Below are 144179 nucleotides of genomic sequence, written 5' to 3'. Positions count from 1 at the left end.
GACCAGCTTCTGTCACCTCAGAGAACCCCCCCTGAAAGAACAATGGGGCCTACTGAGCACAGTAGCTGAACATGGGTTGTAGGAATGGTGGCAGCACTCTGGACCCTCCCCATTCAGCGAGGGCTGAAATTGCTACAGGCCTGCCTATACCTAAGCATAACAGGCAAGTCAAAAAGCAGAAACAGCAAGAAGACAAGACAAGGAGGCTTGCTGAATATAAGCAGAGAAATAAGCAGGATGCTTCAATACCATCAAATGAAATAATTTTCTCTGCTAATGAAAATGAAGAATAAATAGCTGGTGCCCAAGATAGAAATGATGGAGGTAATGATTGACATTAGGAAAATAAAGTACGCCTTCCACTTCTAATAAAAAGATGGGGTACGGCACGTTAGAAATACATAATGTTGCTATGCAGAGCATCAGATATGGTGTTAGCCATCACCACTGCCATCTTTATGGATGTTGGCTTGATCACTTAAGAAGATAAGAGACTTGCAGTTGATCGCAATAAAGTGAGGAGTGTCTAAGAACAAGTTATGAAACCTCTGGATCTTTGTAAGAAGGGTGAAATGGGCTGCATCTTCTTTGATGGTCATGAAGATCATAGAATTGTAGAGTTTGAAGGGGACCCAAGGGTCATCTAGTCCAACCTCCTGCAATGCAAGAATCTCAGCTAAAGCATCCATGACAGATGGCCATCCAACCTCTGCTTAAAAAGCTCTAAGGAAGGAGAGTCCACCACCTCTCATGGGAGTCTGCTCCACTGCCAAACAGCTCTTACTGTCAGAAAGTTTTTTCGAATGTTTAGTCGAAATCTCCTTGAAGCCATTGCCATGAGTCCTACCCTCCAGAGCAGGAGAAAACAAGCATGCTCCCTCTTCCATGTGCTAGCACTCAAGTTATTTGAAGAAAGCTATCATATCTCCTCCCAGTTTCCTCTTTCCCAGGCTAAACATACCCAGCTCCTTCAACCATTCCTCATAAGGCTTAGTTTCCAGACCCTTGATCATCTTGGTTGCCCTCCTCTGCACACGTTCCAGCTTGTCAACATCCTTCTTAAATTGTGGTGGCCAGAATTGGACACAGTATTCCAAGTGTGGTCCTAAGGCAGAATAAAGTGGTACTATTACTTCCCTTGATCTGGACACTATACTTCTGTTCATGCAGCCTAGAATAGCATTAGCTTTTCTTTTCTTTTCTTTTCGCTGCTGCATCATACTGCTGACTCATGTTAAGCTTGTGGCCCACCAAGACCCCCTAGATCCTTTTCACATGTACTCCTACTAAGCCAGATGTCCCCCATCCTATATTTTTGCATCTGGTTATTTCTGCCTAAGTACAGAACTTTACATTTGCCCCTGTGGAAATTAATTTTGTTCACTTGAGCCCAGTTCTCCAATCTGTTAAAGTCATTTTGAATTCTGATTCTGTTTCTGTCTTTTGTGGCATTAGCTACCCCTCCCAGTTTGGTGCCATCTGCGAATTTGATGAGCATCCCCTCAATTCCTTCATCCAAGTCGTTTATGAAGACGTTGAACAACAACGGGCCCAGGACAGAACCCTGCGGCACCCCACGTCACTTTTTTCCAGGATGAAAAGGAACCATTAATGAATACTCTTTGGAGTACTAAAGCTGATTCACCACCTTTAGGGGTTTAGGCTGAAATCCTAACCATGGCTACTCAGAAGAAAGTCTGAATTCAATGGGGCTTACTCTCAGGGAGCCTTAATCTGTTGAGCACTGCTGCTGTCGTCTGAAATCAGTGGGAGGTGTCTTGCAGAAATGTTTTGTGAATGGCATGATTAGAATTAATTTTGCTCTAATATATGCATAAAATATGAGTTATTCTAACTGGAAATAAGGCATATGGCTGTGGTTGCTATTTCATTCTTGCTTGTTGTATTATGTTTTGGGAGCAAATAAAATTACATTTGCTCATCCTCTTCCAAGAAGATAATCTGAAGAATAAGGTGCAAAATCCATTTTGCTGAAAGCCTGAAGATGGCAGCAAATTCCTACCAGAGTGTTTAAGCAGCAAACTTGAGATTTTACACCCCTCCTTGTCCCTTCCCCCAAATCTGTTCAATATTATTTATTTGGTTTCTTGTAGTTGCAAAAGAGTTATAACTGGATCTAATCCTATTGCATACTAATTAAGGGATATTCAGGAGAGAAAAAGTCCAGAGTTCTAAAGAAGGATTATTTTTACTGCTCTTTGCTGAAAGGAAATCACTATGCTGAAGCTTAAGAACGGAGAGTAATTATATTTATAGTTGCCATAGTTACAAGCATGTAATTAAAAAGAAACATATTTCAACAGTTATACTGATGAACTAAGAAAAGTGTAGAATGAGCTTCTCCTAAAATCTGAGATATTATTTATGTAATCTCCCAAGTCCCTAAACAGCCACTCTTTGAGAGTCGGTTGTTAGCTACTACCTGAAATAAAACAAATAAATTTCAAGGCAAACTTACCAAATTCACATTTTGCAAAACAATACACAAACGAAGACATAGCCATCCTTTGAAATCTGTGTTTCTCTGAATTTTGCGATGCAGTTCTCAAGCAAAGTAATGTGTACAATAAAATTAATGACCTTTGCATAAAAATGCACATTTTAGTGAAAACAACACAAAAAATGCACTACATTAGGGGAAATTGTTTTGCCATAATGTTTATTGGGAGAAAGTCACACTAAAAACGTGAACTGAATTTAAGACGGGGAAAATGAGAAACTAAGAAAACCGAAACTGACAGGTCCATGCACTCCTTCCTGATAGCTAATTGTCAGCCAGTGCAGTTATTTCAACAGCAGGGTAACAAAGTGGTAATATTATGCCGCAGTCAAGTCACTGTATTTTACACAAGCTGCAGCTTCCGGATCAACTTCAGAAGCAATTCCCTGGATAGTGTGCATTTCAGCAATCCAATCTGGTGGTTACCAGGGCATAGGCAACAGTGGACAGGCTATCCCACTTCAGAAAGGGCTAAAAGTGTATTACTAGCCAAAGGAAGTGAATGGTACTCCTAGCCATTGAGGTCAACTGGGCCTCTTGTGACAGAAATGGATCCAGGAGCACCTGCAGATATGAAGTTGCTCCTTTAGGGGATGCAACCCTATTCAAAGCAGGCAATTGACCAATTATCTAGACTAGGGAACTGCTCCCCCACAGCACCTCCAGGTTGCCAGGATTCATCCATTATTTTATTGGATTCCCCCACCGTCCCAAGGCATCAAGAGCAATCACTCATCTTGAGGTTATGAAATATCATAAATCATTGGTGTTTGTTATGTGACCATTAAGCAATCCAAAATGGAATATATATGGGAATCCCAAGCATTTTAGCAAATGTTGTAATTCTATGCTAGTTGCCTTCGTATTTGCCTATTTTTAACTTTTCAAAAGGTTTAAAATTATAATTTTTCTTAGTGATAAATGTTACTGTTTTTATCATATTTGTAAACCGTTTTGAGATTTTATTCACAATCAAGCAGGAGAATGTTGTACGAGCTCAATACCTTGTTATGGGCCGCTAGAGTTTTTTTCCTGGGCGACTAACTTGTGACCTTCCAAACGTTGGCTTTCAACCCCCTTCATTGGCTATAGCCAATAGTAAGGTTCATGCGAGTTTATTGAGAGTTGTAGCCCCACTTGGAAGACCACAAATTAGCCTTAGTTTTAAACACTACTGCCTGCATTCACTGTTTCATAAACTGTAAGGCAATTTCAGAAGGCTGAAATTTGGTACATATTTAGTAGTAGTAGTAACATATGAAAATGGCGCATTATTATGTGTCTTGCTCAGGGCTCCATAATAGTAGCTATCCATCCAGAAGAGAGCCAGTCTAGCCTCATAAGTGGTGGAATGAAGGGACATAAGGTATTGCAGTCGTACCTTGGATCTTGAATGCCTTGGCTCTCAAACAAATTGGCTCAAAAATGATCAAAACCCGGAAGTGAGTTTTTGAATGTTCTTTTGGAAGCCAAACGTCCAACGGGGATTCCGCAGATTCCGATTGGCTGCAGGAGCTTCCTGCAGCCAATCAGAAGCTGTGCTTTGGAAGTCGAATGTTTAGGAAGTTGAAGAGACTTCCGGAACGGATTCCGTTTGACTTCCAAGGTACGACTGTACATGGTTGGAGAAATATTTTTGTTCCCCACCTCCACCAACCCCAGATAAATTTAGGCATTTATGTGTACAGCAGGCTAGCTATATTTACAGAAAAAAATTAAATATGCATCCACCTAGCAAGAATTAACTGGTAAATTCTATGTAATAAGATAACTGTACTGTTACATGCGAAGTAACTTTCAACAATTAAGTCAAATTTACTAGCAGTTATTACCAGCTGCCAGAAGAGGGCACTTTGAGTTTCCCCCTCTTAACTTTTTGACAGCTTTTCTTCTGACTAAACATTACCTACGTGACAGGTTTTTAACAATCTTTTTATTCATTTAAACAAGAACATATGCTTCAATGGAATACAAAGATAAAGAAATGGAAATAAAGTTGAATGAAAATTAAAATTAATCGTGCGCACAAAATCCAAATTAGAGTAATTTCATTCACAGTGCCTGGAAAAAAATATTATTGCTGGTGTTGGGGGGTAGTAACATTGTTAAAGGTATATTTTATTTATAAATATCAGGATTGTGTCCCAAGGCCTTATGATATTCTTACTTAAAGCCGAGAAGTAGCATATTTCACTGCAGGGAATTGATCATTGTTAATGAATGAATTTTATTATTTCCGTCACAGACCAGTTCCAGCCCACATACAATATCAAGGAAGTCATAAACCACGATAGGGATACATTTGAATTTGCAAGTAGGTATAACAGGGACGCTCATGCGAAAGGCTGGGCTGGATGAATCCCAAGCCGGAATTAAGATCACCGGAAGAAATATCAACAACCTCAGATATGCAGATGACACAACCTTGATGGCAGAAAGTGAGGAGGAATTAAAGAACCTTTTAATGAGGGTGAAAGAGGAGAGCGCAAAATATGGTCTGAAGCTCAACATCAAAAAAAGGAAGATCATGGCCACTGGTCCCATCACCTCCTGGCAAATAGAAGGGGAAGAAATGGAGGCAGTGAGAGAGATTTTACTTACTTGGGCTCCATGATCACTGCAGATGGTGATAGCAGTCACGAAATTAAAAGACGCCTGCTCCTTGGGAGAAAGGCGACAGCGTCTTAAAAAACAGAGACATTACCTTGCCAACAAGGGTCCGTATAATAAAAGCCATGGTTTTCCCAGTAGTGATGTATGGAAGTGAGAGCTAGACCATAAAGAAGGCTGATCACCGAAGAATTGATGCTTTTGAACTATGGTGCTGGAGGAGACTCTTGAGAGTCCCATGGACTGCAAGAAGATCAAACCTATCCATTCTGAAGGAAATCAGCCCTGAGTGCTCACTGGAAGGACAGATCCTGAAGCTGAGGCTCCAATACTTTGGTCACCTTATGAGAAGAGAAGACTCCCTGGAAAAGACCCTGATGTTGGTAAAGATGGAGGGCACAAGAAGAAGGGGACGACAGAGGACGAGATGGTTGGACAGTGTTCTCGAAGCTACAAACATGAGTCTGACCAAACTGGGAGGCAGTGGAAGACAGGAGTGCCTGGCATGCTCTGGTCCATGGGGTTATGAAGAGTCGGACACGACTAAACGACTAAACAACAACAACAACATAACAGGGACAATACAGATATAGCAACAGTTAAAAAATATATACATTAAAACTTAGTCACTAACATATAACCTAAAATTATCATTTAAGGCCTTAATCATTATGATAGCATTAATGTATAAAATATATTTTTTGGCCACATAAATGAAAATAAAATGAAAATGTTTGTCCTCTAGTATCCCTTAATTTTTGAGTTACTTTTTCAGCAATAACTATGAACTAGATTTGACTATGCCATAAGTTATTATTTTAATCACTCTGAATATTTCCAGTTTCTTGTGATGGTCATCTGGCACCTAACTATAAATATAGACTCAATTTGTTATCTAAGCCATCTTCATTTGGCCCATCTCATATCTCCAGTAATGCTGACAAAGGGATTGATATCAATTCTTGTTTTATTATGAAATTAATCCGTATGAACATCATCTCTCCAAATGCTGCCACTGGGTGACACTCCCACCATAAGTGGAAATAGGTCCCCCCCCCCAGCACCAGCATGGACTAGGGTTAATGCATGATAAAATCCCTGGAGTAGAATGTCACCTGCGATTATTTTAAGAGAAGATTCTTGAATCTTTGTCAGGCTTGATTTCATACCCACCTTGTTCCATATTCTTTCCCATTTGATGCAGTCAATATCATAACAAACTATTTTATCAACATTTCTGTAATCCTTTTAGATCACTTGTATCTGTATTCTATAAACGTGAGTGATCTGTCCTTTGGCACTAAAATCACGTGCCACAATCAAGGCTTCAGATGACATTAATTCTCTTTTTATTGCTGTTTAATTATATCTTTTGCTAAAAAAGGAACTAACCTGCCAAAGTTATAACCAAGAGTTCTCTTGTTATCTGAAATTTCTTGGAATTCTTGTTTTGTTGTAGGCAGACTATTATTATTATAGAAAGCCCTAATCCTATATAATCTGTTTATTGACTTTAAATAATAATAATAATAATCTGCCTTCTATCCTTGTTATAGAAAAGTAGATAATAAAAAGGGAGTAAATGACTGGGAACCAGTTGCTTCCATCTAGATTTGAAAATTGTAATTACACCTATTCTAGATTCTTAAGATTTTTATTAATGAAAAAAGCTGCCACTCCCAGGATACCATATTGACAATCATTTTGCATTCTTACCCACACTTTAACCTTTTCTTTCTTTACTAATAGCAAATTGTCTTAATTGATTTGCCTCATAATATAAATGAATATTGGGGATATGAAGAGATGTGAAACGATTCTGTTATTCTGTTCCTTCACTCTTCAAATATCTCCTTGTATATCTGTATTTCATTTCGAAATTCAGTTGCCACATTGTTGTAAGTACATCCCACATCCATTTGAAATATGATTTCAGTAATAACATATGATAAAGATAAATATTGGATCTGATAATGGGATAAATTCTACAAAACAGCTGCATTTCTTGGGGGGGGGGGGCAAAAAAATTTAATTGGATTGCAAATCAATTCTCTACAACAACTTTGATAATTTGGAAATGGAGCATGAAAAATCTTGCACCATCAATGCCCCTGTCAACTGCCAATATATTCAATTCTTTATTTGAAAATAGACCTGCCAATATCATAATACCTTTACGGCCACCACACTTGAAATACTGTGTGCAGTTGTCTAGCAAAATGCATCTTCTCACAGGAACTCTGAAGTGACCATTGCTCGTGATAAAAAGTTATGCTATATTCAACATTCATCAGATATAACAAACTTTCTGGAGTGCTTCAGCATAGAAGTGTTTTAGCACCTTTTGAGATTCACTTCACTTTGTTTGTTGGTTTTGGAAATTGGCGCTGCCCGCCTTTGCCTACACTTAAAAATCCCCAATTGTACTGGCTGTATCTCAATTACACAACTGCCATCTTAAAGAGATGAGCACCATCTGTATGAAACCTAAAGAGACAGGTCTACTCAGTTCTTGCATCTCAAAAGTCCCTACAGGCATTGCCCTTGATAACTACTGCTTTGTTCATCCAAGGAAATCTATTACAGCTCTTTAAAACTTAAATTGCAATCTACTTAAAACTAAGTATCACTTTTAGAAGCAGAATACAATACAGAATACAGGAGTTGTGGGGAAAAGGTTAAGAGAAAAGATAGCAAACCAAGACTGAATTGTTTGTCACCCTGAGATTTATAGACATGCAAGAAAAAGAGCATATCAATTTTTCATTTCTTTCCAAATCAGAAAATGCCTTAACTGTGAAATAGATAACCATTTTGCATTAAAGACTACAATTTATTTTCAAAGTTCTCTGCAAAGTTTGATTGCTTCAAGCAGGGCTGGCCCAAGACATTTTGGCACCTGAGGCAAATCACAAAATGGCGCTCACCCTCCCTGCAGGGGAAGAAGGGGTAAATGAAGCTCTATATCAGAAACAAGGGATGGGAATAAAGATCTGCTGCCCCTATGGAGCCTGTCTGAGGTGGTTGACTCACTTTCCATCATGGGTGGGCTTGTCTTGGCTCCAATCCTATGCAAACCTTTGATGGCATATACAGTGGGGCAAGATAGCTTTGCTTGAGCTGATCAGTGGTTCTTAGCGATGGGAGTTCAGTTTGATTCAGAATTTGGGTTTGCTATAGCTCATATTGTTCTGAGGCCGATTCCACACTACCAATTATAATACCAGGAGCTTAATATGATCTGGTTACCCCCAAGTTCCTGCAAGCTCCTGAACCCTGTCCTGCCATCTTCTGGCAGTGAAAAAGTTAGGGAAGTCTTAGTCTGCAAGCTTTCATTTGAAAATGTGGGTTTCTAGGTTTGGTTGACCCCTTTCTCATGGTGTTTCTAATAGTAGTAGTAGTAGTAGTAGTAGTAGTAATAATAATAATAATAATAATAATAATAATAATATGCCGTCCATCTGACTGGGTGGCTCCCAACGAAATTAAAACTCAATAAAACATCAACCATTAAAAACGTCCTTGAACAGGGCTGCCTTCAGATGTCTTCTAAAGGTTCTATCATCTCACTGACATATGATGAGAGGACGTTCCACAGGGAGGGTGCCACTACTAAGAAGGCTCCCTGCCTGGTTCCCTGTAGCTCCATGTCTCACAGTGAGGGAACAGTCAGAAGGCCCAGCTCATATGTGGCCATTGATTCCAACAGGCTGTCAGGGTTGGGTCAGAAATGAGTCCTACTGAGGCCTGGCAGTATTCACAGCCATATTCACCCAACATATTAACACCTAATGCCAGGCCTAGACAAGCTAAACATGCAACAATGGATTTTTCCTTTTCATATAGGAATTTAAAAAAATGTACAGGCTGTTACAATAATGTTCAATCTCTGAGGGTGGAATTAGCTTTTACAAAATGTTACAGCAAAATGCGACATTATGGAATATTCAGGTTTCCAGCCAGGCATTCATGTGCCCTCTCCCATGCATTCCTCTTCCTCCAAATTGTGGTTTTCTGCAACACACACTCGATACTCTATGGTCACAGAGAATGCTCAGTCCTCACTCAATTGATTTGGGGTGGGGTGGTTGTTCTTTGCTTCCGTAGGTTCCTTTTCTCTAAAGACTTTTTTTGGGGTACGTCTAGAAATCTCAGAGTTCCTCTGTGATCTCGTTTTGGCTATAAGCCCCTCAGCACTCACTCACTGAATTTGTTATTATGAAGAGTCTTGGAAATGCAGGGCTGCCATGGAAAACAGTAGCCTCAGATCTCAGCGTCTTCCTTTTCCTCTCTCTCTCTGGTTATATTTTGTAAAAGAAACTGCATATACACAATGCTGTTTCAAGTTTCTTTGCCCCTACTCTTCTTCAGCCAGCAAAGTGCAGCAGGGGTGAGGAAACCCTGAGAACAACAACGCCTTGTGATGCACCATCTTTTACTAGACAATGTGCGAGAGATGGGGCTGCTCTTTTTGGTGGCAGCAGGAAATCTTCTATAATGACTAGTTCCATCCTCAACGGACAATATCCTCTTGTACTCCATTAAGTGCCATACACATTGATGGTTATGGTGATGTTGTTGTTATTTTATTCTCACTAAAAGGAATGCATCCTCCACTCTGGTAGGCTTTCAAGATCAGAAACCATTAACAATGAACCAGCCCAGATCCTTCATCAGGGCTCTTCTCCATATAGCTCATCTGAGGGAGGTGTGGAGGGTGGTCATGCGTGAACACGCCTTTTCAGTGGTCCCCCCCCCCCAATCTGTGGAATGCTTTCTTCATGGAAACATACCTGGCACTTTCATTGTCAGTTTTTAGGCCTCCAAATAAGACATTTTTATTTGCCCAACCCTTTGGTAGTTGGGTTTGCCTCAACTGTAGTGTCTATCTTTTACTAGGGTAGGGTGGGAATTGTCCTTATTGTGTTGTTTGATGAGCACTTTAGGGATTTTGTATTGTTAAGTGCGTGGTCTTTAATTTATTTTATCTGTTTGTCTTTTATCTTGTAAAACCACTTTGAGACTTCTTCTTTTGTATAGAGCGTCAAATGCATGTCATAAATAGTAATTAATAATAATTGTGACAGATCCTCTAAAAGGTGAACAAATGTGGCAGCTATTAAGTTTTGGAATTAATTAGCAAAACCTCAGTAATTGCTGGCTGCCATAACCCAATAGAGAGGAATCCTTTTAATAGTGATTTACAGCTGCTATGCAGAGTGTTCAAGCATCAGTTGCCTGTGGGGTTGTAGCATATGCCATCACAGCTGCATGTTTTTGTGGGCACCAGGGTACCCATGGGTTCCCTTTCCTTCCAGCCACTCAACACCTGCAGCAGTAGCTGCTCCCTCCTTGCATTGCTATATCCCTCATCCAACAGCATGGATTGGACCTAGCAGGAGAGCAAGTCAGCAGGTGGCAGGTGCAAAACTGAGTTGAATTGGTGCTACTATGCCTAGCTGAAGCCAGGCTTAGTGGAACAAGCAATGGTGGGAGGAGCCTGCAAGAACCAGTGAGATGAGGTGATGAGCAGTGGCCACACCCTATTGTTATTTTGTTGTTTGCCAAGACACCGGGCTGGGCACATATCTGAACATATGTGCAAGGTCAAAGATGTCAACAGCTGTGGCATTTTCTATTTTCCCCAGTTGGCAATAGACACTCTCCTGCTCGTCTGTGGTGGGTCCCCAATTTTACAAACAGATAACTTGTACTTCATAAAACTATCAAAGCAAACAAAAGTTAAAACATATACACTTCATATAAAAGCCACCTTTCTGTAAGATGTTATGTTCCACCCAAACCTCCGAGTGATGAGAAACTCCAAGCATTTTAAATGCTCAGCCAAGGTTTGGTTTCTGTGGAGTGTAGGTCAGTGGAGACTATGAAGTAGGATATAAGGTTTTGTTCATATATATATATATATATATATATATATATATATATATATATATATATATATATGTAGGTTTTGGTGTCTTCGGGTGTCTTCCCGTGTAAGAGTTGGGGTGTCTAGGCGACGTTTCGACGAGGTCTCACTCGTCATCTTCAGGCTGGTGCTTTCGGCTTCTTGTTACTAGAACAGAGCGTTCTAGTAACAAGAAGCCGAAAGCACCAGCCTGAAGATGACGAGTGAGACCTCGTCGAAACGTCGCCTAGACACCCCAACTCTTACACGGGAAGACACCCGAAGACACCAAAACCTACATTCCTGTACCCGTGAAAATCTACGAAAGCATATATATATATATATATATATATATATATATATATATATATATATATATATACACACACACACACACACACATACAACCGGAGTATAGAATGGGCCATAGGTTGCCTAACCCTGGTAAAGAGTTATCATTATTATAAGCACCATCTTGGTAATAGTCTTGACATGGTGGGGAAGAATGCCTCAAAACGTCTAGTAAAATGCAGACTAGTAAACCAATGTTCTCTTTTTCCAGATGGCATCTATGCCCTTTGTCTTTTTCACTTCCCTAAGTCAGCTCCTTTGGCCTGGCCTGAGGGGAGTTTTAGTTCAAAACATCTGGAGGGCACTATGTTGGCCAAGGATGCTCTAATCAAATCCACCTTGAAGCTGCTTAGTTTTGATCTTTCACAACTCTTCTACATAAAGTGTAGCAAATTCTCTCTTGAAACAAATGGATTATTCACAGTTATGGCGAACCTCCATTTCTCTCTTTTTTCTAAAAGAGATGCTTGTTACTATTTGTAATACAAAAGCTAGTCTTTTTGTTATTTCATTATTATTATTTTTAAAGAAAAATCTCTTCCTTTTCCAAAGTCTATATCTAAATGAAATTGAAATGAATTGCCTGATGAACAAAATGCAAGGCAGTGCCAGAAGGATCAAGTGGCATTGCCAATTATACACCATGTAGGAAATTTAAATCACAAATGTAGGATTTCTGCTACTGAGCGTTATGAATGAGTCAATGGTAAAAGGGCTTTGAACCACCGCTTGATGCTTTCACTGTCAGTTGTGAAATGAAGAGGTTTAAGATACTCTGACAATGAAAATTCAAACATAAGTCTGTTGCTTTGTATTCAGGATTTGAATGGTTCATAATGCCAAGGTTAAATACATATGTTTTAGTAAGAGCTTGGTTCTTCTGGCAATTATGTTGTGTTGCTACTGTGTAATTCACACCAATATATTAATGAATTAGATACACCGCAACTGCTATACTTCTCAGCTCCCATTTTGCAAGGGATTTGCCCACGACAGAATCATTGTCTTAATCAAAGATATGCGGCCAGACTATGTGCTTGCTTGGAATACGGCACTCTCTGTGTGTATGTTCATTCCATGTGTATATCTGAACAACTGGTGTTAAAATGCAGTTTTTAAATTTTATAATGGAAAGTACAGATGCTAGCAGGGACGCGGGTGGCGCTGTGGGTTAAACCTCAGTGCCTAGGACTTGCCGATCGTCAGGTCGGCGGTTCGAATCCCCGCGGCAGGGTGCGCTCCCATTGCTTGGTCCCAGCGCCTGCCAACCTAGCAGTTCGAAAGCACCCCCGGGTGCAAGTAGATAAATAGGGACCGCTTACTAGCGGGAAGGTAAACGGCGTTTCCGTGTGCTGCGCTGGCTTCCCAGATGCAGCTTGTCATGCTGGCCACATGACCCGGAAGTGTCTCCGGACAGCGCTGGCCCCCGGCCTCTTAAGCGAGATGGGCACGCAACCCCAGAGTCGGACACGACTGGCCCGTACGGGCAGGGGTACCTTTACCTTTACCTTTCTACGGATGCTAGCACCATTTAACTGCATTTATCCAACTGCTGGGTTTATACCACCATTCTGCCTGAACCACCACCCTTAGCTAGCAAGACCAGTGGTCAGAGATGATGGGAATTGTAGTCCAAAAGCAGCTGGAGACCCAAGGTTGGGAAACGCTGGTATAGACAGTGCTGAGCTTCATAGACCAATGATCTGACTTGATAGACACCTTCCTATCTTCCTAATGGCATGAAGGGGGATCCATGCTATGACTGGAGAAGAACAGCGCTGTGCCACTGGCCCTGCCTCCAGCATGTGGCACACCACTGACCCCACCTCCTCAATGTCCATGCGATTGAGTGGACATTGCCAGGTGAAAGTCTGGGTTTGAGAAGCTGCCTCTGTGTAGATTTCCATAAAGTTGGGAATACGCAGGCCTATGGCATACCAATTCTTTAACTGTTCTTTCCCCAGTCCTCTTTACCAAAATCTGACTGATACAATCATGGGGGGGAAATCAGATTCGGAAGCTCCCCCACCTCTTATGAACAAATGCACCTTTGTCATGGACTTGCTGGACGCAGAGGAGTGGTGGAACCCCACAAGAGGAAGAAAGCCCAGAAGCAGGGGATTGGTTCTGCTCCCATTCTTCCCTGTTAGAGTGACATTTCAGTGACATCTTTATGACTGTTCCAGGTCACTTCTGGGTTCGACACGATGCACGTATACACGGTCGCACACAAACTGAGTGTGTGTAAACGGGGGCCGCCTCTGCAATATCGTCTCTACAATATAGGGATGCAACTGTGTGTTTAAGGTTGCGGCCCTCATTAGCCTGTTTATTCAGAAATGTAGCACACCTTGGCATATTGGAAAAGTATAGGAACGGAGCATGTTCCAAATCATTTCTTAATATAAAAGAGTGGCTTCCTATTGAAAGAAAAGGTCAGCTGTGCAGAGCAGAAACAGTGAGATTCCCTCTTATTATTCAACATTGAGAAATGCACTTTAAATATTAGGCGTCACAGGAGGGAGAAACGCCTGAACCCAGATAAAGACATTATCTCCTATTCAGATTTAACCTGCATTCTATTATTATGTTAAATATTGAATGATAATGGATCAGAATCACACAGAACATGCCCAGTGTCCTTGAATTCTTAATGCTGCTTCACATATTATATTTTGCCTCAGCAGATATCAATTTCCTGACCTGTGTACCTAGGGCAAAAGAAGGTCCCGTATAAGAGTTTGGTTAGTAATGTGTACCTGCTGTTATGAGTTGGGGCGGGGAGGAAGTAGGCTGTACGCAAGACTCTTCTAATACCTGGATCCAGCATGGATCCAGCCTGGTTATGGCCTACTAACTATGACTCATTAAGATAACAAAGGGAGTGGCTCCATGCCAGAGGAAAAATGGGTGGGCCTCCCTCCATCAATTGTCTGTTAGTTAGAAAGACAAAAGGCCAGAGTGGAGAACTGAGTGACACGAGCTAGAAGTTGGATGCAAAGGCTGCAGGCTCGAAAGGCAGAGAGAGAACCAGGCCTGATTTCTGTTTGAATCCAAGATGGTGGCTACGGGGGAAACAGGACCTTCTAGGGAGGTTAATGCGGTAAAGCCTGAACATTTGTTTGAGCTTCTACGTTGATGTTAATGTTAAGTGTTCCTATGAATTCTTAAATTTGTTGTCATTGTTTGACAAGCAAGAATGTCTTGTGGCACCCTAAAAAGTAAGAAACACTTATGTAATGGCATAAGCATTGGTGAGGGGCAGGGGGTGCAGACACTGAGGTGAGAAGGCAATTAAATGCATACAGCACTGAAAGCCAATTGCGTCATTAATATGCTGGCTGTTCACAAGAGCAGTTCACAACAGGCATAGTCAGTGTTATGATCCAGCAAGCGTTAAAATAATAGTCAGGCTAGCTTCCTTATGAGGCGGTCACCTAGATGATGGGCCATTAAAAGAACAAAGGATTAAGGGGGCTGGGTATGAGATGGCCCCCCAAACTCCCAGTTAGTTAAAAGGACAAAGCCAGAGTTACAGCTGAGTTGAAGTGATGCGACCTATAAGTAAAGCAGCAAGCTGGAAAGAGAGCCAGAGCAACGTCTGAGAGCAACTTTTGAATTCTGTTTGATTTCTTGCTTGAATCAAAGGCTACAGCTATGGGAGAAACGATATCCTTGTGGGGTGTTAATGCTGTCAACCCCTCTATTTCAGACTCAGGTTGTATATATGTGTAAATAGCCCATAGACTCCTCAGTCTCTGCTGTGCCTCTTTCCGAAGGAAACACAAACCTTGGGTAAGCGCCTGGAACCCCATGAATCTCAGAGATTTGGGTGGTGTGCAACAATATTTCCCCCTTTTGTAAGTGGAAGTGTATGTGATTCTGTTATATGCACAGAATGTCGTTTTGTATCCTGTTGAGACTCGCTTCCTTGCAGGATATCTTCGGGAGAAGAAAAGGCTAAGGAGTAAACCCTACACAAATCCAGAGTGGGTTCCCTATGGCAGTTGGATGGCATGTTGTAAGTTTCCTTCTGGCAACTCCTGCAGCCAAGCTGGTTCCAGATGTATTGTTCTGCTTTCCTTTGGACCATATCAGCAAGGCTGGGGCGGGGGAGAGATCTTATTGTCTGGAAAGCCAAGGACCTTCCTATACACTGCCTAGGCTTGTGCCACAGAGATATCACTTGGGTGCTGCTAACACAGCAAAAACAACGCAGGAGGCAGATAGAATATGCATCCACATTCAACTGCCTGATGGTGTTCGTGTCATCCAGGAGATCACAATTATGATACAACAAACCGACAACAATATAAAGGACAATTTTACTAGAATAGGTATATAAACTCATAAACCTACTAAACAGTAAGCAAACTAAAGTGTAATGTGCATAACCAAGCCTGGGGATACTCATAAACATAGAATGCAGTAATGTCTCTCTGTTTAGAAGGTTTATGAGTTTATATTCTATATAAACTCATATATGATATTCTAGTAAAATGGTCCTTTATATTCATAAGCCAGTTTTTGGTGTTGTTGGTTTGTTGTCTAATAATTGTCATTACACCTGATACTTTTTGTGTATACTATCCAGGAGATCACAGCCACAGAGATAAGAAAAGAGAAGTCATTCCGTTGTCTGGAGAAGTCGCTTCCTGGTTCGCATGGAGAAGCTGTTTTCAAGGGAGTCCAGCAACAGAAGCACACAGCTGTATTAAGGCAGCACTGGGTGTTGGGATCTTGCGCCCCTAACAATTTTGCACCTGGGGCAACTGCCCCTGTGGCCCTCCCACACTGTCCCACTGTGTATGTAGTAGGTTGCACTGAAAACACAAGATAGCATTAAGTGATCCTATACCAGGTTGGTTTTCAGCATTTAATGGACTGCATCTCACTTAATGAGCAGATTTCATGTGACAGACAGACATCTTCAGGCAGATGGAGACAAAAGGCACACCCCAACTCTCTGTTTTAAAGTTTGCTTCTTAGAATGGGGGAGGCTGGAGGGGTAAAGGGGTCAGCATCCAATCAGAAAGGTTTCTGAAGTGTTTGCCAGTCCACCATGTACGAAAGAAACAGTACTAAATACTTGGTAATCTGGAAAAGGTGCTAACTTGAGGAGGTTTCTTCATCCCTCCTTGACAGACAGGAGTGTATTCAGGCAGAACAAAGAAAATACCTCCATGTCCCTAGTGTGCTAGCTCACTCTGTAGGCCACAGATAGGAAGAACCTTCCTCACCTTGCCAAATGGTAGGGGAAAGTGCCTATGGCAGACCACGGATTTTTCAGAGGGAGAGGAGATGCTTTGCTCTGTGACAATTACATTTAATGAAATTTGCATATTATCAAACCCTTGCTATGGATACCTTTTAAAATATATTGAATGAAGTGGGATAATGTACAGTTTTATGAACAAAATACCACTCAGTGTTAGACATAAAGGCCATCTTTAACATTATCTTTCCCCCATTACAGTAACACACTACAATCCAATTAGCCTTGAAAAATACACAAGTGTGCCCTTAACATTCAACCCTATCAATTAAAATTTGTCCATGCTGATTAAAATTGGCCCTTTAGGAGGTAATAATTGTGCTATTTGACATCTTGAGTATTCTTACAGACATTGGTTTGATAAGAAACATCGTTTTACCTGTATGTCTCTTTTATTCTCTGGGACTAAACACACCAAACTATGTCTTACTCCCTTTGTATCGTGAATTTCCAAAATTTGGTGAGTGATGTCATTCACAGGTAAATGCTGACAACCCCAGGCGAATTTTGTGAACCTTCTAAAAAGCAGAGATACGTCAGTGAATGCTGATAGTCACCTCAATGACCTCAAAGCAGTCTCTGCTCCATGGCCAGTAAAGGAAACATTCTTAGGACATTTTACACTGTAAATGTAAGTTTAATTTCAGCATAGGAAGGTGGGGTATAATAGTCCAAACAAACAAAGACAAAGAAAATCTATAGACAAATTCATGGAGAAGAGGGTTGATGAAGGCTGCTAGCCGTGATGGTTATGCTCTGTCTCCATGGCCGGACGAAGTAATGCTTATGAAAACCAGTTGCTGGAAATTGCAGGAAAGGAGAGGGCTCTTTTTGCTGGGATCCTGCTTGCGGGTTCCCCATTGGCATCTGCTGGACTGGATGGGTCATTGGCCTGATCCAGCAGGCTCTTATCTTCTTATGTTAAACTTCACTTGAGACTCTTGGGCTGGGGGTTTGTTGCTGCTATTGATATCAAAAACATTTGTATCATTATTTGTAGATCACTTTTTGTGGAAATGGTTTCAGTTATGGTTGTGACCAGGGGTGGCCAACACGGCAGCCTCCATATTATTGTGGAATTCAACTGCCATCAGCTGCAGCCAGCATGGCGAATGGTCGGGGATGTGATGTATTTAATTTATTTAAGACTTTTATATACTGCTTAATTATTTGCACTTCTGAGCAGTGTGCATAAAAACAATCCACAGAAAAAAGGGACAATAAAGCAATAATCCTAATACCAAACCCTACCTTGAAATGCCTACTGGGATAAGAAAGTCTTTCTCATGAGCCTGAAGTTCAGCAAGAAGGGTGCCTGTCTAATCGCAAGTGGGTTGGAGTTCCACAGACTTGACGCCACTGCACTGAGCTCATAGTGGTTAGCAAGCCATGCATCTGAGCCACGGAGAGGGGGCAACAATAGAGACCCCCCAAAGATCTCAGTGATCGGGCTAGGAGTTAATGGATCAGGAGATCCTTAAGATATTCTGGACCCTCACTGTTAAGGGTCTTTAGTATAAGAACTCTGGCCCAGGAGGGTAAGGTAAAGGGTAAAGGGACCCCTGACCATTAGGTCCAGTCATGACCGACTCTGGGGTTGTGGCACTCATCTCGCTTTATTGGCCGAGGGAGCCGGCGTACAGCTTCCGGGTCATGTGGCCAGCATGACTAAGCCGCTTCTGGAGAACCAGAGCAGCACACGGAAACGCCGTTTACCTTCCCGCCAGAGTGGTACCTATTTATCTACTTGCACTTTGACGTGCTTTTGAATTGCTAGGTTGGCAGGAGCAGGGACCGAGCAACGGGAGCTCACCCCGTTGCGGTGATTCGAACCGCTGACCTTCTGATCGGCAAGTCCTAAGTTCTGTGGTTTAACCCACAGCGCCACCCACGTCCCTTTGGCCCAGGAGGGTGCCAAATTGGATATCCCTAGAGAAGGGCATGGGAACATAGGGGAACATACTGTGCCAGATCATTGGCTCATCTAGCTTAGCACTGTCTATACTGACTGGCAGTAGCTCTCCAAGGTTTCAGGCAGGAGACGTTCCCAGACGTCCAGAGTTTCTCCACCAACGAGCTACAACCCTTCCCATGTACTGAGCCGATGGATCAACGGTTTCACTTGGGACAAGAGAGCTTCATGTGTTCAGCTTACAAGATTTCCCTGCCTGGAGTCAATTCTGGGTTACTCAAGGAATCAGTGAGAAGATATTTATAAATGTTACATAGAAGGACCTTCTGCGTGCAGAACCTGTGCTTTCTAAAGCAAGCAGGAATGTTGCTGACCTGTTGCAGGTCCAAGTCTGGTCTGGGTGCTTGGATGAGATATATGGTATTCTCCCACCTCTGTTTCCTAAGTCAAAGCTGTACATGCTGCGGCTGCAGCCATAATAAAAAGAATGTTCCAACGTCAGTAACGTTTAACGGATTTGACTTACGCGTGTTTTCTCCAAAACACTCGATTCATAGTTTTCCTTCAGCAGTCTTCTGTGCAATTACTTTTTCATTACCTTCGAACACTCTCACTCCATTTAATGTCAATTCTTTATTCAGAAGTGCAGCAAATATGTCATTGTTTGTATATAAAGGGTATTTTAAAGTTGCATTATACAGTTATTGTGCTGGGTGACCTCTGCCACACTTTATTTGTTGGATGTCACCTTTTCATTTGTATTGCAGCCGTGCTTTAGAGTAGTTTCATTTTTCTATGAAGGGCAATGAATGCACAAAACCTTCAAACATGGAGCAGTAATTAGTGTAGGAAAGATCAAAGTGTGTTCTTCTAAATCCAGCCAATTTGCCGTGGTTGTGCAAAACCAATAGTCTTTCTTTTGCCTTGGTCTCTTATTAATTTTCACTCTCATTTGTTGCCGTGCAGCTGCTTTCCTGTCAATCCACTGTACTACTTTTTATTTTATTTTAAAGAAATCCATTTTGAAGTCTCAAATGCAATTTCAATGGGCCTTAGGAATAATAACTAGCTTTCTAAAGATTCCATCTTTGTGAAATGGAAAGTAAAAATGAAGAAATTCTTTGCTTCATATATTACCTTCAGCATGGAAAAATTCTTACACCTGATAAAGACAATATGCAGATTTTCAATTCTGCCTCTCCTCCTCCTTCTCTATCACTTTCTTGGTTGAGAACAAAACCCCTTCTATCTGCTGAAATCGCCCAGGGAACTGTTCTCGGCTCCTTGCTATTCTTCCTCTACACCAGTGGTTTCCAACCTTTTTTTAGAAATGACCCAAACATTTCTAAAACCCCGACCCCCCACTCCACAGAGACATATAATTCTTATTATTCAAAAAGTGAACTCCTGTTCACATGAAGGAAGCCTAAAAGGCCATTAACTGTTAATAACTCATTCTCAATTCCCCCCCCTAAAAATCAAATTGCCCCCGTGTGGGGCGTGTACCCCACGTTGGGAACCATGGCTCTACGCCATGGATCTGGAGTCTGTGGCTCTCAAGTCGCTGGTATGCTACAACTGCCACCAACCGCACATGGCAGATATTCCCAATTCTACCCCAGTTTGGGCTGGTTCCAGAGACATAGGAGCAGGCGCTAGAGTCCATTTTCCTCACTCCAGTGCAATACAATTGAACTTACTAAAACGGGAATAAAAGACATCTATTTTTGTGATGATAGATTAGTTAAACTAGTTGTGTTCACAGTGAATGCTATTTTTAATACTGACCCTTTTACCATTCTCGGATGTGGACTGGATATGCTGTTGTATAATTTAGGCTTTGATAATACGTTATGTATTCATAGACTTTTAAAAAAATTGTTTTTGTTAGTATTTGATGGAGTTTTATCGGCTGTTGCCAATGAATTATTTTGCTTTGATGACAGCAAACTATGTCAAATCAATTTTGTGTGTGTGCAAAAGTTGTGTTGCATGTATTCTGGATATACAGTTCGCTGAATCCTTTCATATAGTTGGATATTTTGTAAAATGTCCTGTTTTTCTTCAAAATTTATCTCCTTCAAAGAAAAAAAAATGGGTATAAATATCTGAGCATCTTTCACTCATTTAGGAGGCCCATATCACATTTTGCTTGCCGCCTAATTCTAGCCTTGCTGATTTAGGTAATCATGATTTAATTAGGGTTTCTCAGCTCTGCATCTATAACCAATATTTTTTAATTGTAATGCTAGTATTTTATAAGGTGTTTTTTTTTTTTAATCCTAAACCTCATTAATCTTTTCCCCCTCTAATGCTCAGGTTCTACTAAGGAAGGAAGGAAATGAATTTGCCATTTGCCTCAAGACCCATCCTTGAACCTTAAATTCCCTGTGTGCTGATATGAAAGGGGCTTAACACTCCCCCTTAAAGAGGCAGTTGCAGAGGGAACTGAGGTGAAAAACTTGGCTGTCAGTGTCTGTTACACAGAAGCCCAGGCTTAGATTTCCCCCCTGAACAGAAGAAAATTGTCACAGCTGGCTATTGCCTGTGCTGACAGGAGCTGGAGTCCAGCAGCATCGGGGGGGGGGCACAGCTTCCAAATTCCACTCTTTCCCATGGATTTCAAATGTACCTCACATGGCGACTTCCGGGGGCGGCGCGAAACTGTAATGGCGGTCCTCTTCGAGCTCTGAAGAGGGGCTCCGCGGAAAAGGGTCGTTCGCTGCGGCATAGCGACGACCCATCAAGATAAACCACGGGTAGAGTGAGCCCGTGGCCGTGGGACTCGGCGGGCACCAGAAGCTGCTCCGAAAACACAGAAGGGACCCCGTAAGGAGACCCGGAGTGAAGGAGGGGTAGCGGTGCTGTGAGTTCATCGCTCTTTCCGCGGAAGTGAAGCCGCGCGGCTGTTACAGATGAGCGCTGATCCTTCTTCCTAAAATCAACGCTAAACTGCAAGCAACATACCCGTGAGTAAAGGGGTTTAAAATTTGGCAAAAGAAATTCGGTAAATTTGGCTGAAAGCGGGAGACGAGAAAAGGGAAGTCCGTCTTCCGACATTGCTGACAAGATCAAAGCAAAGCTTTTAAAAACGGAAGCGTCTGAAACGGGACTGTGGGAAGCTTAAACTTTTTCGTGCTATAAGATCTGCTTATTCTATTGAGCTGAAGGTGGAAATGGACATTGACTAAAAGAAGTAGTAAACGGTGACTTTCCTCCTATCTTTTTTCTCCTTTGGGCTGTATTTTTAAAGAGCCAGATTGTCGGGCTGCCAGAGAGAGAGACTGTGTCAAACTGCGGAAACAGTTGCATAACTTTGCTGAAACGTAACTGTTATATTTGAGCAGAAAAGACTGAATGGGATACTGTTACAAGCACCTTTTGTGAAACTTTGTTGATCTATAAAAGGTGCTTTGGGAAACTTTGAGTTTATGAAGGGACTTTTGGACTAAAGAATCTACTGTTTTGAAACAATTTGGAACTTTAATGGCGGATTACTTCCTTCTTTGTCTTTGAAACCTGGTGGTACTCCCCCTACAGGGCTTTCGGATTATAAAATCCTGGGAATTGACTTTTGTTTTGAATTCCATCTCACTGGTTGTTTACTTCTGAATTTGTCTTTCCCATGGAACAATTGACAATTTGACCTTGAACATTGACAGATGTGTAATGAGTGGTGCAGGGAGAACAAGAGCATCTAAAGCAAAGGAAACTAAAGAGGCTAAGGAAAAAGAAAAGGAAAAAAGACAATTTGTACAAACAACGTTGACCCAAGGACGCCGTTCGTCGGTTCCAGCTGTACTGGTGACCCATAGAGAACAAGGGGAAACAACTGAGAAGTCCACTGAGGAAGATATGGCAGCAGGTGGGTCAGATACACTATTAAAACAAATATTGGAGCAATTATCAAGTTTAAACCAGAAGGTGGACGACCAGTCTGTGAAGATAGATAAAGCAACTTCCTCGATTCAAAAATTGACTGACCAAGTTTCCCAGCACACGCAAGCCATAGAGAAATTGCAAGGAGCAACAGCGGAAAATCGGGAATTAGCTGGAGAAGCAATCCAGAAAGTGGGAGTTCTACAAAAAGAGGTTGAAGAAATAAAAGGAGAAGTCAGGCCCCTGCACAAACAGGTGGGTGAACAACAAGTCTATCTGTCAATGGTGGAACTGAAAAACCGCGAGAGGAACATCAAATTGAGAGGTATCCCGGAACTCGAGCAAGGAGACTTGATTGGATACTTAACACAGGAATTCTCGAAGTTCTGGGGTTTAAAGGAAGATATAGATTTCAGGATAGTCTCGGCATATAGACTGGGAAGACTGGTAAGGAAAGACAGATCCAGAGACTGTTTGATAATTTTAAGAACAAAGGAAGAGAGAGACAAGATCCTAGGCCTTCATTTCAAAAAAGCAATTGAAATACAAGACAAAAGGGTGGAAATTTACAGAGATATTCCGAGGCAACTGCTGGACCTTAGAGCCACCTATACAGAATTAGCAAAATTGCTGAGACACAACGCAATTCCCTATAGGTGGGAGTTTCCACAGGGATTATCTTTCACCTACAAAGAAAGGAAGGTTAAAATAAGAACACCTGAAGATAACCAAAAGTTCCTTCACGACCACGGAGAAGATCTCCAAAAAGGAGCGGATTGGCTTCCAGTTTTACCAGCACCAATTCCGCCCGGAAGTGGGCTAACGCCTACACCCTCGGGATCTGAGCAAAAGGAAGACACCCCATCTTAAGAACATTTTAAACAGAACAGGATGTCTCTGCAGCTACTTAGTTGGAACATAAATGGCGGGAATTCTCCGGAAAAAAGGAGAAGGATATTTCATATCCTAAAAAAAGAACAATTGGATGTAATATGTCTGCAAGAAACACATGTGACTAGGCTCCACAGGAAAGTATTAATCAATAAAAGACTTGGCCAAGAATTCATCTCATCAGACAAAGTTAAAAAAAGAGGTGTTGTAATTTATGCAAAGGAGAACTTGTCGCCAAAATTTTTATTCAAAGATGATCATGGAAGAATTCTCGCAATTGAAATCCAAACACAAGGGGAAAAGATTTTGATACTAGGAGTTTATGCGCCAAATGATGGAAAATCAGAATTCTACAAGAAGCTGCATGAGACAATGATGGACTATTTGGACTATGCAAATATTATTGTGATGGGAGATATGAATGGGGTGGTGTCTACAAATATGGATAAATCCCAAAATCAAAACTTAACAACAGACGGCAGACTCCCTAAAACCTTCTTTGAAATGACAGACAATATGGACTTGATTGACATCTGGAGGACAAGGAACCCCTTGGGTAAAGAAGGAACCTTCTATTCTGAGGCCCACTTGTCATGGACACGAATCGACCAAATTTGGATATCTAGAGGGCTGGCTCCGAAAACGAGAAAAGTGGAAATCTGCCCAAAAACCTGCTCCGACCATAATGCCTTAAAAATGGAACTGAGACTTTTTCCAACTGGATCCTTCAGATGGAGAATGAATGACTTAGATATCTCTAAGTTTGTCTGGCAGGGCAAAAAGCCCCGAATAAAATTTAAAATACTAACCGACTCAAAAGACAGAGGGGGGTTTGCCCTGCCGGATTTAAGGTTGTACTACGAAGCTGCAGCCTTCTGCTGGTTGAAGGATTGGTTTTTGTTGGAAAACACCGATGTCCTAGATCTGGAAGGGTTTGATAATGTGTATGGTTGGCATGCATATTTGTGGTATGACAAGGCGAAGATTCACAAACTGTTTAAAAACCATATTGTCAGAAAATCAATTTTTGCCGTCTGGATGAAGTACAAGGATCTATTAGAAAGTAAGACCCCGAGGTGGCTATCACCTGTGGAAGCTAAGATTTCTAAAAAAAGGCCCAATATGGAGGCCTACTGGCCAAAATATTGGGAATTGATTGAAAGAGTTGGAGATAATTGGAAGCTCCAAAGCCAGGACAAACTAAAAGGTAAGGTGCGAGATTGGTTACATTATGCTCAAATTCAAGAGGTATTCAAAATGGATAAAAAAGTGGGTTTCCAGTTGGATAAATCGAAACTGGAGACGGAGTTACTAGAACCAAGGACTAAGGTACTTTCGAGGATGTATGACTTGCTGCTTAAATGGAACACACAGGATGAGACAGTTAAATCTGCTATGATTAAATGGGCACAGGATGTAGGTCACAACATTATGTCTGAGGACTGGGAAAGGTTATGGAACACCGGTATGAAATTCACGGCATGTAGTGCCTTGAAAGAGAACATTATGAAAATGGTATACCGGTGGTACATGACCCCAGTCAAGTTGGCTAAAATATATCATCTTTCTGATAATAAGTGTTGGAAATGCAAGGAGGCAGAAGGGACATTCTTTCACCTCTGGTGGACCTGCCCGAAAGTAAAGGCCTTCTGGGAAATGATACATAATGAGCTGAAAAAGGTATTTAGATATACCTTTTCTAAGAAACCAGAGGCCTTTCTTCTGGGCATGGTGGACCGGAAGGTGCCAAAGAAGGACAGAACCTTGTTTATGTATGCAACCACAGCAGCTAGAATTCTCATCGCTAAGTTCTGGAAAACACCAGATTTACCCACACTGGAGGACTGGCAGACGCAGTTGATGGACTACATGGAGTTGGCAGAAATGACTGGCAGAATCCGAGATCTGAGCGAAGAAACAATGGAGGAGGACTGGAAAAAATTTAAGGACTATTTGCAAAAACATTATAAGTTGTTTGAATGCTAAGATAGCGCACGATTAAGAAACATTACGCTTCTGCAATTTATTTTAAGCAAATGACAAAGTAAGCATTGATGGAAAAAAAACGAGACATATTTGAAACAAAATATTATGTTTATTAAGAGTCTTAAAATTAAATTACAAATTTTTGAAATTGGTAACATAATATATTTAAAGGTATAATAAGATGGGAAACAAGATAACAAATTGCTGAACTGGCTAGAACAATGAATGCAATGCTGAGAGGATGTGAGGAGGTCCAAAAATTGTTGAAGGACGTTAAGGAAAGTTTCTTAATATTTCTTCTTTTTTTATTTTTCTTCATATACATATATATAAAAAATGTTTCTTGTATGTTGCCATGTAAACAAATTTGTTAACCTATGAAAAGAAACGCAATAAAAAATCTATATATATAAAAAAAAAAAAAATCAAATGTACCTCACATGGCTTGCACATCTGCCTGGCTGATCTTTCCACTTGGATGTTTCATCACCATCCAAACCTAACATTATTGTAAATTATTATAATAAAACTACTTACACATCGTAACTTCATAAATACCAATGTATCGTACAACAAATATCTACACAAGCACACACATTAAAAACTGCATAAAAAACTAAATCATAGATCAGTGGTCACTTGTGACTGAATTCCTCCCCCCCCCCTCTTTAATTGTCTGCATAAGCCTGGCAGCATAGAGGGGTTTTCAGCAAATACAGAAAAAATAATATTTAAGCTGCTGAATTTCTGGTGGAAGAGCATTCCCGAAGACTGGACCAACAGCAAGGAAGCCTCACCAACTTGGGGAACAACCAAAGATGCTCCTACAGATGATCTGAGGAATCAAGTTGGGGTAGTATTATTATTAATATAAATATTATTATTATTATACGCCGCCCATCTGACTGGGTTGCCCGAGGCATTCTAGGTGGCTTCCAGGAAAGTATAAAAGCAAAGCAAAACATCAAACATTTAAAACCTCCCAGATGTCTTCTAAAAGGCATAGTTGTTTATTTCCTTGACATCTGACAGGAGGGCGTTCCACAGGGCGGGCGCAAGAAAGCCCTGTTCAGACAGTCCCTAAGTTCAAGGCTGATCTTCTCTTTTTCCACACTCAAGTCTTTCTCTCCTTACATACTCCTCATATATTCCCCTTGTATTTTCTCAGCCTTATTGATCAGGCACGAGCACTGCAGGCCTCTTTCCCTACCCACTTCCCAGTGTTTAATCTATCACCAAGCCAAGATGCTTCTACATGTGCAAAATTGCGTAACTACAGACCTGCTAAGAAAACTATAGTTGGTGCTTTGGCTGAGTTCCACCTTGACTACTGCAACATTCTCCTGTATGATCTTCCACTGTAGCATCTCAGGTGTGTGTGTGTGTGTGTGTGTGTGTGTGTGTGTCTGAATAATTTTAGGCCCTGGTATTAATGGTTTTAGGGCACCTGCTTTTTAGGCGGCCATGTGTATTACTTCCATTGTCAAGCATATAATGAACATTTATCTTTCCACCACTATTCCATGCTTTGCAACTGCTACATTCCTGGTATGTTAGAGTAACAACAATAACACTTCTGAAGAAGTGTGCATGCACACGAAAGCTCATACCAAGAACTAACTTAGTTGGTCTTTAAGGTGCTACTGGAAGGAATTTTTTTATTTTAACAATAACAAAACAGTTTGCAAACCCTGCTTTAAAAAAAGGAAAGGAAATGAATGCTATGCATATGTGCAATTTCGCTTTTAATTTTACCTAAAGCATAGCACCATCATGGATGCAGAAATAAAATGGAGTTTGCTTCTGCAAATCTTAATTGGTTTAAGAATAAGCACCGTTGTGTTGGAGGATACGCACACACAATATAAAATAGCAACAAAATGAGCTTTCAAAAAATAGTGGAGGAGTAAACAAATAACTCAGGCTCATTTTTTTTAAAAAAAAGTAAATTGGTCTTCCCTGATAACTAGATGAGTGTGTTTCTCTACTGTCTGCGTGAATAGCCAGAGAAACAAAAAAGTCTTTAGGGATTCAGTTCAAGGAGGCTGACAGAATGTGGGAGAGGGAGGGAGGCAGGCAGGCAGAGGACATCTGTATGCTGGAACTGGAAAGAGGATAGAATTACCCGTAAATGTTGGCCTGCAGTTTTTGCTCTGAAGTGGCTGCATCTGGGCCACCTGTTGATGGCATGATTGGAGCATTAGTTCTTCCTCTGCCTCTGCACTATTGATAACTCTGCTTAACATCGCCACAGGGGAGGCTTTGTTGAAACCTGCAGTCAGTTTGCCTGAGCAATGGTGTACATTGGCTCCTCCATTCAAGTCGTTCCCCCCTGACATTAGAGCATTTGAATGGGCCACCAGTGAAGCCATTCAGTGAGAACATGCACCAGGGCTTCTGGGTGGCCCGGGGCTGAGCTGAAAACGCTTGTTAATGGACTGTGAGTCTCAGCCTATTGATGTACATGAACTCGGTGACCAAAGAAAAGTGAGACAAAGATGTCCCTCACAGGAACATGGAGGTCACAATTGGACAAAGGCAGACTTTGACCATTCAGAGCTATTTGACTATTGAATGACAAACGGGATACCTATAAATCTGAGAGCTGCTGCCACTGGATTGGTTTTGTAGAGTTGTCCTGCAGCATTTACCTGTATGCTTAGAAATTTCTCCCTTATCAGGCATTCCTTTAATTGGATTTTTAAATCCACAAAAAAACTCAGTACAGATTTCTCTCTTTACTACCCAGGCATTTATCTGTCAGTGAGCTTCTCATTCAAAAAGGATGCACACCGGGGGTTTTTATTCCAGTCTGTCTCTTTGTACATTTGTTTCAGCACAATTACATATAATAATGATTTAAATATCAAACAAAGGAAGATAAAGTGTCCAGGCCAGCGGCGTAGCGTGAGTTGTCAGCACCCGGGGCAACGCAAGCAATTTGCGCCCCCTAACCCGGGGCAAGGCAAGTAATTTGCGCCCCCCCCAACAATTAACCTGCGAGTTGCCGCTGGCGCTGCCGCGCAAACAACGCTGCTTGCCCGGAGGAGGATGGAGGCAGAAGCAGCCGCCGCCTGTGGCTGGGCCGAGGGGATGGCGGCGGCGGCAGGGTGCAGAGGCTGCCCGTGCCCGGCCAGGCGTCGGTGGCGGCGTCGGCGCTGCTGCAGCGGCTGCTCCTCCTGCGAGCAGTGAGCGGAGCGCAGCCACAGCGACGGCAGGGGGCGCGCGCGCTAGGGCGCAAGGCTGGCGGTGGCGGCGGGGAGCCCAGCGGAGGAAGGAACTTGTCCCTTCCCTCTGGACTCGCGCCCCCCCAGATGTTGCGCCCGGTGCGGTCGGCACCCCTGGCACCCCCCACGCTACGCCACTGGTCCAGGCAATGCAAGAAACTTGTGCCCTATTAAGCACAGGTTCATTTTTCTTCTCTGGGGATTTGACTATATTTGCCTGTATAATAGATGATAACAACCTTTCCCAACCTGGTGCCCTCAAGTTGTTTTGGACAACTCCCATCAGCATGGTGCTGGCTAGGGTTGGACAATGCTGAAGTATAACATAAGAAGAAGAACAAGATCCTTGCCAAAAATTCCCAGCCTCTTGAATTGAGAGCAATGCTATCTCTGAACAAGGAAGTTCTATCGGTCCTGATTTATAGGAATTGATAAGTACGGTAGTTCCTGAAGGAAATGTTGCAGTGTGGAGTGCTCCTGCTCAATGTTCCAGCCAGCCACCCTCTTTTTCAGGGTTGCTAGGGTTGCCATATTTCAAAAACTGAAAATCCAGACAGAAAAGTTGTTGAGCTTTTTTTGGCAAAGTTGAGCCTTTTTTTTGCGAAGAAACTGGACATTTTCGAGCTATTTCAGAGCCTTTTGTGACCAGTCCACATTGGACTGCTTTGGGCCTTGGTCCCCCTTGAGGGTTCCCCCCCAAAAAAGATTTTTGGAGGAGTGCTGCAGACCTTGAGGTTACTCTAAGCTCACACTTCACTCTTGAATGTGGATGGTGCTGTATGGGCTACATAACAAAACGCACTTGAAGAATGAGTTCACTATTAGTGTATAAAAGGCCCCATCAGCCCTGTACATGGAAAGTAATTTCATACAACTTTAAACAGTCATAGCTTCCCGCAAAGATCCTGGCAAGTGTAGTTTGGCAAGGCTAGTGAGAGTTGCTGGGAGACCCCCGTTCCCTTCACGGAGCTACATTTCCTAGGGGAGTTAACAATCACTAACAATCAATTAGATGAATTTGGCAAAGTATCAGGTTTCAAACTAAATAAAACAAAGACTAAAATGTTGGTGAAAAATATAGATAGGAATACAAAAGAGAACATAGAACAAGAATGTGGAATCAAGGTCTCAAAAAAAAATCAAATGCTTAGGTATTTGGTTAACTTCAAAAAATATCAGTCTAATTAGTGATAATTATACACCTATGTGGAAAGAGATAAAAAAAGATCTGGATATATGGAATAGGCTAAAACTTTCATGGTCTGGAAGGATGGCGGCAATCAAAATGAATATCCTCCCAAAAATGCTGTTCTTATTTCAAACCATCCCGGTAATTAGGGGATCCGCGATCTTTAAAGAATGGCAAAAAAGTCATTCAAAATTTATATGGCAGGCAAAAAGGCCAAGAATTAAATTTCAAATACTAACAGATAGGAGAGAAAGAGGGGGCTTTGCCATACCAAACCTAAGATTATACTATGAGGCTTCCAGCCTGTGTTGGCTTAAAGAATGGATTACTCTGGAGAATTTAGACCTGTTAGATCTAGAAGGCTTTAACAATAGATATGGTTGGCATGCTTACTTGTGGCTAAATAAAGGGAAGGTCCATAAAGGATTCTCCAATCATATTTTCAGAGGAGCACTGCTTGAAATTTGGGGGGAAAATAAGAAACTTTTAGAAAAGAACACTCCTTGGTGGTTATCCCCAACAGATATCTTAACAATAAAAAAGGTAAACATGGAAGCAAAAAGGCTAACATATGAAGACACATTGATTAAAGCGGAAAAAGGTTGGAAGATCAAATCATATGATGAACTGAAAGATAGACTAACAGGTTGGTTGCAATACCATCAGATAAATGCACTTTGGAATGAGGACAAAAAATTGGGGATGAACGAGAAAAAATCTAGATACCAGACAGAAGTATTAGAAGGGAAAACTAAACTGGTTTTTTTTTAAATTTTTATTGGTTTTTCACCTTTTATAAAGACAAAATACACACAAAAAAGACAAAAGACAAAAACATGTATAATTTCAGAAAATCCTACTTTCCTAACCTTGTTCCCTAACTTCCCCCCACCCCCCTTCATGCATCCCAATTCCCAGAATTATGCCAGCAAATTGGTATTTCTCCTCTTAACCATCTTAATATTACCTCTTTTATAAAGAAAAATAGATTTTTCTAAGTTGGACTCAAATTCCCTTCCATCGATTTCCCATTTTGTCTTAGATAAAGGTCATATTAACTAAACCCAAAGGTCTTGAGTGTTTTTAAAATTCTATTCTTCCCTCCCTCCCATCCCCGATTTTCGTCCCTTCCCCAATACATGTCCAAAATAGCAGTTCTTAGCCTGGGTTCCTCACGTCTGAGGCTTTCAAGTCTCTTTCAGTCCCTCTCCGCCGGTCTTGCTGGTAATCCTTTATGTCGGTTGTCGAATCTCGAAAGAGTTCTATCACCATCAAACCATATTCTCTTCCCACAAGGACATTTGGAAACAGCTGCTGGAAAATTTCCACAAGGCCTGCATCTTCAGAGTCAGAGTCAGAGTGGGGGCCCCAATCATATTTCTTTATTTTAAGTTCCTGTATTCCATAAACTCCCGGGGCCTCCTCCTTCTTCTTTTGCATCTTTCGCAGATTTGTGGTAGATATGATCCAAAAGTCTCCTTGCTTATATTCCACAGATGTCAGCTTCTGGTTGATACTTTCCAACTTTACTTTCTCTTTTTCTTGTTTAGTCTCTTCCACTTCTTTAGATATCATTTCCAATTCAGCTGTGGATTCTTTCTCATTCAGGTCCTCAATACATTCAGCAGAGCTGCTTGTTCCAGAAGTCAAGGTCATGAGTTGTTTATTCATAGCCAGACTCTGCTCTTGTAAGATTCCCACCAAATGAAACATTCTTTCGATTTCCACTAGTAACTTTCCATCCACAGCCATTGTAATTTCACAGAGTTCCCCCTAGAGGGAATCTGGTTACTTGGTAATCTTTCTCCAACAATCCTCTAACTTATTGTTATTACTTTGTTTCCAACAATTTTAGTTCAGTTGTAACTCATTTTAGTCCAGAGGGATCTTAAATGACAATTTTTCCGCTCTAAACTGTCCGTTTGACAGCTTTGACAGCTGTCAAACTCCGCACCTCTTCCACAAGCTCAAAAACAGGGCGCTCCCGGGCCCGGGAGGGGGGGTTGTTTACAACAGAAAGAAAACTTCCAAAACTCCACTCTCCAGCTCAAAATTTCTTTTTGCCAAATCTTGGAAGTTAATATCTTTTTTAACTCACCCCACAAAGGGTAGGCTCTCCAGCTTAGTTCTTATATCGTTGCTTTAGATCGTCTGCAAAAGGGGGGGTTGCAGACTTCCTTTTAGCACACACCCCGGTCGTCTCAAATTCACGGGATAATATTATTAAAGTCCAATTCCGTCTTACTCACGGGTTATTCTTTTCAGTCCGAATTTCAAGGAAGGAAGTCAGCGCTCTCCAGTCATGGCTCGCGGCTTCGCTCAACCGAGATAGCGATCGACTCTCAGCGCCACGCCACCCTCCGTACCCTCTCCGCAGCCTTTAAAAAGGCTCTTCGTGGGTCGGGGGGGCGCTTAAGGCGCCCACCGAGTCTTCAGTCCGCAGGCTTCAGCGCCTGCGGTTTTTAAGGGTCCCCACGTCGCCGGCGCGGCAAGACCCGTCCTCAGCTGAGCAGATTCCCTCCGCAGCTCGGAGGGAATCCGCCATTTCCAGATCGCGCCAACCCGGAAGTCGGGAAAACTAAACTGTTAGCTAAGATGTATAATTTGCTGTTAGTTACAGATAGGTAGCCGTGTTGGTCTGCCATAGTCAAAATAAAAAAAATTCCTTCCAGTAGCACCTTAAAGACCAACTAAGTTAGTTCTTGGTATGAGCTTTCGTGTGCATGCACATTTCTTCAGATATACTGAAACAGAAGTTGCCAGATCCTTCTATATAGTGAGAAGGTGGGGAGGGGTATTACTCAGAAGGGTGGTGGGAATGGGAGATTGGCAGATAGCTGAGATGAGCCTGTTGACGACTCTTAACGACTGTAATAGGTCTTACAGGAAAAGGCAAGGGGTGAGAAGGTGAGAAATGGCTTAGTCATGTATAATGAGATAAGAATCCAATGTCTCTGTTCAGACCAGGTCTCTCCATGGTTTTAAGTTTGGTAATGAGTTGCAATTCAGCAGCTTCTCTTTCCAGTCTATTTCTGAAATTCCTTTGTAGTAAAACAGCTACTTTGAGATCTTGTATGGAATGTCCTGGGAGATTGAAGTGTTCTCCTACTGGTTTCTCTGTTTTGTGATTCTTGATGTCAGATTTATGTCCGTTTATTCTTTGGCGTAAGGTTTGGCCTGTTTGTCCAATATAGAGAGCTGAAGGACACTGTTGGCATTTGATGGCATACACAATGTTAGACGATGAGCAATTAAATAGTTCCGAGATGGTATGTGTGATGTTGTTGGGGCCAGTAATGGTGTTGTCCGGGTGTATGTGGCAGCAAAGTTGGCATCTTGGTTTGTTGCAGGCTCTGGTGCCAGTGTCCGTGTTAAGTCTGGTTGTAGTATTATTGTGGGTTAGGAGTTGTTTAAGATTGGGTGGCTGTCTGTAGGCAATGAAAGGTCTTCCTCCCAGAGCCTGAGAAAGAGAACTGTCATTGTCCAGGAGAGGTTGTAGATCTCTGATGATCCGTTGTACTGTTTTAACTTGGGAGCTGTATGTGATGACTAGAGGTGTTCTGTTATTTTCTTTTTTGGGTCTGTCTTGCAGCAAGTTCTCCCTGGGTATCAGTCTGGCTCTGTTGATCTGTTGTCTAACTTCAACTGCTGGGTATTTTAGTTCTGAGAAGGTTTGCTGTAGATCTCTTAGGTGAGAGTCTCTGTCTGTAGAATTGGAACAGATGTGCCTGTAACGTAGTGCCTGGCTATATAGAATCATAGAATCATAGAATCATAGAATCATAGAGTTGGAAGAGACCACAAGGGCCATCGAGTCCAACCCCCTGCCAAGCAGGAAACACCATCAGAGCACTCCTGACATATGGTTGTCAAGCCTCTGCTTAAAGACCTCCAAAGTAGGAGACTCCACCACACTCCTTGGCAGCAAATTCCACTGTCGAACAGCTCTTAATGTCAGGAAGTTCTTCCTAATGTTTAGGTGGAATCTTCTTTCTTGTAGTTTGGATCCATTACTCCGTGTCCGCTTCTCTGGAGCAGCAGAAAACAACCTTTCTCCCTCCTCTATGTGACATCCTTTTATATATTTGAACATGGCTATCATATCACCCCTTAACCTCCTCTTCTCCAGGCTAAACATGCCCAGCTCCCTTAGCCGTTCCTCATAAGGCATCGTTTCCAGGCCTTTGACCATTTTGGTTGCCCTCCTCTGGACACGTTCCAGTTTGTCAGTGTCCTTCTTGAATTGTGTTGCCCAGAACTGGACACAGTACTCCAGGTGAGGTCTGACCAGAGCAGAATACAGTGGCACTATTACTTCCCTTGATCTAGATGCTATACTCCTATTGATGAGGCCCAGAATTGCATTGGCTTTTTTAGCTGCCGCGTCACACTGTTGGCTCATGTCAAGTTTGTGGTCAACCAAGACTCCTAGATCCTTTTCACATGTACTGCTCTCAAGCCAGGTGTCCCCCATCTTGTATTTGTGCCTCTCATTTTTTTTGCCCAAGTGCAATACTTTACATTTCTCCCTGTTAAAATTCATCTTGTTTGTTTTTGCCCAGTTCTCTAATTTGTCAAGGTCGTTTTGAAGTGTGATCCTGTCCTCTGGGGTGTTAGCCACCCCTCCCAGTTTGGTGTCATCTGCAAATTTGATCAGGATGCCCTTGAGTCCATCATCCAAGTCGTTGATAAAGATGTTGAATAAGACCGGGCCCAAGACAGAACCCTGTGGCACCCCACTAGTCACTCTTCTCCAGGATGAAGAGGAACCATTGATGAGCACCCTTTGGGTTCGGTCAGTCAGCCAGTTACAAATCCACTGAGTGGTAGCATAGTCAAGACCGCATTTTACCAGTTTCTTTACAAGAATATACAATGGACTGTTTGGTATGTCTGGGATGGTAGCTAGAGGCATGTAGATATGTTTGTCGGTCAGTTGGTTTACGGTATAAGGTAGTGTCTATGCGCCCATCCTGTATTTTTATAGTAGTGTCCAAAAAATGTATTTCTTGCATAGATTGATTCATTGTAAGGTTGATTGTGGGGTGAAAATCATTAAATTTCTGGTGAAAGGTGTCCAGGGTCTGTTGACCATGTGTCCAGATGATAAAAATATCATCAATGTATCGCAGGTACAAGAGAGGTTTGAGTGGGTAGGAGTTTAGGAAACGTTGTTTTAAATCTGCCATGAAGATGTTGGCATACTGTGGGGCCATGCGGGTGCCCATTGCTGTGCCGCTGATCTGAAGGAACAGGTCATCACCGAATTTGAAGTTGTTGTGGGTAAGGACAAATTGGCAGAGTTTGGTGGCAAGGTCCGCTGTGGTTTTATCTGAAATGGTGTTCCTTATAGCTTGTAAACCATCGTTGTGTGGGATGTTGGTATACAGAGATTCCACATCCATAGTAGCTAGTATAGTATTGTTGGGAAGATTATTTAAAGACTGTATTTTCCTCAGAAAATCTGTGGTGTCACGTACATAGCTGGGAGCACTGATGGCATATGGTTTCAGAACAGAGTCCATATAACCGGAGACACCCACTGTAATAGTGCCAATACCTGAAATGATGGGGCGTCCTGGATTTCCTGGTTTTCCTGGTGGTGGGCGTGTGACAAAATCAAAAAATTTTGGGAGCTCATATATAATGAATTAAAAAAATTCTTCAGGTATACCTTTTCCAAAAAACCAGAGACATTCCTCTTAGGAATAATTGGGGATGAAATTAAAAGAAAAGACCAAAACTTATTTCAGTGCGTGACAACGGAAGCTAGGATAATGATAGCTCAAAAATGGAAATCAGTTGAGATTCCCACGATCACAGATTGGCAAACAAAATTATTTGAGTATGCAGAATTAGCAAGAATGAGAAACAAAATCAGACACCCAAAAGAAACAAAGTTTACTGAAGAGTGGAGTAAATTTGTGACGTATATTGAAAGAAATTGTGGTAAATTAAAAACTACAGCAGGTCTAACATAATCCTTGTTATGAGTAAATTTTAGAAATAGAAACTGCAGGAGAAGAAAAAATGTAAGAAAACCGTAGCAGGACAGGAGGGAGGTCAAAATGCGTGTTAACACAGTGTAAATAAGTGGGTGATACTTAACATTGATTGATAAGAGTGTTTACTGTTTATTTTTATATGCCTTTTTTCTTCTGTAATATGTTTTTTGTTTGTGTGGAAATCTCAATAAAAAAGCAACAACAACAAAAAACCAATCACCCCTCTTCCCAGAGAGCTCTGAAAACAATTCCTCACAAGCAGAGGCATACCTAGGCTGGATTGGTGCTCCCTGCGTCATGTGCCCTTGCCATAGCAGCCTGCACATCTCACCTGGTCACCCAGAGCAGTGAAGGAGCAGTCCAGGGAGTGTGTGTATTCTAGCCACTCTGAGCCAGAGTAGTGGGGCATTATTTTTGTGCCCCCCTGGGCACTCTTGGCAGGGCCAACCTGGTCAACCCCCTGGTTCACCTCTGATCATAAGGCGTGGTTTCCAGACCCTATATCATATTGACTGACCTTCTCTGCACACAATCCTTCTTAAATTGTGGTGCCCGCAACTGAACACAGGGCTCGAGGTGTGGCCTGACAAAGGGAGAATAGGGGACTATTACTTCCCTTGATCTGGACACTGTACTTCTGTTGATGCCGCCTAGAATTGCATTATCAATTTTTGCTACTGCATCAACCTGTTAAAGCATATTAAGCTTCTGGTCTACTAATTACCCTATACCCTTTACACATGCACTGTTGTCAAGCCACATGTCTGCCACCCTATATTTGGGCATCTGGTTACTCCTGCCTAGGTGCAGAAACTTGCATTTGTCCCTATTGAAATTCATGAACTTTGCCTTTTAAGAAAACCAAGCAAACCAGGAGAACCGGTTATGTTTTATTCTTCCTGTTATTATTCGGTCTGTTACAATGTCTCTCCCGTGCCCCTCGCTCATTGCCATCTTTTCTACCTGGTTCAATAGATCAGAAGCCTGCATTTATAAAACCAGTTAGCTCCCTTGAAACCTTTGCTCTCAAAACATAACCTAACATAAACACGTACAGTGTTTGGTTCTGTGACTACAGAGAGAATTATATTGCTTTCGGAATGTGTGGCATTGAAATCAGTAGGGACCTAAAAACATTCCTTTGCATCTGGAACAGACAGTGGAATAGAGTTCTCATTTTTTTAAAAAAAATGATACAAAAGGCTGGAGATTACCGAGTTAGTAACCTGGCGCTCCTCTTGAATCTGTCCCCTAAAGTGAATTGATTTTTGAATCACGTTGCTTCACGGTGAGGCCAGAGCTGGATGAAAGAGCCAACACTCAGCAGGCAAAGCTACAGACATACCACTCCTATCCAAAAAGTACTTTGGGCCAAAATTATGAACATCAGATATACTTTATTCCAAGAGCATTGAAAATTACATATATAAACATACAGCAAACCTGCTGCTGTTCAGGCATAACCATCAAAACAAATATATACTTTGGCAGCCTTGAAAGCTGTGGGAAAGTGTGAGTTTCACCATTTTACTTCTGCTGCTAAACATTAGGACTTTGATATCTTAGGGCACCAGCATATAGCCTATGGCGAGGCATATGCCACCTCCTACTGTCTCTGATTATAACAGTTACTTCAGAAAAAGTGGCCGATTTCACCGTTAATTCTGGAAACATACTGGATTTTAAAAACCCATTATATTCACTTATTTCTGAACAGCTCCCCTCCTCTCTCCATTTGCTCCAAGCACATAAGCCATTGTCCCAGCCCACCACTTTGCCCTGCTTAATGCATTCAAGAGCAGTCGGCTGAGGGCTTTTGAATATTGGGGCATAAAGATGTAGTTGGGAACGGTGAGCCAACTAATGCGGCAGCCTGATACACAGTTCCTTGGGAGGAAGTACAAGTGCCTCAGAGCTGCTTCCAGGATTCTGAGGATCCACCTTCTTCTCACTGCTGGCCATTCATTTTCTCTTTCCTTCTGGAACTACAGCAATCCATGTGGCCACTCAGAGGTGGGCAGAAGCTGCTGGTCCTTCCCCTCTGTCACTCCTCACTCAGAGATGGTAGGTAATGGTAAGAGGAGCAGCAGCAGTAGGGTCAGAACTGTGCAACTTCCGGGCTCAGCAATGGGCTGCTTGCTGAGTTGGCAGCCTCAGAAGATGCCCAGTGATGGAAGCTCTGGTACACATTCATCTACATCAGCAACGAAGAACCTTTTCGATCTGATGGCTCATTCCTTTCTGGACAACCACTGCTAGTGGCAGGGTGGGGACATGTCTGTGGTGGGTGTGGGCAAAACAATGAGTGCAAATTTTACATTTTGTACAATAGGCTAGTTTTTGCATACTCACATATCCCTCTCTAGTCTCCATCCAAGGACGGAAGAAGCATGAACAGAATTCAGAGATACATTTTAGCCAAGAAGGGGACAAAGCACTGCTGGTAAAAGGTTTGGTCTGGGAGGAAGTGTGAACTGCACACCCTCCAACATGTCTCAATGAAATCTAGGACATCGTCGCATGCCCGTGTGAATTATGTTACCCATGCAAGAATATGGCCCTGGAAAAACAATTTTTTTCAGGCGTGGCACCCCAAACCCCCATTTTTGTGGTGCTGCAAATGATTGTAGCCCCCAAACAATGTGAAATTGAGCTAGATCGCGGTGCCCAAAATGGCCACTGTCCTCTCACAAGAAAAAACGGGATGTTCCAGTTTTACCAGGAGAGTTGAGGGATATGCAACTGGGGTGACTCCTGAGCGCTATTTGGCCTCCAGGCCTGAAGTTCCTCATCTCTGACATGATGGTGAATGAATATTCCATGTGGATCATTTGATATTTCATTGCTCATTGTAGTGCTCTGTTTCCCCCATGGATGGCATGTTTGTGTTCTTTTCCTGCCAACCTGCATTTGGTCTGTTCTGACTTCCTATCTGTTAGCCTTTCTTGACATCCCTTTAGATTGTTTGTTTCTATAATGTTCTGTTTAGACTTTGCCAGCAGCAAAGTATGACACAGAACTATGTGCCTGATTTAAAAGTAGGCCATAACGTTAATTAGAGGTTTTCTGTAGACACTGGGCATCGATCCCTTAATCACACAGCCTGACAGCTTAGTGATCTGTTGTCAGCCAACTGATGGGTCAATGCTGTGGTTGCCTATTGCATGGACTGCTTCCGGTAGATCCCACTCAGCCACTGGTAGGGGGAACTATGGCCCGCCAGTCCCTGACTGGGCTTCTGGACAGAAAGCATTACCCTCTAGAACCCCTTAAGGGATCCCCCTATGGGATAGGGCAAGGTATCTATTCCTTGCCTCTCCCTCTTAAGGATCCAGCCCAATGCCTCTTTCACCATCATAAGTTGTGATGATTGCAACAAGGTAGGCAAAAACCCACAGGATCAAAGCCAATCTGCCTGTGGGCAAAATTCGTGCCCAGACCTGAAACCAGCAGCCAACGGCTGTCCATAGTAATTGGGCAGCAAATCCATACCTGCAAAGCTGTAAGAATTAACACAAACATTAAAGGATGGACATTAAAGGTGTCCAGACTGACTGAAGTGAGGCGGGCAGGGAAGGTCAGCCTTTATACCCCCAGGAGTGGGCAAGTCAGAACAGTCTTCTGTCTGGTCTGCTCCTGAGACACCACACACAGGAAGCCCAGCATGGCTGCTGATTGGCATCACCCTGTCTGTTGGTGCTTTTGTAATATTTTGTTTAAAGAATAAAAGGAGAATTCTTCAGATGCCTAGATCCAAGTGTGGAGCAAGTACTCTTTGGTGACAGAACCCCAGCAGATATTAAAATCACAAAGCAAAGCAAAGCGAAGTGTGGCAATATAGGCTATTAGACCTTTAAAATATTCCCTTCTAAGCCACTTCCAAAGCTACCACAAGTTTGGTAAGTTAAAAATGGTTTACATACATATCCATCAAAGGTCAGATTCCGTTGCAAAACCTGCCAGCTGCTGTTACAAATAAGGCCTTAATGGAATAGCAAAAAGTAAGAGTCAGATTTATTTGTCAAGGAGGAAAGACCAAGTGGGAACCATCACTTGGAGAGAAAGCAGAAGACTGGGAATCCCAGTTGTAGATCTCCTATTCACACCATGGTTCCCAAAAGCAAAGCAAATATTGGGCCTCTAGGAGACCTAAAAGTAAGAACAGATATAACCAATTCACTGTGGATGTCCAGAAAGGGTAGGAAGAAATGGTATGGTGGACAAAGCAATATCATTCATGTTTACGTGAAGGTGTGGGGCAAATATAAAACTTTTCTAACACCAGACATATCAGTGATGTGCAATAGAGGATGAAAGATTTAATCTAGACACCCTTAGTCATGCAATAGCATTTTGGATGACTGGACACTAGTGCCAGCAGCAACCCAAAAGCAGTAGAAATTAAATAGAGATGAAGAGCATAAAAGAGGGAATCTGTTATAGGAGGGGAAAGTGAATGTAAAAGGAGGTGGAAGGAGGGATTAAAGAAGCTGGCAGTTAGGAGATGGGCATTGGTGGAAGTTAAGCAGGAAGGGGAAAGAGAAGAAATGATTGGTGAGTAAAAAAAATAATACTTTGAGAGGCATGGGAAGGAAGATATAAAATAAAAAACCCTTCTCCATGTAGAGGCTCTAGATCAGCAAATGGCACCCTACTCTTTCATTTCATCACATTTTACACTGTTATTTTGTTACTGGTGGGCTTCAGTAATTTTTAGCCTGGGGTTGGGGGGCAGAAGGTTTGAGAACCTTTTGTTAGAGATGGCTCCATCCTAGGCACCAGCTATCTTTATTAACATCCCATAAATACATGGTTAAACAAGTATGCTTTAAGTTGGAGCTGAATGGACCATCTCCTAAAACCATTCGCAGAGATCCATAGTAACTCAAAACAACAGCTCTTATGCAGCACCCTTCTTAAATCACGGTGAGGCAGTGAGGAAGATGGGTCAAATCCAAGGTAAAGCAGTAAGGATACTTTGCAGTGGAGGCTGGTCCATTAATTCAAATGGAGCATGGTCCCAGCAACCTCAGTTTGCCCTCAGGTGCCTACCCTCTTACTTATGACTAGTTTTGGGAAGGTTTTTGCTGTTTAGTTGTTTAGTCGTGTCCAACTCTTCGTGACCCCATGGACCAGAGCACGCCAGGCCCTCCTGTCTTCCACTGCCTCCCGCAGTTTGGTCAGACTCATGTTTGTAGCTTCGAGAACACTGTCCATCCATCTTGTCCTCTGTTGTCCCCTTCTCCTTGTGCCCTCAATCTTTCCCAACATCAGGGTCTTTTCCAGGGAGTCTTCTCTTCTTATGAGGTGGCCAAAGTATTGGAGCCTCAGCTTCACAATCTGTCCTTCCAATGAGCACTCAGGGCTAATTTCCTTAAGAATGGATGCGTTTGATCTTTTTGCAGTCCATGAGACTCTCAAGAGTCTCCTCCAGCACCATAACTCAAAAGCATCAATTCTTCGGCGATCAGCCTTCATTATGGTCCAGCTTTCATTTCCATGCATCACTACTGGGAAAACTATGGCTTTAACTATACGGACCTTTGTTGGCAAGGTGATGTCTCTGCTTTTTAAGATGCTGTCTAATTTGGGAAGGTACCACATATTTATTTATTTCTCTTCCTCCTTCATATAAGCATTGCCTTTTTATAACTTGACAGAGGGAAGGATGGGGGGGGGCAAAAGTAGAATTAATTGACTAGGGATGGAAGGATCTGTCAATTTCAGTCCTCTCCATTTCTCACTTTTTCTAATCTTGAATTCAGTTCTACACATTTCTGCAGCAATTTGTGAATTGTCCTCATTAAATTCCTGCAGTGTTTTATGTGTGAATTTCTCCTAATAAGCACAGTTTATGGATGCATTTTCCTATGTTATTTTCACAACCATATTCATTTCTAGGCACTTCCCACCCCCAATATGTGCCTTCTTGCAAATATTACCAGGTTGGAGAACTGCGTTGCAAAATTCAGATAAGTGCCAAGTTTGAAAGAGGGCTGTTTTGGGTCACAGATGATGAATTCGGCTTGAAATGTGAACTGAATTGAATTTCTCCACTACACCTGGTTGGCCCTGTCTGTCACTGGCTCTTGCTCCATCTATGGCTGACTCTGCTTTCTGCCTCATCAGTCTCAAAGGGCACTAGCCACCACTGGTCTTTCGCCATTTTGACAAGGGCTGTATCCCCTTCAGGGTAAGTTGTGGATCTAAGCCAAAAATGGATGGGACTACTCTCTCCTCGCTCTCCCAATGCAGGCACATGAAATTAGGCAGAGTACTTCGGCTTGCCCAACCCTGCCACACAGTGTTCAATTAACCCACATATTGCCTGCAGGGGGGACAAACATTCTTCAGCCACTTGTTTCAGAATTTTGGAAGTTGGCAGCCCTCCTCCCTCCAAACACCCCACGCCTTCGTAAAGGAGCCTGGCCCATGTACTGTCACAATGCCCTTTGTTTACAATTCACTCCTAAATCCATGGGAAATATTACTCTGATTATACTATGCGAGTTCCAGACTGAGCCACGTGAATTACAGAGGTCTTCCACAAAGTCCTATCTGTGAACACCCCAGACTTCTGCTGCTGCAACAAGTAGGCAGGGGAAAGAGGCTATTTAAGTGACTGCTATTGCTAATAGCAAACACACACACAGGAGGCAAGAAGTTGTGGTGTTCCTGAACGGAACTGGGGTGAAGGAGGTGGGGAGAAACCTCACCTCCCACGTCCTTAATTAGCACATCCTCTTTCAGATTTACAACGAGCAAAATGCACGCCCCCAGGAAATACTCGTATTTAGTCTCTATTTGTGCTGCGAAGTTGTTTTTGCCCCTCTTCTTCCCACCACTTCGCTTTCGCAGTCATACATAGTCTTTTCAAATGCTGCTTGCAGGATTGTTAGCCAGTTCAGAGTTTATTTCGGTGTGAGGTTTCCAAATGCGGAGGGAGAGAAATCAATTATGATGGCAAAAGTGTTTCAGTAACCCAAAGGGACACACTTCAGACACGCTTCATATTACTTCTGGGTGGCTAGAGATTGCACGAGTGACTGCTCCCATATCTGAGTGTGTTTTTTTGTTTACTAGATCTTACATTAATTCTGAAATAATATTTGATTATTTGGCTAGAAAATGTTGTGTGTGTGTGTATGTATTTTAGCACTATTCCAGAAAGAAGGAAAGAAAGAAAGAAAGAAAGAAAGAAAGAAAGAAAGAAAGAAAGAAAGAAAGAAAGAAAGAAAGAAAGAAAAAGTGCTAACACGTCAGCATTCTGAGAGGCTGAAGCTACAACCCAACATCTACTTTCCTGGCCTGGGATTAAGTCCCATTGAACTAACTGGGGTTTACTTCAGAGTGGACGTGCATAGGATTGCACCATAAATGTGCCACAGTGAAATAGTAAAAAATAACACATACACACACCAAGGTTGCGTTTGATTCTGAATAATGTCATGAAACTCAACTATTCATCTTTCTTCACAAAGAGGTCATACCCTTACCTGTTTCTTTGAATTTGCAGGATGCATCCACAGTGCAACTCTATAAAAGAGAAATATTTCCATTTTAGCATTCAACTTCTGTAACCTTTGGCAACATGTGTTATCAATGGCTCTTTGTTGTTAAAAAAAAAAGAGAGTAAAACTGTAAGCTATCCACAAGGATATGCAGGGCATTGCTATAGCAACACAGTCTGCCTTCCAGCACCACGAGAAAGGCTATGAATAAAAGATGGGGGTCTGAAGACAGCCAAATAGAAAAGGGTGTTTCAGTCATTCTAATACCTGACATTTGCAGTTATTTTGTTAAATGCAAAAACACAAAATCTTAGGACAAGACAGAGCATGATTAGAAGTGAGTGTTGGCACAATGGAAAATGTCACTGCACAGTTTTGTACAGTTAGCATACTAAAGAAAGCAAAATACACCAATAACTGTAACAGTCAGTATGCAGTTATGATCAGGAAGAACAGAGAATTTGTTTAGACCAGATCTGAAAAAGCTTGGAGCTTTACTATCATATATGTGTATAATGCCTATGCTATATGATTTGGCGAACATTAAATAGCATTCATTGCATACAGAAAAATCTATTTCAAATTATATGGCTTGTAAGGCTTGACTCTTTTTTGTAAGTGTGTGAGGGTGTCAAATGAAAGGGGGGTGTTTATCAGTTTAAAGTTAATGTATGTTGTTGTACAGGGACATATTTACTTCATCAACTAAGCTCTATAGCTTTAAATGGGATTCTTTTAACTAATTTGCTATTGCCTCTGAGGTCTCCCATCAAAATTTACTCTTGATGTGTAAAATTATAATAAAGTCAGATGATGGTTCAGTATCAAGAGTGCCTCCTAACATCAACTTTTCCTAGGATACAATTTAATTTATTCTCTTACAATGGCAATGGCATCTACCTGAGAAGGTGCTGGAACCAAGTTTCTATGAGTTTCGGCTGAAAAAAAGCCCTGCTGCTTAAGCACATGTAATCTCTCAGTGGATTACATGAAACATAAAATGTTCATAAAAATGGATAAAATCAAACATTAAAAGCAAGTTGACCTGAAATTTAATAAGATAAAAGTAAATCCAGCAGATATGTGAAAAAAACATATATTATAAAATTACCTGTTAAAATTACATGTTTGGGTACACTGGCCTAAACAAAAAGGTATTTAGCAAGTACTATACAAATAGTAACACATTGAATTTGGCCCAATAACAAATTGGCAGCCAGTGTAGATCTCTGAGCAGGAATGGTATATACTGGCAGGATCTTGGTTTTTGAGGCATTCTGCATCCGGACCAAGCACAAGTATGCATTGTGGTAATAATTTTTTAAGTTACCAATGCCTAGTCTATTGTGCTCCAGCTATTAAAAAGTTTAATAAAGACTACCATTTCCTTACTCAGGGGTGCCCAAACTTTTTTCAAAGAGGGCCATGAATGAGGGCCGACCAAGTAGTTAAGCTTTTTTTAGGATTTAACCCCTAAAGTGTTGAGCGCTTTTTTTTTTTTTTTACGATTGTAGTAGTTGTTGAGCTTGCGGCGACAAGAGTACAGTGAGGGCGCCTGCTTAATCTCAGCAGGCAGGGGGTTCCAAAGTGCAGGTGCTGCCACACTAAACGACTGAGGTCTTACAGAACAGGTATTACATGGCACCTGTATCAGTGACAATTCCACCGATCGAAGTCGCTGAGTGGGAACATGTGGAGATATTGTAGGTATACTGGTCCCAAGTTGTTACATTGTTTTAGTAATGTTTTATGAACTGTATTGTTTGTTGTATACCCTATTTCTGTATCCTACCCAAGTATTCTCCAAATGTAGAGAGGTTTATGAATTCCTAAATGAAGAAACACATACACCAATGATTTTTATGAGGGAGAGAGAGATTCCCAGGAAGCTGAAGCACTTTCAAAATTCTTCACTTTCCCCCACCCCCATCTCCCACTCTCAGAATTGCAATAGTGGTAACAACCACACCGAGCATTTAAAGCACTTCTATACTACTTTAAGGGACGCGGGTGGCGCTGTGGGTTAAACCACAGAGCCTAGGGCTTGCTGATCAGAAGGTTGGCTGTTTGAATCCCCACGACGGGGTGAGCTCCCGTTGCTCAGTCCCAGCTCCTGCCAACCTAGCAGTTCGAAAGCACGTCAAAGTGCAAGTAGATAAATAGGTACCGCTCTGGTGGGAAGGTAAACGGTGTTTTCGTGCGCTGCTCTGGTTCGCCAGAAGCGGCCTAGTCATGCTGGCCACATGACCACATGTATGCCGGCTCCCTCGACCAATAAAGCGAGAGGAGCGCCGCAACCCCAGAGTCAGTCACGACTGGACCTAATGGTCAGGGGTCCCTTTACCTTTACCTTTATACCACTTTAAGAGTCATCCTAGGAACAGCCAAGTAATCACAGGAGCTGTAGAGACCCCTCACAGAGTGACCATTCTCAGCACCCGTAACAAACTACTGTACACTTCCCAGAATTCTTTTGGGGAAGAATGCTTTAAATGTATGATGTGGGTGTGACTCACAGGGACCTGAGCATGATTAATGTAGGATTTGTTGTCATAAGTTGTGAGGATGGCCAGGAACTTGGTTGGCTTAAACAAACAAACAAGCAAAAAACAATAGAGGAGAGGCCCAGCAATGGCCACGAGCCATGGAAACTAAAAGTGGAGCCTCACTATTCAGAGGTAGTGGATCTCTGATTATAATAATAATTTCATTATTTATATGCCGCTCATCTGACTGAGTAGCCCTACTCACTCTGGGTGTCTCCCAACAAAATATTAAAAACACAATAAAACATCAACCATTAAAAACTTCCCTGAAAAGGGCTGCCTTCAGATGCCTTCTAAAAAGTCAAATAATTGTTTACCTCTTTGACATCTGATGGGAGGGCATTTCATAAGGCAGGCGCCACTACTGAGAAGGCCCTCTGCCTGGTTCTCTGTAGCTTTACATCTCATGTCTGGGCTGAATGATGGATTACTTGATGCTAGGCAAAAACAGCAGAAAGAAAGAAAGAAAGAAAGAAAGAAAGAAAGAAAGAAAGAAAGAAAGAAAGAAAGTTGTCTTGACCACTACTATTTATTCTGACCACCAGCAGCTGCCAGGGTCTCGGGCAGAAGTCTTTCCCATCACCTGGTCCTTTTAACTGGAGACTTTCTGCCTGCAAAATGAAAGCTGAACAACTGCACTACAGTCCCTCCTTGAGGGGCTCTGTCATGCTTTACTTGTGAGCTTCCCACTTGCTTCTGAGTGGCATATTTTGGAGCAAAAGTGCTGGACTGCATGGACCTTTGATCTGATCCAAACCAATTCTCAACCTGCTTATCGACTTGACTCCCCATCAGTTTCCTCAGCTAATGATGTCTGTCCTAGTTGAACTGCCTCTTCCATCAAGAACTCCCTTCCCCTTTTACCAGTGCTCTGTTCAAATGTGACCTTAAACCGTTCTCTTTTCTTTTAGCCCATAGCCGACACTCTCTGTGAAGTGCTTTCGGAAGCTCTATAAATAATGCTACTTCAAAAATTAAATGAGATGTATAACATGGCACAAGTGATGATGGTGTGTCATAAAAGTGAATTCAATTGGGGCTGTAAGAGATAGGGAAGGAATTAAAAAAAACAAAACACAAATGTATATTTATATCCCCAATGTCATCTAATAGTCCTAAGATATGATCCAAAGTCAAGTGATTAATTTTGTTCCTGCAGAGCCGAGGACCGTCCTTATAAATTGCTCTGCTGACCTTGATCATTGTCACTACGACCTTCACTAATTTAGGATGAGATATAAAATGATATTCAATATGCACATAAAATTGAAGTTTATTAAACTTTTGACCTTCTTCCATCATTTAATGAAATAGCAGGGGCTATGGATTGAAACATATGCTGCCAAAATGCAGCATTTTGAATTGTGTTACATCTGTAGGTCTTTGTGCTCCTGCAAATCCATCTAAATTGACTTTTGTCATGCTCATGCATGGCTCAGTGTTTTCAAATGACTTGCAATCAGCCACAGTTGTTGGTTGAAACCAGCCAAAGGAGATTGATATTGTGCTGCAGTTTGTGTATATAAGAAATTCCTATGATCAACGGAGAAAAGACTGTCATTCAGTCTAATTGTGGCCGGTACAATGTGACAATTACCGGAATGTGGGGGAGATAAATTAGTATAGTAATTTCTTTTAGGTTATTTTGTCTTCTGGGAAGCTTTAGAAAGGAAGAATGCAAAGATAAGTTATTTCTGACCAAAAAAGCACTAGATTTTCCAAAGAATACCCAATGCACAAACACAAATTGCTGATAGATTAAAATAATTCCCATGGGGTCACTAATGTCAGCAGTAACTTTCCAAATTGCCGTGTTTGGAACTAGAACATTTTGTCAGGGCATTTCTGAATATATGAATACCAAGGCTGTCTTCTTCCTTTTCTACCCAAGCCCTTTTCTCTTTTAGACTTACATTCCTTGCCCTTATAAAACCTTTCAGGGCAGAAATAGTATGGAGGATGGAGATGTGGCTTAATGGAGTTCCATATGGAAGGCTGTACCCTGCTTGGCTGGACTGTCTCCAGTGAAGAGGAGAGGAAGCAAAAATGACCCCAAGGTTCACCCAGCTCTGCTATGTTAGCTTGACTGGACAAACACAGCAGAGCTAGCTGCTGCCTTTCTTTCTATATCCCTTTCCACTTGTTAAATAGAGTACGCAAGCCCATCCTCTTCATGTTTGTTTATTAAAAGATGCTCATCTGTTGTGTAATATGTGAGCTGCTTGCTACTCAACATGGTTGCTTTCTTGTAGCTATAAAAATGCATTCAAAAGGATAACTATGACCCTAAAGCAGTGGTTCTCAAACTTTTTTCTCTGGGCCACACTTTCAGAATAACAATTTGCTCTCACCAAATGATTTTCTTTAATTGATAAGAAAGACATTGGAAAACAAAAAGATACGAATCTTAGCAATGTCTGACTCATAGCATAGAACACTACTACTTTTCACTATGATTGTGGGACATCCAGAAAGTATTAAAGAATGCAGCTACACAAGAACATGAATCAGTCCCAAAATGTAATTGTAAATGAGCCTCTTACATAAGTACCTTAAGTACTTATGAGAGGTGTAAGCTTGCTTTCGCCGGGTAATCTCATCTATATTAGGTCTAATTTGAATCAAATAAACTCTCATCTCCTCATCAACACAAAGAAGCCGTTCTCTTTTCTGATCTTTCATATCGGTCAGAGTTTAAAATCCCTCTTCACAACAATGTGTCATGGAGAACCGTAGAAGAATAGCCAATGCTCGTGAATATCTTTCCATATTCTGCAAATAAAAAAAAAAATGATGCTATATTATACTATGCTGCACTGTATTGTACTGTACTGAAATATTAAAATGTTTCTTTGATTGTCCTTGAATCTTTCTGCCACGCTTGCCATCCTCTCCTGCCACACCAGTGTGGCATGCCGCAACCTTTGAGAACCACTGCCCTAAAGTATAGTCTAATCTGAGAGCAGCTGATGAGGTGCTCACTAGATAGGATAGGACTACAACTCCCATCAGCCCCAGCTAGCACAACAAATGGTAAGGAATGATGGGAGTTGTAGTCCTGCCACAGCTGAAGGGCATTACGTTGGCTAACCTGGGCTAAACAATAAACAAGAGTGGAGTTTGGGATTCTAAACTCCTCAGGACAGAGACTTTTGATTTTGTTTATCTGTATTTGTGGTAGTATTTATGTTGAAGAACTGTGTTTGTTATGCCATGTCCTCACATACTCATGGAGGTAGCAAACGCATCAATAAAACACCAGAACGATTATTTAATAACCTTTATGACCAACTAGCAAGCTCATGAGTTATTCTCTGGATGTTACCTTCCACTTTGTAGGGTGACTTTGGAATCAGAAAGTCAAGCAGCTACTATTTGCTTTCTATTATACCTGCTCTGTTACTATGTACCTTGACCCAAAAGAGGTAGAGTCTCAAGGTGAAGGAAAGGTGTAACTGAAGCACATATTTCCAAAGCCAGATAGATATTATTTACAATTCTACCATCAATGTGTAAGCAGCAGATAGAGAACCTTCCACTTCCTATTAGCTGCATTAGATTTGAAGTCCTGAAATTAGGTAAAAAATAGTAGAAAGTAGTAAAACTTTGGCCAAAATTTTTTCATTAGCCTTAGGCAGACAATTCTTTATTTCTTTCTTAGCCATTTTTCAGTCCACCTCCCCACTGAAATATTGGAATGCAAGAAACCCTAAAAATCATTTAAGGTATGCAATCTTGTTGATCCTCTTTTTAATTTTTTAAACAGTAGAAATGACTGTCTCAGTTAATCACACAAAGTAATAGCATCCCATGTGATATTTAATGCAAGAAATATGGAAATTAAAAATAACACCTTTTCTAAAAGAGTGGATAAACAAAATGTGGGAATATGCACTGATGGCAGAATTAACACACTATCTTAAAAAGAAACAAGGAAGACTAAAGAACAGGCAAGTTCAGAAAAAGCTGGCTATGCTTGATTGATATACCACTGATAACCTTAAAAATTTTACGTTGAACATGGTGGTTTCAAGGGGGTCACATTAAGAGAGAAAAACTTTGCTGTAGATTGCTGCCACCTGTAATTAGAATTAACATTGTGTCTCTCTATAAAAGCAAACATAGTACTACTGGTTGTTTAATGCGGTATCTGCCACGTCACTTGTTCCATGTCTCTGATACACAAAATATGGTATGTAGATCCATTGTTCAATATGTGTGTTATATGTTTTATTTTCTAATTTGTAAAAAAAACCCTACATTATTATGTTTATCTGCATTATTTAGAGTATGCTCGGCTGACAAAGCCCGGCAGGGCGAAACAAGATATTATTCCAGGAATCCTTGTCACATTTAAGTTCTTTTGTCTGACACCTGCATACAGCAACTATATTTTGCAAATGCACATGTTAAGATCTTTCGTATCCTTCATCTGATGCCTGCATACAGCAGCTGCATACAATAGCCATACTTTGCAAAGGCAGATGTGGAACATTACAAAGAAAAGTTCATCGTTTGCAAGTACTGCTTCTTAAAGTTGTTACGTTTGACACTGGTATTCACTAAGACATACGTGGAACACCAAATGCTTTTATTTGGACATTACGTCCAGAACTGATCTATTTGTGTTTCCTGTTCTAAATGTTGGTCCTTAATTGCTTCTACTCAGCTAGATAATGTGAAAAGAGTTATGTTTATATAGTTAAACACAGACAGTTACGTTGTGGGTATATTTATTGCAAAAGCAAGGCAAAACATTTGCTTTGTTTTAATTTAGCACTATGATTTGAAGAAAATAAGGGTAGAATAATTCTGTGAAAAACTCACTTTTCTTAAGGTACAAGAAACCTGTTTTATAGAAATACTCGGAAACCATTATTTCCAGAGTGTAGAAAAAGCAACTTAAAAACAAACAAACAAATCACCAGTATGACCAGTTTAATTAGTGGCCCTTGCAAGTCTCTAATTTGCATTACTTTGTACTGCAGTTGTAACTCGGAATTCGAACAGAATCCATTCCGGAAGTCCGTTCAACTTCCGAAACATTTGACTTCCAAAGTGCAGCTTCTGATTGGCTGCATGAAGCTCCAAGCCCTGTCAGACGTTCGGATTCCAAAAGAACGTTCAGAAACCGGAACACTCACTTCCGGTTTTTGATTGTTCGGGGGACTATACATTAATCTGTAATTTTCTTCTTCTTCATGTTTCATTAGAATGAAAATCACTTCACATTTTAAGTTAAAACAACTGAGGGCAGCTGGCTAGTTTAAGAGGTGCAGGCCACGTGACACAGATCCATCACCTCTGTCTGCCACCACTCCTCGCCACCCAGAAGCAGGAATCTTGCTACTGCTCAGCACAGAGTACGGGTGGCGCCCAACTCTCTCTCTCTCTCTCTCTCTCTCTCTCTCTCTCTCTCTCTCTCTCTCTCTCTCTCACACACACACACACACACATATATAATACTAGAGGTGAAAATAATTTTACAACTAAAAGGAAACAGAGCACAAAAGTCTTTAGCAGAAATAACAGTGACATAATCAGGGCTGGCCTGGAAAATTTTGCTGCTTGAGGCAAAATGCCCCACTGCCACCTCATCCTTCACTGCAGGTACACTCTGCCTCACATTAATAATAATAATAAAAAATTATTTATATCCCGCCCTCCCCAGCTGAAGCTGGGCTCAGAGTGGCTAACAACAGTAAAAATAACATAGTTTACATAAAATCACAATCAATTAATTGAAATATATTCTAAAATCAATTCATTCTAAAATAAGTTGAGAGTCAAATTAATGGCAACCATTGGGCTAGAGTTCTGTGAGGATTACCAAAGGAGGGGGTCAGACTGTGCCTTGGCCACTGGCAGAATCCGAGACCAGGGAGAAGAGTCGGTGGAAGAAGATTGGAAGAAATTTAAAGACTATTTACAGAAATACTGCAAAATTAATGAAGTTTAGAATGATGTCGGAATGAAGTTAAGTGGTTTTAGCAGCAATGTTACAAAGGAGTATGTAAAAATGGATTGTTAACAGGTGAGAATCTAATTTTATAATATATCAAGATAAAGGATTAAGATAAAAACAAAGAGGGAAAGGATTTGCTGAATTAACTAACTGAACCGGAATACAAAAAAGGGAGGCGTGAGGAGGTCAGGGAAACAAGTAAATGAAAGATAAGACATGGAAAGATTGATTTGTTTTTAATTGTTTTTATTTTTCTGTATTTTGTATTTTCTCTTTTCTTTTTCTCTTTTTCTTATTTTTGTACCCTTTTCTGAAACTTTAATAAATATCATTTAAAAACAACAACAACAGACTGTGCCTTGGCCAAAGGCCTGGTGGAGCAGCTCTGTCTTGCAGGCCCTGCGGAAAGATGTCAAGTCCCGCAAGGCCCTAGTCTCTTGTGACAGAGCGTTCCACAAGATCGGAGCCACGGCCGAAAAAGCCCTGGTTCTGGTTGAGGCCAGCCTAACCTCCATGTGGCCCGGGATCTCCAAGATGTTTTTATTTGAAGACCGTAAGTTCCTCTGTGGGACATACCAGGAGAGGCGGTCCCGTAGGTACAAGGGTTCTAGGCCGTATAAGGCTTTAAAGGTTAAAACCAGCTCCTTAAACCTGATCCTGTACTCCATTGGGAGTCAGTGCAGCTGGTATAGCACCGGGTGAATGTGATCCCGCGGTTAGGAGCCTGTAAGGAGTCTCGCCGCGGCATTCTGCACCCGCTGGAGTTTCTGGGTCAGTCTCAAGGGCAGCCCCACGTAGAGTGAGTTACAATAATCAAGCCTGGAGGTGACCGTCACATGGATCACAGTGACTAGGTCAGGGCGAGAGAGGTAAGGAGCCAACTGCTTAGCTTGGCGGAGATGAAAAAATGCCGCCTTCGTTATAGCTGCAATCTGCACCTCCATGGAAAGGGAGGTGCCGAAGATTACACCCAAACTCTTAATGGACGGTGCTGGCACTAATTGCACCCCCGCAAGAGATGGGAGTTGCCCCCACAATCCCATATCGTCCCGACCCAGCCAAAGGACCTCTGTCTTTGAAGGATTTAACTTCAACCGGCTCCTACGTAACTATCCAGCCACAGCTTCCAAACATCTGATCAGTGTGTCTGCGGCCGAGTCATGATGGCTGTTCTGCCTCTGCCTCCACAGGTATGCCCCCACCACAATAAGTGTTTCCCCACTACCTGTGGCAGAGGCAGTGGCAGTGGAGGTGTGGTGTGGGCATGGCTCAAGGGCAGAGGACGTGGTGTGCACCCTCATTTGAGAAGGAGTCGGTGAGTGGCACTCTCCTCAGGCCCAGATCTGCTTCCTGAGATGACCACCTCACTTCACCTCATGAGTGATCTGGCCTTGGACATAACACTATTTACTGTTGTTAGCCGCTCTGAGCCCGGCTTCGGCTGGGGAGGGAGGGAGGGATATAAATACAATTTTATTATTATTAGGAACACTGAGGACAGTACATCCAAAAATACATAGAGTGCTTCCGTCACGATTGAGCAACCGCAGCATCTCCCCGGCTTGCAAGCTCAGAATTAAGAACCCGGGCTAATAAAGTGATGCCATTTCTTCCAACAATGATAGTCGCAGTGCACCTCTCTTTAGAAATTACATGTCCTGACACCACCTCCTTTGCCAGCAAACTATCTTTTGAAAGGTAGAAAAGGAATAAAAAATATAAAGCGAAATATAAAGAGTCCACCATTCCATTAAGAAATGTCAAGGTGAATCCCTCAAAATGCTTGAAATTGTGTTTTCATTGCTAACTGCAAAATTCAATTTCCTTGTTGCTTGCTGTTGAACTTGATCAGATAATAGACTGTTTGTACTTTACTTGGCATTTCTGATAGATTTTGTATTCATTAAATGTAAACATTTCTTACTTTTGTTGGATCATGTATTTTGATGGCAACGTCTGAGGACAAGACATTATTATTATTTGTATACTTTCCGTTCATGTATTAAAATGTATATGCTGCCCTTTAAAGAACAATGAAATAGTTAATAGAAAACAGAAATAGAAAACAGTTAAAAGCATCATGAAAGCAGCAGAGAAAACTGAGTGTTTAAAAGCCATACATAATTTTGCTGCAGTTTTTGCTTTCTTTTGAAAGACTTAACCGTACCGTTTTGTGTTTTTTATTTCGAGCCAGGCATATCTTTGCTGCAGTATATTATTTAAATTTAGTTTCTTTTCTGTCAAATTATACACAAAGTAATATAATCAGTTACTAATTAAACAACAACAACAACAACAACAACAACAACAACAACAACAACAATTTTTTATTTATATCCCTCCCTCCCTGGGCTCATATTATAATATTATAATATTATAAAACATATAATAAAAACCATAAAACCACATACAAGTAATATTTCAGTAGCTTTAATTTCTTTAAAATAATAAAACAATTATTCCCTTAGTGGTAGAAGGAGCCAAGGAATGTGTGGCACTGTAAGAAAAGTCCCTATTCCCCTGAAAGCCATTTCTGTAGACTAGAACAGTGCTGCTTCCCAGGCATACTGGTTCAGGCAGAAGCCAAATCACTGCAGTACAGTGGCCTCTTTTTTCAACTGTTCCAGATGGTTCTAGCACAGTAGGCTATCTGGACAGGGATGGCCTAACTTCTGTTGTCTGTGCTCTGATAACCTCTAGGTTAGATTACCACAATGTGTTAGATCTAGGGCTGCCTCTGAAGATGGTTCTGAAACTTCAGCTGGTGCAGAATTTGGCAGTCAGGTTGCTCACCGGGGCAAGACAGTTGGAGCATATTGCACTGATCCTGGTCTGACTGCACTGGTAGCCAGTTAGTTTCTGTGTGCAATTCACAGTGCTGGTTTTGACCTATAAAGCATTGAACAGCCCAGGACAGCAGTACCTCAGAGCACCGCCTCTCCCCATCTGAACTGACTTGGACCCTACAGTCATTCTCTGAGGCCCTTATTTGGCCTCTCCACAAAAGGTCCAGAGGGTAGCAGTACAAGAACAGGCCTTTTCTGCAGTGGCTCCCTCTTGTGGCATGCTCTCCCCAGGGAGGCCCACCGGGTGCCTTCATTGCATATTTTTATGTACAAGGCAATAATGTTTCTCTTCAACCAGGCTTTTGTCTGATTACCATTCCATGGCTTTTAACATGCGTTTGTAGGAGGGTGGGGATGGTTATTGGCATGTTTTTATTTTATTGTGTATTTTGCATTCTCATTTTGCATTTTTGTGTTGTGCACTGACCTGTGATCTTTGGATGAAGAGCTGTATACTTTTTTTCTTTTTTCTTTTAAAGAACACAGGGATATAGGAAGCTGTCTAATGCAAAATCAGACCATTGGTCCATGTAGCTCAGTACTGTCTCTACACTCACTGGAAGCAGCTTTCCAAGGTTTCAGACCTGAGTCTCTCTCAGCCCTACCTGGAGCTACTGGGGATTGAACCTGAGATTTACTGTACCACTGAGCTATAGCCCTTCCCATAGAAGGGGGAAGAGAAATTGTCACTCCTTATGCTGGTAAATAGTATAGGCATACCGAATTTCTGTTCCATACCTGCTACTGACAGCAGCAGGGGTTACACTAGAACTACTGAATTATTATTTTTCAGACTGAACCCTGGTCTAGATACGCAGTACTAAGATGCTAAATATAAAAATAGGATATGGAAGTGATTTGAGTATTCTTGAACTCCTGTCCTGACCTTTTTTTACAATTACCACACTAAATGATTTAATTTTCTCTAATTACGCCAAATTATATGACACACAGAGTAAGTTTTCATTAGTATCTGTCACACAGAGAAAGCTGTCCTCTATTTTCCCTCCTCAATTGGCAATAAATAGTCATTTCCACATGACAATAATCTCTCTCTTGTGAGTGTTTTAAATAGTTCCCTTTATGTATGTGAATTTTATGATGTTTAGTAAAATAGATTTATTTATTTTTTTGCAGAGGGCAAAGTATGTCAGAGAATGAATTAGTTTAAAGGATGTACATTCTGGTATGTAGGAATAACAAACATGATAGCAGTGTACAGATTTAAGAACAACCTGCTCCCCTCCATAAAAGAGTAAGAGCTGTTTGACAGTGGACACCCTCAGGAGGTGGTGGACTCTCCTTCCTTGGAGATTTTTAAGCAGAGGTTAGACAGCCACCTGTCATATATGATCTAGTTGAGATTCCTGCATTGCAGGGGGTTGGACTAGATCACCCTCAGAGTCCCTTCCAATGGCACAATTCTATGATCCTATGAAAGGCTTCCACAGGATGCTACTGTCAGGAATCCTGGCACATGCAACTACTTGGGATTCCCAGTGCAGAGAGCAGTAGAGAGAGTTAGTACATGTGATGGCCTGGGAATCCGATTCGGAGGGTGAACTGGAGGAGTCCCCGCCTCCAGGGCCGGCTGAACTGAGGCAGGGCCTTGATTCTGAGGCGCCTGCACCTGTGCCTGATCCTCAGGAGCAGGCACCAGGTGAATCCACTCTGGCTCCAGAGGTGGTTGAGGACTCAGTGCCTACAGGTGAGACTCCCCCTGGGTCCAGTAACCCTTCAGCCTCTCCTGAACTGCAGAAGCTCAGGGCAGAGAGGCGAAGGGAACTGGTTTCTCCCAGGAGGAGTGCTCGCCTTAAGGCCAGGAGAGGCGGGTCTCCTGGGGGCCAGGACCGCCCCTGGCCTCAGAGAAGATAAAGGCCAGTCAGCCCGGTCCCAGGTTGCGGGAGCAACGTCGTTGTTGAGTACCTGTTCCTGCCCGGACCCAGACCTGACCCTCCAGTGTTCCTGTCCACGCCCGGCTTCCTGCTTCGGACCTCGCCCCGCTCCTTGTGAACTGTTTCCAGGCTAGTGACCCAGGACCGGACTTTGACTACGCCAACGGTAACCTTCCCCCCGGGACCAGCACAGTACACCTTTTCGTTGTGATTATTCCAGTTTTGTCGTAAAATTCAGGCAGCTGAACCCGCAGAAGGACTCTCCGGTGGTAGCCAATAACCTTCCCCTTCCCTGACTTTAATCATTATGAAGTCAACAAAATTGTTAGCCAGTGAGCTTGTCCACAACGTTTGGTTGTGGGGTGGCATGGCAGCTGTCGTGGCCGGAGGGTGGGAGGAGATTCTGCCCTCACGAGATCACAGCAGGCACTAGGCCTCATATGGCGCAGCAAGGGGCAAGGGGCAGAGACCTTTAAAAGGACTTGCCCCACTCATCTTCCTTCACGCCTTTCCTCAGGTGGAGGAAAACATTCCCAAACCACGCTCCCCATGATGACTGTCTAGGGCAGGGGTAGTCAACCTTTTTATACCTACCGCCCACTAATGCATCTTTCTTGACGGTAAAATTTCCTTACCGCCCACCAGTGCTCGGTAGCAGGAGGATTCAGCTTGTGCCGTAGAAACCCCTACCGCCCACCTAGAATCCTGAAATGCCCACTAGTGGGCGGTAGGGACCAGGTGGACAACCTCTGGTCTAGGGTCTTCGGCCAGCAAAAAAGGTTGCAGCCCAGGATTTGAAGGAACGTGCTTCCCCACCTTGCTGGCCTCCCCTTACCTGTGTTGTGTGGCAGCACCTGCAAAGCATCTGCAGCAGTGCTGTTTCTTGATGGAAACTGGTGTCACTTCTCCACTGGCAGCAATAAGCGGGGGGGGGGGGACATAAAGGCGCTGCCTCTTGGTGTAGTGGCTAAGAGCGGTGGGATCGTAATCTGGTGAACCGGGTTCGCGTCTCCGCTCCTCCACATGCAGCTGCTGGGTGACCTTGGGCTAGTCACACTTCTTTGAAGTCTCTCAGCCCCACTCACCTCACAGAGTGTTTGTTGTGGGGGAGGAAGGGAAAGGAGAATGTGAGCCGCTTTGAGACTCCTTCGGGTAGTGAGAAAGCGGGATACCAAATCCAAACTCTTCTTCTTCTTCTTCTTCTTCTTCTTCTTCTTCTTCTTCTTCTTCTTCTTGGACTTCTCCTGCTCGAAGCGGCTGCCACACTCCACCTCATGGGTGGGCCCAGAGGCATAGTGGGGGTGGGGCGAGGGGGGTTGTTGCCCCGGGTGCAGTTTTCTCGAGGGCGCATTTGGCTCCTCACACTGCCCCTGCCAGCCCCACGTTGCTTTGAGAGTCCGATCCCACAGCCTCGCAAAGCAGCGTGGGGCTGGCAGGGCATTGTCAAGAAGACGCAACAGGAATGTGCCCTTCAAATCATTGGAAGAGCACGTGCCTGTCCTGTTGTGTCTTCCTCATGTTGCCCTCCACAACATGCCCCGCCCGGGTGTGCCTGCGCCAGGCACCTTGAAGACACACTCCACTGCTGGATGGGCCAGTCCTGTTTAATACAGTCGTACCTTGGAAGTCGAACGGAATCCGTTCCGGAAGCCCGCTCAAGTTCCAAAACATTTGGAAACCAAATCGCGGCTTCTGATTGGCTGCAGAAAGCTCCAGCAGCTAATCAGAAGCAGCGGAAGCCCCGTTGGACATTTGGGTTCAAAAAGAACATTCGTAAACTGGAACACTCAATTCTGGGTTTGTGGCGTTCAGGAGCCAAAACCTCTGAGTTCCAGGGCGTTTGGGATCCAAGGTATAACTGTAGTGAACTTTTAGGGACAGGAGCTGATCACAACCATGCTGCAACAATTGTTTTCTTTAAAGCATAAACATGAAAAATCCCACTTCAGCAAATCTCTCCCCTCCTCTCACTTACACACAGAAACAGAGTAAGGGGAAGGACCACTCTCACTTCTGGTCAGTGATTTTTTTTTGGGGGGGGGAGTACTCAAAGGTACGCAGTACTGGCACCTTTTTCTCTGAGAAGAAAAGCTCTACTTCTGAGTGTGATGTCACCCTTCACTGGCTTCATATTGTGAATGTTTAAAGTCTAGAAACAAGCAATTGGCTTAACAAGTGTTTTCTCCTTGAATGCGTATGCAAAGAATGTCAGGCATGCAATGTCTACACATATACTTGCTTTACAAATTATATTAATTTTACTTTATTTAGCTGGGAAGTGCAGAGAGTTCAGCGTAGTTCAAGGAAAGCACTGTTGTAAACAGCTAGCTTAAATGCAAGCAGTGTAAAGAGCAGCCGCTTACAGAAATCTAGCTATAGATAGTAAGGCCTTATGCTGCTTTGCTATGGATCACGCATAATTGAATCATGCTCAATAGAAGGCCATTACAAAACGGAGATGATTTGCAATGCTAATGTGGCAAAGACAGCTGTCACTGGGAATTAAATATGTTTATTGAAAGCCTGAATAAATGAGGTGTCTATTATCTTCTGGCTCCACTGCTGCCCGCTTAAGAACACAAATATATGTTACTGTCTCAATAATCAGCTCTGTTTTCTCTTTAACTCATAGAAATATGAAGAAGATTGAAAGCAGAGTGGAGGGCATATAAAAAACAACAACAGTGGAATGACTAGCGACTACATAAAGGGAAACAGACAAACCAGAGCTGTAAAAGTCTACTGTCGGGGAAATGGATTTAATTAGTAATATTTTTGTTTAAAAAACATTCCTTTTGCGAAAACATGCCAGCTTCATTTATATGAACCAGAGCAATCACTTGTGAAATTCCATGAATAAGGTCAGTGATATTTGGGGATGGGAACTCCAGCCTTCCCCCATCCAGGACTCTTTCTCTGCTAGGGACATTTATTTGATTTGCATTTTAAGACATACCTTCCTAATTCACATTTCCTAAGCCAAGGTGTGAACCAAAAGGCAGCTATCCCTCTGAACTTCTCTGGGTTTGTGATGCAGTTCTCCAGGAACAATGGCGGCACCCAAAAATGTCTGTACTCGGGGAAAGTACACACTCAGGAAATGTGCACAGTGGTGAAAACAACATACAAAACCACACCAAATTAGGGGTGATTCCTTGCAGAAGTATGCATATCAAGTAAAATTGGATTTTTGTGCAGCCAAATAATAATAATCAATCCTTCCTCCACCCCCAGATGCAGGTAAAGCGGTACCTCGGCTTTTGATTATCTCAGAAGCTGAACATTTCGGTTTTCGAATGCTGAAAACCCGGAAGTAATTGCTTCTGTTTTCGAATGGGCTTCGGAAGTCGAACGGCTTCCATTGTGTCCCCCCCCCCCCTTTCTCCATTGACTTTGCACTTTGCAGACATTTGCACCTCGGTTGTCAAATGTTTCAGAAGTCGAACAGTTTTCCGGAATGGATTACATTGAACAACTGAACTACCACTGTATAGGTAAACTGTTCTTAAGAAATATGAGAAATGTAAATAAACTCAACTCAACAGATCTAACTCCCCCCAATTTCTTCTACCACCCCGAACCTTAACCTACTTCCTGCCACCTTGCTCATCAACTTTACCCCTTCCCTTGCCTTCCCTCATTTTGCACTCTTGCACACTCCTTTTACTGCCCTCATCTACTCATCCCCACAACTTTCTCATGATGAGTAGTATAAGGCATGGCTTGTTCTGATAAAGTTCGGTCTCTGCCCTTTGCCTCACCTGCAGCAGCAATCTCCATGATAATAACAACAACAATAACAACAAATTATTATTATTTATACCCTGCCCATCTTGCTGGGTTTCCCTAGCCACTCTGGGTGACTTCCAAGAAAGATTTAAAATACATTAAAATGTCACACATTAAAAACTTCCCTGAAGTTTTCAGATGAAGCCTTCCCTGAAGCCTTCAGGTGTCTTCTAAATGTCAGGTAGTTGTTTATCTCTTTGACATCTGATGGGAGGGCATTCCACAGGGCAGGCGCCACTACCAAGATGGCCCTCTGCCTGGTTCCCTGTAGCTTTGCTTCTCGCTGTGAGGGAACCACCAGAAGGCCCTCGGCGCTGGAGCTCAGCATCCAGGCATAATGATGGGGGTGGAGACGCTCCTTCAGGTATACTGGGCCGAGGCCGATGGGAGAGTGAGGCAGAATCCACCCAGAATCCACCCACCTGAGGAGGGTGAAAGGGTGGGATTAAAAACAAACCAGAAAATGAGCAAAATCAAAGACCGTAAATTCCTAGAGTGTCTTGCTACAATGGCTTTGCTGTCCTGTTGGTTATACAGTGGTGCCTCGGGTTACATACGCTTCAGGTTACATACACTTCAGGTTACAGACTCCGCTAAGCCAGAAATAGTGTTTCAGGTTAAGAATTTTGCTTCAGGATGAGGACAGAAATTGTGCTGTGGTGGTGTGGCAGGCCCCATTAGCTAAAGTGGTGTTTCAGGTTAAGAACAGTTTCAGGTTAAGTACGGACCTCCAGAACGAATTAAGTACTTAACCTGAGGTACCACTGTATTGCCATGTACAGTTCACTGGTTTGCATCACAGCCATTTGAACCTTGGACACAACGCCACCATACATTTAAAGGACCATTACACCGTTTTAACAGTCATGGCTGCCCCAATGAATCATGGGAACTGTAGTTCGTGAAGGGTGCTGACAGGTGGAAAGCATGGTGTGGATGCGGGCTTTGATTGTGCAAGTTGTGTCTCACTTCATGCCTTGCCTTGGTACTTCTTTCTTTGCCGGGAACGTGAAGTTCAGAGTTCATGGTGCTCTGCTTTCTGAATTCCTGACCCTTGTTTTGTCCATATACTATACCCATTCCTGCTTTGAATCCTGTATCCACCTGTATCCCTTTTTTATATTGTAAGTTGCTTAGAGCTACTTTGGTAAAAAAAAGCCACCAATTAATAAACTAGGTCAGATTTTCACATTCCACTGCATTGTATGAGTCTTGGTAACCTGCTGCTCCATGGGACTCTCAAGAGTCTCCTCCAGCACCATAATTGATGCTTTTGAATTATGGTGCTGGAGGAGACTCTTGAGAGTCCCATGGACTGCAAAAAGATCAAACCTATCCATTCTTAAGGAAATCAGCCCTGAGTGCTCACTGGAAGGACAGATCGTGAAGCTGAGGCTCCAATACTTTGGCCACCTCATGAGAAGAGAAGACTCCCTGGAAAAGACCCTGATGTTGGGAAAGATGGAGGGCACAAGGAGAAGGGGGCGACAGAGGACGAGACGGTTGGATACTGTTCTCGAAGCTTCCAGCATGAGTTTGACCAAACTGCAGGAGGCAGTGGAAGACAGAAGTGCCTGGCCTGCTCTGGTCCATGGGGTCACGAAGAGTCGGACACGACTAAACGGCTAAACAACAACAACAACCTGCTTTACTAATGGACTCCTCTGTTTTCTACTCCTGTTTTCTAGCCCAGCATCCTGTTCTCACAGTGGACAACCAGATGCCTATGGGAACCCTGAAAGCTGGACATGAGCACCAGAGTGTTCTGCCCACCTGCAATTCCCAGCATACTGCCTCTGAAAATGGAACTAGAAAATAGCCTAGTAGTCATGAATTTTTCCAATTCTCTTTTAAAGTCATCCAAGTTGGTGGCCATCACCGCCACCTGTGGAAATATGTTCCACATTTTAACTATGTGCTGCATGAAGGACTTCATTTCTTTTGTCTTGAATCTCCCAACATTTGGCTTCATGTTCATCAGTTCTTGGAGGGGGAGAAAAACTTTTCTCTATCCACTTTCTCCGTGCCATGCATCATTATATCATCTCATCTCTTACTTGCCTTTTCTCTGAACTGAAAGCTGCAACCTTTCCTTGTTAGGGGAGTTGCTCCTTCCCCTTACATTTTGGTTGCCCTTTTCTGAATCTTTTCCAGCTCTACGATATCCTTTTTGAGGTAAGGCAACCAGAACAGTACATTATGTCAATTGGATCACTTCTTTAAGCTTGTTGTCACACTCAAAGTGTCGGCATCTCCATTCGACCGAGCTGATAAGGCTCATCTTCGGAATCGCCTCCCGACGATTAATTGATGACCTGATCCTTTGATAAGGCCTCAGGCACATCGTCCCAGCAGAGCATCAAAACAGCACGTGGAAGTGATGAGATTTATGGCTACATTGCTATGCTTTATTTTCTAGCTACGCAGAGAGCAAAGAAATATACATCTTCTCCCTGTGAGAGCAGAGAGTAACTGAAACAAAGGAACAAAGGAAACAGGAAACCACTAATGTCACATCCTGTCTCCTTTCCCATGAGACTGGAAGGTCTCTGGAATGTAAACAGAGTCCTGTGACTCCCAGCAGCTGCTCAGTGAGAAACAGAAACTAACAAAGAACTCTAACAGGTTTGGGAGACAGAACTTGTCTTGCAGAAGCAATTCTGGCTCGGCTTCAGTAAGACTTGTTCTTCTATATGCTTGGTTATTTTAATTTTAACAATACTTTCCACCAGTTTTCCTGGGACAGACATTAAGCCAACTGGCATTTAATTTCCACAGTACCCACTGGATCTCTTCTTTAAAAATTGATGTTACATTGGCTACTTTCCATTCAAGTACAGAGGTTGATCTGAGGAACAAGTTACATATCTTTGCTACCAGATCAGCAATTTCACCTTTGAATTCTTTGAGAACTCTTGGGTGGATGCCATCCAGACCTGGCAATTTTTCAGTTTCTATTGTGTCTAATAGGCCTACAACTTCATCTCTCAGTACTACTATCTGCCTAAATTTCCCAGGCTTCCTTCCTTCAAAAGTTAGTTCAGGCACTGAGATTTGTCCTTTATCTTCCACTGTGAAGACAGATGCAAAGAATTCGTTCAGCTTCTCCTCAATCTCCTTATCTTCCTTGAATCCACCTTTGACTTGCTTTTCATCTAAGAGTCTCACTATCTCACTAGATGGCCTCCTGCTACTAATGTGTTTAAATAACTTCTTGTTGATGACCTTAATTATTTTAGCAATATTATCCTCATTTTTTTTTAAGCATCTATCTCAAATCATGTCCCACACTGGGAGATCCAAATAAAAATATTAGGCTTGTGCTATTTTGCTGTCACAGACATTTTGAGATAAACTTGGGAAATAAACTAAACTTCAACAAGGTCAATATTTTAAGTTTTCTTGTCTATAATTTGGCTGCTATATGATTTGAAAGCTATTTAGCTGGCAACAGCTAAATAGAAGGCATGCTGTGAATTTCTACTAGAATGCCTTTAATGGATTCGATATTTCCTTGGCTCCGTTTATGGATTTATGGAGGGTCCCCCCCTCCATTTTTTTAAAACATAGAAAAGAAAGCAATTCATTCTTTGCTTTTAGGATTGTGTGGGTGACAGATGCCACCTATATAGTTATTCTGTTCAAAAATGATTGTGTAAAACTGCTTTAGGTGCATTGCTTAAGCCTTTCGCTTCAGAGGAGTCTTGTCTTCAATGACCCTGTTCCTGGGTTATAGTTTTAGAAACTATAACTATGTTATACTTCCTCAGGTGCAAGTGTTCCTGATAGATGTTTTAAAACATGTTTAAACATAAAGTGATTCCCCCCCTTCTCTTTGCATGTTGTTTTCACACTTTTGTTGTATTTAAGGAGTTTGACTGACTCTGGAAATTATAGTTTCTTCACAAAGCTCCCTTGAGGATTGCATATGGTGCTGAAACTGAAAACTAATGGCTCCACAGGATGAAGTTTCCTTGATTTCTGCCTCCCTTCCCCCAACACAAGAAAGTTTGTTGCACCACTGAAAAAATGGATGTGATTCAAAAGCTCATGGTGTCTCATGCAATTTTGCACATGCATGCTATTTCCTGTTTCTGCTATCTTGTGGAATGTTCTGAGCATGCCATGCGGGTGTGTGCAACAAATGTAAGAGATGTGCAATGAGAGCCACTGGGTCAGAGTGAGTTAATGGATTTATTTTTAATTGGGAATGATCAGACTCTAGCCAGACTCTGCAATTTGCAAATACAAAGTTCGCCATATGTCATTTTCCACACTGCACTTCCTTAGGGGAAATGGCATGCGGGGAACTTTGTCTCTGCAAATTGCAGATTTCCCAAACCCGAGCCATCTTTTCCATCCCTTCTGCCGAATGCATGCTCAAGAGAAGGAAGTGTAAAGACAAAGTCAGGCTCATGGAAGACTACTTGCTAGCTTTGTCCAGATATCAAAGAGAGACAATGAAGAATTAAAACTCTTCCAGGTCCTTGATCAGCACCTTGCCCACTGGATCATTATAGCTCCCATTTCATGGCATGGTTCAGACATAATGGGAAATCATTGTTTTTCCATTCATAACTCAGACATGAGGAGTCTGAGGCCTGCATGCTCCCTTCGCCTTCACCTTTGTGTGCTAGAGGAAGAAATGGAGCCATTTTAAAACGAAGCACAGGTCTCCCCCTTCCCCTTTTTGCCCTTTGTCTATGAAATCACCCCGTTGCTTTTCAACCAACAGAGGGAAATATATGGGGGCTCTGCAAAAGGGGACCTTGAGGAGGGAAAAACAGTTTTGGGGTGTTTTTAGCCAACAAATGGCATCTGTTCCCCTTCCTCCAGTCACAGGGTTCCCACAGATGCTTTTCACTGAAAATCAAGACCAATGAAACCACACAGGCTTCCTGGGTCTAATGTCTACTTTGGCCCAAAGCCAAATGGGATCAGTGAAAGACATAGTTCCTGAATCTGCACTGGGTTTTCTCATCTCAGTGCTGATAAAAAGAGGAAACTCCCATGAGAAATTTTGTGAATCTAATTGGGATCATTTTAATTTCCATCAAAATGCCTGTGCAGGTTTTACCTGAGCAGGGCCATTTAAACCCCCTCAAGATGTGTTTTTGGGCGGGGGGAGGGGGAATCAGTCGAGATATGGAAAAAGAACAAGCAAACCCAAACAAACAACCTGAAAACTGTTTGCTAATGTTATTGGCACTCACTCACAACAAATGTTTTGCAGGAGTAGAACTCTCCAAAGCCATTCAAACTAACTTCAGACAAAACCTTGTATATATTGCCTTTACACTGTGTCATTTGCGTGTGCATGTATTCTTTTATCATTTATTTTATTAGTATATTTGTAAAATTAATTGTACATTTATTTATTGGAAGCATTTTTTTTACCCTGCTCTTCATCCAAAAAGGCTCCCAGCATTGCTTGAAACCAGACCCTGCTTGCAGGCTCACAACTCAAAACACAACACTAAAGGAAAAGGGGGGGGGGAGGGGATGGTGAAGAAGCAAATTCTGGCACCAATCCTTAAAGTTAAATATAATGACCATTATATTGTTCAGCTTTTTTAAATTACATATATAAGATGCCCTGAATGTTTTGTTCCAAAAATGAAAAGGGAAATACAAATCCTTCAGCATAATTGATAGGTTATATGCATTTGATTTAAGGAGATGGGCATTTCAATCCATGGGGATAAGATATTTTTGCACATTAGGAGAGACATGATCCATATCTATCTATCTATCTATCTATCTATCTATCATCTATCTATCATCTATCTATCTATCTATCTATCTATCTATCTATCTATCTACAGTGGTACCTCGCAAGACGAATGCCTCGCAAGACAAAAAACTCGCTAGACGAAAGGGTTTTTTGTTTTTTGAGCTGCTTCGCAAGACGATTTTCCCTATGGGCTTGCATCGCAAGACGGTAACGTCTTGCAAGTTTGTTTCCTTTCTCTTAACACCGTTAATACAGTTGCGACTTGACTTCGAGGAGCAACTCATAGAACGCGGTGTGGTAGCCTTTTTTGAGGTTTTTGAAGACTTTGGTGATTTTTGAAGCTTTTCCAAAACTTTCCCGACACCGTGCTTCGCAAGACGAAAAAAATCGCAAGACGACAAAACTCGCGGAACGAATTAATTTCGTCTTGCAAGGCACCACTGTATCTATCTATCATCTAATTTCTGTGGAGGTATAGACAAAAAGAAAACATCTGCACAGACCAAGAGCTTGCCGCTTGCCCCAGAGAGCAATGGAACAGGCCGAGGAGTTGAATGATACTGGCTTAATTGCGAGGCATCATTTGTGAAGCATGGAGGACAGATCTAGACAATTTGGTCCCATATACTGCTAAATGCGTCCAAAAGGCCCTATGATAATTTACTAACTGGTACAAGACTTTGCTGGTGCTCACAAGTTCTGGATCACCCTTGTGCAAACATTCTTCAAACGTGAGCTGGATCATGGACAAGCCTAGCCCAATTTGGTCAACACTGTACTGACTGGTGGCAGCAGCAGCAGCAATCAGGGTTTCAGACAGGAGAAGTGTTACCTGGAGATGCTGGGGACTGAACCAGGGACCTTTGCATGCAAATCATGCAAAGTCCAACAAACATGTGCTCTGTGGTGCCTGAGCTGCAAGCTGAAAGTTCTCACGTGCTGGAGAGTTAGTTCGGACGGGAAGTGCTGTTGCTGTAGGACAGGAAGTAAGGGCAGCTCCTTGCTGGAGTAGGTGGGTCATTTCAGCAGTAGAATATATGGCCAGTGTTATGTACTGAAGTTCTCCACCCTGTGGACCCTGTAGATAGTTCAGGTCCACATATGCAAATAAGGGATCGAAAGTGACGTTCAGTGATTGGATAGTTACAGAAAGTGGTTACTGTTGCGTTCTAGTGGAGCTCTATACAGTGGTGCCTCGCAAGACGAAATTAATCCATTCCGCGAGTCTCTTCGTCTTGCGGTTTTTTCATCTTGCGAAGCACGGCTATTAGCGGCTTAGCGGCTATTAACGGCTTAGCGCCTTAGTGGCTTTAAGAAAAAGGAAACAAACTCGCAAGAACTCGCAAGACGTTTTGTCTTGCGAAGCAAGCCCATAGGGAAATTCGTTTTGCGGAACGACTCAAAAAACGGAAAACTCTTTCGTCTAGCGAGTTTTTCGTCTTGCGAGGCATTCGTCTTGCGGGGCACCACTGTAAAAGCAGGCTGGCTGAATCCTTCAGTTCAGTTCTGTTCTGGCCTGTGAATAAACAAGAGCTGTTTGAAGAATCGCTGTGTCGTCTGATATGTTCACCCACAACTTAACAGCCAGCCTCTGCTATTTTGCCTGTGAATTAAATGAAGAATGTGTGCGACTGTCAGGCAAGCTCTATGGACCGATATCTTATTCTAAGCTTCAGAATGAAATGTATTTAGGCACAAACCCTATTTTAGTAAAGTTGCTTCAGAAAAAAAATTCCCTTGGCTTTTCCCAAGCATGTGTGTAAATCGAGTGCATTCTTCCTCTCCCCATTCCACAAACAACCAGCAATCCTCAATATGTGTATAGAAACATGCTAATATAAATTAATGCCTTTTAAAATCACTGTAAACTCTGTTTTCTGTAATTATAACGAGCCCTAGAGTTCTAACCATGCAAGAGTAATTTTTTGAGTCTGTTTGCCATTATTGTCCTTTTGATGTTTTTTTTTTAAAAACTACATCTAACTTGAGCAAACAATGTTAAGTGGGGAAACAGATGTGATTAAATAGCCTGTAATTATGTCTTTAGTCATCTGTTAGCATCACAAGGCTTCTCCTGCTAGTATGACCAGAAAAAGTGACCTAACTGATTTCCCCAGCAGCTTTGCCAGAGACTGATGTAGAATAGATGGCCTTATTAAGCAATCAAAAAAAAAAAAAATTCCAGCCATTACAGTGGAATAGTAATCAGCACTGTTTATACTATTCACACACTTGCCCCACAATACACAATCAGGCCCATGAATTCTGCTAATTGGGTACCTTCTGCATCCAGAGGTGCCTACTATAGGAGACAAAAGGGACTAGGAAATTAGTGTTTGCAGCAATTAGTTTTTCTGTCTAAAGGCTTAGCCCGGTTGAGGGAAGCCCTGCTTCAGACATAGATTACTTTAGCAACTGTGGCATTCAAACGTCCTGTCACAAACCTAATTTGTACTTTTGGTGTGTGTGTGTGTGTGTGTGTGTGTGTGCTTATTTTGAATCTGCGTGTTTCAATCTCAAACCGACATCTATTTATTTCATGTTCCCAATGCTAAATGTTTTTCTTCTATGGTTTTTCAGGAAACCAGCTGTGAGGGTTGAGAGGAATATGTTTGTCGTTGTGGGACGGATTGCTAAAAACAATACAACTGGGGTGTATTTTGCCATGACAGTTCTTTAAATAGTCTCTGGCATGGCGCAGAGGAGTTAACAGCATCATTAAACACAGACAGACAGACAGAAACACACACACACGTAATGAAGGACCAAAAGCATCTTGTCTCCACTAGCATAAAAATACTGGGGAGAAATGTAGGTATGAATGCATTTTATCTGAGTAAACTTACAAAATATTTACAAATGGGTGTCCTTGAATGCTCAGTGGATTATGTTAAATGGGTTACCAAAAGCTATTTGCCCTTCCATTGCTTTCAATCTTTAGCATTTCTGACATAATAATCTGATAGGCAAATCTCCTTGCACGGCTTCTTGCCATTATAGACTCCCTGCTGTAGCTGCTTAAAGGGCAAATTAACAGTAGCACAATTCAAGTCACCTCTTCACCTCTAATACAAAGCATCAGCTGCATGTTCTTGCTCTGCTAAAGCTCTCCATATGGTTGCTGCAGGACCTTAACAAAAGGATTAAAAAAAAAAAAGCGCTTAGAGCCCAGAATGAAGACTGAATAAATAGGAAGAGGGAAGCAAAAAAGTCTTTAAGTCAAATCACAGCTCCCATTTCTGTTATTTGAAGGTTATGTTGGAAAATAGAGAGGTACCATCTGCAATTTATTAATACGTTGTAATCTTCATTAGTTAATTTTTGCTCAGTGCAAATGTGATTAAGGATGTGACCTTCAGATGATGATTATTAATACCAAATATTGCATTATGAAACTATTAAATTGTAGGCAAATATTGGTACTTTGCAGACAATCAGAATGATAAGTGTGATAGTTTGTAGAGATACTGTACCAACATTTCCCTCTGACTGATTGCATTGCATATTGATATTAGCAAGTATCAGTATGTAGTGCAATCAGTCAGCAGAAAATGAGTGAAATGTAAACTAATGAGAGCTAATTGTCTCTTATAATAGCAAGGACACAGAATTCTATCAATTAAATTAGGCTAAGTTGAAACAGTGATCAATGTAATAATGTTGTGATATCAACCAAATTAGATGCAGTAATGAAATGGGTGATGTGCTAGGGTGACAACATAAGTAAAGTGAAACTTTTGATTGGGTTTTAAAGTCAGTGAACCCACCTGCCCCTACCTTGCCTTAACCCAATGCAATATTCTCTTTAGCTACAAGCTCAGGACTGAGTAGGTAGTGTAATACAATATATATCATTAGGTATATGGTTACATTCAGACCATTAATCCATCTAGTTCAGTACTGTCCCTATACTGCAGACTTTCCCAACCCGATGCCTTCCAGAACTTGCTGGACTACAACTCCCATGATCCCTGCCCTTTGGCCATGCTGACTGGGGCTGATGGAAGTTGTAGTCCAAAACATCTGGAAGACACCAGACTCGGGGAGGTTGCTTTAGACTGGAGGATGAGGATGAATTCTCAATAGAAAGTGGCAGTAGCTCTCTAGGACTTTTTTCAGACCCACCTAGAGATACCAGGAAGTGAACCTTTTGGAGGCAAAGTGATGCAAACAGAATACAGTGATACCTCTAGTAACAAACTTAATTTGTTCTGGAGGTCCGTTCTTAACCTGAAACTGTTCTTAACTAGAGGCGTGCTTTCGCTGCCGCTGTGCCGCCGGCACACGATTTCCGTTCTCATCCTGGGGCAAAGTTCTCAACTCGAGGTAACTCTTCCTGGTTAGAAGAGTTTGTAACCTGAAGCGTTTGTAACCTGAGGCGTTTGTAACTAGAGGTACCACTTTATACAAAAGGGAAAAGACATGTGAAGCTTACAGGAATGGAGTTAGTGAAGAACTCTGGCTAATGGAGTATTCATCAGAAGTGGCTGAAAGCAGATCACCAGTGCTAAAGACAGGTTGGTGTATGACAAGGGAATAGCTGGAGCAGGCATAGGCAAACTTGGCCCTCCAGATGTTTTGAGACTACAATTCCCATCATCCCTGACCACTGGTCCTGTTAGCTAGGAATGATTGGAGTTGTAGTCCCAAAACATCTTGAGAGCTGAGTTTGCCTATGCCTGAGCTGGAGGGAAACCTCCAAACGTCAATGGCAAATTTGAAATTCCTAAGAAGTATATTTTGGTTCGTTTTCTCCTCTCTGCTATCTGAATTTTTAAACAGCAGGGATAGAACACAGATGGGAAATTGCTCACTCTTCATTTCTGGTGTGAGAACAGCTGAGGCTGTCAGGTCTGTGTGTGTCTTCAAGGAATTTCCAAGTGGAGCAAATGACCTAAGGGAAAAGCTACAGCCCTGATAAACACTGTTGACTACTGACATATATGCACAATTCTGTTAATAGTGCTTGCGGATGAGGAGGAAATTTGATTCTCAGTGTGCTTTTAAAGGAGAAGCTATCTAATTTGCACTTACTGAAGCAGTATGAGACCCAAAGCAAAGCCATCCTTTGAAAATGACATTGTTCTGAATGCTTATATTCTTCTACTTAGTGTATGTGTGGGGTTTTGTGTCAGCGTCACTTGTGTGGGTTCTCTTTCTGTTCACTTGTTATATTTCCTCAGTGATGAGAGAAGTTGCAAGTGGCCTAGGGTTTGGTTGGTTGCCTTTGACTGGCTGTAGTGAGATTTGTTTATGTGTGTGAGTGTGTGAGGGGGTGGATTTTTGGATCAGGTTAGCCATATTGATTCATTTGTTGTCGGTGGATTCTTGTTGTTGTCTTGTTGGGCTGTGTTTGTGATGAAGGGGACCCGTACCGGAGTAAAGGCATCTTCTTCTATTTGTCCCCATGTCAGTTTCAGTTTATTGGTTAGCTTTTCTAGTAAGGCTGTTTCCCATACTGTTTGATACCATTGGTCCATGTTTACTCCTGACAGGTCTCTCCAGTGCCTGGGTTTTTTCATTTCCTCCCAAAGCCCCCCCCCCCGGAAAATTGGGAAAAAAGTGTGTGGAATATTCAAACTATATCAAACTACCCCCCAGTCCCCCCCAAAAGCTTTGGTAAAAAATGGGGGGGGTCCAGTTTTTTCCCAGGTCTCCCCATCTCTAGGTGTATAGGTTGGAATACAATTCTGCAAATTCTGAGGTTATTTCTTTGGAGGAGAATGTTATGTTGCTGGGTTTTTTTGGTGATACAGTGAATTCTTTTTTTGAGTGATTTTTCTCCTTACACCTGTTTGCTAACAGTCTGGAGTTTCCCCCTCCATACTCGTAGAAGCGCTGTTTTGAGTATAGGATGTTAATCATTGTTTTGTTGATTTCAAGTGAGTTGAGTTCCCTCCTTTTTAGTTCTCTAAATTTAAGGAGTCTTTTGGCTCCTGTTTGTAGCGTGATGAGAGGGCCATGATACGATACGATATCTGAAAAATGTTTTGTCCTATTTTGCTAATTTTTGAGGAGGTTTGATTTTTAAGCTGTGCTTTCTCTTTTACGCAAGCTCCCCTAGTGTCAGCTTTCATGGTGTCCCAAAGGAGGGGGTTGTTATATTGTCTACATCATTTTCTTTGGAATAGTTTTGGAGAGTTTTTGTGAGACTCCCTCTAGTTAGTTTATTTGTGGTTAGGATAGGACTGAAGAACCATGATGGGGTGGTTCATGTTTCTTCTCCTATTTTAAGAGTAGCTTCTACTGGGGCATGGTCTGTGATTTTAATGTTACCTATGTTCATTGATTCAACCAGGGGGATCAGGCCTTGTGGGAGCAGAATGCTGTCAAGTCTGGACAATATGCCGTAGTGCCTGGATTGTAATGTGTGGCTGGTGTCTGCTGGGTTTTCTTCACACCATATGTGTTTTGAAGCATTTTTAACGATTGATAAGAGTACCTAATTGTTTGGGGTTTCCTTCAGAGGAAAGTTGCCCATGGGATTGTAGGGTGGATATCTTTCAGGTGCCTCTCATGTTTAGGCTGAGATCACCTCCCAAGATTGCTTCCCCTTTGGAGAAGGAGAGGAATTTATTTAGTGTTTGCTGGATGAGCTCTAATTGTTTTGAGTTTGGGGCATATATGGAACCAATGGTCAGTTTAGTTTTGCCATCTAGCATCCCTTTAGCAAAATTTTATCTGCCTCTTGTCTTTTCACACTGTTGTGGTTTTGAAATTCAGGTCTCTACTGAATATCATAGTTACTCTGTGGGTCTTTCCTGAGCCAGGTGCAACCCATTGTTGACTGAAGCGGGGTTCGCTCAGGAGTTTGATTCCTTTGGGTAGATTGTGTGTTTCTTGTAGGAAGGCAATGTGTGATTTCATGGTGTTTACATATGAGGTGATGCGTTTTCATTTGATGCGGTTTTACAACCCCCTCATGTTTAGTATATATATTGAGAGAAAATTACTTGAGGTACAAGACACTTTGGACAAGAAATTGGAGGGAGTGGTGGGGGAATTGACAGGAAAGGTTAAAGATTTATCAGTAAGAACCAAGGTTCTGGAAGATTCAATGAAAAAGGTGCAAAAAGATACGAAAACTAGTAAGAAGGAGGTGGATAGAATTAGAGTAGAAGTTAAAGAGATAGAAAGAGTGCAGGAAGAGTTGTTGGACAATATGGCTATGACGCAAATGAGGCAAAATCAAACCAACCTGAAACTGAGGGGTGTACCAGAGACCCCAAATGAGAATATTAGATCTAAAATGATAAAAGAGCTGGCAACTTGGTTAAATAAGAGTGAGGAGGAGGTAAACTGTCATTTAGTAAATATTTTTCGAATAAGACCAAAGTCAGACAGAGCCAGAAAGAAAAAGCTGCCAGGTGATGTAATTGTCATGTTCAACACTTTGGAAATAAGAAATGAAATACTGCAACAGAACCACATAAAAAGGTTATATATTGAAGGAAACCCAATTATTATCTTTAGAGAAATTCCTTCGAGATTTCTTCGAAGGAGAGAGACATATAAAAAATTAACAAACCAATTGAAGAAGAATGGGATATTGTATAGATGGGAGTTTCCTGAAGGCATTTCATTCTACTTTAAGGAAAAAAGGTTTAAATTAAGCACCAGTGTTGAACTCCAAAAATTTGTGAGGAGATACGAGAAGGACCTGGGAAAAGTTGAAGGGGAGGCGGAAAGGGAGGAACGACAGAGAGACGAGGAGGGTGAAGGGAGTGAAGAAGAAGAAAAAGAGGAGAGCTTAACAGGAGAAGGGGAAGAACAAGAGGAGGAAAGCAAGGAACAGTAGTTTCTATTTAATCTAGTTAAATTAGCTAGAATAGTTTAATAGATGGCTCTAAAAACAATAAGCTGGAATGTGAACGGTTTGAACAATAAAAATAAGAGGAATCAGATTGCGCATGTATTGCTGAAAAAGAATTGGGATCTAATTTGTCTTCAAGAAACGCATGTAATAGGAAAACACAAGAGGGTATTAAGTAATAAGAGATTGGGATTGGACTTTGTGACCTCCGACAAGGTTAAGAAAAGAGGGGTAGTAATTTATATAAAGGAAAAATATGACCCGCAATTACTGTACAAAGATGAACATGGGAGAGTAGTGGTGGTGCAGATGGTGTTTCATGGAGAAAAAATAGTTGTGGTTGGAATATATGCCCCGAATGAGAAAAAATCAGCTTTCTTTTTGGAATTAGATAATATACTAACGGAATGGATGGATCAGAAAATGATATTGATGGGAGATTTTAATGGGGTGGTGACGCCGAATACGGATAGATTAACAAAAAGACAAGATGGGAAAGAAGGTAAACTACCACGATCTTTCTTTGACATGGTAAATAATTTGGGATTGACGGATGCTTGGAGATTTAAAAATCCTACTGCAAAACAATTCACTTTTTTTTCAAATCCGAATCAGAGCTGGGGGAGGATAGACAGTATTTGGGTCTCGAGGGAATTGGTACAGAACTTAATTAAGTCTGAAATTTGGCCTCGAACTTTATCTGATCATAGTGCGGTTTCCATGGAGTTAAAAGGTAGAGAGGTTAAAACAGCCAGATGGAGAATGAATGAATATTTATTTAATGATCAAAAGATAGTAAATAAGGCTATAGAAACAATTGAAGAATACTTTAGGTGGAACTTAAATGGAGAAACTTCCATAGAGACGGTGTGGGACGCAGGAAAAGCGGTCATGAGGGGTTTTTTGATTCAGAAAAATAGCCAATTAAGAAAAGAAAAGGAAAAAAAGAAAGAGCAGATTTTAACACAGATTATGGAAAATGAAAGAAAATTAACTGTTAACCCTAGTGAAGAGAGTTTAAAACAGAACTTAAAAATATTACAAGCTAAATTTGCTACAATAATTAACCAAGAGATAGAGTGGAAAATTAAGAGGATGAATCAAAAGAACTTTGAGTCCGCAAATAAGATAGGGAAATATCTAGCGTGGCAGTTGAGAGAAAGGAAGAAGTTGAGTACGATCAGTAAAATAAAAGAAGGAGATATGATTATGGAAGAACCAAAAGAAATAAAAAGAATATTCCAAAGATATTATAAGGATTTGTATAAAAGAGGAGAGGAAACAGAACAAGAAATAGATCAATTTTTGCAAAAACACCATCTGGAACAAATTGTAGAAGATGAAAGAGCAGCACTAGATGAGATAATAACACAGGAAGAGATAAAAAAGGCTATCAAAAAGATGAAAGTTGGGAAGGCGCCGGGACCGGACGGCCTTCCGGCCAAATATTACAAAATATTAATTAACCAAATATCACCAGTGCTGGGAGAGGTTATGAACAATATATTGAGAGAAGGAAAGATACCTAATACCTGGAAGGAAGCCTATGTTACATTGATTCCTAAAAAAGAGGTGGACACTATGGAAGTAAAGAACTATAGGCCAATCTCATTATTAAATAATGATTATAAGCTATTTGCAGACATAATGGCGGAAAGATTAAAGAAGGTCTTGATTAATAAAATTCATGGTGACCAAACAGGATTTCTCCCAGGGAGACAATTACGGGATAATGTAAGGAATTTGATTGACATTATTGAATACTTGGACATGAAAATAGACAGAAAAGCTGCACTGGTTTTCATAGACGCCGAAAAGGCATTTGACAATGTTTCCTGGAACTTCCTAAAGAAGGTTTTGGAGAGGATGGGAATTGGCGAAAAATTTAGAAGAGGCATAGAAGCAATATACAAAGAACAGAAAGCAAAGCTGGTGATAAATAATAATACAACAGAATATTTTAACATTTATAAAGGGACCAGACAAGGTTGCCCCCTGTCCCCCTTATTATTTATTATAATTTTGGAAGTACTTAATAAGAGACTGAGGGAGGCAACAGAAGTGAAAGGAATTAGAGTAGGAAAGAAGGAATTCAAAATCAAAGCCTTCGCCGACGATATTGTTCTGACTTTGGAAGATCCACAAGATAGTGTAAAAGAAGCACTACAAAAAATTGAGGAATTTGGAGAGGTGGCAGGTTTTAAGGTAAATAAGAATAAAACTAAAATGCTGGTTAAAAATCTAACTAAGGAAGAAACGAAAGATCTAGAACAAAAAGTGGAAATCATGGTGGTGAAAAAAGTGAAATATTTGGGAGTGTGGATCACGGCAAAAAACATAAACCTATATAAAGATAATTATGAAGTTACATGGAAAAAAATAAAGAAAGATCTGGAAATATGGGGGAGGATGAAATTTTCCTTTTTAGGGAGGATAGCAGTGGTTAAAATGAATGTTTTGCCGAGGATGTTGTTTTTATTTCAAACTCTTCCAGTTATTAAAGGTTTAAAACAATGTAAAGAATGGCAGAGAACCCTGATGAAATTCATCTGGCAGGGGAAAAGACCAAGGATTAAAATGAAAATATTAACTGATAAAAAGGAAAGAGGAGGTTTTGCTCTCCCAGATTTGAGCCTATATTATGAAGCAGCGTGCCTACTTTGGCTAAAAGATTGGATAAAACTGGAGAACAGAGACCTATTGGATTTAGAAGGTTTCAATAATTGGTACGGGTGGCACGCATATCTCTGGTATGAGAAGGTGAAAGTCCACAGGGCTTTCTTAAATCATATTTTCAGGGGACCAATATATCAGGTCTGGGAAAGAAATAAGAACCTTCTTGAAAGAAAAACACCATGGTGGATCTCACCGGTAGAGGTCTTAACAATAAAAAAAACCAACATGGAAGGGAAGTTAGCCACTTACGAAGATTTGGTAAGAAAATCAGAACAAGGGCTTAAACTTAAACCGTATGAGGAAATAAAGGATCAATTCACCGGTTGGCTACAATATCATCAGGTGAATGATATGTTAAAGCAAGATAAAAGAAAAATGGGCTTTGAGGACAAGAAATCAAAATTCAATATAGAAATAATAGAAGGTAAAAACAAAACATTGTCTAAATTATATGACATATTACTGGAATGGCATACAAAAGACGAGGAAGTCAAAGAGGCAATGATTAAATGGGCAATTGACTTCGGCTATAACATCGAATTTGAAAAGTGGTTGAAATTGTGGAATAGAGATATTAAATTTACGGCCTGTACGAGTTTGAGAGAAAATGTTTGGAAAATGCTCTATAGATGGTATCTTACGCCGGCAAAATTGGCTAAAATCTATAGATCAGAAAATAAGACATGCTGGAAATGTGGTGAAGTGGAGGGAGACCTCTACCATATGTGGTGGCAATGCAACAAGGTGAAGGTTTTTTGGGAAGCAATTTATAATGAACTTAAAAAAGTTTTTAAATATACTTTCCCCAAAAGACCTGAGGCCTTTTTGCTGGGAATTATGGGTAAGGAAATAAAAAATGAAGATAAAAAAATATTTCTCTATGCCACCACAGCCGCAAGAATTATGTTGGCACAAAACTGGAAAACAGAAACTATACCTAACGTAAGTGACTGGCAGGTCAAAATGATTAACTATGCCGAGCTAGATAGATTAACAGGCAGAATACGAGACCAAGACGACCAGAAATTTCAAAAAAATTGGAGTAAATTTTGGAAATATATTGGAACGGATATATAGGAGGAACTGGCGGTATTAGAAAAACTTTATCAGCTAATAATTATAAACTTTAATAAACTAATTACGCAACCCGGGATTTATTTGATACTTACCAAAAGGGTGAAGGGAAGTCAAAGGCTAAGTAGAGCCTAATGTTTATATTATTTTTTTGTATGATTGTACACTTACTTTTTGTATAGCATGAAATTAGGATGAATAATTTATGTTAAAATGTTTATTTTTGTATTTGTTTGTCCTTTTTTCTTTTTTCTTTTACAAATTCTGAATAAAAATTTACTTGCAAAAAAAAAAATCATTGTTTTGTTGATTTCAAGTGAGTTGAGTTCCCTCCTTTTTAGTTCTCTAAATTTAAGGAGTCTTTTGGCTCCTGTTTGTAGCGTGATGAGAGGGCCATGATACGATACGATATCTGAAAAATGTTTTGTCCTATTTTGCTAATTTTTGAGGAGGTTTGATTTTTAAGCTGTGCTTTCTCTTTTACGCAAGCTCCCCTAGTGTCAGCTTTCATGGTGTCCCAAAGGAGGGGGTTGTTATATTGTCTACATCATTTTCTTTGGAATAGTTTTGGAGAGTTTTTGTGAGACTCCCTCTAGTTAGTTTATTTGTGGTTAGGATAGGACTGAAGAACCATGATGGGGTGGTTCATGTTTCTTCTCCTATTTTAAGAGTAGCTTCTACTGGGGCATGGTCTGTGATTTTAATGTTACCTATGTTCATTGATTCAACCAGGGGGATCAGGCCTTGTGGGAGCAGAATGCTGTCAAGTCTGGACAATATGCCGTAGTGCCTGGATTGTAATGTGTGGCTGGTGTCTGCTGGGTTTTCTTCACACCATATGTGTTTTGAAGCATTTTTAACGATTGATAAGAGTACCTAATTGTTTGGGGTTTCCTTCAGAGGAAAGTTGCCCATGGGATTGTAGGGTGGATATCTTTCAGGTGCCTCTCATGTTTAGGCTGAGATCACCTCCCAAGATTGCTTCCCCTTTGGAGAAGGAGAGGAATTTATTTAGTGTTTGCTGGATGAGCTCTAATTGTTTTGAGTTTGGGGCATATATGGAACCAATGGTCAGTTTAGTTTTGCCATCTAGCATCCCTTTAGCAAAATTTTATCTGCCTCTTGTCTTTTCACACTGTTGTGGTTTTGAAATTCAGGTCTCTACTGAATATCATAGTTACTCTGTGGGTCTTTCCTGAGCCAGGTGCAACCCATTGTTGACTGAAGCGGGGTTCGCTCAGGAGTTTGATTCCTTTGGGTAGATTGTGTGTTTCTTGTAGGAAGGCAATGTGTGATTTCATGGTGTTTACATATGAGGTGATGCGTTTTCATTTGATGCGGTTTTACAACCCCCTCATGTTTAGTGTAATTGCTTTTAAACTAGCCATTCTGTTTGTCTACTTTATAGGATAATACCCTGACAGCCCATCAGGGTTGTCCTATGTCTCTCACTGTGTCAATCAAACCTATTGTGTTGCATTGACATAAAGTGTGGTGGGTGGGGGAAGAGGTGGGTTAGAGTTAGATTTGGGTTAAAGAGTGGGGGATAGATTACAGAAAGTAGCCTATACAGTGGTACCTCTGGTTATGAACACTTCAGGCTATGAACCTGGAAGTAGCTGTTCCTGGTTGTGAACTTTGCCCCAGGATGTGAACGGGAATTGCGTGCTGGAGGCGTGCGTGCAGCAGGAAGCCCATTAGCAAAAGCATGCCTCAGGATTAGAGCTTAAGAACGGACCTCCGGAAGGAATTCAGTTTGTAACCAGAGGTACCACTGTATGTAGTTATAGAGGTGTTTGTTTGGGGTAACTTGGACCATCTAACATCCAACCGATTGGTCCTGGGTCTCAGCTGGCATGGAGGGCCTTGTTTAAGAACAGGACATCCTCCTTTCTTATTTCACCTTACTGTTATTGCTATTGTTATTTTTCTTTTCTTTTTTCCTTTCTTGTTTCCCCCCTTTGTGTTTTCTTTGTTTTTAAAGAATATATATATATATATCATCTCAATATGATATGTAAAGAAACAAATAAGTAAATAATATTTTTTTTGTCTCATTCTCTCAAAGGGGTGCTTTTTTCTGGGGGCACTCAAGGGTACGCAGTACTGCCACCTTTTTTCCTAGAAGAAAAGCACTCTGCAGAAGAACTTCCACTTGCAGAAGGACATCAGGGTGAATACTGAATAAACAGGTCACCTGGTGGAGTTCAAACATTCCAATACCTTCTCAGTGTGTTTCCCTCGTCTTCTTAACCAAAATAAAGTGTCTAAACATGGGTGTGGCTGCCTCAGTGGCTTCTTGGGCCAACGGTGGGAGGGAAGAGGAGAATTCACCACAGCAGCCAAGGACAGTGCCCCCTTGCTCTGAAAGAGGAGGTGGCGCAGCTCCAGAACAGCCTTTCCCAAAACAGAGAGCTAGAAATAATAATCCCAGCACAGGATGGGTATGAGGTCAGGAGTCTACTGTGAGAATGTCTAGATATATACCGTTATATCATGAAGTTCAATCTGTAGGTTAAATGGAACACAATGGGGCATGTGGAGCATTTGCATATATTGTAACTAGGATGTGTGACCTGTATTTTAAGCTATTTTGTGTTTAACTTGTATTTCATGTATTGATTTTTACTGTTTACGGCTTAAATACTTTTCTTGAAGTTATACATGAATAAAGAAATGCTGGGAGATTCCGGTGGGTTGGGGACCTTCTTGAGCAGTGCTGCAGGATCTCACAGCGCTGCTGTAATGTGGTCCTAGTGACAGCCACCCTAGAGGTCTTTTGCTAGGTTTTGCATGAGTTGCACCTCAGAGTTTCAAAGAGGGTCACCACATGTGATAACAATAGATACTTGATGTTATTCCAGAATGACAGGCAGCAACAAGATATTGTCTCAACTCAGTTGGCTTACCTGATTCTACTCTCTAATCGTGGACAGACACAGAAAAAGCAAAGAGGTTTCAGGACAATGATTAGGCAAGAGACTGATGGCATTAGGGAAGAAATGGGTGCCATTCACAGACTGAAAGTACATTACTGTGAAATTGGACCTTCCTAATGAACAGCTGTTCTTAGTTTCACCTAAATATCGTATGTGCAGCAGTGGGCTCAGAAGGGCCCCAAGTAACAAACCTTTGGTGACAACAGGAGGCTGAGCTCTAGGAATGCTGTGAGTTAGATACTCATATCTAATATGGAGTACAGAGCAATGGAAAGGTTGAGGACATGTTCTGGAAGCAGAAGGTCCCTGGTACAATTCCTGGCATCTCTAGCTAAGCAAAAAGTATCACGTAGCAGGTGATAAAGACCACTGCTAATTGGACAATATAGGTCTAGATAGAGAAATAGTCTATTTGGTTTAAGGTCCCATTCCTTTTCTTCATCTCTTTATTTGCATGCCACTTTTCCTAGAAAATTGTGCCCAATTTTCTCACAACATATAAAATGAACAGTAAATACTGTATAACATTTTTTTTTTAAGAATAACCCTAATGTCCATAAATAAAGAAAATAAATCCACACAACATTATATAAAGCATTATATAAAGCAATACACAAATAAGCTAACCTAACCGAACAGCTTAAAATGAAGTAGGAGACACTACTAACACAGAAATAAAATGATAGTATACAAGTTGGGCGGGGGTGGGATCATTATTCCAAAATGACATTCCATAGAAGCTCACCACAGTTGACTTACCAGCATTAGATGGTAGCTACAGCTCCCACTTGTGGTAGCCTTCCTTCTCAGCTCTTACCGAGTTTCCTCTGTCAGTTACTTTTCCATCCCTCACACGGGGAAGGTAAAGCTAGCCACTCCTCCTTCAAACCCCACATATTCTCACCGCAGTTTTGGTTTTGCTCACTGTGATACATGACGCAGAGGTGTGTTTTACTAAATCAGCAGATATTGTTAGGTCGGTAGATACAATCTGCAGATATGTATGGGATATTTTTTTAGTTTTTAAGATTACTGTCACATAGAAAATCATCTCTACAATATATGGGATATATTTGTAAGCCATCTGTGTTGTTATGCACACTGTTTTCTAAGCTTTTACAAAAAATTGGTTGAAAAAAGTCATGGGATGATACAAGTTAGTTATTACACTTGTAAAAGGTTATGGATTAAGTCCAGCTGAGTTTTGTGGCAGATTTGGGATGTGTGATTAGAAGAAGGAAAACAAACATAGATTGAAATGCCACCAACCTTTATTGGGCCCCGAGAATCTCTGAGTCTGTATGACAGAAGGCTTTCCTGTTTTCAACGGGATAAAGGAGACTGAAACAAAACAGCACAGATTCTGGCTATTTGCATCTTTTAATGACTACTCCTCACGTTTGGGCCCCTTTGTCAATCTCCCCGTTTTCAGGGGTTTAGCTGTGAAAAGTGTGGATAGCATTGCATGCCCTCATAAACCACGGAGTAGACATTTGTCTAGGATGTTCCCTCCCACTAAATTATGCTTCCCTATGGCTGTGCATGTATGGGGTAGCCAATTATCCTGTCTGGGTGTTGCCAACAGAGAGAGGTTTAAGAAAGCTAACACTGACTAATGCAAACAATTTTGTTTTAATTAAATTATCATGTTTAATGTTTTTAAAGTTCTGCGATGCTACAGTTCAGTGATAGCAAATCTGAGTGATTCCTTATTCTCGCTTGCTTGGAAAGAACTAGAAAGAGATGAGGATGAAAAACTCCCACCATCTTAAACTTAAAAAAGCTCAAAGAGGTTAAAATGCAATAAAAAAGTTTATGGCACCACTGATTTATGATTGCTCTGCAGACAATACACTGCTTGATATTACAGGGGGTGGGATTAATGCAAAGAATAAAGGATTGCCTGACAATATTTTTGTAACAGTAGTTAACAACATAGAAGACAAAAATACATAACTTATGGCACATGTTCGGAAATGGACAGAGTAGTAGAGATTAAAGCGTTATGGGTTCATTAGCCCAGCATCAAATGAAAAACTGATTCAAAGTACCAAATTGCATATTTAGGAAAAAGCTCAGCTCTCCTGGCCTTGGCTTCTGCAGGTTTCTAAGAACACACCAGAGCTAAATAGGCTACATAATTTTCTGTGCCAAAAAGGGCATAGTACAATTGTATTTACTGCCATCTTGACACGACCCCCTGATATTTGTCATGCTACTTACCAAACCCTTAATCGCTTTCTGTATGTTGAGCATTCGTCCTGATTTGATTGTACAAAGCCTGTGCAGAAGTTATGCGATGTCCACTCTTTATTGCACATTCGTTTCTTTGCATGGAAGTTGTGTACAGCATCGGATAAATGTTGTACATACCTAAATTTGCTGGTATGCAGTTGAATGCCTCCTGAAAAATAGTAACAGTCTGACTACAGGTGGAAGAAAATGGCCTGCTGTCTGGGACTGTGTGAGGGTCTGTGTGGGCACTCCCGCTTTCAGCTAACTCTAGTCAGAATTGCCAGCTCTCTTTCTCTGCCCATTCCAACTTCCAGGCTGCTGTTTCTGTGTGGGCTCTCTCGCTCTCACTTTCCTTTGTTGGGTATCTCATTCAAAAAACACAGAGAGAATCTCTCCAGCTATCCAGACACTGTCTGCTAACCATTAACAAACGAATGATCAGCCAGCAGCTGTATTATAAATGCAGCATAATATTCTATTCTTCTCTATAAAGAAGACCTGTTTGGTTGTGATGTCAATGTAGGTATCTCTCAGCTTATGCGGGGGTTATATTCCAGGGATCCCGCCAAAATCACATAGTGAAAACATATTTGGCGCAATGGCAGGTGGGATTGCCGGTCTTTCCCCCCCAGGACATCCGCTCCCCTTTTATTTTTTTATATTTTGCCAAGTGTGTAAAGTTGAATGTGCACAAGTTACAAGCTTACTGAACACGGATGTTACCTTGGACTGATCAGCTTGGAGTTGTATCCTGTTTGTGGCCTCTGTTGCACTTAAGAAACATCCTTTGACCTTCTGTATCTTCTGCAACTGTATAAGATGACCCTCTCATTATTTTCTGCTATTTGCTTTCTGCTTTATTGCTTATATTTGTGATAGAAGAACTTCATCAACATTTGGTGATCAGGAAGTTTTAAATGTTTGACATTTTATCTTTTTTTATATTTTGCTGGAAGCCACCCATAGTGGCTGGGGAAGGGCAGGGTAAAATAATAATAATAATAATAATAATAATAATAATAATAATAATAATAGGGGTTCAGCTCCAGCTCAAATGCTTCTGCTGCAAGGAGTGCCCATCCCAACGCTTAAAGCAAATGGGATGGGCAGGTTTTGTGTGTCTGGGGAGGAGAACAGCGCCAACAACTCCTCTCCACTCATGGCTTATCCTTTGGTAGCTCAGTGGTGGAGAACCTCAGGTCCAGGGCCAAAGTGCATTTTCCCAGGGGGGAAAGGTGTCCCTCCAGAACTTTCTCTCTGGTCCTGGTGACTGGTCAGGCCACATCTCATCCCTCAGCACACCGCCTCTCTCCCTGTCACACTCCTCGCTAGCTCTGCTTCTCATTTTCCTGGAGTGTTTTTGCCCAGCTGGAATGTGTCCTTGAATTCTGATAATGCCTCTTGCTTGCCCAGGTTGAGAATAGAGAAGGATGCATGAGTAGATGTAGAAATTAGCATACTGTACAAAGGTAAAATTTACATACATTATTCCATCCACTTTGGCTAGATAGATCGAGAATAGCTGATAGTAAGGAAATAGTAAATTTAATTCTTAGAGTACTAAAAGAAAAACCCCTATAAAACACAAAAGCCAGAGGGGAAGGACATTAAAGAATATGTAGCATAAGCTGAATTTCAAACCTTAAATGAAATAGATAAGTTATGGCTGGACCAAAGTGCAAGTTGTACTAAAATGCAGCAGACCATCAAATAAGTAAAGATAGGAGAACCACCTGGATCAGATGGTTTTATCCCAGAGTACAATAAGTAATTTATAAATATTATCCAAGACACAATAACAGCAGCTCTAAATGAAATATATACTCTAAACCATATACCTCAAGAATTGGGGAAATAATTTGATATATAATTATAATATAAATATATATACTAAAGGAAAAGACCAAGGAGATGTAGCACCATACAGACACTTATTGAATTTTGACTATAAAATCTTTATGGCAGTTCTAATGAACAGAGTAAATAAAATAATTCCTATTAATATGGATTCAATGTGCATTAAATAATATCCACAAAGTTCAAGCCAGTTTTTTTAAAGGTAAATCTAGGAACACTGATGGACATAGCAGATTACAACAGAAAAAATAACTGTAAGCTGTGTGTGTTTTTGGACACTGAGAAGGTGTCTGACAGGTTAAAATGGCCCTTCTTAAAGGACTGTATGCCATGTCATTGTTTTGGGACCAACTTCTGTGAATGGGTCAATATTACTTACAAGTCTCATGCCTAAATGCCAAACATCAGGTTTCCCAGCTTTTCATTTGCTGAGGGGTGCAAGACAAGTGTGGCCTTGCCAGAAGTATTGTTTACACCAGGGGTCACCAAACATTTTCAGCAGCGGGTTGGTCCACTGTCCCTCAGACCATGTGGTGGGCCGGACTATAATGGGGGGGGGGTGAACGGATTCCTATGCCTCACAAATAACCCAGAGATGCATTTTAAATAAAAGGGCACATTCTACTCATGTAAAAACATGCTGATTCCTGGACTGTCTGTGGGCCGGAATTAGAAGGCGATTGGGCCGGATCCAGCCCCCAGGTCTTAGTTTGCCTACCCATGGTTTAGACGGTCCTTAGAGCTTTTGGCAGAAAGCATCAGCTAGCAGAATAAGATTTCACATATACCCATAGGACAAACAGAACTAAAAGTATGTGTGCTGGTGATACGGCAGGTTTTTTTGACGAATGGAGGAATTAGAAAAGTTCCTGCAGAAATATGCAAAAGTAGCTGGGTGCAAAGTCGGGGTTACAAAATTGAAGTGCTTCCTCTAAATCTTGAGGTTTTGATAAAATTCAGGATGCTAACTGGTTAACAAATAAGACTCTGCTCTAAAGCAAAATATCTGGGCTTGAGTATTAGCACAGACTTGCAAGACTTGTATAACATCAATCAAATTACTTTGCAACATCAAGCGCAAAAATATTTAGAGAGATGGAGGAGTGCATCCAAGTTTTTTTTTCAGATCCACTGTCTTAGTTTGCCTACCCATGGTTTAGACGGTCCTTAGAGCTTTTGGCATTTAGCATGAAAAATAGCCAGTCATGTTTGTACAACTAGCAGGCTCCAGTATGCTGGGCACAGAGCCATTTGTGGAGGGAACCCCACTGCAAATAGCAGAGCCCTGTTGTCCCTCAACCCCTGCAAACACACAGATACTCAACACACGGGGCCATTACATGGAATAGGGGACTTGTGTGCACCTGCATAAGAGCTTCTGGATCTGGGAAATGATTCATAATGAATTGAAGAAAATGTTGAAGATAACTTCTGTTAAAAAACCAGAGGCCTTTTTATTAGGAATGACAGGTGAAAACATACCAAGAAATGTTAAAAGACTATTTATGTATGCAACTACAGCCACCAGGATGCTACTTGCCCAGAAATGGAAAGAAGAGAAAGTACCAACGGAGGAAGAATGGATCACTAAGATGGTAGACTATGCCGAAATGGCAAAGATGACTGTGAAAATCTGGGACCAAGATGAAAAAAAGTTTATACAAGACTGGATTAAATTTATAGAATATTTTAAGGTCCGCTGTAAAAGCCTGAGCAGGATTGATGTAGCATCTATGAAGTATTGTGAATTAGGGTTATCAATGGACTTGTAACTGAATGAAAAATTAAGGATGTGTATGGTAACAAAGGGGAGAAATTGGAAACCAGGGGGTGGAGGGAAGTCTAGGAGGGATGAATAAGTAATTAATTTGGATGTTAAATTATTGAAAATTTAATATGAAAAAAAGAGCTGCCGGATGAGGCCAGTGACCCATCTAGTCCTGTTCTCACAGTGGCCGACCATATGCAAGTGGGAAATGCGCAAGCAGGACTCCCCACTCTTAGCCTGCTAGCAGTGCCTCCATATTGCAGACTTTCCACTTCATTTGGACAAGGAATGCAAGATTTACAGGGGTACCTCGGGTTACATACGCTTCAGGTTACACACTCCGCTAACCCAGAAATAGTGCTTCAGGTTAAGAACTTTGCTTCAGGATAAGAACAGAAATCGGGCTCTGGCGGCGCGGTGGCAGCAGGAGGCCCCATCAGCTAAAGTGGTGCTTCAGGTTAAGAACAGTTTCAGATCAAGAACGGACCTCCAGAACGAATTAAGTACTTAACCAGAGGTACCACTGTACAGTGGTACCCCGCAAGACGAATGCCTTGCAAGACGGAAAACCCGCAAGACGAAAGGGTTTTCTGTTTGGGAGGCGCTTCGCAAGACAAATTTCCCTATGGGCTTGCATCGCAAGACGAAAGCCCATAGGGAAATGCTGGCGGTCGGGAGCAAAGACTTTCGCCCACAGCCGGCCTTCAGAAGAGGACCTCTTCTGAAGGCCGGCGGGGGGCAAAAGTCTTTGCTCCGCCCCGCCTGCCTCCCCCCCCGCCTGCCCCGGGCGATCTTAAAATGCTGGCGGGCGGGAGCGAAGCGTTCGCTGCCGACCCCCAGCATTTTAAAATCTCCAAGGGACAGCAGAGAAGTCTCTGTCCTGGGGAGATTTTAAAATGCTGGGGGTCGGGAGCGAAGCGTTAGCTGCCAACCCCCAGCATTTTAAAATCTCCCCCTGTCCCGGGGATTGTATGATTGTACACTTACTTTTTGTATAGCATGAAATTAGGATGAATAATTTATGTTAAAATGTTTATTTTTGCATTTGTTTGTCCTTTTTTCTTTTTTCTTTTACAAATTCTGAATAAAAATTTACTTGCAAAAAAAAAAAAAAAGGAACGCATTAATTGATTTTCAATGCATTCCTATGGGAAACCGTGCATCGCAAGACGAAAAAACCGCAAGACGAAGAGACTTGCGGAACGAATTAATTTCGTCTTGCGAGGCACCACTGTATTAACTTCATGTTTTTGTATGAAGGCCATAAGAAAAGCTCTGCTAGATCAAGCCAGTGGCCCATCTATTCCAGAACATCCAACATTTTCAAGTCCCAAACTGGGACGCACATCTTCCAGGAAATGCTCCTGGGTGAGTCACATGATGTACACCTTGCTCTCGCCCTGAAAAAACGCTTTTTGGGGTTCAGCGTGAGAGCATGAGAGATCACGGCACCCAAAATGGCTACCAAGATCTCACGTGAAAAAATGGGATTTCCCCTTTTCCCAGGGCACTTGGGAGGTACACTAGTCCATTTCCCTATTCTTATGCTGGCCAACCAGATGCCGCTGGGAGTCCGGTAAGCAGGACATGCACACAACAGCAGTTCCCTCTCCTGCGATTTCCAGTGGTATTGAGAAGCATATTGCCCCGACTGTGGAAGTCGAATCTAGCCGTTACTGCTCATAGTCATCGATAGCCTTATCCTCCATAGAATCGGAAAAGTTGGAAGGGACCACAAGGGTCAGCTAGTCTAACTTCCTGTAATGCAGGAATCTCCTTTTTGTTGTTGTGAATTTTTTTAATTGATTTTACATTTTCAAAACAAATTTCCAATATCACTACTAAACATTCGTTTTTCAATTCACCCCCTCCCCGTTGACTTCCCTCAGCTTCCATTTCTGGTTTGTTACATCAAATGATACATTCTGCTGTTTGTATATAATACTATGTTATCACATTGTTATTGTAAAAGGTTCCCATTCTTTTTCAAAGTCCCATTGTCCTTTTCTCACAGTTTGCCCATTAACTTTGCTAACTCTGCGTAGTTCATCAGTTTTTCTTGCCATTGTTCTTTAGATGGTACTTCTCTAGTCTTCCAATTTTGTGCTGTTAGAATTCTTGCTGCTGTTGTAGCATACATAAATAATGTTCGTTTTTCTTTCGGCAGCTCTTGTCCTAAAATACCTAACAAAAAAACTTCTAGTTTTTAAACAAATGTTATTTTAAACATTTTTTTAGTTTATTGTATATCGTTTCCCAATTTTTTAAAATAATCTTACAATCCCATGTATTGCAGGAATCCCAACATATGGTCCTCCGTCCAATTTGAATCATACCAGACCCTGTTTGTCTTTGCAAATATGCTAGCAGTTTTATTGCTGCATCGCTAGGAGGGCATGAATATGTCTAATCTTATTTTAAAGCTGGGACGGGGGTGGTGCTGTGGGTTAAACCACAGAGCCTAGGACTTGCCAATCAGAAGGTTGGCGGTTCGAATCCCCGCAATGGGGTGAGCTCCCGTTGCTCGGTCCCTGCTCCTTCCAACCTAGCAGTTCGAAAGCACGTCAAAATGCAAGTAGATAAATAGGTACCGCTCTGGCGGGAAGGTCAACGGCGTTTCCGTGCCCTGCTCTGGTTCGCCAGAAGCGGCTTAGTCATGCTGGCCACATGACCCGGAAGTTGTACGCCGGTTCCCTCGGCCAGTAAAGCGAGATGAGCACCGCAACCCCAGAGTTGGCCACGACTGGACCTAATGGTCAGGGGTCCCTTTACCTTTACCTTATTTTAAAGCCATCTATGTTGGTGGCAATAAGTGCCTCTTGTGGGAGCAAATTTCATAGTTTAACTATGTGCTGTGGGAAGAAATATTTTATTTTGTCCAGTCTGAAATAGGTCACTGAGCTAGGGAGGTGCGTGGTATGATTCTGCAGGACTCATATGTTCCTAGTTTGCATCGCAAAGGGTAGCTGTGTTAGTCCATTGTATGAAAAACATTGGAGAGCTCTCCGGCCTCTGAAAGGCTAATATTTTTTGCCACGAGTTTGTTTGCTGCAGCCCACTTTGCCAGATTTGTTTTTCTTGCCATTTAATCTAACAATTGGCTGTAAAGCTGCTGAAGATGTCAATCTACTGGGAATAAATTTATGTAAGAAGTTATTTTCTGGAGACCACAGCTGACTGAATTTCTTCTTGAATACCCGAGTTGGAAGGAGTGACTGGGGTTCGAGCTTTAACAATTCTAAAAGCTTTTTACAAGGAGTTGCATAAGTTATTTGTAGGCTTCCAAATGGCCTTTAAAAGCTTTTATTTTTCTAAGGGAAATGTGGAATGTTTCTTTGGTCAAAATATTTTCTTCCAAAAGCATACAGTAAGTACATATTGCGGTATTCCTTCCAAATCCACTCCATTTTATATATATATTTTTTAAAAAATGTTTCTGTAAAAGAGGGCTGGCAATAGAAACACAATTTTTAACATCAAAACGCCAGGAGGGAAAAGCGTATTCCTCACATCATCAAAAAGAGCAGTTTTGTCCTTTTGACCGTTTCTTCACAGCCTGCCTACTTGCCACATCTGTTTGGCAGGTAGGTAATAAATGGTGAATTCACCTGATGGCTCGGCAGCTTCCTTTGGTGGGGAGGGGAAAGGGAAGGAAATCAAGTAAAGTGCTCCTGCGAAAAGGATGGCAATAATTTTCACATCGCTGCAAGCCATTCTGCGAGTCATTCCTGTTCCAAGGAGTGCACCAAAGCACCCCAGTTAATTCCCCACAATTGCCACAGCTACTGTACCTTTGTGACTCTACGCGTCATTTGCCCACTCGTAATCAGCAGCCTGGTAATCACTCCTTTCACAGTGAAATGGGTTTGTTTATTTATTTATTTATACTTGCCCTCCCCCTTTCTCCCCCCTCCTCCCGTTTTGACTTAATTTTGACCTTCAGCAGCCAGGCAAGATTCCTGCCTCCACAACCGGCGACAGGTCGCTTCCATCCATGAGCGTGAGGTAAAAAGAGAAGTATAATGGTATGCATTTATTTCACATCCAGGCATTTGGATACTTCCAAGGACAATGCTGTTTTAGCCTGGCTCAAAACGACAGCAGCAGCAACAGCAACAACAATTTCAAGGAAACAAAGCTATCTCCAGCTTATTCACTGAAAGTGAGTAAGGCATGGGCACGGCTGCAGAGAATCTGGCCCAAATAATTATCGTAGTTTCTTCATTTGCATCGCTGCCCAGCCCATTTCCTTTCAAGAACTGGAGAGTAGGCAAAATGAAAACCAAAGCTACATAACACACCAAATGAAACATGGGTTGGGGGGCAGAAATCATTGGAGGTTGCAAACTTTACAGTACAGGTAACGTGCATGTTTATGGGGGTTAGGTTCCTGGCCATCATGCATATAGGCAAAATCACATAAAGCCAGGAACCTCTGGAACCAGAGGTGTGAGGTTGCCCCTAAGATTGAAAGGTTTCAGCGTGTGTCACGCATGCGTGGCGTGTGATGTCGTGTGTGCTGCATGTCACGCGGGGGCGTAGGGAGGGAGGTGTGCGGGGTGTGCGGTCTGCCCCGGGTGTCATCCCTGAGGGGGTGACAAAATGGCGGCATTACTGTGGGGCCTGGCCTGCAGTATGCCTGAGCCACGTGTCTCGAGGCCCTGTGCTGCCCGAAACGGCAGCGTGGGGCTTGTGCCCGCCAGGCGGACTCCGTGGGCAGATCTCTGTGCCACTCCCCATGTGTGGCTCACCCCCCTGCCCCTGTGGGCAACTCACCCCGCCCCCGCCACTCCAGGTGCTGGAGCAGCTAGCTACGCTCCTGGTGCCACGCGTGTCATGGACGCACACCATTGCATCATCTAAAGGGGGCTGCGGGCTCTGGAGGAGCCACCCACTGAAACTGCTACTCGTGAAATATTCCACACACGTGATGGGAGCCAGGCCCCCTCAACTGTGAGGGAGCCCAGTCCCCTTCCAACAAATATTCAGGGGACCAAAGACACATCAGCCGCTAGAGTTGGCTTGCCTGCCTGGAACTGCCCCCCTCCCGCAGAGGCAGAAGGGCTCTGGCAGGGCCCCGTGACCACAGCTTTGTGCAGAGGCTGGAACTGCTCTTGATAACAATAGGAGAGGATGAGAACCTTCATAGTTGGGGCTGAGAGCTAGTGTGGTGTAGTGGTTAAGAGCGGTAGTCTCGTAATCTGGGGAACCGGGTTCGCGTCTCCACTCCTCCACATGCAGCTGCTGGGTGACCTTGGGCTAGTCACACTTCTCTGAAGTCTCTCAGCCCCACTCACCTCACAGAGTGTTTGTTGTGGGGGAGGAAGGGAAAGGAGAATGTTAGCCACTTTGAGACTCCTTAAAGGGAGTGAAAGACGGGATATCAAATCCAAACTCTTCTTCTTCTGAAAAGCTAGCAGTGCTAATGCTCAAATTTCACATGGTTTTTCTGATCAGACATAGGAGGGGCCTCCTTGCCATATCTATTGGATTAGAAAAGGAGATTGAAAGAAATGTCTCCACAAGTTCATAGAAGTATAAAAAGTGCATGGGACAGGAAAGAGTGTGTGACTTTGATTTTTTATTTATTTAACTTGCTTAACATTCTCACTGGGAGATCGTTCACCTGTATGAGACTGCAGAAAAACAAAGGAAAAAGAAACCAAGTTAAGTAGGTTTCCTGTTAACAGGTGGAATTCAGAGTTATAATTATTTCATTTTGAAAAACCGTTTTTTCCATTAACTTCTGATTTAAATTTTAATGCTTAATTTGTTTTGATTGAGTTTTTAATGTTAGTTAGTGAGGATGACACAATTAAAGGCATCAAGAGTATATAATTATGTTCCTTATAATTATGCCATAATTGTTTTAGTATGTTAAATGATCTGGCTAATCGATCCCCCCCCCCCGCCTTTCCTGGTTAAACAGCAGCTTTACACCCATCCCTGTTTTGGGAAATGGCACACAATGTGGGTTTGGGGGAGTATATTTACAAGCATTTCCATTAAAGTTTCAATGGAAATTCACTAACTAGTGAAACATTCATGCATTGAATCTCTCCCTTTCCAAGTGACTTTTGCCAAAGTGCTGAATGCTTGGCTTGCTTACACAAATACAGCATTCAATCAAACTAATGGGTACCTTGGAGTACTCTTGTGCTGGATATTATTAAATCAACCACCCCCTTGACAAATATTGAGCTGTGATGATAAACACTATTTCTAACATGATGCCCAGGTAACAAGGCAGTGCAGTTCTTTGGAAATAACATTAACATTAGGACAAGACGTTGTATGATTAAGGTGAATGGCCAAATAAGTCTTCCTATTCCTTAATCTTCAGAAGATTATTGCACAAACACATCGACTGCTTTTCCCAACTGTGTTGGCTGCATATTAAAATAGTGATGTGCAAGTCTAACTACTTGACTCGAATTGGTGCTGTTTCACTCAAATTGGCTGCTAGGGAACATGCTTAAATTAAGGGAGAATGGCTGCTGTTTTTATCCGCAGCTATAATTTTTGCTTGTAAGCAATGGAGCAAAAACAAACAAACCTAAGAGTCCTGTGGCACCTTAAAGGCTGACAAATTCAGACGAACAAAATTAGGGATGGGAGCATCTGTCAATTTTGGTGTGAATGGCTCCTAACAATCGGGTTTTTTTAAATGCAGTTTTTTTTGCAAGCAATTTTCCCTTATATAATTTATGTATGTTTTAAGTGTTATTTTCACCAATTTCTTCACTTTTATGCACACGTCCCCCTAATATATGACTTTTTGGGAAACATTGGTTGGTTGGGGGACTGTATTGCAAAATTCAGATAAGTGCAGATTTTTGAAAGATGGCTGTGTTTCACAAACTGTGAATTGATCGATTCACCTTTAAATGCAAACTGAATCAAATTCCTCCCCATCACTACAGAAGACTAATTGGCCAATGTGTAGATATAGGTTGGCTTTAGTTTTAGTAGTACCAGATACTGACGTGTATGCTTAAAACTGGATTATATTCCTGCAAAAACAAAGAAACAAAGACGTAGGATCAAGTGGTTCATTTGAGTGGCACATGTTGGCCAGAGCTCCTGGGAAGCCCAAAGGCTTGTTCAATGCTATGACTAGGCTGCACCCTTCAAAACTACGAATGCTCATATATAGCCCAACTGTCCTTCCCAGAGATGAAAAGGGAACAAGCATTGCTACAGCAGTGTCAGAAGCAGCAACAGTGCCACTCCTTAGGCAAGCTTAGCTCTAGAAACTGGATCACAATATCTGGAGGGATAAGAAATGAGGAACACGGTCCCACATACATCTGAAAAACAGAATTGGGCTTTGATGCTGTGACCATTACCTGTTTTATTTATTCAGCTTTATCTATTGTGTACTCCCATCCGATGTCAAGGAAATAAACAACTATCTGACTTTTAGAAGACATCTGAAGGCAGCCCTGTTTAGGGAATTTTTAATGTTTGACGTTTTATCGTGTTTTTAATATTCTGTTGGGAGCCGCCCAGAGTGGCTGGCGAAACCCAGCCAGATGGGAGAGGTATACATCATCATCATCATCATCATCATCATCATCATCATCATCATCATTATTATTAATTTTCTACTCCAAGATGGCTAAGAATTTATTTGAAATAACTGGTTTCTGCTGTGGCTATGTGCCCCGTGGCTATGCTATTCCATACTCCTCACTCCTGGTTCTCTGTATCATTTTTATGCTGCCATCGCAACTTAAAGAGTGGGGCATGTTCTCAAGATGATGGCGTCAATGCTGGGCACTTTCCCCTCCTTCAATTATACCCTCCAAAGGAACTTTCTACGGTCAGGAGAGAATTTTGAATTGTGTTATGAAGGTACTTTCTAATATTGGGGCTGCTTTTCATTCAGCCGCCTCTTTTGTCACACCTCTCTCAAAAGAGCCCACATCCTAGAGGATGATCTTCCGCCTCTTTCACTCTCCTACTGTAGTTTTGTGGCCCTTTCACATCATTAACATTTTGCTTGAGAAAAGTGCTGTTAATGCATGGCGATGGCATGGAGACTACCTTTAAGAACAGTTAAAGAGTGACCCCGTTGGGAGGAAATGTTTGTTGTGCATTTTGGCCTTGAAGCACAAGTCTTTTAAAGGTTTCCATTAAGTACTGGGCGTGTATACTTAAAGGCAGCACAAAGCCTCTGGGAAAGCACTGGTGTAGCAGGGTTGCTGTGGTAAGCACTCTTTTCTCCTCAAATGCTCCAGCAGTACCACGAAATCCCATGTAAGTGGCCAGAGGAGAAGTAGGAGCTGCCTGTAGGTAGTCTTATCCTATTCATGAGCTCCTTTCCCACTTTTTAAAAATACTGTTTTTGGCAAACACTCGATACTTGAAATATAAAATGTATGGCTCGCCCACTGGGTTACGCACAGTGTGTAGCTTATTGAATTTAGCTAAATTGTGAGTCATCCATCAATAGTCTTCCTGGTGAACATACTTGTAATAATTTCACACATTACAAACAAAAGTAGGTATGATTTTCAAGATTTTTGAAGCATTTTCACCCTTGGGGATTTTATTCATTTTTTTATTATTATTATGCTTGATTTGCTGCTGAAAGAATGTGTCAACCTGGGAGACGGAGCCAGATGCTACGAGAAAAGACAATGATTATCGGTCACTTCAAGCCACCTGGTACACTAACGTGCTGACGGCTTGCATTGCAAAACAACTATTGATTTGTTTAGTTAGGTTGCAATCTTAAGCATATTTACTGGGGGGGGGGAGAGATGTCTCATTGAACTAAACAGGACTTACTTAGGAGTGAGCATGCTTAGGATCATGTTATCAGTGCCTTTATGCTTTGTATTATGTTTCATTTCCACCTTGCTCACTGGGATGTCAAATCAGGGATGGGCAAATCTTTCACTTTCGCATTTTTCCTGTCTTAAGTCCAGTTCTCCATATATCCACATCAGTTTCCTTTTTTTTTTTTTTTTTGGAAGTCCACATAAAAAATCACCAGCATTTTAGCACAGATTTCTTCTAATATGCACAAATTTACTATGCAATTTTGCTAATATACACATTTTGCAAAGCAATTTCTCTAAATATAATGCATCTTTGTGCTATTTTCTTCATCGTCATTTTATTTGTCTGCCAGCTTCCATAATTCGAGGCGGCTTACAGCATGAAAAGATTTGCATAATTACAAACTTAACAAAAGTTCTCATAAACAATAAATAAAAGACATCAAAAAGTACAAAAGAAAATTGAAGCGCTTTCACACAAATCATAATATATAAAAATAAAGATACAAAATATTGATATCAATAAGAGCAACAAAACACCCTAAACAAAACCCCAGCCCAAAAGTCTGTCATGCAGCCTCAGCTTTTGTAGCTGGAGTCAGTCAGGTTCACATATCGTTTTGGAACATGTGTATTAATTAGGTAGGTTCACCTTTAATTGCAAGCTGCATCAAACTGCTTTCTCATCCCTAAGTACAAAATCTGACAAATCAATTGAAAGCATATACAATGTTACAATAATTTGCTGTACAATAATAATAAGGACAAATTGATTAAATCAAACCAACTATTTCATCCAGCCAACATAAAGCTTGAAGCAGGCCACTGTGAACAAAATGAAGCCAAATATACCCAATGTATATAACCAATATACAAAATGAAGCCAAATATACCCAATGTATATAACCAATATACAAAATGAAGCCAAATATACGCACACTGACCACCCAGCTGCTTATGGGAAGCCTGAGGACCTGAGTGCAGCAACACTGTCATCACTCATGACCGCTAGAAAATGGCATTCAGAGATGTAATCCCTCTATCCCCGGAGGTTTAATATAACTGTCATAACTAGTAGCCACTGATGGCCTTTTCCTTCCATGAACTTGTCTAATCTGCTTTCAAAAGCCATCCCAGTTGGTGGCCAGTGCTTCATATTGTGGGAGCAAATGCTGTAGTTTAACTAAGTCTGAAGCACTTTCTTTTGTCTGTCTGACTCTTCCAACATTCACCTTAATTGGATGCTCATATTGGAGGGGGGCAGAGCCAGAAGCAGTCTGAGAGAGGAGCTCCAACAAACACCAACATACTGACTTTTTCTTTGTGGTGAATTTTATGTGAAGAACCTCTAAGGTATTGCAAGTAGGACGGTGGATGCTGGTCAAGCATGAGAATGGTAGTATGGCAGCTCCATTGTATACACACCTCTCTGTGTGTAAGAGTGGATGAATCTGGAGAAGCACTGGACTATTATTTAACCAATAAAATATTAGAAGTCACATGTCAAATGCTGTTGACTGACAAAACATAAAACGCTGTCATTTAACAAATATTGCATGCCAAATGTCATAGGTTGAACACTGGAAGTTGTCTCACATACAGTACTGCAATGTCAAATGCTGCAAATTGTTGTCAAAGACTCCATGTCAATATTTGCAGAGAACAATTTTATCAAATTGGTTTATTCAAAGAAGAAGAAATATGACTAAGTATGACTAAGTTGGGTACCACCTATATATAACATTGTTAATAAAACTAGGAGCAATAGCAAGCTCCAAAAACAATTTAAAAACTGAGAAAATAATAAAGGCATTTGCCTAGCATATAAATGAAAAGTAGATGAGCCTCACAGGTGAGAGAATTCCAGGAGTAGGTGGCCACCATAGAAAAGGACCTGTACCCAAATCACTTCTCATAGCAGGGCCCCTCGGAAGAGCACCTTTTGTGACGATATCAGTGCACAGACAGAGGTGTGTGAAAGCAAGCATTCTTTGGAACCCCAGACCTTAAGCAGAGCTTTAAGGTGAAGATGTTTAAACTCGGGATCAAAGATCTTCCACCTGTGCTTTAAACAAACCGAAGTTTGCGAACAAAGGCAGGCCTGTGTATATTGTACTGCATTTGTCTGAGGAGTAGGGTCCATTTTGGTTTCTCTCAGTTTCTCATTTCTCCAGTCTTCAGTTTTCTACATTTCTATATCTGTTGGCTTTTTGTTTTTTTCAATGTTGTGACAATTTGTCAGGATTTTTGTGTGAATTTCACTTACTATACACATTGAGCCTAATATGCACATAAATGTGAAGCAATTTCCACCGATATAGTGCATTTCTGTATGTTCTTTTCCAAAAACAGATGCATTTATATGAACACATTACCAGAGCATGTGCATTTTTTGGGTGCAAATTATTTGGCTGCAGAACTGACATGTCATAGTATGCAATACTTGATGTGCCTTGCAGGTGAGAGAATTTCATGTGGACGGAACCACCATTGAGAAGGCACCATTGGGGAAGGGTTGTAGTTCAATAGTAAAATATCTGCTTTGCATACAGAAAGTTCTGGTTTTAATCCCTGGTATCTGAAGATACCAGGGATTGAAACCAGAATTCCTGGACAACCACTGCCAATCGGTGTAGACTCTGAGATTGGTGGACTGATGCTCTGTCCCAGTATAAGTCAGGTCCCTAGGCTACTGTATGCAAAATAGAAGGTTTTCACCAATTTGTAGCCTTGACTGAAATTGGCATGGAAGTGTAGATAATGGTGCTTACTCAACTTCTCGATGATGCTTCACATTCAAGTATTAAAGAACAGCAACAATGGAATACAGCAATCGCTACCTCAATATGTTTGGAAGGTAAAGTTTCAGAACAGAGTGCTCCTAATAAGGACTGAATCCATCCTTTTATATGCCTAATGCATTTTGAAAAGAAGTATGAATCTATTAACTTTTTAAACCTTGAAGCAGGCGAAGTTGGAGTAGCTAGGCAGCTTCTAGTCTAGCAGTACTGCGATGGAGGGTTCCTCGTTTCACAAAGTTTGTCAGTGAGAGGCCCCTCATTTCAGAAGCCTTTCCTGGGGTTCATGAGCAAGTGAAAGTCTTTGCATCCTTCGAAGAGGCAATTGCCGTTTGAAAAGTTATCCACCCCGATTCTTCTCCCTCTCCCAACATGCTCTTGGCAATGGGTGAGGGTCACAGCTCAATGGTGGAATGCCAGCTTTGCATGTAGACCAAGTTTGGTCATAAGAACCAGGTTCGGTCATAAAAATGTGGGAAGAGGATCAGACCACATACCCATCTGACCCTGCATCCTGTTTCTTGCAGTGGCCAACCAGATGGCTAAAGGAAACCCACAAGCAGGACAAGAGGGTAATAATAATAATAATAATAATAATAATAATAATAATAATAATTTATTATTTATACCCCGCCCATCTGGCTGAGTTTCCCCAGCCACTCTGGGCGGCTTCCAATCAAGTGTTAAAAAAAATACAGCATTAAATATTAAAAATGTCCCTAAACAGGGCTGCCTTCAGATGTCTTTTAAAGAGAAGATAGCTGCTTATTTCCTTCACATCTGAAGGGAGGGCATTCCACAGGGCAGGCGCCACTACCGAGATGGCCCTCTGTCTGGTTCCCTGTAACCTCACTTCTCGCAATGAGGGAACCGCCAGAAGGCCCTCGGTGCTGGATCTCAGTGTCCGAACAGAACGATGGGAGTGGAAACGCTCCTTCATGCCATCTCTTGCTGCTGTTCTGCAGTATGACCGTCCCAAGACATTGCGTTGCTCGAGGTGAAGGACAGAACTCTTTCACCCAATTCATGTAAGTGTCATGGACTGGCTGGATGCTGAGAAGTGGTCGGAGGCACCCAGGGGAAGATGACTCAAAGCCCAGGGATTGTTGGTGGGATGATCTCAAGTCGTCAGAGAGAGAAGAGGGAGCAGACGGGGGGGGGGGAGGTGTCAGAAGCTGAAGAGGCAACAGGTTTTAGGGAGCAAAAGGAAGCTGTGGCAGAGAGCAGTGCGGAATCAGAGGCCGAAGTGCAAGCTGGAGAGGAAGAGGGGTCAAGAGGCAGAGTGGAGGCAGGCTGCTGAAGAAGACAGGGAGTCTCCCACTCCTGCTGTGACCAGCTCTCTTCCCCCCTGGTCTCCTAAAACACCAGGAGGAATGAAGAGGGCAGAGCAAAGAGAGACAAGGCAAAGGAGCCTCAGGTTGCTGGGGAAGGAACCGGAAGGTAAGCCTTAGAGAACAGTGGGAAGACGGAGACCTTCAGTCCTCACAACTGCCTTATTGGGGCAAGACCTCCTGGGAAGAGTTGCTGTGATTGCTAGGCCTGCGGTTTTTTGGTTTCTTTGAATGAAGAGTTGACTTCGCTGACACCAGGTGTTTTATTGCTGACCGGCTCCTGACTCCAGCTCCTGATAGTAAGATGTTGAGTGGCAGCTGAATAATATTTTGACACTGACAATGACGCCCTGTCCTTCTGATTCATGAATGGGCCCAGGAAAGATGGGAGGAATGAAAGTCACGGCCTCCGAAATGGGAGGGACAAAAGCTCTGGTAAGGTTGAAAATGGTGAAAAAGGCACCCATCCTCTTTTTTCTGACCTGTTAATGGCATTGCCTTCTTTTTATCTTTTGTCTCCACCAGAATGTGGAGATAAGTTAATCAATGGCTATACAGCTCAGAATCAGGTTGCTTAAGACACCATCTTATCCTTTATACACCCAGTAGATCCCTGCAGTCTGTGGAAAGTTTCTGCTGCAAGTTCCAAGAATCTCAGAAATGCATTCCACAGTAATTCAGAATAGGGTTTTTAGTGTTGCTGCCTTTGTTCTGCGGAATAGCATCCCTCTTAAGACAGGCACCCACTCACTATGTGCACTTTTCAGGAACAGCTGAAGACATTTTTGGCCCAATAGACTTTCCTAGCTGAAAAAATGGGGACTTTGCCATGAGTGTTGTATGGTTTTTAACTTCATTTTGAATGTATCCAATTTGTGTGCATTTTCACATTTTTACTGTTTTTATTGTACATCGCCTTGAGATGGTTGTGTAGAAGATTAATAAATTAAGAAGGATAGTGATGATAACAATAATAATAATAATAATAATAATAAATAATTAGGAAGTTATTCTGACTTGAGAGCCAGTGTGGTGTAGTGGTTAAAAGCAGGGGACTCGTAGCCTGGTGAACTGGGTTTGATTCCCTGCTTCTCCACATGCAGCTGCTGGGTGACCTTGGGCCAGTCACACTTCTCTGAAGTCTCTCAGCCTCACCTCACAGAGTGTTTGTTGTGGGGGAGGAAGGGAAAGGAGATTGTTAGCCACTTTGAGACTCCTTAGGGTAGTGATAAAGTGGGATATCAAATCCAAACTCCTCTTCTTCTTTTTTTAGAAGACATCTGGAGGCAACCCTGTTTAGGGAAGTTTTTAATATTTGATGAATTATTGTATTTTAATCTTTTGTTGGAAGCTGCCCAGAGTGGCTGAAGAAAACCCAGCAAGATGGGTGTGGTATAAATTTTTATTTTATTTTATTTTATTATTGTTATTATTCCTCAATGTAGGATTGGGAAATCTGTCTGTCCATGTAGACGATATATGGACCAATGATTTGTTTCTGTAAAATGTCAGTTACTGGGTTGGCTGTGCTGGGGAGGGGAGGTTTAGGGTGTACTCTTCGCATAAAGGATGGAGACCAACACACTTTTATAAGAACAAACTCAACCTCACATTAGGTGTGAGAAAAGGCTGCTAGAAATCTTTGGCTAATATTCAATGAACGAGTTTTATCAGCAAATGCCTGTGCAAGGACTTCCACTCTCCTTCATCTTCCTCTGTGCAACCCCAAAAATTGACCCGGGGGTTGTATGTGTCAAGAGAACCCACAGAGTGGCACAGGGGGCAGATCATTTTATCTGGCAAGCTGATTGCCTTAGCCCAGTGTTGAATTCCTCCCTGTGTTCTCATTTGCCTCAGTGACTGGTGTCTAGCATTCCCGAACTTTGCATAAAACCTGGATTGGAACCACTCCAGACTCTGGTGGTCAGGAATACATAAGACGCAGACTGCATTCCTTAACATTACACGTGGGAGAATTTTGCTGAGGACTGTCTACTTCAAAGTGGCTTTCGTCACTTTCAAGCATGGGTAGGCAAACTAAGGCCCGGGGGCCGGATCCAGCCCAATTGCCTTCTAAATCCAGCCCGCAGATGGTCCGGGAATCAGCGTGTTTTTACATGAGTAGAATGTGTCCTTTTATTTAAAATGCATCTCTGGGTTATTTGTGGGGCCTGCCTGGTGTTTTTACATGAGTAGAATGTGTGCTTTTATTTAAAATGCATCCTTGGGTTATTTGTGGGGCATAGGAATTCATTCTCCCCCCCCCAAAAAAAAATATAGACCAGCCCCCCACAAGGTCTGAGAGACAGTGGACCAGCCCCCTGCTGAAAAAGTTTGCTGACCCCTGCTTTAAAGGATGCAACCCACAGTTCTGTCCCCAGTGTGTTTCCTTGGCTGCTTGTCCAGCAAAGGGAGACTGTGAATGATTTCTTTTTAAAGCGTTCATACAGAATGCTTATTGCAATCCCTCCTCCTCTCTTGGCAAATGCATTATCAAGAGAGTGGAACGTTTTGATTTCACAGAAAAAGGCGACTTTCCACCTTTTGGAAGTGCTGCTCTTTCAAAGCGTATTTCACATCGCATGCACACCCGCAAATGGCACCTTTCATTGTTAAAAAATGAACCCCACAAAAACTTGGTGGAGGCCCAGATTATTTAATAAAAATACAGAGCAGTCTGCAAATACATGGTTTTGAACAGCAGATGGCACACTTGCACAATTGACTTTGCTCTTAAACCCCAGCAGACAGGCGGGGAGTCTAGAGAGCAGCAGCTACTTCTAAGAACAAACGGCAGTGTTTTCCCAAGCTCTTGCCAATAAAAACTAGAGGACTGAGACTGCCTTGCTGGCAGAGGAAACAATGTGCTTCTGCTGTAAATGGTGGGTGCTCGACTCAACTGCTGCAAATATGGAAAGCTGGATTGGGGCCATGATGTTTCAGACCATCCCATAGTTACTACAGTGGTACCTCGGGTTACATACGCTTCAGGTTACAGACTCCACTAACCCAGAAATATTACCTCGGGTTAAGAACTTTGCTTCAGGATGAGAACAGAAATCATGCTCCGGTGGCAGCAGGAGGCCCCATTAGCTAAAGTGGTGCTTCAGGTTAAGAACAGCTTCAGGTTAAGAACAGACCTCCAGAACAAATTAAGTACTTAACGTGAGGTACCACTGTATTTGTTTCACTCTTTCCCCAGTGAAACTCCATCCACTTTCAGTGTTTGAAAAATAAGGCTGAATTTGATAGTTGTCAAAGCTTCAGAGCTTGTCCATTATGCACTGATATTTAGGGGGAAATTCACATTTCTTTTTTCATTTTAAAAACTCAATACACTTCAGGAGTGCTATTGCATTCAGGTCCTGTCTGCAGGTTTCCCACAGGCAACTGTTTGCCCCCGGTGAGAGAAAAGGATGTGCAGCCAAATGAGTATAACATATTCTTATGGTATAACATCAGTTTGCGTATCTAATTAAGAAAACTTTTTTTTTTTTTTACTTCAGGAGAAATCGAGTTTTAACATGGCAAATATACGAGTTGTTATGTACTGAATTGAATAGGATCCAAAATGCAGCAGTCTGATTGGTCCTTGAACAATAGGATTCAGAATGCAGCAGTCTGGTTGGTCCGCAGGAGCCACCCAATCCAGCTCCAGGTGGAAGTGAATCCACAACCTGATTGGCCTACAGGAGAATCCCGGAATTAGCCAATCCCGTGCAGCCCATTGTGTAAATAATGTATATAAAGCTGATATTGTGGGGCAACTTCCATTCCTCCTCACCACTATGAGCTGAATAAAGAGCATGAAATCCACTGTTGACTCCAAGTATATTTCATGAATATAACCATCATTTTGTAATGAAACAGTTATAAAACAGTCAAATTAGCTTTTGGGTGGGTTGTTTTTTTTTAAAGTGTTACCAAATTTTCACCTATTTTGACGGGTTCTTTCAAAAGCAAAAACAAGTTAGGTTTTTTTTATAAAAAAAGTTCCGTTTGTGGAGGATTGGTGTGTTAATGAACTAAATCACTGATTACTCTTTTTGCTTTGTGTCCTCTTAAATGTAATGGGCCAGGCAATGGAGCTATTTATAAATAAATAAATAAATAAATAAAAAAGTAAAGTAAAGTAAAGTAAAGTAAAGTAAAGTAAAGTAAAACAAAACAAGGCAAACGACACCAGACTAGTCTGAAGAAATCAATACTTGGGGTGGGGTGTGGGGTAATACCACTCTTCAAGTACCTGATGGGAGGTCACATGTCAGTGGGCAAACACTTTCATTTTGCTGCCCCTGAGGTGGGGATGTCAGAGAATTCCGATGAAGGGGGTGGGGGGAATTGTCAGAGTTCACTTAGTCATCTGGAACAGGAAACACAATCGGTCTTTGCTCATTCTGGAAATGATCCATAATGATTCATAACTGATGACTCCCTCTGGCCCGTTTGCATTGTGTTTTGTTCACACTGAAATGAATAGCGTGGAATAATGGGATGATCGCACAATTAATTAATGCTGTAATTAATTATGTGAAATTTTGCTATGGCGGACCGCAAGACAAACAACATAGGTTATGTTGGAAGCTGAACCACTGCCTGTGATGTATACAGGGCAGAATGGAAAGTGATTCTGCCTTTCATCCATACTGGGGGCAGGGGGGGGGGAGATTTAATGTGGTCAGGTTACAGGTGGTTACATTTTGAGACAGGTTTGCAGAAACCTTGTTTCTGTGGATAGGACCACCTGCCCACAATGCTCCCTATGTGTGCTGCCCAGTGCACTCAGACTCTAACCTTCCCCGTATTGAGTAGGGTAGCTCTTCAGGGACATTACACTCACATTCACTTTGAGATGAATGGGACCCTGCTTGATTGGGGGCCCTGATAAAACAGGATCCTTGATTGCATGAGGTGGTCAACTTGCATTCAAGTCAACATGCGCAGAAGCTCCTGGCAGACCCACGCTGCTCAGCCTGGAGGCACAATGCACACAGGGACAGGGCTTTGCGGTTGGGCTTCTGTGCATGTTCAAGCAAATACCTGGATGCACCTCTGGATTGAACATTAGGAGAAGCAAGAGTAGCAAGAGTAGTACTCTTGGTGGCAAGAGTAGCTAAGACAATGAAGCAAGAGTAGCTAAGACAAAGAAGCAAGAGTAGCAAGAGTACTATTGGTGGCAAGAGTAGCTAAGACAATGAAGCAAGAGTAGCTAAGACAAAGAAGCAAGAGTAGCAAGAGTACTCTTGGTGGCAAGAGTAGCTAAGACAATGGAACAAATTGCCTAGAGGGGTGATGGGTTCTCCCTCAATGGAGGTCTACAAGCACAGCCTGGGGAGCCATCTGCTAGAGTGCATCTGCTAGAGTGTCTTTTTGGTCTTCTGAACTTCTCCCTTGTGGACAACAGCCTTTTGGGACGCTGCTGGGGTGGTGGGAAACTAAATTCCGGACATGTTGGCTGGGCATTTTCATAGGATTCCATCTTTCATTGGAATGCCACAGTTTAACTGAACTATATAAACATTAGTTCTATCCAAGTATTTCTCCACAATGTTGATGACTTTTGATGGTCACTTGGAAGGGTGGTTGCTAAGCCTTGCTTTGGATGGTTGTTGAAAACACCCAACCACCCATACAGATAGACAAACCTGACCATTTGGGTTTCTCTTGGCTTCTCCCTTTTTCAATCTTAAGTTCTCCAGATTTCCACATCAGTTTGCAATGTTTCTCTCTTTTTTTTAATAAAAAAAAATCCTCCTGAAAATTCATCAGCATTTTAATGTGAATTTATCCTAATAAACCAGTGTTTCCCAACCACTGTTCCGCGGCACACTAGTGTGCCGCGAGATGTTGCCTGGTGTGCCGCGGGAAAAATTAAAAAATTCGAAAGATTTTTTTTTTAAAGTCAAATTTTTGATTGGGGCGCCGTCACTAGATGACCCCTGGGGTTCCCTCCCTCCCTCCCGCTCTGCGCCTCCCTCCTCCTCCTCCTCCTCCTCCTCCGGGGAGGCCCTTCCTGGCTCTCGGCCAAGGCTTGGCGGCTGCCACTCACTCACTCGCTCGCCCACCCGTCCCTCCATCCCTGCACCCGGCCTCTCCCCCTCCGTCCCCGGCGCGGGGGCTGCCGGGATCCGTAGTCCCCTCGCCCTTGGGCTCCGCGCCCGCACAGGGTGCGCAAACTACGTTTCCCAGCGTGGCCTGGCGGGCCAGGCGTTTTGTTTGAAGCGCTCTTCTCCCGGCCATGGAATGAGCGCAGCGGCGGCGGCCGGGCGGGCGGACAGGGGCTCTTCCGCGCAGACCCCGCGCAGCCTGCCTGCGCCCCCGCGGAGATCGGGCGGCAGGATGGAGCCCGGGGATCCCCGCGGAGGCGGAGCGGCGGAGGCTGCCCCCCAGGTAGGGCTGCGTCGGGGGTTTTTTATTTTTGCAATGCTGCATCCGCGCCGGAGGGGACGCATCGGACCGCGGGGAGACCCCTTGGCGGGCGTGCAAGGCAATGCATGCGTGCAGGCGTTGCATGGAGTGCAGTGCAATGCAATGGCAACGCGGCGCCCTGCATGCATGCATGCAACTTCCACCGGTGCTCCGGACTTGGCAGGTGAGGGGGGTCCCCAGTGGGCGGCAGAGAGAGCCGGGAGGGCGAAGGGGAGCCGGGGGGGAGCAGCGCTGCTCCCCGAGCCGAGCCCGGGGGGAAACTTCGGCGTCGTTGCGCCGGGTGTTGGAAGCGGAGGCTGGCGGGGGCCCCTCACCTGCAAAACCTGGTCGCCTCTCATATATTTCGTGCATTGCATTCATCGCCTGCTTTCTCCTCCAAGGAGCTCCCGGGGGCGCGCGTGGTTCTCCCCGTGTTATCCTCGCAACAACAGCCCTGCGAGGTGGGTCAGGCGAGTGGCCCAAGGGAGCACCCAGGGATTGTCCTGGCCAGGTGGGGTGATTTGAACCCTGCTCTCTGCCCGGTCTTCGTCCTCATTTAGCCCCCACATGTGCATGACTGTGCATGACTGAGGATTTCCCCCCTCGTCTTGGCTATGGTGTGAGTCTGTGCTGTTAATTAATGGGGTTCTGCCTTCGGAGAAGATGAGCCAGCCCTCAAGGAGGTGATTATGTAATTTGCTAGCAATTCATGTCCCTCCCGGCGTGACGCTGCGCGCTGACGTCACGGGGCTGTAATGGTGGTGTGCCTCGAGATTTTTTTCATGAAACAAGTGTGCCTTTGCCCAAAAAAGGTTGGGAAACACTGTAATAAACACATCTTTGTGTTTGACCTTATATGCAATTTCCCCCCAGATCCATTTCCCACAATATAATGCATTTTTGTACGTTACTTTCACTAATATACCTGCTTTCTCTAATATACTCAAATATATGCATTTTTGTTCACATTACTTGGTTGGACAACAGCACTGCAAAATTCAAAGAAGCACCAATTTTAAATAATAGCTGTGCCTCAGTTCACAGCTTGGTTTGGAGAGGGCGAATTTGGTAGGTTTGCCTTTAAATGTGAAATGGAATTAAATTTCTCCTCCATCCCTTTCCCTGAACTACAGTGGCTTCTGGGGTGTGGGGGAAGAAAGATGTGAATCTGTTTTGAACAGCCAATCGTGTTCATTTTGGAAAGCTGGCTTTCCTATACACACTTATCTTGAAGCAAATCTGACTGAACTCAATTGGAACATGCCTAGGATTGCACTATAAGGAGCTACATAGTAGAGATTTATAAATTTGTGAATGGTGCACAGAAACAGAAAGGTGGGGCCCCCCCTCATCTTTCTGTCATAATACAAATCACCCAGGACTCAGTAGTACATAAATCTTTAGTATCAAATTAAATCCAAAGCAAGATACCAGTCACTACTATGATCAGGAAAAAAACCCAATGCATACTTTCATACTACAGGCATCTTCTGGAGATGAGTCAATATGAACGAATTATTGCAAAATCACCTGAGCCAGTACCAGCCTAAGTTTCCAAATACCTTTTCTGCATCTAAATAACAAGCTTTTTTGGAAAGTAGGAATTTAATCATGTGTGAGAGAGCCCAGACTGTGATAAAGTTTTTCCTGATCAACACAACCTGAGGTTAAATTAATCCCATTAAGTGAGACACTTGGTCCATTTTTACACTAATACATTGTTAAGAAACTCCATTTTATTCCTGTAGTCATGATGACGCTATGATTTGTATGAGTTTAAAATGCAAAACTGCACAAACTATGTCTTTTTTTCTTTATTTTTAATAAGAGTTAGCAAACTGGCTACTACTGGCAGAAGCAGCAGTAAAGCATAACATTGGAGTGGGAGGAATAAATGTTAAGTATGTGTTTCAGGGGGGATGTGGTTGGAGCTGTGGGTTAAACCACAGAGCCTAGGACTTGCCGATTAGAAGGTCAGCGGTTCGAATCCCCGCGACGGGATGAACTCCCGTTGCTCGGTCCCTGCTCCTTCCAACCTAGCAGTTCGAAAGCACGTCAAAGTGCAAGTAGATAAATAGGTACCACTCCGGCGGGAAGGTAAATGACGTTTCCGTGCGCTGCTCTGGTTCGCCAAAAAGCAGCTTAGTCATGCTGGCCACATGACCCGGAAGCTGTATGCCAGCTCCCTCGGCCAATAAAACGAGATGAGCGCAGCAACCCCAGAGTCGGCCACGACTGGACCTAATGGTCAGGGGTCCCTTTACCTTTACTTTATGTGTTTCAGGAATGAAGCAATACACACAGTCACCTAAAAGAGGGCTCTCTGTAAGACCAGTAAGTCCAGGGTCTAAAACTACCTAGCTTCACCACTGTTCAGAAGCATAGCCTGAAATTAACCGACAGCCTTAATAGGTTTCTCAAAGCTGTGTGTGGTTTGCCTTGGAGTCTTTGTAAAAAACCGTTTCTGGTGACTCACCTTTTTGTTTTGCAACAGTCCGTGACAGTCTTTTTAAAAACACACAACAACAGCTTCTCTGACTGATGTATTGAAGAGCAAGGCTATATTATACACTCAATGTATATTATACACTCAGTGTCTTGTCAGGAACTAAGCATCCTGGAGGATCCTTAACATCTGGAGAATCTGAAGATGTCTGGTCCGTGCTCATTCATTACTGCATCACAGGAGGTGATAGAGCAGGCATTTTATGCAAAAGCTGTTGACTAAGTTATTTTTTCTTGCTTTGGCTAAGGGCCTCACGTAAGAAGCTATATATATATATTTAAGAAAAGAAAAGAAGCTGCACTCCATTCTCTAACAATGCCAGTTCTTGAGGGCAAAAACCGATCACAACTGTGCTCCAGCAGGTCTTAATTGTCATCAACAGGAAAAATAGGTAGGTCCCTGATCCAAGCGAGTTCATAATGTAAAAGAATGGTGTGGGGGAGTTCAAGCTTGCAACATCTACTTTGTTTTTTCCCCTTAGGCCTTGTAGCCCATCAAATGCAAATTAGTAGCCTAGAAAGCTTGGGGGTGGGAGACATTATACACTTAGAAGTAAGGAAGAGGATGTACTGGATCCCAAGAATTTGCTTTCAGTACACGAGGCAGCCATTTTGAACACATTCAACTGATGCACAGTGGCTGGTGCATGGGTCCGTTTGGACCTAGAAGAGGGCCGAACAGGGTTCTCTGCAGTGGCTCCCCATCTATGGAACGCTCTCCCCAGGAAAGTTCACCTGGCGCCTTCATTATACACCTTTAGACACCAGGCAAAAACATTGCTTTTAAACCAGGCCTTTAGTTGATCTTATTGACATCCAACACCCTTTTAGAATGTGACTTTTTTCGGGAGGAGGGTTATTGGGTTACTGCTTTTGGTTTGATTTCATATGTTGTGGTCTTGTTGTGAACTGCCCTGAGACCTCCAGGTATAGGATGCTGTATAAGTTGAAATAATAATAATAATAATAATAATAATAATAATAATAATAATAAGAAGAAGAAGAAGAAGAAGAAGAAGAAGAAGAAGAAGAAGAAGAAGAAGAAGAAGGTGGGGCGGGCTTATGTGTACTCTGCTGAGCTAGGCGGGGGCCAGGAAAAATGGTCGCTGCCTGTTCTAGACCTGATCTCACAGCCCTTTCACACAAAGCCAGACCTGAGCTTGCAGTCCTTTCACACCCTGCCTAATTTTGGAGGGAAAGTTGTTGCTATGAAGTGCGAAATCCTTGGTGATCCAGTGCAAATCACCCAGAGATCTATCAGTAGATCCTCTTCAGGTTTCTGCCTACACTAAGCAGTAATCTCAAGCTAGGACTCAGGTGACTACCAGAGCATGAATGAGAGATTTCTCTGAGTGGGAGGAAGAGGAAGGGCCAGGTGGATTTTTTACAATGCTGTTCATGGAGTGACGAGACTTGCCAATATATTGAATGTGGGGAGCAAAGAAGAATGAAAGATGCATGCCCCATCAACAGTGTGAACCTGAGGATAGGAAGGCTGACATAGATGAGTCTGAGGTGGCTCTGAGACATCTAAGTGAACAGGTAGGAAGAGATACAGTACTAAAGACAGGGGAAAATGTCTGTACTAATAAAACCCTTGACCATATACTAAGCAAACGCAGCATTGCTCAGTTCTTGCAATTACTTGTCATGTAGCAATCATTATTTTATGAAAAATCACTTCTTTTAAAATTGCTATAGTGTTCCAGAGATGCTTAGGTTAGATTTGTTAGATTGGATGGAAGTTAGCAATCTATCCCTTTTGATAGTGGGTGCATGTGGATATTTGGTGACTTTCAGGGAGAGGTGTCTTTCCTGGGGGCATTGTGTCCCAGAAATGCAGGCAGTGTAGGCCAATGCACCTCGTGAAAAAAAGGCAGGCAGGCAGGCAGGCAGGAAGGAAGGAAGGAAGGAGAAATAAAAAAATATATAAATAACTACTTCATATTTAAGATAAGATAAAAAATACTGAAATTCACTCCCCGCCTCCTCCAAAGCAGTAAGTGCAACAAAACATCTCTGAAAATATCACACAACTGATTCACTTCCAGGTAAATGGATGTGTTTCAGCAGGAAGGGCATTTGAAGGAAGACTGGGTGGTTGAATCCTGCTCGTCTGTCTCAATTTTTCAGTACACGTGATCCAGTTTGTACTTCCCCACATCCACAAACACCTTGTAGTCGATGCAGTGATAGCTGTGCTTTGGTGCTTTTCCTCTTTGGGCCTGTCTCCACACTCATGCACAAGCTCCAGAAATTTGTTGGCCTTGAGAGTGTTCACATCTGCTTGCACTCATACTTGAGGGGCAGCAATAATAATAATAATAATAATAATAATAATAATAATAATAATAATCCTTCATGCAAGAGCAGCAGATTAGAACATCAAGGGCCAGTGAGTGTTCAACCCCATAGAAGCCACACACCATGCACTTGGCCAAATGTTTCAGGGCTGTGGAAACTTTGGAAACAATGTATTGATCTCCCCTTACTACAGTGGTACCTCGGGTTAAGTACTTAATTTGTTCCAGAGGTCCTTTCTTAATCGGAAACTGTTCTTAACCTAAAGCACCACTTTAGCTAATGGTGGCTTCCTGATGCCGCAGCGCGATTTCTGTTCTCATCCTGAAGCAAAGTTCTTAACCCGAGGTAATATTTCTGGGTTAGCGGAGTCTGTAACCTGAAGCGTATGTAACATGAAGCATATGTAACCCGAGGTACCACTGTACTTCCCTTTGTATTTGTAGGTCAAACTGTTGCAGCAGCAGAAAATTTACTTATTCATCAGTTCTGAGGAGAGGTACAAAGCTTCTCTCTGTAAATGAGCACAATACGGCTGATGTAGTTGTCTTCCCCGCCCCCTGAATTATCTCTTGATTGGAGGGGACATGCACTATGTTGTGGTCCTGTGTCATCTTTTGTTCTCTTAGATGTGGGTCATTATGCCTTGCTCTCACAGCAGTCTTTGGGCATTTTGTGCTATGCTGTGCTCTTACAGAAGCCATTTTGTGACTGGTCCCTATGATCATTTCTCAAAATTTGAAATTTGCCCCTAAAGGTAGACCACCTTGTATTTATCACTAAATAAACCACAAAGAAGTGCCATGTGAGTGTCTCTGAGGAGACTATTCAACAGTTGGGGTGTCACCACTGAGAAGGCTAGCAGCCACCCTCATTTGATAAGGTACTTTCAAAGAAGATCTTAAGATCTGGGTAGGCATTTACAGGAGAAGACTTCCCCCCTCCCCCAAACAACCCGATCCCAAGCCGCTCAACATTTTAGATCTTAAAGTCTAGACTTCCAAGTGGACCTCAAAATGGAATGGAAGCCAGCACAGTTGATAAAGCACTGGTAAAATACGGTCAAAATGTCCAGAACCAGTTAATAATCTTGTGGCCTTATTTTTGAACTGTCATTTCTGGACCGTCTTCAATGTCAGCCCTACAAATGGTGTGCTGCAATGTGGAAGGTTACAACAAAAGCATCTACTGTGAGCCCTTCATGTCTAAAACAGGTATGTTGTCCAGCAGAACAGGAGTTTCATATTTAACCTGCAGTGAGTTTGAAAAAGAAATAATTCGTTTACATTTCTCACATCCTCAAGGCTAAAATGCAAAAGGAATGGAACAACAAAGAATATCATTCTGTAAGACAGAAATGCCAAAGAAGAATGCATTGTAGCATGTATAAAGAACCAGGGAGGAAAGCCACATTTCAAGTTGAGATCAAGCGAAAAGAGTTCAGATATGCTACATAACCTGAAAAGAGGGGTTGACTCCTCAAGTTAATCACAAAATGTCTTATGGCATCAAAATTTAAATAAATGTATTTTATATGCTGTGAAATGTACCTTTGAACAGAATTTTATCTACCTCTAGAACAGCAAACTCATAACCTACTGACAAAAGGAACAAAGAGGGGCAAAAGACATCAGGAGAATCATGGCAGATACTCAGTGGAAGCATTTTCTATTGAAAAGGATTAGGCCTAGTTTTCACAGAAGGCCACCATCTCACTGACATTTTGTTTTTTTCTGTGGAGAAGTATTCAGTAATATGAGTCCTGAACTGCAGTCTGAAGTGGTATAGTGGGCACTTCATGTCTGGCTGCCATGGCGAACTGTGGTCCCTATGCCCGTGGAGCCTTTCCGTGCAGCTAATTGAGGATATATGGGAGTAATTATCCTCCCCCCCAAACCCCAGGGCCGGGGGGGGGGCTGCTTCACCCACAAATTGTCCGATACCTGCCGCCCATTCTGAAGGAATGCAGGGGCAGGGGGAACTGGATACATTGCACCGCGCATTTCGGCAACTCCCCAAAGCTGTTGCCATGAGCAGAGGACACCTGTTTTATAAGATAAAATTTGGACTTAACTAACAGGCATGCTCTGAACTAGGGGAGATAAAGTACTCTGCTAACTGATTCAGCCACTGGGTGCCAAGAGTTCGACCTGGAGAAGGACTTTTGCTGTAACTATCGGTACGTTGGGGGAGGTGACCCTCCATTATTTTCTCTTGATATATTTTGCATTTGCTGCTTTATTCAGCAAATCTCCCCCGAAGAACTGTCTGTTTGAAATATGCAAGCAGGCCTGAAAGAGTATCTTGCTATCGTTATTGTTATGGTTTAACTACAAAATTGACTGTGTGAAAATTTGACTATGATTCTGGCAATGACCCTTAATGGAATGACAAAAAGAATATATGATGGGAGCTATGGAGTTTTTACTGAGGCATCAGCTTGTTAGCAGCTGGAACAAGATCAGAGAAGGGAATTCTGGATATACGCCTGGCACTAATGGCAGAAGGCACATCTTCCTCTGTCTTGGATGTGACGCACTAAGAACTGCCTTTGTGTGCAGAAAGTGAAAGTGCATTGATGAGAATGCTGGATTACAACAGGAAATAAAGAAGAAGAGAATCAAAATATTTCACACAGAACTACAAAGGATTAACCCACTTGTTAAACGAACTCAGAGGCTGTTAAAAATAAACGAAGGATCAACATTGGAAATGTTTATAGGGACTATTTGGACTAATTAAGGAATGCAGTACAATATTAGATCATCACTCCCCAAACTTCAGAGCATGGGGAGCCACCTAAAGATATATTATTTGGCATGATTATTCGGCTTTTTATTGTATTATAATTTGGAATGTTTTAATGTGTTTTTTATTGGACTGTTAAATTGGAAAACTTAATAAATATCATTTTTTAAAAAAATGAAGTGGTATAGTGGAGATGCAGGTATGGCATCTCAGTGATGTGGGCCTTAACCAGCCCTCAGGTCTGCGGCTGCTGTTGCTGAATGCCAGGTCTACTTTGAGTAGGACTTCTCTCATCCATGGTCTGATCTGTAAAACTAAAACCCAGGTGTGTGAGCAGGGTGGAGTTGGTCTCACCCAGCTGTGCCCACCTGGGTACTTGGTGCAGCATCAGGGTAGACTGGGGGGGGTGTTGCTGTGGTTTGCCGAGATTGCATCTCTCTCTCACTCTCTGTCAGCTACAGGGAGAACTAGAGCGCTTGCTCCTGGCACCGGGCAGTCGGGACAGATTAGGGATTTACTACCTGCCTTGTTGCCCAGCAGTCTCCCTGCCTGAGCTGACAGACCTGGTCTCAGAGACAATGCTGAGGACTCCCAGACTCCTTCTGGGGGATTGATGATGCAACTGGCTCTAGAGTGGCTCAGGACTTCATGGCTGCCATGACAACCATGGGGTTGCCCCAAGATTTCCCCCTCTGCAGAGGCAAGGGACCTATCAGCATGGTCCACCCTCAGATTCTGATGGATCCAATGACATCCAACGTTTCCGCACACCCAAATGGATTTGACAGTTGACATGATCACCCCAAAGCACCCTCTCCCACTTTGTGGAGCCCACTTGGCTCCCTGTTATACTCCAGAGCTTAGGGCATGGAAACAAACTGGGAGATGGCTCAAATGTGACTGGAGTAAAACTCCAGTAGAATGCAATCACACACTGGTGAGGACTAATCATCAAGTCTACCTATTGGCAGTGAAGGCAGCAAAGAAGGCATACTCACTATGCCGTCCGGCAGAGCTTTTCCAGGCAGTGTGGGACCTTTTACACAGTCTGGCCCAAAGGTGGTGGTAGAACCGACAGCAACTAGCTGTGACTTGTTGGCAAAGCATTTTGATGACAAAATCACTTGTGTCAACTGAGGTCTTCACTCCACTATTACAACAGTTGAATTCTCAAGGGATTTCCAGAGCACTGTCTAGTTGTGTTCTGTTGGGTGAGTTCCAGTTAGTAAGGCTCAAGGATGTGGATAACGTGGTTGGATTGGTCAGGACAACCACTTGCACTCTGGACCCATGCCCCTCTTGGCTGATAAAAACTGGCACTGAAGGGACAGCTGGCTGGGCTAGGGAAGTGATAAATGCATCCTTGCAAGAGGGTGTGGTCCCTGCCTGCTTGAAAGAGGCAGTGGTAACACCACTCCTCAAGAAACTGTCCCCGTATTCAAAAAATCTAAGTAACTACCAGCCAGTTGCCAATGTATTTGTGGGAAGGGGGTTATATTTTATTATGTATTTTTCTGTCATGAACCGCCCTGTGATCTTCAAATAAATACAAATTTAATTAATTAATTAAGATTAGAGAGGACAGCTAAAAAGTCTGACCTCAGACATTCCTTTTTTGGTTTGAATTATCCCCATCATTAGTAACTTTAGAAAGGGAAATCATTCATTAGGCTGATTGACATGGTTGAATTTCTGCAGACTTCTGGATGTATTTATATTGTCCCTGTCTATAATCTGAATTTTCTATACAGTGGTACCTCGGGTTATATACGCTTCAGGTTACATACGCTTCAGGTTACAGACTGCTAACCCAGAAATAGTACCTCAGGTTAAGAACTTTGCTTCAGGATGAGAACAGAAATTGTGCTCCGGTGGCACGGCAGCAGTGGGAGGCCCCATTAGCTAAAGTGGTGCTTCAGGTTAAGAACAGTTTCAGGTTAAGAACGGACCTCCGGAACAAATTAAGTACGTAACCAGAGGTACTACTGTACTGCCATATTTATTTATTTTCTCACACTTATAGCCCTCCTTTCTTCTGTCAGGGAGCCCATGGCAGTGTACTTGCAGTTTGCAGAGAGTCACCTGCTCAGGTGTTTACCAGACCCAGACCTGCTTGGCTCATCAAGCTAAGTGGCCTCATGTGTCTTCAGACTGTATCTTGGACCATATTGTTTAAACGTTGCCTTCTCTCTCTCTGCTCCCTCCCCCCCAACTCCTTCTTTGTTTAATGAAAACACAAGATAAAAATTAAAAGGCCGTTTTCTCAGTGGCTGAAGATTTTGCTACAAGTATCAAGTGTTTGGGTAGCTTTTCTTGTGCTACAAAATGTCCAGAATCTCCAGAAAATATAAAAAAGCTACAAAAACCTATGAAAAGTAAACAAAAAGCTCAAATGTGATAAAGACTGCAAAACCACAGGAGAAAAAAACAACACCACTTCTTGCCAGTGGACTCCATTAGGAATAAAACCAGAGTTCAAGGCCTCCTCTGAAGGATCAAAGAGATCAGATAACCAACAGGAATAAAAATGAGGATTAGAAGCGGCAGGCAGAAACCTAGGCAGGAAAGCAAACTGAAGCAGCTCTCAGAAAAAGATAAAATCGTTACGGACACTGAAACTTTCGTGCATTGTGAAGTTGAAATCATGCGCACAAAAATTCACATTGAGTATTATTTTTATTTGTTGTTTAAAAATCTCCACAATTGCCTGGATAAGCCATTTGAATGCTTTGCAAATAATGGCTGAACGAGTAAGCTTTATTTGGCGATGCAGCTGTTATTCAGTGCCGAAACTTTGAGTATCTGTTTTGCTTTGATGGGTTTTATTTTATGTTAATCGCTAAATCTAAAGTGATGGCAGATACTGTCTAGTGTGAGAGGTTGAGCTCTTCATACATGCAACCAAAATCATGTTCCTTGCCACCTCCTCATATCAATAGTTTGGGTACGTGTTTAGTGCCTGGAGGTGGCAGGGACTCAGAGCAGTCTGGGGGTGGAGCCAGGCGGTGGAGCTTACAGGTTTGTGGTAAGTTCAGGGGTGGTAGAGCTCTGTGACTAGGGATGCTTGGCTTTACTGTGACTCCACTGAGTCACCTGGCAGAAGGAGCAACTTGTGCAGCATTTATTGCAGCTTTGTTGTGGCTTTTTTATAGAAGAAGAAGAAGAAGAAGAAGAAGAAGAAGAAGAAGAAGAAGAAGTTGTTATTATTTGTACCCCACCCATCTGGCTGGGTACAGCCACTCTGGGTGGCTTCCAACAAAGATTAAAAATACATTAAAATGTCACACATTAAAAACTTCCCTGAACAGGGCTGCCTTCAGATGTCTTCTAAATGTCAGGTAGTTGTTTATCTCTTTGACATCTGATGGGAGGGCATTCCACAGGGCAGGCGCCACTACCAAGAAGGCCCTCTGCCTGGTTCCCTGTAGCTTTGCTTCTTGCAGTGAGGGAACCGCCAGAAGGCCCTCAGCGCTGGACGTCAGTGTCTGGGCTGAATGATGGGGGTGGAGACACTCCTTCAGGTATACTGGGCTGAGGCCGTTTAGGGCTTTAAAGGTCAACACCAACACTTTGAATTGTGTTCGGAAACGTACTGGTAGCCAATGTAGGTCTTTCAGGACCAGGGTTATGTGGTCTTGGCGGCTGCCCCCAGTCAGAAGTCTAGCTGCTGCATTCTGGATTAGTTGTAGTTTCTGGGTCACCTTCAAAGGTAGCCCCATGTAGAGCACATTGCAGTAGTCCAAGCAGGAGATAACCAGAGCATGCACCACACACATAAAGACAAATATCAGTCGATTTGTCTCATTTGAATGTATTTTTAAGATAATCCATAGACCAGCATGCATTTTGCGAGATCTGTTGAGGTTCTAACAGACTTGGCACTCTCAGAATACATTCAAGGCATAAACATACATTGCACTGTCCTTCAGTTTGTCTGGAGGTATTATTTTCTGCATTGGCCTACCTAGCTCAGTGAGTCTGCTAGGTCTAGCAGCTGTCAGTCTGGGAGTCTCTCTGAGATAGAGTTGGGGCCTGCCCTATGACATCTGTTAAACTGAGAAAGAACAAAATACCATACTTTTCCATCTATAAGAAGCCCCCGTGTATAAGACTACCCCTATTTTGGGGAACCATCAGCAGCGGAAGCTGCCAATCGCCCGCCCACCTGCCAGAGCATCACAAAATTAACACCACCCATTGATGCAGCAACCAATAACATGCACAATAGCCGCTGACAGCCACGCCAGCAACCAATCAAATGTCCACCCTATGCACTACCCATGTATAAAACGACCATCACATTTTAGCATGATTTTTAAATAAAAAATCAAAAATCATGGTCTTATACACAGAAAAGTACAGTAAGTAAATCAGTACTGTAAGAACTCAGCGGAAGGGTCAAGTGAGAAGAAACTAGAGGGAAGAGAAGAACTCTAGCTGCAGGGGACGGTTTTTGGAGTCCTTGCTGGCTAAGACAAAAACAAGCCAAGGTCTGACACTGTACAGGGATGTTTTGAGCCTAGCATGGGGGTGCGAGAGGTTTTTCTTTTCTTTCCCCCCATATGTATGCCCCACACTCCCTGAGCCCACAGATACCCAAACAATAATACCATATCATGTCAAGAGTTGTCTTATTTCCTCTGTGAGCTAAGAGCAGTCAGTACTGAAAAGTCTGCACTTTAACAATTTATTTTGTGCTTTTACCCTGTATTTTTATCTTGTGTACCACCCGGAGAACTTCGGGTGAAGGATGATGATGATGAAACTGCAACTGATACAGAGTGCCAGCAAAGAGCAAAGCAATCTTTGTGTGCATTTGGCCTTTGTATTTTAGTGTGGGGTGGGATTTGTGCATTTGGAAAAACTGCTTTTAAAAAAACCTAGAGTAGATTTGCGGATGGCACAGAATTTCAGTGATGCGGTCTTCTTTCCAAAGTTCAATGTCTTGGATCATAAAACTATCCTAAATGCGTGGGTTTCGTGCAGTGAAATAGTTAAACTCTAAAGTCAAAACTTTCAAATGCACAACATCTTGAAAGTTCTGCATTCTTCCATGCTGACCTAACCTCTCCTCCGCCTCTTGTGTTGTGTGTTTTCTGACGTCAATCGTAGATAACTCTTGAGAATTAGGAATACGTTTAAACAAGACACAAATAGAAATACTTCCAGATTGGGTTCCTTCTTCCCTTTGCACATTCCATTTCTACGGCTGGCTGTTTGGTTACCTAGGAAATGGCAGCAATAAGAGGAATTGCTGGGCAGTTGGAGTTATGGGTGGCGTTCAGATAATATGAGTTGGACCAACCCGGTACCATTGACCTATTTGTAATAACTGGGGATTTCATAATGCATTTCAAAGGAAAGGTTTGAAGTGAACTTGCCATGTGACAAGATTGCCATTAACAGCTCCAATGAAGCACCATCTCTGAGCAGGACCCAAAGAAGAGCAGAGTTTGGATTTGATATTCCGCTTTATCACTACCCTAAGGAGTCTCAAAGCGGCTAACATTCTCCTTTTCCCTTCCTCCCCCACAACAAACACTCTGTGAGGTGAGTGGGGCTGAGAGACTTCAGAGAAGTGTGACTGGCCCAAGGTGCACGTGGAGGAGCGGGGAACTGAAACCGGTTCACCAGATTACGAGTCTACCGCTCTTAACCACTACACCACACTGGCTCAAAGCCTTTCTAAGTCCCATTTAATTTCAGCAGGAGAGGTAAGCAGGTGTTTCCTCTGTCTCCTCAAAATCACTGGGACTTGGAAGTGGCTGGGCGGTGCCCTTTGTCTTTATGGTGTCCCCCTCAAATTCACATGAGGTTCACAGGCTCCTTTTTTCCTCTCTGTCCCTGACTAGCGCCAGGAAAAGTGCAACGTTGTCTGTAGCTTCCGATTATTGTTAGGATCTTCTGGAAGATTTCCCTGGGAGCTCTCCAATAAGCAAAGCAAGCCTTTTCCCATTCAAAATGGAACATCTGTTCAGCTTTGTTTTATCATTTGCCAGTTGCATTGCACTTTCAGAAACAAAAATGAAGTCAACCACTCCAATCCAGCAGGGAATTCGTGGATGAAAAAAGAATATTCTCCACCCACACATATCGGCTATAATCGGAGTGCAACAGGTCGCATCTCATGATAGTAGACTGCATACGAAATCTTGTGTGTTATCCGATCTGAATCCTGCATGACCACTAATGTAACTGTGTGTGCATCTGTGCTCATGATTCCCAGAACTGAAGCAAATGACTCATTCTCTTGTGTGCAGTATTCTTGCTTTGATTAGCAGTTGTCTCAGACAATAATCTTGATGGCATGGTAGCTACGGTGGTGGTGGGGGGAACCTCATAGAATTCTGTATAATTCCCTCTGTTTGTGATGTTCAGCAGTGAGCACTGATCCTTAAGTAGCCCAAATGGCATGACCCATGCACATCAAAACACCCAAGGGAACCCTAGGTTTGCAGAAGTACAAAAAATGCTTAGTGGGAATGTTGGGAAAAAGCACCAATGCAAAAGCCAGCTCCAGATTGCTGGAATGCAAAACAGGATGTTGTGGTTTGCTGCTGTACTGCTGGGGAAAAGGTGGAGCCTATTCTCTGTACTGAGCACCGGATGTTAGCTCAGAGTGTTATATGACCTGTGCTGGAAGTACAGGGGTGGAGTTTGAGTCTCTTCTGATGGAGTCTGAAGGGAACAGTCGCATTTCTATGTACTGTTGAGTGACAGGAATAAAACATGTAAAAGGATTCCTGTCTGTCTCATTTCTCCTCCCTGGGAGAATGCAGGGAGGGAGAGAGAAGCAGAGAAGCAGAGGGTAAAAGGATTCCTGTCTGTCTCATTTCTCCTCCCTGGGAGAAGCAGAGGGTGTGTTCTTTCTCACGACTAATGAGAAGAATCGCCGGGTTTGTTTACCTAGCCTGCCGGGGTCGCAGACGGAAGGTAAACACAGTATCTCGCTCAATTGCCTCGGGGGAGGCCAGGTACCTCTGCCTGTGAGCGAAGATACTAACAGGGAAGACAATCCCTCAGATGGAAAACCAAACATTGTTGTATAAGGGGTGTTCCCCTTTTCTCTCTTCCTTTCTAAATGGTTTTCAGCCACATCCACTCTTCCTGTTCTCCCCACCACCACCTTCCCTACTGCCTCCAGCTTGGGTATCATGACAGGGGGAAAGTTAAATGAAGGCTCTGAGTTCTGTCATATCCTGTCAGTTCTGCTAGTTTTTGAACAATTCAGCAATTAGAGCTGTTAGTTAAAAGGTAAAGGTAAAGGACCCCTGACAGTTAAGTCCAGTCGCAGATGACTCTGAGGATGTGGCTCTCACCTTGCTTTACAGGCCAAGGGAGCCAGCGTTTGTCTGCAGACAGTTTTTCTGCGTCATGTGGCCAGCATGACTAAGCCGCTTCTGGTGCAACGGAACACCGAAACAAGAGCAGCACACGGAAACACCGTTTACCTTCCTGCTGGAGCGGTACCTATTTATCTACTTGAACTGGAATGCTTTCGAACTGCTAGGTTGGCAGGAGCAGGGACCGAGCAATGGGAGCTCACCCTGTCACAGGGATTTGAACTGCCGACCTTCTGATCGGCAAGCCCAAGAGGCTCAGCGCCACCCGCTGTTAGCTAGGCAAGCAAAAATGACTATCAGCCTCTACCACCAACAGGCAAAGCAAGGGTGTAGATTTTCTTGGAAGCAAACCAGCCGGAAGTCCCCATATTGGATATATGCTATCGAGAAAGCATGTTATTTTGCTTTGGAAATATTGGCTGTAGACCAATTGGTTAAAGGTATACAAGTGGGAGCTAAACAGTACAAACTGAAAGCATTTGCAGATGACCTAGTATTGACTTTACAGGAGCCAGAATCAAGTACAAAAAGAGTATTAGAACTGATTCAAGAATTTGGCCAGGTAGCAGGTTTTAAGCTGAATAAGATGAAAACTAAGGTTCTGGAGAAAAACCTGAATGTGATTGAGAGAGAGAAGTTTCAGAGGGAGACAGGTCTGACACTGGTTAAGAAAGTGAAATATTTAGGGGTTAATATGACTGCTAAGAATGTGAATCTATTTAAGGATAATTATGAAAAATGTTGGACTGAAGTGAAAAAAGATTTAGAAATACAGTGGTGCCTCGCAAGACGAAATTAATTCATTCCGCGAATTTTTTTGTCTAGCGAATTTTTCGTCTTGCGAAGCACGGTTTCCCATAGGAATGCATTGAAAATCAATTAATGCGTTCCTATGGTCAAAAAAAGTCCAAACAAAGCCAAATTTGGTACAACAAGTGTTTATTAAGTGCTCTTTAAAGTCACACATACTATAAAGAGCATTTCAAAATTCAAACCCAGAATTTTTTTAAAAAAACAGCAGAGTGGCCCAATGGTCACAGAAAATCATAAAAATGCAGGAAAAAAACCACAAGCTTCCAGATTCTTGCAAACCCCTCCCCAACTGTTCCCCCAGCCACCCAGCACACAGAAATTCAAATCCAGAATTTTTTTAAAAAAACAGCAGAGTGGCCCAATGGTCACAGAAAATCATAAAAATACAGAAAAAACACATAAGCTTCCAGATTCTTGCAAACCCCTTCCCAACACCAAGTCCTTGAATTCCAAACACCCCAACCCAAAATCCACCCCCCAAAAAAAAAAGTTTTAAAAGCTTAACTTACCAAATGGCTGCAAAAGAAGTTTTGGAAAAGCTTCAAAAATCACCAAAGTCTTTAAAAACCTCAAAAAAGGCTACTATGTACACTGTGTTCTATGAGTTGCTCCTCGAAGTCGCAACTGTATTAATGGTGTTCAGAAAAAGGAAACAAACTTGCAAGACGTTTTCGTCTTGCGAAGCAAGCCCATAGGGAAATTCGTCTTGCGAAGCAGCTCAAAAACGGAAAACCCTTTCGTCTAGCGAGTTTTCCGTCTTGCGAGGCATTCATCTTGCGGGGCACCACTGTATGGTCAAATTTGAAGCTATCGTTGCTAGGCCGAATTGCTGTGATAAAAATGAATGTATTGCCAAGAATGTTATTTCTGTTTCAATCACTGCAAATTTTGGACAAAATGGACTGTTTCAAGAAGTGGCAGAGAGATATTTCTAGATTTGTCTGGCAGGGCAAGAAGCCTCGTATAAAATTTAAGATTTTAACTGATGCTAAAGAAAGAGGGGGATTTGCCCTGCCAGACTTAAAACTTTATTATGAATCAACCGCTTTTTGCTGGCTGAGAGAATGAATGCTTCTTGAAAACACGGATGTTTTGGATTTGGAAGGTTTCAATAATGTATTTGGTTGGCATGCTTATTTGTGGTATGATAAGGTCAAAGCATTCAAAAACCATATTGTAAGAAAAGCACTGTTTAATGTCTGGATAAGATATAAGGATTTGTTAGAAAATAAAGCCCCAAGATGGCTGTCACCTATGGAGGCAAAGGCCCAGAAAAAACTCAATATGGAGGCCAAATGGCCAAAGTATTGGGAAATTTTGGAACAAGAGGGTGACAGATTAAAATTACAGAGCTTTGAAAAATTAAAAAACAGAGTGCGAGATTGGCTCCATTATTACCAAATAATGGAGGCATATACAGTGGTGCCCCGCAAGACGAATGCCTCGCAAGACGGAAAACTCGCTAGACGAAAGAGTTTTCCGTTCTGGAGGTGCTTCGCAAAACGAATTTCCTATGGGCTTGCTTCGCAAGACGACAATGTCTTGCGAGTTCCTGCTGGTTTTTTTCCCTTCCCCCCCTTTTTCTAAGCCGCTAAGCCACTTATCAGCTGATCTGATCAGCAGATAAGCCACTAAAAGCCGCTAAAAGCCGCTAATAGCGCTAATTCGCTAATCCTTCAATGGGCTTGCTTCGCAAGACGAAAAAACCGCTAGACGAAGAGAATCACAGAACGGATTCTTTTCGTCTTGCGAGGCACAACTGTAATCAGGATAAAAAACTAGGTTTTCAGGTGGAAAAATCAAAGCTGGAAACAGAATTGTTAGACCCTAAAGTTAAGAATTTGTCAAGAATGTATAACTTGCTGTTGAAATGGAATACTCAGGATGAAATGGTGAAATCTGCTATGATTAAATGGGCACAGGATGTTGGACATAATATTATGATGGCTGACTGGGAACAGTTATGGACCACCGGTATGAAATTTACGGCATGGAATGCCTTAAAAGAGAATTTAATGAAAATGATTTACAGGTGGTACATAACACCAGTCAAGCTTGCAAAAATTTATCATTTGCCCGATAATAAATGTTGGAAATGTAATGAAATTGAAGGTACATTCTTTCACCTTTGGTGGACATGCCCAAAGATTAAGGCATTCTGGGAGATGATCTATAATGAAATGAAAAAGGTATTTAAATATACGTTTATAAAGAAACCAGAGGCCTTTCTCCTGGGCGTGGTGGGCCAATTGGTGCCAAAGAAGGACAGAGTTTTTTTCATGTACGCCACAACAGCAGCAAGAATACTCATCGCTAAGCATTGGAAGACACAAGACCTACCTACCAGGGAAGAATGGCAGATGAAGCTGATGGATTACATGGAACTGGCGGAAATGACTGGCAGAATCCGAGACCAGGGAGAAGAGTCGGTGGAAGAAGATTGGAAAAAATTTAAAGTATATTTACAGAAATATTCTAAAATTAATGAATGTTAGAAGGATGCTGGAAAGAAGCTACATGACTTTAGTAGAAATACTATAAAGAATTAAGTATGAATAGATCGACATTGGGTAAAGGGGTAAATTTAAGGCTAAATTGTGTTAAGATAAATTATGGAACTAAATTTGAGAAAGAGGGAAAGAACTTGCTGGAATAATCAATTGAACTAGAATACAAAAAAGGAGGTGTGAGGAAGTCGAGGAAATAAGCAAATGAAAGATAAGGATATGAAAATACGGGGTTCTTTTTATTCTTGTTTGTTCTTGTTTGGGTTTTTTAAATGTTTTTCTTTTTTTTGCCTTTTTTGTATTGTTGATTACTGTATTGACTTTTGTTTCTGAGGTTTTGTAATTGTTTATTGTTTGTATTTTTCTTTTGTTTCTCTTTCCTTTTTTTCTTTGTAATGTTTAAACGTTAATAAATATCTTATATATAAAAAAAGGAAATATTGGCTGTAATCAGGTGCAAATAATGGTTTTTAAAAATCAAGGGATAGTCGCCATCTTATATATCAGTTTTCTACCGCGTTTCAAGTCTGCGCTAGGAAATGTGCTGTGCTCTGTGGAACTTCTCAGTGTTTCTTATAAAAAGCAGTGTAGTGCTGGAACAATCTGTTTGTTTGGGTTCTGATAAATGCCTGCCTCTGTCTAAAGCAGAGATGTAATGCTATCGCTTACAGTTAATATACACCCTGCGGTACTTCCCACCTACATTAAAAGGCTCTCCGCTATGACACTCTTTTTTCCTTTCTTTTTGCTTGAAGGCCATTGTGTATTGTTCCTTACCTAGTCTCCCCCTCATCATAATCACCATCATTATAAAAGCTCTTCATACATCTCAAAGTGATTGGCTCCCAAAGATGAGGTTGCACAGACGCTCAAATGAATGGATTTATTTGTTTCTGGCATAATGTAGCCAGTGTGCTTTTCTTTTTAATCTAATTTTGGAACAATGTTTGGGTACAATGTTACACTGAAATTCTAGTTATATTCAACAGATGGTGCTGTAAAAAGGAGTTCAATGTCGATAAAAACATACAAGATCTCAGGCTAAAGTCATAACTGGAATACAAACTGATTTGCTTTGTTGATGTTTGTTATTGCTTTGTGGTAAGGGGGAGGATCCAGAAATTAAAATGAAATGGCTCAAATGATTCCCAATTTTATTTTATGGTACGGAAAAGATATTGGAGAAGGTAAGAGACAAAAGTGGGAGCATAAATTGTCCATTGAATCTTATTTTTGTTGCTAACACACACGGTCAAGGATGAAAGGGTGAGTGCCAAATTTTATGTCTAGATTTATAATTGAAACTCTTCAGGAGAAATGTTGGGAAGAACAGCCTCCATGTGTCTTTTTAAAGACTGTAGCTGGCTGTCCAAGCCAGTTTATATGGGATGGGTTTTAATGGGTAGAAGAGGATATATTAATTGCAATTAATTGCAATTTATCCCTCCAGGTGCCCACGTGTGTCGGTCGAACAGAGTTTCAAATCCCATCCTTGGCAGCAAAGTTAAAAGCAAAATGCTGATATTCACAGTATAACCAGCTTCAGGCATGTCAAAGGAACTGGAAGTGCTATATGCTTCTTCCTTTCCAGGAGAGGAGGGGAAATGACATCACACTGAGTCCTCTCTACCAATTGTAGTTCTATGGTCTGAGTATCCGTCTATCAGCAATACAGCTCTGTGGACTTAGCCCCTTCGCAGGCTAACTTGTTAGGTTTGGCTGCTAATCTCCCCTAGTTTAGTAACATTACAGATGTATATCTGAACCCACATACATGTCCACCCCATATATAGACCAGGGTGGATTTGATTTAAATCAAATCAATTTAAATCACAATTTAAATCGAGATTTAAATCACTAGTCAGTAAGACTCGATTTAAATTACTTTTTTTACAGAAAGACTCATTCTTGCTGGTATAATCTTAATATTTACAACCAGATGAAGGTTTCATTTTTGGAATAATAAATTGTCAGAGTAGTTTTTACAGTTATATCAAAAATTACTGATTTGGTTATACTATTAGAAATACATAGACAGATAATTATGAAATTATTGTGAGGTTTAATAAGTTAACTGTTTATTTTTGGACAACTTTTCTGCTATGCTTTATTGGAAGGAGAAAAATAATCATTTCCTTAATAACAACTTAAGCAATTTATTTAACTGAAACATTATAGCATATGTAGCCATGTTCGTTAACTGATGTGGTTAAACTTTAAAAAACAGACAAACACTTAGACTGAGTTTTAACACACATGAAAAAACTTCTGTATTTCCACAACCACCATCACCCACCTCTTTAGATTTGCTTCTACATTCAGGCGCCTATTCAATTGTGATAGTGCAGTTTTTGGAACCCAGTGAGATTGGAAAGAGGTTGCCAGCCATGAAGTGCCTTCAGCACTTGACTCAAGTCTGAGTTGCCTAGACATGCAGCTGACTTGCACAATTATTACACAAAGATCCGAAGACTGTGGAGTACAGTCGTACCTTGGTTGTCACACTTAATCTGTTCCGGGAGTCTGTTCAACTCCCAGAACTGTTCAAAAACCAAGGTGCAGCTTCCGATTGGCTGCAGGAGCTTCCTGCACTCAGTTGGAAGCCATGGAAGCCATGTTGGACGTTCGGCTTCCAAAAATCATTCGAAAAGCGGAACAGTCACTTCCGGGTTTCCTTCATTCACGAGTCGAAACGTACGAGTACCAAGGTGTTCGGCAACCAAGGTACAACTGTATTCTGCTCACAAGGTTGCACTTTCATTTTTATTGCTTCACACTTAGCTACTTGTGCAAATCTATTCTACTCCAGACAATCTATTCATCGAACCTCTGCTTTTCAGAGGTTAGGGGTTGATCCTGTGTATATAAAATTTGCAAAGAAACAATGGGATTAAGATTTTCCCCTTAACTCTGTATGTGTATTTTATAACATTTTTCCTGTGAAGAAAAGGCATGTTACCTCTGCAGACACAAATCCACCCTTTTGAGAACTGCAAAAAAAAAAAAAAGCATCTGTATCTTATCGTTAGAAAAAAAATGCCCCCCAAAATCTTACAGAAACCTCTGGAAGGCCATGACATAGTGAATGGATTAATGGAATTTATTTACCAAAAACATTGCATATAAAGCCTTATGCTACACAGTTAAAAACAAATCCTTGTTTTCTGATGAATAACCTTTGGACTATAATGTAACTTAAATAGAAATATTTTTGCTCCGAAAGCATTTTATTTTTAAAAATCCCATTTTTTAAAAAAAAATCCAATTTAAATAAAAAAAACCAATTTAAATTTTAAAAAATCTGATTATTTTTTAAAAAATCATTGATTTTTATCCACCCACTGATATAGACCCAGTGTGTGCTCTTGAGAGGAATGGAAGCTTTCATGTGGAGTCAGGACATGTGTCTATTTCAAGTATGCATGCCTAAGAAATAACTTGTTGCACCAGGAAGCAGAAAAAGATTGGTTTAATACACAAAAATGAAAGAGACCGAGTATGTGGTTGCTACTTTAAACAGGGCTGCAAATAATCAGTACATACACAAGCCTTAGTCCTAAAGAGTAAAAGAATCTCTAATCACCCAAAAGACAAAAGAAAGTGGCTGCAGCGATGTGCTCACACCGAAAGAAAGAAAAACAGAGGAAGGGGTGGTAAACCTGATCTTGGAGCACATGGAGGGCAGAGTCAGGGATTTGAGATTTGTGCCTTCTGCGAGAGCTAACCTCTCCCCTTCAAAACCCCATGACAGCAGTGGTGTGCTAGAATGCAGTTCTGCTGTGGAACTATCAGTTCAAATAGGAGGCGCAGTGAATCAGAGAGGAGTGGTGAATCCTACTTCTGCTTCCTGCTTCCGACCCTGAAACCCCTTCTGCAGCTACCATGCTCCCCGCAGCGACTGTGGTTCAGAAACTGGAAGGAAGCTCACTTGGGATAAAGGCAATGGGGGTGGTAGTGGTTATAGTGGCCAATGCATCAAGAAGAAAACTTTTCAGTACCCGGTATTCTTGCCCACCGCTTCTCTTCCTTACTTTGCCTTTCCACTTTTCCCACGGTGTGCCAGATCTGCATTCTCACACATGGAAGCAGCGCCAGATTTACATACAAGCTTAATAAGCTATAGCTTGGGGCTCCACTCTCTTGTGGGCCCCCAAAAAATGTAAAGGAAAAAAGAAACTGGATGTACATTTCCAAAATATAAGATAAAAAACAAATAAAATCAAACCTACATACAGCAAGAGTGTTTTGTGTTGTGTAGGCTCTTATGATGTAAGTAATGGGCCCCATCTGCTAGCCTGCTCCCTAAAATATCACTGGTTTGATCATTTCTATATACAGTAGTACCTCGGGTTACTGACGCTTCAGGTTACATATACTTCAGGTAACAGACTCCGCTAACCCAGAAATATTACCTCGGGTTAAAAACTTTGCTTCAGGATGAGAACAGAAATTGTGCTCCAGCGGTGTGGCAGCAGCAGGAAGCCCCATTAGCTAAAGTGGTGCTTCAGGTTAAGAACAGTTTCAGGTTAAGAATGGACCTCCGGAACGAATTACCGTATTTTTTGCACCATAACACTCACTTTTTTCCTCTAGAAGGTAAGGGGAAATGTCTGTGCGTGTTATGGAGCGAATGCCTGCAGGTGGCGAGGGGGAATCTGCTGCAGTTGTGAGCAGAGGATCCATGGTTCCCCTTCCTTCCCTCCTCCGTGGTTACAAAGCATGGATCCACATGGATCCTCAGGATTTTTGCATTGGGCTACTCCAAACTCACTGTCAGATCACATGTCTGTGGCCACAGCATGAACCACAAAAATCATATATCCACTATTTCGTTTAGAATATTTTTTTTCTTGTTTTCCTCCTCTAAAAACTACGTGCGTGTTATGGTCTGGTGCGTGTTATAGAGTGAAAAATACGGTAAGTACATAACCAGAGGTACCACTGTATAGGGTGCCTACAATCTGCATGGACTGGTTGCATGGAAACATGCAAATGGCTTTAGATACCTATTAGGTCCATAAACAGTGACAGTTTGTTGTTGACAAAGGACAACTGGACATAGAAAGGGCCCCATTACCTTCAGTAGCTGAGGGCCTCAACAAACCGAAATCCGGCCCTGCATGGAAGGCTGCATTCTAGTTAGCCCCTTAGCACAGAGAGAATTAATACTGCAACACACACACTGTCTCAGTTCTGCTTACACTTTTGGGAGGCAACACAGGATCATTTGTGATAAATTCTATCCTTAGGTTCTATCACCTTTCCTACTCATGGGCAATGCAGAGCGTTGCATTTGGAAATTTGATACCACTACACTTCCCTCTATTGCTAACAATGCCCTTTTAAAATTGCGATAGTTGATGCTTCTATGTAGCCACAGTGGCGGAGCTTCACGCTCCGGCACCGGTGGGCAGAGAGCAGGCAGGGGGCGGAGCTTGCGCGTGTCCTGGGGGCGTGGCATGCCGCCTGCTCCTCTTCCTCTGCCCCTGTGCAGCCAGGTCCAGGATCAACAGGTTCAATTCTTGGCATCTCCAAGAAGAACCGGGAGAGACCGCTACCTGAGCCGCTGCCAGTCAGCTTAAACAATATTGTCCTAGATGGACCAGTGGCATAAGGTAGCTTGCTTTCCTTGTTCCTGTGAGTTCCTGGTACCTTTCAACAGCAGTCGGGGCTGTCTAGCACTGAGGTACTGGGCTGCCGACCCTCCAAGTGCACTTCTGCAGGGAATTTATCCCTTACTCTCTAGATCTCCTTGCCTATTAATATTAAGCAGGTGCCTTCACTGTACTGTTTTTGACACCCGCCAAAACCTTTTTTTGTTTGTTTGTTTCAGCAAACCTGCCTAGATATGTAATTTTATTGCATATATTTGCTGCAAAACTGTTCATTTTTATCTATATTTTGAAGAATTTCATTATGGCTACTTGGTGTTGTGTTGTGTTTTTTTTTAAGGTTCAACAGAATCTTTATTTTATCCCCTCCCTTCCATTTTTATTTATTTTAATGTAGATAATACAGTGGTACCCCGCAAGACGAACGCCTCGCAAGACGGAAAACCCGCTAGACGAAAGGGTTTTCCGTTTTGGAGGCGCTTCGCAAAACGAATTTCCCTATGGGCTTGCCTCGCAAGACGACAGCCCATAGGGAAATCTCCGGGACAGCGGGGAAGCGCAGCGCGTCTTCCCCACTGTCCTCGGACCTCCTCCCGCCGTGCGGCATCAGAATGAAGCTCCGATGCCGGGCGGGGGGGGGAACGCCTCCTCCCGCCGCGCGGCATCGGAACGAAGCTCCGATGCCGGGCGGGGGGGGAACGCCTCCTCCCGCCGCGCGGCATCGGAACGAAGCTCCGATGCCGGGCGGGGGGGCGACGCCTCCTCCCGCCGCGCGGCATCGGATGGCTTTCCTGAAGACTTGGGGTGGGAGGAGGGTTTTCCTTCCCACCGCCAACATTCAGAATGCTGTTCTGAATGTTGGCGGCGGGGAGGAAAAACCCTCCTCCCACGCAAGCCCCGGGAACAGACGGAAAGCGCTGCGCACCTTCCCCTCTGTTCCCGTACCTGTCCTGAAGGCTTGCGGTGCGGAGAAAAGCCCTTCTCCGCACCGCCAGCCTGGCAAGCGGTTTCCCTAGGAACGCATTAATTGATTTTCAATGCATTCCTATGGGAAACCGTGCTTCGCAAGACGAAAAACTCACAAGAAGAAAAAACTTGCGGAACCAATTAATTTCGTCTTGCGAGGCACCACTGTACACATGAAAGTAGAATGCAACCAACCAAATAACAAAGAACCAAATATTTTAGGTATTTCATTAGGAACACTTATGGAAAGAGTGCATCAGTTCCAAGAGCATGAAATCACCTACTATTTTTCATATTTGCAAGGATACGAAAGAAAAAATGATAACATGCCTTGCAGGTAAGTACATATCAAAGGGAAAGGGGATTGACAAGGAGCAAATTATAAAATGGAAGTGTTATGAATTCCAAAGTCTTACATACTGGGAGTTGGTTTGTTTTTTTAAAAAAAAATATCACTATTTTCTTTTATATTGTTTTATGCAACTTAGCGGTTTTTCTGATTAAGTGGCATATTAATCTTGTTAAATAAATAAAATAACCTCCTCTGCTCACCCTGTTCTTGTACAGTGAAATTTCTTCTCCCGTTTCAGAGCTGCCACCTTCTTATGTTCAGGGGGCCTTGGGCAAATCGACCTCTGGTAAGCCCTGTCGTCTATCAGTCGCCCTTGCTGGTAGCACTCCAAGTGGCTCTAAGCCAATCTTTTAATTCCTTACAATCCATGTGCAGCCACATGGTCCAAAGGCTGGCTAGAAGCAACCACGTGGTCCTGCTTACAGGGCCAGACCACAAAAGTAACTACCGTACGTTGGGTTCAAAGCAGGCATCAGCAGTGCTCCCTGCCAGCTTCCCAAGAGCATCAGCCGGCCCTGCTTACTCCAGAGCAACCTATCAGGTTTTAATGGTACTACAGTGGAGAAAACAAATTCCAGTCAGAATATGCAAGGTTGTCCTACCTGGCAATTTGTGTTACGTTCATTGCCAATTTGGTAGAGAAAGAGACCACACTGTTTCCTTTCTTTTTCCTTTACAACAGGTCCTCCTAGATAGTTCAGTTTTCTCAGATGAATATGGAAGTGCTTTCCATTGCTGACAGTAGATTTTTCCTGAAGACCAATTCAGATAACTTTTTATTCATAGACACACATGAGTTAAGTGGTCCCACCCTGCTGCTCTGTATGTGCAGTTAAGCAGTCAACTGATTGCTATACACACACATTTACCATACACTTAAATTTCTCTTAAGTGTGTCACAGCTCTCTGTCACCTCTGATGAAATGGGATTTGTAAAGAGGCAACATGGGCAAGCCCGTTGACCTCTCTCTCTCTCTCTCTCTCTCTCTCTCTCTCTCTCTCTCTCTGTATGTGTGTGTGTAAGAGTAACTGCAAAGTTGAAGGCTGAGGCTAACATATATTCAAGTTCAAATATTCTGTCTTGAGGGCGGATTAGAAATTAGAAAAAGTTGAGGAAGTTACAGAAGTTGTAGCGGTGTAATTTCTTAGTTAACAAAAAAGGTTTTACAGGTTATTATATCAATAGGGCAAAGATACTATTTCTAATTAAAAATTAGTTTATGGATGAAAATAGATTTAAGCAACAGGGTTACTTTGTTGGCATATCAATCATGATTTATTTTGAGTGCAAATCTATCAATGTTTCTTTCATTCATTCATTTATTAAATGTGTATTCCATTTTTCCCGCCAAAGGAGCACAGGGTAGTAAACACATCTATTATTAAAAAGCAAAGCAAAATAAATAAATAGATAAAACATATTTAAAAATTGTTTAAAACATCTAAAACCAATAAAACACAATAAACATCTTAAAAATAAAATAAAGTTGAAATATAACCAAATCAGGTGTCTGGAAAGGCCTGCTGAAACAGAAATGATTTCAGCTCAATCTCAATAGGCCGGGAATTCCAATGTATAGGTGCTGCCACACGAAAGGAATGACTCATAACAACAAACATGTATCCATAAACTTATTAATTTATAAAGTTTATATTCCATTTAGATGCTGTGCAATGTAGTTTTTTTAAAACAGCAGCAGCAACAACAATTTGTACAGCAAAAGTTAAGTTGGTCTGGCCAATAAAATAAGAAACCAATTATATATATACATATCTATACCGTACATAGTTCCAGGAGGTGTGTTGTGAAGCTTTAATGGACTTCAGCATTATATTGGATGGATAGATGGAACGAACACACACACACACACACACACACACACACACATCTATACACAGAAAACAACAGTGCTAAACTTAGAACATATCACTGTGCAAGGAAACATTGAGGCCTAGTCTCATTATCAGTCAACTGCTGAGTGTACGTTGGTGATTTATTTTTAAATAGAATAATGTGCATTTCTACACTGTAAGAATCAGTTCTACTAAAATATATAGTAGAGTTCTGAATCAAAATAATTGCCACCACTACCCGTTTTCTTTTCCAGCACTGAAATGCATCTCTCCTGTGTTTGTTTGTTTTTTAAGTAACACATTTAATGCCCTGCCCATCAAGGCTGCCATCTTAGTTGGTATATGTGTTTTTGTTGTTTAGTCGTGTCCGACTCTTCGTGACCCCCTGGACCAGAGCACGCCAGGCACTCCTGTCTTCCACTGCCTCCCGCAGTTTGGTCAGACTCATGCTGGTAGCAGTATATGTGTATGTAGACCAGAAATCATCTTATTGCCTTTGAATTAGAATATGTAGGACTACCCCACAAAAGGATAATATTCCATACAAGGATGAAATCCAGCAAAAGCTGAAATATGTTTTGGCCAATCATCTCAGAAAGTCTTAAGGCTGCTCTCATTAGGCTGATTGTCGTACGTACGTACCCAGTGTTTATTTTGAACTGGCCACTGTGTGGGTAAAATGTAGCAATGGAAAGAAGCCTTGAGATGTGTGCATTTTAAAACAAATGTTTAAGGATACCTTCTTTACTTATATACTCAAAGAAATACAAAAAAATTAGCTGGAGTGGTCATTGCAGTTGAACAGTGAAGAACAAACTTAAAAGACAAGAGAGTTTAAGATGGATAGTTGCTACTTCAGTCTTACTGCTTGTTGCTGATGTAAACCAACTTTTTGAAGAAGTTGATGTGAGATTATGATTCCTCCCCTACCCCCCAAACTGGCTTAACTAAAAGACTTTAAATGGATTTGAATAATATAAAGGTTTAATTAAGACTTCTTTTCTTTTTGTAGCAATGGTTAAATAAGTATATTGCAAAATTTCAGTAATGAGGAAGAAAGAAGAGCTCTGGAAAAAAATGAGCTTTGGACAAATACTTTATTAACCGGACAAATACAAATATCAAAAGTATTTTTAATTTACTTGGATTTTTGTTAACTGCCTTAAGGTTTTGCTAGTAAGAATACTTGCTCAGTTAACTCAAGATAGAACTTTACTGTAAGGAACTGCACACATTTTTTTCTTTTTGTTTTAGGTTAAAAAAATATGGCTGAAGACTATATCTTTATAAAATTCTTTAGATAAATATACAAACTTAAATTCAAATCCAAAAGTGTGCATTTCTTGGAGTGGCAGCAATTCTTAAGGTAATCCATAATTCATGAAAAATGGCTAATTCTCTATATTCTTTATGGCAGCAGGAAATTCAAAGCTTTAAAGATCAATTTAAATTCAATTTTTAAAGTCCAAACACACTTTCAATACAATTCATGCAGAGGGAACACCATATAATTTTATATAAAATAAAGTAAAGTTTCTGATGCATACCTTCAAACATGCTGGAAACTCTTTTTCATCTGTTGTAGCGGTCTCATTGTCTCTCTCTGAGGCACACAGAATGCTTTAGTAATTTGCACCGGCCGAGTCTATGCAGAGATCTGAAGTGGGAAAACTATTTGCATATCTTAGAACCCTAAGAGCTTAGAGCTACTTTACTTTATACCTTTTCCCTCTGCTAGAAGAACAAGAGATATCTTTTAATTGGGACCCAGATTCAAAGTGGGGTGCAATTCCTACAATTTTCCCCAAACTTACCCATCCCACCCCCACACACAAAAAAAACAAGCGTATTTTTCCCCTTTAATCTTCTTTGGAAAAAGCAGCCTAAGTTGGAAAAAAACAAGAAATTTCTAACTGTATATAAAAGGTATGCCCCTGAGCTCAAATTCTAAACTATTACAAAGTTTTCAGGAGTTTTAAAAAGAAATGTTTGTCCACCCAAAAGCATATTTGGTCTGAATCTGCTCTCCAATTAAAAGAATGTACAAGTTTTTGAAAGCTAGTAAATGCAGGCTGCTGATGAAACCGCAACCCTTTGTCTACTAATTTGCCGAAGTCTGAGAGGGAGCAGCAACATTTATACCAGTACAAGATATCATTTGACCATGGAATTAAACCTCAATGGTTAGTTAGTGATCTCTCTCTTCTCAGACCACGGCCTACAGTTACTTTTTGAGAAGTGGGAGAGCTAATTACTCTACTGTCTAGTAAAGAGGCACCTGGGAAGACAGCATCTGCCCCCTGTGAAGTGTTCAAACATAATTTGACTGGTACTTGTGCAACAGCAAAACTGTTTGATTGAATAAACCCCTCTGGGATTACACCACAAGGCTGAGGCTCAACTACTGTAAATCCCAATCCACAAAAAAAGGGAACAGAATTTTGCCTTCAAATTATATATCAATCATCTTAACCGATATCTTGGCTAAACTCCAAGTTATCTTCTGTCTAAACTGGAGGAGTGAGAGGAATCAGAAAGTGCCTTCTTCCCAAATACAGTGGTACCTCTGGATGCAAACGGGATCCATTCCGGAGCCCCTTTCGCATCCAGAAGTGAATGCAACCCGTGTCTGTGCGTCTGTGTGTGCGCGGGTCACGATTCGCCGCTTCTGCGCATGCACGTGACATCATTTTGACTGTCTGCACATGTGCGAGTGGCAAAACCCGGAAGTAACGCCCTCCGTTACTTCCGGGTCGCCGCAGCGCACAACCCAAAAATACTTATCCTGAAGCTACTTCAACCCAAGGTATGACTGTACAAGATTTTCCACCATGAGACTTTGGGGTGGCAAGTTCAAGGTGAAATATTTTGCATGTTTTCTTGTAATTAGGGCCCACTGAGTTGAATTAAGTTTACTCCAGGTAAGTGTTTATGCAGACCCTCCAGGTACCCCTATTTTCCAGGGACAGTCCAGGATTTACAGAAGCTGTCCCAGTTTCTGATTTGATTCCAGGATGTCCTGCTTTTCCATAGGGTGACACTATGTTCATAAGAGAAATGTTTAAGGGTAAAGAGTTATGCAATCCCCGAGCCAAGGAGATAAGTAACTATACAACCTTTAGAAGACAGCTGAAGGCAGCTCTGTATAGGTAAATTGGTAAAAAAGAGGGTTGTATTCAACATGGCACTAAGTAAGCAGTTACTTCCGGGCAAGCATTTCTGATTACACCATTGAACTTCCACCCCCACCCTCTCAAAAATGTGCCTCTTAAATCTTTTCTAAGGGTTCCCCCAACCCCCCCGAGCATATCTGAGCTGTGGGGCGTGTGCTGGAGACGGAGAAGGGGAAATCGCATTGTGCTAACCATAATCCTTCTGCTGGTGGGGCAGATTAGGAGCATACTACCCAATTTTTTTTGGCAAATGAAAGTAAATAGAAATGTAATAATCATTGTCTTAGCTGCTGCGAAGCAACAGCGACATTTCCTCCGCTGACATGTGGTAGATTGTAATTTAGACATTAGCTGTTTAATCGAAGCAAATATCACTCTCAGATGGGGTGCTGTGCAAATCATATTTGTGTTAATCCTCTTTTCTGTTTTATCCGGCCATTGGCATACAATTTTCTGACTGCTGAACCCAAGAATTGTTGCTTCTGAGTTTTTGAACAACTTTCCCAACCATTTACAGCTTATTTTACACAAGTACTGTAGTGCAGTTTATTTATCGGTAAAGATGGCAGAATGATTTTATATACTTCTGGGTGTTTTGTTTTCTGAAGGATTCCAAAGCACGTTTCACAATTTAGGGCTCATCCAGACTTCCTTTTGTGTTGTGTTTCTAGGGGCAATTCCGAACTTTATAGCACTGTATCTAAGCATGTTTTTGGGGGGATTTTGCCCCAGTTCTTCAGACTTATTTACAGTGTCTGTTTTACACTTTCTAATTAGGACTGTATCAATGAAACTGCATCGGTTAGAAACCCAAACTATTTCTAAATGTTAATAACTATACCTCCATGCAGATACTTTTCAGTATTTATTTAGTATGGTGCCTTCCTGTGCCTTATTAAATGTTCCCCCGGATTTCATGGCCCTGCATACATAACCTAGTAAACTTTATGCGTCACTTTTATTTACAGGGACTTACGAAACATTGTGTGTCCAAGCATGACAATCTTTTGTATCCAATATCCCATAGTGTGTTGATTCAAGAACTGTTCAGGCTGAAGAGGAGCAAGCCTTCTTTCTCAGGTGGAGAAATAGATTTGAATAACCTGCTAGGGGAATTGAATTTGGGCATGAAAAAGCACTAATTTATGTCCAGCTGCTAATTTTCCTTAGTAATACACTCTGTGCTGATTAGTCGTGATGCGGGGGGAGGGGGAAAATCCTTTTTTGTGTGGAGGACTGGTATCTTCAGCAATTGTCAACTTTCTCAAATGGATTTTGCTGTTGATAAGAAAAAGGATAATGATTTGCAATTGTTCATTGTGAATATATTAGGTTTACACAGACAAAACATGCATGAAGTGCAATTAGTGCTAGTGTTGCCATATTAGTATGAACGTTAATAGCATGTTTGTTTTTGAAATGGGTTATGCATTCTGATAAATGTCTGCTTTAATCTTGTCATCTGTGCATCACTTGTCTAAGTACTCTCATTTAAGATGCCATATCTCTTCTGGTAGCAATAAAGGGGTAAAGCAACATTAATATTAAATAATTAGAAAAACAAAAGGGGAATGATTAAACATATTTACATAATTGAAATAACACTGAGTCGCAGTGGGAAATCGGGACAATGTTGTCTCCATTCAAAGTAATTCATAATTCAGATTTTTAATTATGGCATATTCATTCATTTAAAGATGATTCTGGATGAGAGGGCCACTAATGAAATACAATCATTAGCATCTAAACAAAGTAATTTAGAAAGTCTCCTTTAGGGGAAAAGATTTTCTAGAACATCATCAATCACACAAGATATGCAAAAACAAGCAATTAAGCCACACACAAGAACTACAACAACCTTATATATCAGTAATGTACACATGAAAACATAACTGATTACAATGACTAGACTAGGATAGTGTGGTTAATTTGTATTTTACATCGCAGTACCATGGGAGACTCCACCAGAGAGGGCCAGGCACATCCTTAGCCAAGTGAATTCTGTGTCAATGACATGGACTTTTTATTATTATTATGTTCATTGTCCAAAGCCTGGATGGAGGAGGAAGCTGAAGTCACTGTGAAGAGCATGTGCTGTCCACTCCTCTCCCCATGCCCCATGCGTAGCGTGTTTGATTTGGCTAAATGGCAAATGTGGGATTAGCAAGATATTTGATAGGAGAAGCAGGTGCTGCATTCGTTTCTCATTAGTTACTCAAATCCTGCTTTGGGCTTCGACAGACAAAGTCCCTCCAGATACACAATTGCCGTTCATTAAACATGCAGCAGCTGTAAACGGGGAGCCTAATTCCACATGACTTTTAATGCCGGTGTACAGTGTCTTGTTAAATGGATACATAACAGGGCTGGTTATCGAACACCCTCCTCTTCTGGGCTATATTATAATCTTGTTGAGGGCCTGCATCACTTTTGTTGGCCAATTTTTTTTTTTAATTTATTCATTCATTCATTTATTTATTTTTTAAAAAGAGGTTGTACTTTACCGTTTTGAGTGAGGGTACCTATGCTTGGCACCCTCTGTTGCAGCAGTCAGAGTTGCCTTTAATAACTACCAGTCTCAGGAGCCAAAATATGTTCTATTGGGTACTTAAAGGACAAAAATACTGGTTAATTTTCAACAGTGCTCCTTCATTTGACTTTACAATTTACAGCAGTGAACATTAATGTGAGAATAGCTTGGTCGAGGAGGAATTTAAAATTAGAGCACCTCTTCTCATTAGCCCCAGCAGCCTGACCCAGGGTGAACTGAAAAGTAATTTGCTGCCAGATCCTCATTTTGCTGCTGTTATCACTCCTTGTAAATGAAGCGCAGCAATTTATTGTAGCACCTTGAGGAGTCAAGAACATAATGTGTAAAACACATACCAAAAAAATAATAAAAAAAATCTCCCTTCACATTCATTAACACCCAGTGCATAGAGGCTGTTCACTTTCCCCTCTAATGAAGAAGGGGGTAAAATCTTAAATCTAAAGCTTTCTGTCATGTGAAGAAGCCCTCTTCAGGCCATTAGATGCTGAGTTGGACTGAAGAAAGGTCATTGACAAAAAACAAAACAGAAAAAGAGATCCAGAGAATGGGCGATGCGGAGGAGAATGGAAAGATAGATCAAAGAAGAGACTTTAGCAGCTCCAAAAATAGAAATTGCATCTTCAGCATCAATGGTCAACCCCTTTTGTCTCTTTGTGTGCATTTTCTGCTGCCGTCTAAGAAAATAATATATAGCTTTTGATTTAGCGGGGGGAGGGGGGTAGCTTTAATATCCTGATTTTTCACCCTATATCTGGCCTCATGAAAAGTAGCATTATGGACTTATTTTTAAATAATACTGCCTGCTGTTCTGTAAATGTGTCTTTAGATATAATGAGGAAGTAACACAATGTATGAGATATTAACATGGTTATCTGAATGTCAATTGTTCCCACTAGAAAACTTTGCTTCTGTGATGTACGGTTGACATGATCGCCTTCTGTTCACACCATATCCCATAATGGGAAGAAGCTGCAATAAACAAATTAAATAGATGCCACTGGTAAATAGCAGGAGAAAATAGCAAAGGGAGGTGCTACTCTTGCTAATCTGAATACTAGTAAATAATTCCTTGTATGCTAAAAAAAAAATGTGGATTTTTCAGCAAAGGCTTTTGCTGAAAATCTGCAATCTGCAATCTGTTATGGATATATAGCTTTGGACTGCCAGCATTAAGAGGGGTAGGTCAGTGGGGTTGGGCTAGGTGGTCTACCAGACCCCTTGCAGCTTTATGGCCCCATGATTCTAATGCAAATTGGGCAAATTTGCACACATCTGCCTATCTTGGATAATTTATCCTGCTTCTGCTAGTCATAAGGTTTGCGCTGGCATAGCATTATGTAGCTCATACTTTGGCTTCTGCGATTTCATCAGGCACTGCCTAAAGACCTTCAAGCCTCTACTTTTAAAAAAGAAGACAGCTGGTATTATCAGGATGCTGAATTCTGCACCCGAAACTATCTCTGTGTTGCATGCAGTTTACCCCTTGGGACATGCTTCTCACGGTGCATGCAAATAGATAGTCCTTCTGTTGTTCTAAATCTGAATTAACCATGGGTTGCCAGATGTTATTAGACTAGAAGCTCCTTCATCCTCAGCCAGCAGGGCTAATGTTAAGGGATGATAGGGGTTGTGGTCCAACAATATTTGGGGGCCCAGTTTTGGAAAAGCTGTTCTAAATGCTAGCCATGTTTGAGATTGGGAGAATTTTGTTGGATAAAATGTGATATATATGTGAAAAATTAGAATGCAACTGCATCCCATTTAAGATTTCTGGGTCATCTCTCTGAATAATGTAGGGCCTACTTGCTCATGTAGTGAGTGACCACCTTTTCCGACTAATGTCTTCCCACTTAGCTAACAGCAGGAGCCTATTATGCTATGACAATATTCTGTTCTGCTGAATTCTTCTAGCTGAAGAGGTAATCATAATTTACATAAAACAGAAAACAGAATTAATTGTTATATAAATGATATACTGAAGGGAAAACCATACAAGGAGCTTAATATAACAACCTGCTTTATCTGATAACATTTTTTTCTCCTTTAAATAATGTGCCCCAGAAGACACCCTGTGACAAAATGTGATTTGCTATTTCCTGATATGTTCCCGATGATCTGGATAGATATTCTGAACTGGAGTTCAGCACCTATTTACCTTAAAGACCTTTCAGGTGGAAACAGTGTTGTCTTTGCCTTTATTTTTGCTTTAAATTGAGAAACTGTGATTTCACGTAAAAGTGCTCTTCAGCCTAGATGATGAATGTCAGTATCTAAATTAACAAACATAACTGTAAAACTCCAAAGGCAGAGGTCACACTGTGAGAGTTCAAGACACACACAGAGATTAATGCTTCTGCGTTCTTCTTTCACCGAACTCTGCTGTTTGCGTTCTTCCAAACTTCAAAACGGAGAAAGTTAAGAGCCCAATCCACTCTAAGGTAAGTACTCTAGGTCGTAGTTTCAGGGGAGAGAGTGAAGCAGCTGCTTAAAAAATTTCCCATTTAAATCAATTTAAAAGTGCTCAACTTTGGCTGGATCATGCCCCACACTTTCAAAACAATGCTTTAAGACTGTGGTGGCTTGCACCTATCACCTGCAAGTGTTAAAAGCAAGGGGGCCAGACTAAATCTGAAACCGCAGTTGCCTGTAACTAGCCTGACAGGTGTTCCTAGCTTTCAGTGCATCCTCAGGCATGGACAGTTTGCAGCAAAGAAACTGAAGGAAGGGATGAAATATTTTGGCAAAATTATAATGGTCACATCATGGGGTCCAGAGGGCATCCATCCAAGAGTAGCACCAATTTTTAAAAAAGGGGATTGGGATGGGGGGATTACAGGCTGGTTGATTTAACATCTATTCCCAGAAAACTGGTGGAAAGCCATATTTAAGATAACTTGAGCATTGGGCAAGTTAGAGGCAACATAATAGAAACATATACAGTAAGAAAAGACTTTTCATGTATGTGACAACTGCTGCACAGAGGTTACTAGCCTAGAGATGGAAAGAAGACAAAATCCCTACTACCAGAGAGGAATGGCCAAGCTGTTGGAACAGGCTGAAATGGCAAAACTCACCAGGAAGCTCAGGAACCAAGAAAACAAAAACTCTTGAATGGGGGGGAATTATAATTTATTTAGGAGACCACTGTAAGCAGATGAAAACATGGATAATATGGAGATATATAAAGTATGGTTTATGAAATAATATGCAGCTGAAAAGGTTGACAATAGAATCCATGGATGGTGTAATGGGAATTGGGGTTGCTTGTGCTTAATCTGCAAACTGCTCCAAGCTAGCCGTGTAGCTAAAACTTTCCCCGGTTGACAGCCTTTGAAACGCGACTGTCTTAGTCACTGGCAGAATCCGTCAGTGGGCGGGACCTAAATTTCTTCCAACATAAAAGTTGCTTGACTCCAAGTCTCCTCCTAGATTCTCTGCGTGGAAGCCTTCTGCGCAGCGTGGGCGTGCCAAGCGGAGGTCCGGTGCTCTCTCCGCTGATTTCACTGGAAGAGTCTCTGAGCCTCCCCTCCGCCTTGCTCCCGGCTTCCCCTTTCTCCCTGGTGTCCCCTGGATTTCTTTCCCCTGTGGGAACCCTCTCTCTCTCCTTGCTAGTTCCCTCCCCTGCATCACTGGAGCGACTTTCCTCTCCTCTTCCCTCTGATGGCAGTTCCCTGACAGATGGGATGGAGGGAAGTCTCGAGATTCAGAGAAATTTCAAAATATGGATATGTATTTTGTATTGTTACAACTTGGCACTTGTAAAATCAAATAAAAATTATTTCAAAAGAAAAAAGATACATATAAATTGTGCATGGCATGGAGAAAGTTGTTGTTGTTTAGTCGTGTCCGACTCTTCGTGACCCCGTGGACGCCTGGCACTCCTGTCTTCCACTGCCCCCTGCAGTTTAGTCAAACTCATGCTGGTAGCTTCGAGAACACTGTCCAACCATCTCGTCCTCTGTCGTCCCCTTCTTGTGCCCTCAACCTTTCCCAACATCAGGGTCTTTTCCAGGGAGTCTTCTCTTCTCATGAGGTGGCCGAAGTATTGGAGCCTCAGCTTCAGGATCTGTCCTTCCAGGGAGCACTCAGGGCTGATTTCCTTAAGAATGGATAGGTTTGATCTTCCTATTTTCATCAGATAAATGTTGGAGGGTATGGAACAGTCACCTTGAACCATGGATTTCACTTCCGCAGGAGGCAGTGAGGGTCACCAACTTGGATGGATTGAAAGGAGAGGCGACAGCTATTGCCTGCCTTCACTGTTGGAGGCAGTCTGCTTCTGACTACCAGCTGCTGGAAACCACAGCAGGAGAGAGAGCTGTTGCTCTCAGGTCTTGCTTACAGGCTTCCCATGGGCCATAGTGGGTTTGCCACTATGATATCAGAATGCTGAACCAGATGGCCCATTGGCTTGATCCAGCAGGCTCTTCTTATGAGCTTCAGATTTGTGCTGTAAATCAAGTCAAGTAACCTTTATTGACATCACATAGAAGCATTCCAAATACATTCCGAATAAATAGGCCAGTGCAATCTCGTCCGTCGCCATTTCAACAGTACAGTCATTTGCCAAAGGGAAGAAGAGGCGAACAATCTGTTTCATCTCTGTGGGTCTCCAGCAAGGGCAGGATCCTGTAGTGTACTTCGGCGACAAAAAAAATCAAATAGAGGAACTTAGCTACTGTCTTGGTGAGCTCCTGGTCTCTCCCCTGTAATAAGAAGCGCATCTCTTCCTTAAATCTAATTTGGACCCAAGCTAAGACTCAAAGTGGTTATGTTTCCCTTTGTCTTTCCTACTCCTCTCTGCTCCTACCATTTCTGCCATGAAGTGGAAGAAGTAGGTCAAAATAGCTCCTGGAAGGCTTTGTGGAGACAACAATATACAGGAAATCCTTGTAAGTCTGTAAGGCTGATTTTGCACATCAAAAAGGCTCGGAAAGAAGACTCTCATAATAATGAGCTTGGTTCCATCCTACCTAGAATTCTGTGATTAAAAAACACGTCAGGCAATAGTAGCATGAAAAAGTGCTGTAAAAAATTGAAAATATTTTAAGTACTATATGCATCACCGCTTTACCAAGTACAATAATTGTTCCTTTCCCCTTCCCTCAAAAGACATTGTGTGACAGCTGTCAATAGCACAAAGAAAGTACTCCAAAGAAATGAGAGGGGGAAGGAAGAGGAAGATAAAGAAAACAAAAAAACAGGAATTCAACAAAAAACAAAACAAGGCTTTCTGCTATCCTGAGAAAGAAATCGAACGCTTGGAGGAACTGATTCTATCCCATATTCTGAGTGTTATTTTGTAATGGAAGAAGGGCCAATCAGTTGAGTATTCTTTTGTAACAGGACTGTAGTACAGATACAGATACATCTGCCTTGAATGTAGAAGAGATGTGCACAGCATCTCTAGATAGGTCCTATCTGAAACCTTGGAGCAGCAACTTCTAGCCAGTGGGGTTACTCTGAGTCGGATGGATCAATGCAATGATTCAGAATAAGGCAGCTCATCCAGTGGCGTAGCGTGGGTTGTCAGCACCCGGGGCAAGGCAAGTAATTTGCGCCCCCTAACCCACTTCCTGATTTGCGCCCCCTAATTTGCGCCCCCTAATCCCACTTCCTGATTGGCTAAGAGGAGGATCCGTGTGACAATAGCGAATTTTTTGCGAAATCTGTGACAGCGCTGAGAGAGAGTGAGTGAGCCAGGTAGGGGCAGAGAGCTGCGAGTG

At 42.0% G+C, this 144179-nt stretch overlaps 1 long non-coding RNA gene across 2 annotated transcripts; it reads right to left on the bottom strand.

Moving 5' to 3' along the window:
* Positions 1–69100: 69100 nt before the first annotated feature.
* LOC308596232 lies at positions 69101–134437 on the bottom strand. 2 transcript variants are annotated; one of them, XR_014012416.1, is made up of 5 exons: positions 134277–134437; positions 82766–82946; positions 81812–81883; positions 81302–81466; positions 69101–69170 (listed from the first exon to the last, which is right to left on the bottom strand). It is a non-coding gene; the product is annotated as an uncharacterized lncRNA (long non-coding RNA). The 2 variants fall into 2 exon arrangements; XR_014012417.1 differs by lacking the exon at positions 69101–69170 and having other exon boundaries at positions 81212–81466.
* Positions 134438–144179: the final 9742 nt, after the last annotated feature.

This window comes from Podarcis bocagei (assembly GCF_964188305.1).
Source record: "Podarcis bocagei genome assembly, chromosome: 1".
Classification (NCBI taxonomy): Eukaryota; Metazoa; Chordata; class Lepidosauria; order Squamata; family Lacertidae; genus Podarcis; species Podarcis bocagei.
This window is presented reverse-complemented; position numbering and strand designations above follow the sequence as displayed.